Below are 144,179 nucleotides of genomic sequence, written 5' to 3'. Positions count from 1 at the left end.
TTCTTCAAGGAATCCGTATTGGAATTTTTAACTTGTAAGATACATTTTGGGCAAGATATTAAATGTGGGGTTCGTTCGAACCACTTTGCTACGGGCCTGAACATGAGCCACAATACGTCAATAATGACGTGTGTATTGAGGCAACTAGTATGATGTTTACATTTTTGCTTGTTCGACAACTACAACTAGGTTATCTGATGGAAATATACTGTATAGACAAAATTATTATTGACATGAAGACGTAATGAAAATTAAAAGTTAATTGATTGAGCAACAATGAACAAAATAAAAACTGTTGAAAGTTGACTCGGTGTTAACTTAATGCAAAAGGCCTTTGGTTTTCAATTTTTGATAATAATAAAAAAATCGAGCATAAATTATGTTGCGCAATTCTGACGTCATCAAGGTCAGGTAAACTTCAAATAAAGGTCTAGGCCTATATGTTGAAATGTCCTGTTTACAAGTTTTGGAGAAACGCTTTCTACAACAATGGCAGAAGGAAAGAAGAATAGTGAAAGAAAACAAAACCAGTAGTAGTAAATTAAGTAGGTCAATTGTTATAACGTTCGTAAAATCAGTTACTTATTCGCCGTAGAGGGCGTAGATGCAAAAAAGTTCCCGGAACTAGGGTGGCAAATGGTAAAGTAGGTCAAGGGTCATCGATTCACCCCAAAATATTGTGAAAAAATTAAGTAGGTCAAGTGTTATAACGTTCGTAATGTCAGTTACTTATTTTCCGTAAATGTATAAATGTTATTGAACTTTGACCAAAGAAGTAGAGGAGGTCAATAACAACTCAATTAGACAGTTATTACGAATTAAAATCTTTTTTTTTAAATATCTGTGACTGTCCCTTTAATGGAATTTGAATAAGAAACTAGAAACTAGTAGTAACCAACTTCACAGACATATATTTAAGTTACTAAAATATGATTATTTCATAATATGCTTATACAGTATAAGAACGTCTAATTTAACGATATACACTAAGTGTTAATAATAAACTTTCCCATTGTCAGGTTAAACGTGAAAATTTCCAACTGGACTATAAATAGAAATATATCTAAAAATATAAGTAAAATGTTTCTCGCCTATACACATTTGTGGGAAAGGAATATGATTTTTCTCATTTTACGATAGTCATCTAATTATAGAAACATGTTTATAAGATTTTAAACAGAGGGTTATTGCACTATTCCTAATTCGTTATTAATATTACTCACGTTTTTCAGTAAATCAGAATAAAATAATATATTTTGTTGTAATATAGCTCATAACGCTCGTTTGCTCTGATGTAGTTGGTGGTCCGCACGCAAAATCAATAATAATATTTCGTCATTGAATTACGTCGTGCACTGGGACACTGCCCTCACATGTAAAATTGAAGAACTGCCTATACTAAGTGCCTACAATGCTTTACTCGACCTTTTAATTTAAACAATAAAGACAATCTAATAAAATTTAACATTTTGGTAACTTGCTTAGTTTATTATTCTATTTTGGCATGAGCGTAAGAGAAACTGAAACTATAACCATATTGATGACATTTAGTTTTAACCGACATTGGATATGGTTGACTCGATATTGAATTGGTTTATTTAAAAGGTTAAAAGTGAGTGGCTGTCTTGGCCTAGCCTAGTTGGGCGTAGTGTTATCGCTTAGCTTGCCGAAAAATGACTACTATACTATGATAATGGCACAGTACGGTACAAATGCAAGTTTAAATCAATAACATTTGGTTAACCAAGGACAACAATTTAGTTCTATCAGATTTTTTTTTTCGAAACTAAGGAAAGATTAGTTTTGAGACTATACAACCAACATTGTTCGATGTGAAATACCCGCCGTAATATGCCTTTTATGATTTCGCTAGTTCATACAAATTGGTTTTAAACTTAGAAACTATTGTTTGAACTTATACCAAATAACAAATCTTTGGCCAAAATAGATTTCAAAATTTCCAACTTAAATATTTTTTTAAGTTTAAGTTTTTTTATCACCTAGACTGTTTCTTTGCATCGTTGTATTTGGAAGATTTGAGTTATTTTAATGGTTTTTTTTTACTGTTATAACTTATAATAATTAATGATTTAATATTGATCTCATTTGCCCAAATCCTACCAAATTCAACCATTAGTGAAGTACGTAGAAAAGGAAAGACTACATTTGAACTCGTCTTCTAGACGAGTGAGTCGATTTGTTCTAACGCAACGTAAAACCTGGTTTTATATCCTATAATTGGTGGTAGACTGAAAATGCTTGACGGAAAGATTATTCCAACAATGGTCACGTTTGATGAAATTTATAACATGATGCAATTCTTGACAAGCTTTCCTCTTTTCTTCTTTGTATTGTTTCATTCTTGGGCCTCTGTTTTTTACTTTGCTTGTAGAAGGCCTAAATTATCTCCTTCGAGTCGTAAGATTGACCTATTGACCTATGCTGATGACACCATCCGTATTCTCGGAAATTCTTGTTCTTAAAAACATTCATATATTAAATGTCGAAAAAAGGAATTGTTACCAACTAGGTTGCCTCGCATTTAAAGACCCCTTCCCTGCAATTTTGGACGTTTTTTGGAAAATAATACATATATATCACTTTAAAAACATTAAACCATGTCATTCCTTGTCTTAAATGTACGTTTTATGGTAAATTATGATAAAAAGTGAGAAACAATGCACTACCTAAGTAGCTCGCGGCGATCGACCTCTCTAAACGGTCTTAGGCCTAGCCTAGCTAGGCTTAGTTTTGTAGGCCTAGCTGGTAAACATCGGTAACACACGAACATCGTACGCTAGCTATATACCTAGCCTGACGTTGTATAGTTGCTGCATTAATTGTCTTTCTATTTTTGCCAGACTCCGTTGATACAAATTGGGAAAAACCCGGTATTTTCGCTGAAAAGTTAGGAGTCTTCCATTTGTTTTGGCCTCACGATTGATCGAAAAGTGGGCGAATTACAGGTAAAAAACATAAATATCAATCCGCGCGCAATGCATTTTGGGATTTATAGCGGGCCGCTATAATTATTAGAATCGACTTATTTTTCACATTTTTAACCGTTTAAAGACGAAAAAAGTTATCGCAATAGGACCATATAGTATTATTTTTACATTAAATATAGTTTGTGATCTTAAATTAGATCTAAAAAACGTAGGGAAGGGGGCTTTAATGTTATAAACATCATAGCTCCAACCTACTTGAACGACAAAATGCAACAAAATTAAACACAACCGCGCCACACGATCTCAAACTGTTAGTTTATTTGCTGTTCCTCGTAGATTTGACTATTAAGCCCCAACCTTACGTAATAATCCACCGTCCTTTATTCTACTGTAGGACATTTTAAGAAAACGTTTAAACAATATCTTAAACATGAAGATCCATGTCCTAAATTTAACTAGTTTTCTGAGCTGTGTCTCCTTTTGAATGTTGCTTTTTTTTTTTTTAATAATTTAATTGTTATGATTATGTATTTTGTACTGTCTGTATTGTATTGTCGAGGGCCCAATGATCAGCTTTGCTGGATGGGCTACCCTCATGAAACATGGTTCTAAAAAATTTTCAAAATGGTATTTCTACGTTGCAAAGATGTGCGTTTTTAATTTACTGAAAATTGACGTAAATGTTAGTGGTGCGCTGCACGCCATTGTTATAATACAGGAAGTTCATATGAAATTAGTTTTTCAAGTTCATGAAATTTTATGAAATCGTATTATCTCAGCGTGGATATAACGCCATAGTGACTGTCCCTTTAATTGAATTTGAATAAGGAACTAGTAACCACTTTCACAGACATATTTTTAAGTTACTAAAATATGCTTATAGGCTTACAGTATAAGAAACGTCTAATTCAGCGATATTCATATTCACTAAGCGTTAATAAGAAACTTCTCCATTGTCATGTAAAACATGAAAATTTCCAACTAGACTATAAATTAAAATACAATTATCTAGTTGCTGTTCATAAGAAATTGTAATAATAGAAGCTCATCCAGCGTGAATTATTAGACTTGTTACAGATCGTAGCAATAATACTGTTATATAACCTTCATTTCAATGATATTACAAGCTTTCGATACATTTTCTAACAGTTTCTAACTCCTTGAGCGTCAATAAAGATGATTGTCATCACGTGAACATTTTTACCGAGGTTAAAATACATCATACCTTTAGAATAAACTAAAATAGTAATAGAAATACGTCCAGCGTGGAAATTACTACAGTTTAAATTATACTCAATTATCGTGTTTGTTCATTTCAATGATAGCACGTGATTGCACTCATAACATTTTTTCTTGGTATAATTAACCACATTTTATGGAATACCAACTTTTAAGTTACTAAAATATGCTTATAGGCCTACTACAGTATAAGAAACGTCTAATTTAACGATATTCAAGCCCCCTTCCCTACGTTTTTTAGATCTAATTTAAGATCACAAACTATATTTAATGTAAAAATAATACTATATGGTCCTATTCACCTGTAATTCGCCCACTTTTCGATCGATCGTGATGCCAAAACAAATGGAAGACTCCTAACTTTTCAGCGAAAATACCGGGTTTTCCCCAATTTGTATCAACGGAGTCTGGCAAAAATAGAAAGACAATTAATGCAGCAACTATACAACGTCAGGCTAGGTATATAGCTAGCGTACGATGTTCGTACGTTACCGATGTTTACCAGCTAGGCCTACAAAACTAAGCCTAGCTAGACTAGGCCTAAGACCGTCCACGAGAGGTCGATCGCCGCAAGCTACTTAGGTAGTGCATTGTTTCTCACTTTTTATCATAATTTACCATAAAACGTACATTTAAGACAAGGAATGACATGGTTTAATGTTTTTAAAGTGATATATATGTATTATTTTCCAAAAAACGTCCAAAATTGAAGGGAAGGGGTCTTTCACTAAGCGTTAATAAACTTTCCCATTGTCAGGTTAAACGTGAAAATTTCCAACTGGACTATAAATAGAAATATATCTAAAAATATAAGGAAACTGTTTCTCACCTATACAAATTTGTGGGAAAGGAATATGATTTTTCTCATTTTACGATAGTCACATCTAATTATAGAAACATGTTTATAACATTTTAAACAGAGGGTTATTGTACTATTCCTAATTCGTTATTAATATTACTCACGTTTTTCAGTAAATCAAAATAAAATAATATATTTTGTTGTAATAAGAGCTCATAACGCTCGTTTGCTCTAATGTAGTTGGTGGTCCGCACGCAAAATCAAAATATCGATCATTTTACCGATAATAATATTTAGTCATTGAATTACGTCATGCACTGGGACACTGCCCTCACATGTAAAATTGAAGAACTGCCTATACTAAGTGCCTACAATGCTTTACTCGACCTTTTAATTTAAACAATAAAGACAATCTAACAAAATTTAACATTTTGGTAACATGCTTAGTTTATTATTCTACTTTAGCATAGCACTTTAACCTTTGGTTAACCACCAAGGACAACAATTTAGTTCTATCTGATTTTTTTTTCGAAACTAAGGAAAGTTTAGTTTTGAGAATATACAACCAATTGTTCGATTTGAAATACCCGCCGTAATTATGCCTTTTATGATTTCGCTAGTTCATACAAACTTCTTTTAAACTTATAAACTATTGTTTGAACTTATACCAAATAACAAATCTTTGGCCAGAATAGATTTCAATATTTCCAACTTAAATATTTTTTAAGTTTAAGTTTTTTTATTACCTAGACTGTTTCTTTGCATCGTTGTATTTGGAAGATTTGAGCTATTTCATGTGTTTTTTTTTACTGTTATAACTTATAATTAATGATTTAATATTGATCTCATTTGCCCAAATCCTACCAAATTCAACATTGGGCCTCTGTTTTTTCTTTGCTTGTAGGCATAAATTATCTCCTTCGAGTCGTAAGATTGACCTATTGACCTATATGCTGATGATACCATCCGTATTCTCGGAAGTCTCCCACCAAAAACAGATATACATCTAATGTTCTTAAAAACTTTCATATATCAAATGTCGAAAAAAGGAATCGTTACCAACTAGGTTGCCTCGCATTTAATGTTATAAACATCATAGCTCCAACCTACTTGAACGACAAAATGCAACAAAATTAAACACAACCGCGCCACACGATCTCAAACTGTTAGTTTATTTGCTGTTCCTCGTAGATTTGACTATTAAGCCCCAACCTTACGTAATAATCCATCGTCCTTTATTCTACTGTAGGACATTTTAAGAAAACGTTTAAACAATATCTTAAACATGAAGATCCATGTCCTAAATTTAACTAGTTTTCTGAGCTGTGTCTCCTTTTGAATGTTGCTTTTTTTTTTTTTATAATTTAATAGTTATGATTATGTATTTTTGTACTGTCTGTATTGTATTGTCGAGGGCCCAATGATCAGCTTTGCTGGATGGGCTACCCTCGTGAAACATGGTTCTAAAAAATTTTCAAAATGGTATTTCTACGTTGCAAAGATGTGCGTTTTTAATTTACTGAAAATTGACGTAAATGTTAGTGGTGCGCTGCACGCCATTGTTATAATACAGGAAGTTCATATGAAATTAGTTTTTCAAGTTCATGAAATTTTATGAAATCGTATTATCTCAGCGTGGATATAACGCCATAGTGACTGTCCCTTTAATTGAATTTGAATAAGGAACTAGTAACCACTTTCACAGACATATTTTTAAGTTACTAAAATATGCTTATAGGCTTACAGTATAAGAAACGTCTAATTCAGCGATATTCATATTCACTAAGCGTTAATAAGAAACTTCTCCATTGTCATGTAAAACATGAAAATTTCCAACTAGACTATAAATTAAAATACAATTATCTAGTTGCTGTTCATAAGAAATTGTAATAATAGAAGCTCATCCAGCGTGAATTATTAGACTTGTTACAGATCGTAGCAATAATACTGTTATAAAACCTTCATTTCAATGATATTACAAGCTTTCGATACATTTTCTAACAGTTTCTAACTCCTTGAGCGTCAATAAAGATGATTGTCATCACGTGAACATTTTTACCGAGGTTAAAATACATCATACCTTTAGAATAAACTAAAATAGTAATAGAAATACGCCCAGCGTGGAAATTACTACAGTTTAAATTATACTCAATTATCGTGTTTGTTCATTTCAATGATAGCACGTGATTGCACTCATAACATTTTTTCTTGGTATAATTAACCACATTTTATGGAATACCAACTTTTAAGTTACTAAAATATGCTTATAGGCCTACTACAGTATAAGAAACGTCTAATTTAACGATATTCAAGCCCCCTTCCCTACGTTTTTTAGATCTAATTTAAGATCAAAAACTATATTTAATGTAAAAATAATACTATATGGTCCTATTGCGATAACTTTTTTCGTCTTTAAACGGTTAAAAATGTGAAAAATAAGTCGATTCTAATAATTATAGCGGCCCGCTATAAATCCCAAAATGCATTGCGCGCGGATTGATATTTTTGTTTTTCACCTGTAATTCGCCCACTTTTCGATCGATCGTGAGGCCAAAACAAATGGAAGACTCCTAACTTTTCAGCGAAAATACCGGGTTTTCCCCAATTTGTATCAACGGAGTCTGGCAAAAATAGAAAGACAATTAATGCAGCAACTATACAACGTCAGGCTAGGTATATAGCTAGCGTACGATGTTCGTACGTTACCGATGTTTACCAGCTAGGCCTACAAAACTAAGCCTAGCTAGACTAGGCCTAAGACCGTCCACGAGAGATCGATCGCCGCAAGCTACTTAGGTAGTGCATTGTTTCTCACTTTTTATCATAATTTACCATAAAACGTACATTTAAGACAAGGAATTACATGGTTTAATGTTTTTAAAGTGATATATATGTATTATTTTCCAAAAAACGTCCAAAATTGAAGGGAAGGGGTCTTTCACTAAGCGTTAATAAACTTTCCCATTGTCAGGTTAAACGTGAAAATTTCCAACTGGACTATAAATAGAAATATATCTAAAAATATAAGGAAACTGTTTCTCACCTATACAAATTTGTGGGAAAGGAATATGATTTTTCTCATTTTACGATAGTCACATCTAATTATAGAAACATGTTTATAACATTTTAAACAGAGGGTTATTGTACTATTCCTAATTCGTTATTAATATTACTCACGTTTTTCAGTAAATCAAAATAAAATAATATATTTTGTTGTAATAAGAGCTCATAACGCTCGTTTGCTCTAATGTAGTTGGTGGTCCGCACGCAAAATCAAAATATCGATCATTTTACCGATAATAATATTTAGTCATTGAATTACGTCATGCACTGGGACACTGCCCTCACATGTAAAATTGAAGAACTGCCTATACTAAGTGCCTACAATGCTTTACTCGACCTTTTAATTTAAACAATAAAGACAATCTAACAAAATTTAACATTTTGGTAACTTGCTTAGTTTATTATTCTACTTTAGCATAGCACTTTAACCTTTGGTTAACCACCAAGGACAACAATTTAGTTCTATCTGATTTTTTTTTTCGAAACTAAGGAAAGTTTAGTTTTGAGAATATACAACCAATTGTTCGATTTGAAATACCCGCCGTAATTATGCCTTTTATGATTTCGCTAGTTCATACAAACTTCTTTTAAACTTATAAACTATTGTTTGAACTTATACCAAATAACAAATCTTTGGCCAGAATAGATTTCAATACTATTTCCAACTTAAATATTTTTTAAGTTTAAGTTTTTTTATTACCTAGACTGTTTCTTTGCATCGTTGTATTTGGAAGATTTGAGCTATTTCATGTGTTTTTTTTTACTGTTATAACTTATAATTAATGATTTAATATTGATCTCATTTGCCCAAATTCAACATTGGGCCTCTGTTTTTACTTTGCTTGTAGGCATAAATTATCTCCTTCGAGTCGTAAGATTGACCTATTGACCTATATGCTGATGATACCATCCGTATTCTCGGAAGTCTCCCACCAAGAACAGATATACATCTAATGTTCTTAAAAACTTTCATATATCAAATGTCGAAAAAAGGAATCGTTACCAACTAGGTTGCCTCGCATTTAATGTTATAAACATCATAGGTCCAACCTACTTGAACGACAAAATGCAACAAAATTAAACACAACCGCGCCACACGATCTCAAACTGTTAGTTTATTTGCTGTTCCTCGTAGATTTGACTATTAAGCCCCAACCTTACGTAATAATCCACCGTCCTTTATTCTACTGTAGGACATTTTAAGAAAACGTTTAAACATGAAGATCCATGTCCTAAATTTAACTAGTTTTCTGAGCTGTGTCTCCTTTTGAATGTTGCTTTTTTTTTTTTTTTATAATTTAATTGTTATGATTATGTATTTTTGTACTGTCTGTATTGTATTGTCGAGGGCCCAATGATCAGCTTTGCTGGATGGGCTACCCTCATGAAACATGGTTCTAAAAAATTTTCAAAATGGTATTTCTACGTTGCAAAGATGTGCGTTTTTAATTTACTGAAAATTGACGTAATGTTAGTGGTGCGCTGCACACCATTGTTATAATACAGGAAGTTCATATGAAATTAGTTTTTCAAGTTCATGAAATTTTATGAAATCGTATTATTTCAGCGTGGATATAACGCCATAGACAGTTAGGGCACCGTAATGGTGCCATATGTAATTAAGTAAGACAAAACGCGAGAAAGAAACAAAAAGCTGTGTGATCACATAAGCGATCCACTGTCTCTGCAAAGATCAATCAATTAACAGTCTAGTAAAGAGTAAATTTAGAAAGAAACAACTTATTGGTATTGATTCAGATGGCATACTACACATATTATGGTCCTACCACATGCTTTTTATTCCAATTTGTAACAATTTCCTGTGAGCATCAACATAATTGCTTCTTTCTATTGTCCTTTGGAAATTTCCAACTAGTTTATAAATAAAGATGATTGTCATCACGTGAACATTTTCACCGAGGTTATAAATACATCATACCTTTAGAATGAACTAAAATAGTAATAGAAATACGTTCAGCGTGGAAATTACTATAGTTTAAAATTATACTCAATCATCGTGTTTGTTCATTTCAATGATAGCACGTGATTGTACATATTTCCTTGGTATAATTAACCACATTTTATGGAATACCAACTTTTAAGTTACATAAAATATGCTTATAGGCCTACTACAGTATAAGAAACGTCTAATTTAACGATATTCACTAAGTGTTAATAATAAACTTTCCCATTGTCAGGTTAAACGTGAAAATTTCCAACTGGACTATAAATAGAAATATATCTAAAAATATAAGGAAACTGTTTCTCACCTATACAAATTTGTGGGAAAGGAATATGATTTTTCTCATTTTAACGATAGTCATCTAATTATAGAAACATGTTTATAACATTTTAAACAGAGGGTTATTGTACTATTCCTAATTCCTTATTAATATTACTCACGTTTTTCGGTAAATCAAAATAAAATAATATATTTTGTTGTAATAGAGCTCATAACGCTCGTTTGCTCTGATGTGGTTGGTGGTGATGCTTATATGGTTTCACTATAATAGCATTTACAATTACATTATTATCGCCAGTTAGGCCCTTCATTATTGATCAAAGTCAAAAATCAAATTTTAGAACAACTATTATAGTTTAATACATTACACTACTCTTTTCGAAGGATTATCGTTGGATAATTTGACCATAATTTCTTGTTTTTTAAATGTTATGGCTATAGTAATTAGGTCATAATGATAATAATTATTCTATTGGTTTTTCACACACACATTTTTCTAGATTAGATCATGCTGTCATTTATACACATTCTTGGTATTAGTATTCATTTAAATCAAACTATGAAAATTCATGTTCAGTCTGCAACGCGTGCATTAACCTGTTTACTCACGTTCAAAGTGTGTATTCCTCTTCTAAATCAAAATAAAATAAATTGTTCATCATAAAAAAGTCGAGATTATAATATCGTTCTTTCATTCTGCTGTTGATCTGCATGCTACTAGTGGTGGTTTAATGTACTATTGAAAACATCGATGCATTTGGATGATTAGTCACGCAAACAGTAGCATGGAGGAAGTCTTCCGTGGTAATGAGCATCTGCCCTCACACGGCGTATAGTAGTTTGTTTTTGTCGTTAAGAATCATATTTCGTAACAGACCTACTGGCCTAGCCTGTCTACAAAGTTTACCGAACTTTTATTTGCAAACCCTGAGTTTGGAGTTGAAGTTGTCATTATGTCACATATGAAGCATCCACTGAAAAAATTGCTGTACAAACATGAGAACTAGTCTTTACACTAGTTAGACTAGGCTGACTACAAAGTGTTAATAAAATATTACTGATGTTCGACAGAATCCTCGTTTTTCTAGACTAAATATTTAAATCATGATATAAACGGTACAGATTGTGTATGTTTCCTTCTGCACTATGAAAACTACAATTCGAATTGATTAAATCATCATCCTTTACTGAATTCATAATATACTGCCATTCTGATTGATACTAATTCTGGAGATATTGTTATTTAATACCAGGCCTGGTATGAAGATCTAATTAAGCCTGATATGTTTATGTACAACTATTCTTCTAATGAAATAACCGTCTTCTTAAGGCACTAATTATATTGACAGTTGTTCCACTCTGCATTCGCTTCGTACTTTTTTTATTTTTAAAATGACGTCATAAAATATGCTTCGTCTATCAGACCGAACGTTAAATCTTACAAAATACAGTCGCGATAATGAACGAAACGCATGCAGAGATTAACTGATTGTATAAATTACCGCCTACCGTCCCCTTCCGTCTATCGTACCGATACTAAAGCTCACTAATAATAGAAAAAACAGGGAAGACACATTCATTCAAAGTAGAATTTCTTCAAAATCATCTTCTAACTTGTTTTCTTTCTTTTTAACCTAGTATACCATACTGTAATTGCTCAAAAATACATTTTTTTTATTATAATTATTAAATCACCACTTATCATAATTATCACGATTTTAATAATGATGATCATCAACATCTTTCTGACGCGACGACCCACTTTGAAAATGCATCATTTCTAGAAATTATTATACCGCTCGTACAAACGGTGGTCACTTGACCATTATACAATAGGCCTACATGAAATTGTTAACCATTTTCCATTTCGTTGCTGCATTCTCTTTATTCTTTCATATATTTTAGTTCATATTTTCCCTCTGTTATCCTTTTACCACAATCTGTAGTTGACTCACAAACTATTATATAATAATTTTAAAACAACCTAATGCAATACCTTAAACAACTTAAGTGAATTACATTTTTTCTGTAGTTAATGTTTATTTAAGGGGGAGGCCGCTTAATTAGCCACTACCTTAATGGCTATGTGACGATCTGGCTTCTCCGTGAGACTTGTTTCCATACTCATTGAATAAATTAACTACAACAGAGGTATTGTCTGTGCCTGAACAATAAAGCAGATATCGATTTGTAAGTGTTCTGATTAAAGTGCAAAGGTCAATATGATTATTGATTAGCTAACCCGTTGCTAGTGATATCAATAGATACCGGCCTGTCCTTGAGAGATCTACAACATGACATAAGTCTTCGTTCGGGACGAGAATACGACACTACAAAGAAATCACTATTTATAATGTAATGAGGAGCTGGGCCTACTAAAACATAGGCCTAGTCTGTTTCTGTTACTGTTCTACTACATAAAAAGACGGTAAGTAGATAATAATAATAATAATGCTTTACTCTACGTTTAAGTAACTCTCCTGTCTATTTTCCAGGTTAAGTTCCAATTTGTTTATTATTGTAATCATGTAAAAACTTAGTGAAATAAATCGCATTTAGTAAGGTATTGATATGGTCAAGCCTAATATCAAGCCTAAGGTCTATGGTGTATCTATTTAGATATTCAGCTATATGCAGTTAGGCCTACCCTGTAGACCTACATATTGGCACGCTCAATATATACAGATAAATCAATATCTCCCAATGCAAGAATGAAAAACTTTTATAGGTTTTAAGACCACTAGCTACAGTAGTTTATAAAAGTACGAAGAAAAGGCCACAATTTCCAATTTGAAATAACATTTATTATTTACTCAATATAATATATTTAGCCGTCAAATCTCTTTGTTATGATGGAAGAGAGCAACGACAAAGACAGGTAATGATCTACGGACTTTGTTAGTCATGGTACTATTCAAATTGGAACAAAAGCACTATACATTATTATACTACACATTTTACATCAGGTGGTTTCTTCTTTATAACAATGGTATCCCGCGAGCGAATTCAGAATTTATCAGAATTTAGAAAACAAAGTCAGTCAAGTAAGACAATGTCTTACGAAAGTATACAAAAAGAGGACTCACTCTCCCTGTTTCCTATCAAACAATCTACACATTGATAAGTACAAATACTAATAAACAAGTTATCTATTTAAATTTTTAGAGAATCAGAATTTCTTGAGACTCCAGGAGAGCTAACAATGCAGAACGACGTAGAACCTAAACCAGAACAAAAAGAGGTACTCTATGCATAATAATAATAATAATAATAATAATAATAATAATAATAATAATAATAGTAAATAATTACAGTAGTATATATATATATATATAGTAGTAAATCTATAATTATTAATTGATTTTTTTTTTATTACTGTAAATAATTATGAATAGATGACAACAATTACTTTACATTGCATTTATGATATGATATACTGTATAGTAAATGATGGGGAAATAAAGAGAGAGAAACAAACATTTCTATTTAAAGTATCAGTATCTTAAAGCTCAGGTACAGTCATGAATTTTAAATATAATATCTGGTTAATTGTACATAAATCAAATAGTTGTAACAGAAATCAAGACGAAAAAACATGAATTTCCCTTAATATGGTCAAATACAAAATTTGGCAAAATTCTTCCATAAAAACCAGCAAGACTTTTTTTCAGTAGTTAGGTAGTTTAACCTAATGTAATAACATGTCTGGTGACTCCCTAGAAGGTGAAAAAAGATGGTGGATATACGGTGGATAATTTTTGCTATAGCATGAAAATAAAAATCTGAAGTTGAATAAAAATACCAGAAATGTTAAATTCAAGTTATATAACCTATATTTAGTCATCTGATGACATTGTTTACCACACCGTTTATTTTTCATAGCTTTTTAAAATGCCTCTCTATTTACAAAATTTGTGTACAAAAGAATAGAGATTTTACTGTGTAATTTGAACTATCCCCCCACTGATAAGGAAGTGCTTATTTTCAACAAGCTTGTGTAACACAAATAAAATCCCAAAAATTATGAAACATAGGGGAAACTATAGATCGATAATTATTGGAATGTATGATCAATAGAAATTTTTTGCCCGCACCTGGCCTTTAAGCGAGAGGTTCTAATAAGTGTGTTTACTTTTAGCTTCGGGTTCAGTGTAACACTGCAATTTTAGGCTCATCCTTGAATAATTTGATACGATTTTTTTTCTTACGATAGGATTTTGAAATCAGATATAATGAATTATATATTAAACACCAAGCTCTATTGAAAGGATATGAAAATGACTCGAGACAAATGGAGAAATACAAATCAGATGTAAGTATTCGCCTATAATACTTTTACTGCTATTCAGCACCATTACATGGGAATTAAACAATATGTGGCGATGTTTTGTGTGACTTTTTTAGTCAAAAGAATAAGGATTGAGAGAATAATGTTATCATTTTATTTTTTACTAGACCTATGCCCTATACACATGGCGTGCTTGTTACATTTCAATCAATAAAACTCAAAGGGTAGTAATACAATAGTAGTTCAATCTGATCAACAAACACATTATGAGCATTTAGTATTGATTGACTAATATTAACATAGGTAACCCTACGTTGCATTGATCGCACTTTCCGTTGTCCAGGAAACTATTAAGGTTCGTGATCGCGTTTATTTGATCGAGTTTTCTGAAATACATTTACAGTTATAAAATCCTTATTGTCCCTCTTTTATTGTTTTTGAATATGCCCTTTTGATGTTCCATAATAGTTATTCACTTTGTGAAAAAGTGTTATTTAAAGCAAAACCTAGTTTAAATTGGCTGCCAGTCAATGGGATTTTGGTTGAATATAACCGTTTGTTTTGTCTATTTATATAAGTGAAAATATTATTTTATTGAGGTCTAACTTTATTCAAAATATAAAATTAATTTGTTTTTTCTATTCAAAGTCTGCTTATATTATTTTTAATTGTTCATGTTTTTGGGGGGCAATACATCTTTAAAAAACTGTCCGTTAATAAGAGTGTCCCATGAATAGGTGTTGGCCGTTGTGTTAAAACTGATATTCCAAGTTCGGCTAGGGGGTTTCCATGAATAATATAGGGGTGTACCATAGGAGTATTCGCAAAGAAGGGGTTATGTTGTACCTACAGTGTAATATTGATTACAGTACGATATAAGTTAAAGTGTATTTCTGGGTTTTTTTTCTACAGCTCGACAAAAAGCAAAAGCAAATTGAGATCTTGGAGCGAGATGCCGAGATTCACCGTAAAAAATACATTAAATTGGAATCTACAGGTAGGCCCTAGTATGATGATTGACAGAACGACACGTTTTATTGGTTTGATTAATAAGATGTGTCACGCTTTCTTAACCCATAGAATAATGGAATAACCCGTTCACTAATAAGTTTAATATTATGATATATATAAAACAAACTCCGAAATAGTGAGGCAAGCCATGATGATTCTATATTTCGCACTTTGCTTGTAAGTCTTGAAGATGAACAAATAAATTTAAACAAAGACTATTCAACTAAACACACAAATATAATACATTCTGAAAAAGAGCCTTTGAACAAGTTTCTCACCTGCTTATACTTTCTTCATAAATTAATTATACTTATTTCTGCTGAATATTACTCACGAAATGTTCATTTGATTTCATTTTTCTATGAATGTTACGCATATCACAATAGTGGTGTTTTCGTATGATGTCCCCTTTTATGTTAATTGTTCCTATATAGTCTTGTGGTAAGATGTCACACAGTTTCTGTAATGATATGTTTGGCGTTTAACTTTTATTTTATTTTGTTTATAACAGCTGCTGAAGCAGAACGGGCCGAATCAAACTTAGAGCATCTTAGAGAGATTTTGCGTAATAGTCAGTAAGTTGTGTTGATTAAAATGTTGAAAATAGACCGTTAAATGTTAAAATTGAGGGTGCACAACAACAGAAAAGGCGCAAAAAATAGATGGTGCTTGCATGTCATTGCCTGTCCGAATCGTTCCCCTCTTCTAGTTACGAAACGTAGCTTTACAAAATAATCAATCCAACCCGATTTCATGAAACATATTTATTATAGGACGCTTGTTCGAGAAAGAGATTTTGAGATAAGAGATCTAAATGAAAGGGTAACTCAACAAGGAAAAGACCTGTTGGATAGAAACAGTATAAATGAAGAACAGACAATCAAAATTAAAGATCTTCATAACCAAGTGAGAGACGAACTAAAACGAAACGAGCAAATGGAAAAGGTGAGTTTAAAAGTAAACAAATAATGTAGTTAACTTTCTCTTACTTCATAAGATAACCACATAGTGGAATGATCTAATGGTCTGGCCGACGGTAAAAAAATGCTCAAATCGCAATACTAGACCTACAGTAATGCATGACAGCACATCTGTATCAAGAATACGAACTTTGCAGGACTACAGAATTCAGGCAACAAAGCCCACATTAACCGTAAATTGGCCTAACCTTATTGATAGAACTAATAATTATACAGCATCTTCATACACATTTAATTCAAGCAACTTGACAAAATACCAGCATTACGGAAAGAAAAGGAAAATGTTGCCGAGTCTCTCAATCAAACAAAGAAACAACTGGAGGAAAAGAAGGCCCAGCTTACTTTAGCTAGAAGAGCAATTAAGGATCACAAATCTAAAATACAGGTAAATTTAAACATAACTATTCTAAAAACGGTTAATGTATTACCTCATATCACAGTCGTCGCTGTCATTGCTCGAAATTATCCATCCCATTGCCTTCGTTCCTTTGACACATTTACTATGTTTCATGTCTCTTTGCTGAAACTTACGGAAACTTTTTGCATCATGTCTTTGGAACAACTTTGGAACAAACTTTATGTCAAATATTCACCCACTCTCGATTCTTTTTAAATTGACTTATTAATGTCATTGTTCAGCAACATTCAGCATACACTGCCTTTGATACTTTTTTTTTAAATTGTATATTGTGAATATTTAAAATAAAAATAAACCCCCGAAATCTGAGGAAGAAACAGAAACATGATATTTCTTACCATATTTGTGTTCATTAGAATCTAGAAGAAGAGTTAAAGAAACTACCCGAGGTCAAAAAGGAGGTAAACATGGCCAATCATGAGATTGATACTCTGAAGAAGATGATGGTGGGCAAAGATAAACTTGTTGTACAAAAATCTCAAGAATTGCAGGTGACGAGAGATCAGTTGGAAAATGGAATAGATTTCAACCAGAAATTTGTGCAAGCGAGTTACCCAAATGGTGCTAATGTTAAAATTATCAAGAAAGAACAAAGGTAGGTAAAGTTTACGGTACGTGCATGTTTGCAAAATTATCTATTTATAATTAATCATCAATAGCCTACAGTAAGAGAACATCATGTACGTGTTGATTACATAACAAATACATTAGACATAATAATAACGCCTCTACTATCACAAATAATACAAGTTAGGCAGTACTTCTCCCTTCTAATCTTGCGGTGATCATATTTTAATGTTGATTTGTTTATCATATAATGTATTGTTGCATATAATTTTAGAGAAAATACAAATGAATCTCGGACCATGGAACAAGACAATCTCAAAACTCAAACCCCAACAGACGGTAAGAAACGCAGAGGGATAAGTCGACAGGAAAGAGGCTTGCGGTCAAAAACAATCGTAAAGGCAACACGGCTTGATGTTGATACACAACCATACAACTATGCTTCAAGCACCGAAGAAAAATCATTCTCCACTGCCATCAATACAGGCAACAGTAGTTTTATGCGCCTTCTTACAAATGGCGGATTTGGCGATGATGTTTTACAGATGTACGATGTGTATAATACTGGACGGCGGTACAGTTCAGGGCATTCCTTAAAAGCAAATAGAAGCGGAACATCTGACCGTACTAAGCGACCCAAGTCTTGTGGTTCGTTTCCTGAGGACGATCACAACCTTCCTTCTGGAACATTACTATTCGAAGATGATTTCTTGGCGGCACAGTTTCTTCACATCGGAGACAGGGTCTGTGTCAAGCTTAAAGGACATACGGGTGAGTCAGATAAAAACTCGGTTCAATTGTTTTGTCGCCACAATTTAGTTCGGGAGCGAGTCCATGGCATGCTCTAAGCACGGATCCAGAAATTCCTCGCAAGGGAAGTGATAGGGCTTGATTAAAAAACGAAAATGTTTTTAAACAAATATTAAATAATAACACTATATTATTTAATCATAATTTATGAACATATTAAGAACAGTTAACAATCATTATTTAAAATTGAATTGTTTGTAAAGTTGATCAAAATTTTATTTGTATGATAGAAAAAAAAGTAAGTGTAAGAATCCCCTTAGCTTAAATGATAGATGTATATTCGTTTATCAAATACTTGTACTGTAGCGGTGCCAGTGATTATGCATAGAGAAAGAGAAAAAGAAATAAATGTTATTATGAATGAACGAACGAATGAATGAGATATTCTGTTTAATTCCTTTACAGTCACAAACAGAACTGAAGGGAAATTATATACCGCAATAGTGAAGTTCATTGGTAAACTGGATCGTGAAAATATAGATCACAGGTTAAACGTTGGAATCAAACTGGACGAACCACGTAAGCCAGCATGTCTATCTTTTGTTTCGTATCTTAACTTTGAATTGAATTGTTTTCTATGTAGAAAAATCTCAGAAAAATTGTAGTCGATATCAGGATATTATTTGTGAATTCCAAAGATTGATAAAACTTTGTTTATGTAGAACCCTTTCCTGTGAACGGATTGCCATTTGCTACGGAAGTAATTCACATTTTATTTTGCTGTCATTGGCAAGGTGCCTAAAACAAACATAACACAAACAAGCACTTACGCTTCTAAAAGCAATTACATGGATGAATATTTGGTTTAGTAAAACAAAGTTTGGGTGCATGTGACTGGATAAAAACAGTCTGTTGACATTGGCAACTTGTTCCTTCATAATAGTAATAATGAATCTGTGCTCAGGAGTCACATTACAAAGAATGTTTTAAAAGGAAAAGTTGTCACATTTTTTAAAACAAAGAGAAACGACCTTGTAGGCCTAATGGAATTTGAGCAATTTCTTAAAATATGACCTGGCATTTCCACTTCTAGCCTACTATACTACTAAATAACATTTTCTTATAAATTTCACATTTTATTTATACAACAGATCTAGGCTATATTTTGAATAGTGTACACTAAAAACTTTTTTTTTACTTTGTATTCATTAATTTTCATTTACACTAGTTGGTGATACTGATGGTGTTGTACGCGGGAAACGTTATTTCCGAGTTTCACCTTCTCATGGAAAAATAATCCGGATCATTGATGTTGTTTCAGTATTAAATCAGAAGGTATGAATCAGAAAGTTTTTGTACACAAATAACGAGATTAAAATTATAATACAAACTTTGAATTCAAATTCTAACAAAAGACGTGCGTTAAAATAAGTTACATGGTAATAGATTCACTAATGACTTATTGTATGCAATAAGTGGTTTATATTTATCATTTTTTTATTACGATATTACCACTAGGCCTAAAGCCCGGGTAACGAAACAAACCTTTCCGTTGCAATGTGCTGACCATTTCTAGGTGGGTAATAAACGTGAACTAGAGCCTATATGAAATTGGTTTCTGTAGGCCTACTATTATTATTCTCTACCTTCTCAATTTTCAGACGTGTTCGTATAAACTAATCAAAGAGCTGATAAGAGAGCATCGCTTACAAACAGGAACAATCAAGACGGAACGAGACAGAAAGCCGTGTTTAATCAGAGTTACATAGTTGTCCATAAATGAATGTAAGCCTATCGTATACCAAATTTAAGCTGGTGTGATAGGCCTATCAAATTGAAATATAAAATAAAATATACAAAATGTATTTAGAGTTTCCCGATTAAAAGTTCTGATTATCATTATTCTTCTTATAAATATACTATTAAAAATAACATTAACTATATTTTTGTAGATCTCAAAGCAGTAGTGGTTATAACATAGGCCTATTTTGCAATATAAGTAAAATAAACTTAAGTACGGTAAATAAGAAAATGTAGTATAATATTATATATAGTAATATATAATGAATTGTAAAAAAATCTATAAATAAATCAATCAGCATGACTAGGCATGTGACGTAGGCCTAGCCATTTAGTCGCTTATCTAAAGAATATGTTTTCGAGTTTGGGAACCGTGTGGAGGAAGGAGTCTAGGTTGGACATAGATTATTGTTGCTAAAATGTATTGCGAACATAGTAAGCAAAAAAGTGAAGGCACGTCACGGTCGCAACGGCCCGGGTCTTGATTTAACCAGCTCAGTTATAGAGACTGCGTTTTGATCAAACTATAGTTGAGGTAAAAGACCCTAGCCTAAAAAATATCAATAAAATAACTGAATTTACAATACACAATACATAATAAGACATTTAAATATTAAGCTTACTCCGCGTTCGCTTCTTAATTCAGCCATTTCTCATTGGAGAAAACTTTTAAAAGACGTCAGACGACAAGCACGATGCAACAGTTACGGGTAGACTTGTACGCATGCGTAGACCTTCTGCAAAGAAATTAACTTGCTTATTGGCGGGAGTGGGATTGCTCTGGCAGGCGACATCTTAAATTCAACTCCAAATCCCAGTCTTTTAAACTTCTTCATCACTTTTAATTGCAAATGAATGATTTCGACATAATTCAAGCCTGACGGTTAGTGGTTTAAAACGATAAGAACATTAACACACTGTACAATACATCAGATTTTTTTATGAAACATGGATACGTTTATTATCTGTTGGGACTTCATTTATAAAGCCAACAATTCTCCTTTCTACCAAAAAAACCCCACTGTTTAACCAAACATACTTAAAATCATGATTGTATCTATAGGCTACAAATATTCTAAACAGTGTATGCGTCAGAAGGAAGAAGCTAAGTTGGATTAAAGCATTTTAAATCTTGTTGCATAGCTAATTATTTTTAATTTTCGACACAAACATAATCATAATTGTAGTAAAAATTGAATTTCTATACTGTATAATTTACTTTTAAAGTTGCACACACTATACTTTAAAATTACACATGATAACACATGATCTTACAAAACTGTCATCACACAAGCCTTTAGGTTACAAAGTGTGTAAGGACGGAGCATTATTGTATACTTTTTCTATAGCAAATATAAATATAAATTTTTTCATCATTTTTTTCTTTTAAGCAAGATATAAAGCGCAGCTGTTTCAATGATTGTTCTACATTGGCCTATTAAATTAATTTAAATATATTCATGAATGTAAATTTTTAAATACTTAATTCACAAAATTGCAACATGATTGGACGGATAGTAATATTATACGGAATGATTCTTAAGACTATACAGGAATATACTACAGTACTATTTAACATTTAATAATAATTGTGCCCTATGCTAAGGTTATATAACACTAAGTGGTCATGTGACCAATATATAATCTGTCGCAGACAGCGAACTGAAGTCTACATAAAAAAAGAATGAAACCATAATACAAACAATATAAATACCTGACATAAGGTACTAAGAATTTGTATACTAAACATTGAAATAATTATACTGTAAACTAAAATAAACAAAATAATCCCAAGTAAAGAACGTTAATTATATTTTTTATGAACTACTGAAAATAATCAATATATATGCATTTTAATTCATAATTTAGACAAAATCAAACTCAAATCAGATTTGCTTCGGTGGTGCTGTAAAAATCACCTAAAACATAGTCACTGAATGTCCTTAAACATCGACATAGGCAATGTGTCGTCATCTAGGCCACTGGTAGTCATACTGTTATTATGTTTGGGTCTTAATCACCGCTAGAGCAATTTTCATACGTCTATAGAAAATTTGCTCTAGTGGGATAAAACTTTTAGAACACCACACAAGAGAAAACTTTTGCAATGATGCTGCAGGTGACACATAATTTTGCAGAGCACAGCTAAACTTTTTCTCTTGTGGTGACCTCCAACAACAATAGACCAATACATATTTAATATTACACACTGTAAAAATGTATCCATTGTATAATAGAAAATAAAAGATCTTTCATAATTGGAGAAAAAATAACAGTATGACCAAAATAATGAATGAATATGAATTGAAATAATCTAATAAAAATGTTAAATAAATACAGCTTCTAATGCCATGCTAATCTATAATATGACATAATAAAAACATTCTAATAACATGCAATTATTTTCAATGTTATTTAAATCTATGAAATTAACTATAAAAAAATGATTATGAAATGAATGTTATCTCTATTTCTATAGCAGCGACATAGACAGGGTCTATCACTTGCCACGTTTCAGAAAATATCCCTACCTCAATATATTTGCTACATTATTCTAACTATTATCTATAGAATAAGTTAATATGATTTTAGTGTATGAGGCATGAATTACAATTTTTCTGATCTGAGGAAGTTGAACTGGATGAAAACAAATGTTGCAATAATAATTTCAAGATGCTTCATGCATGTAACATGCACATAGTAAATTGACCAACATCATGCAAAATGTTAAATTCTTAGTAAAATGTGAATTATGCTTTCCTCTATCTACATGAAATAAAGGGAAAACTACAAATTAAATGGATGGCTGCATTCCATAATGAAAGCAATGAGGTTTGAAGTATGAGTATGAGATGAATCCAGTAGCTTATTTGATGTCACAGAGCAATGCGACGCCCCTCAGGATCCAGTGATCTGGGTTCTGAGTAGTCTTCAGCTCCACCGATGCAATGTACGTCAGATCTGTTCTGACTGGTTTCTTGTAAATGGGACACTCGTACATGCGTGGATCACGTCCACTTGTACTGTTGATCGCATAGATGTGAATGACAGGAAGCGGCTCAAAAAGGACTTTCGGTTTTGGCTCAATCAAGCGGCAACCACGACGATCCCAACTGGCTCCCTCAAGGAACAATCCGTAGACATAGACACCTTCCGCTGGTGGTTGTGAAATATCATCTTTGAGGAATCTTGTTACATCATTGTGTAGGATTACGCTATCAAGAGCCCAGCCCTTGTGTGCACGAGTTACTTCCTATAAATACAGAAAAGAATGAATTTGTTTCATTTAATTAAAGTTTTGTGTAGTTTGAACATTGAAATTTATGTATAACTGATTTGTATATTTGAATAAAATACATCAGCAGAGGTTTAAACTTTGAGAAGTGAAATATTGGAAGGATTATATGAAAGCAGAACAAGAGAGGGCACTATTACAATTGAAAAAATATATTATACTATCAGAGGGTGCTATTAAAACATATCAGGCTTTGCATATAGTTAAGTATTAAGTAAGTATAGTATACAATGGATATGCATGTCACTTTTCAGAAATGACAAAGGCAGAAAATGTGTGGGGAAACTTATTTTTCGGCTTTAGTTAACAAATTCTCTTTTATCTAAATGCTCCCCTCAAAAACCTCCGTGTTTTCTTCAAAATGTGATTCTCAAAATTTAATTCTTCGCTCTCTTTAGCGGGGTCTTTTCTCGAAGAATGGGAACATCTCAGGATTATTGGGAGAGTTGGGAGGGCTACATCACTTACTTGTCTCATTGCAGTTAAGAATCCTTGTGGATTAAAGAAGCCAGTCATCCAGAACGTATTTGGCCGTCCATCAAAACACCAAGTGTGGAATTGTGCATTCCTCTCCAGTAACTCTGTAAACCAGAATCCTAAAGTTGATGACTGCCAGGAGATCTTGAGCCAAACAGCTGGAATTCTTGCATCATACATGCAGTCAAGAGCATCACGAAGATTCTACATTAAAAGATCAAGATCATAATTTCAAAATATCATACACAATTTTGCATTTACATAGTATATGTATTCATTATTTTAAAAACAAATAGTAATTGCATTCTGGTACAAGACGGAAATCAAACCAGGCATGCTGCGGTTTCAAATATGTTAACCACCAATATCACGTTTGTAGTAGAAAAAAAATATATAATACCTCACTCATGATAATGGTACCATCAATTGCTAGTTTGAGGTCAGTTAGAGTGCTTCGGACAATCGCAATGACCTTCTGCATTCGGTCAATTTCCTGACGAAGGAAAATGTTCATTGGCTGTAGAGCGCCCATTTTTTGAAGTCGCTGTTTAACCTGTAAATTAATATATCATAAGGTAATGTTGATAAAAAATAATTAATGATAGAATGAATATGACCTGCCATATATTGAAGTAAATCCTCATTTTTTTTAAGTTAGCACCTAATTAAAATTGAGAATGGAAACAAAAATTACTCATAAATAGTGCCTGCACATGAATAACAAATTATTATTATCCCAAATCAAAACACTCAAAGATAAAAATGTTCAAAACAATACCTCAAATGACACATAATCCTGAGGTAGTTTCTCCAGCATGTCATCTGCCAATCTTTGAACGACGTCCTCTCTTGTTTCACCACCTCCCCCGGAGCTGTCCTTGGGTTGAATACTTAAGATTGTTCCCAACACATCTTTTGCAGCATTGCTCTGGTAACTATTAAAACATGAAAAACACAGACAATTAAAAAAAAAAATTATTTGTTGTGCTATACCAAAGTTCCTTTGGAAGCTGTAAGGAAGTGCATAAAGTACTTGGCTACCTAGCATTGTGTAACCTTTGACATTCTATATGTCTATATTGTAACTTACATAATATCAGCATTTGGATGGAGTCCATTGCTTCTAGTGTGTTTGAAACTAAAAGCAATTTTCATAGATATATCGTGTAACCTTTGACATTATATATAAGAAAAATATATTGCAACTCACGTAATATCAGCATTTGGATGGAGTCCAAATGCTTCCGGTGTGTCTGATGCTGGAAGCAACTGTATAAAGTCTAAATACTGTGCTACCTGAGTTCCCTTTGGTATCGTGTAACCTTTGTAGAAGTTGAAGCTGTTACTGAACATCTGCTCACTAAACCAGACCTAATACATCATAAAGTAAATTAAAATGCCATTCTACATTTTTCACACACAAATAAATAATACATTTATGTAAGTTTCAGTCTAGAGAGTTGGCAATCCGATTCACAGTACAGGTACAGTACAAACAAAGCTCCACAAAGTCTTGAAACAAGTCTTTGGGAGTGATATTTAAACATGTTGTGAGAAAAACCCTGACATCTGACAAAACCAACGATTCTGAGATTGGTATCAAGCCTCCAAATCACTAAGCTACTTACTGACATGCAATACCCATATTTGGAAGCCAAACATACCATGTGAAATAATAATATTCATTTTATTATATATAAAATTCAAATAAAAAGCTTTTTAATTAGGAATACAAATCTGACTGAGATCGATCATTACTATACTGTACTTACCTTTGCAAATGTGTTCAGTAATCTTTTATCATAATCATCTGTGACTCTACCGCCATATTGGATTTCACCGATCATATATCGCACAGTGCTCCAGGACACTCCCTGTAAATAAGGATAAGAAGGTGGCAACCCTGTTCAATGGACAAACACAAACAGTCTAAAGAAAGTCTTAGTACAAGACTTGTGAAGTTGGGGTTATTTATTATGTACCAGTACTATTCATTCATTTTTTTGTCATGGGAAAAATTCTGGCATCCTGACAACTCAGTTAAAAACCACTAAGCTAAAATTCCACTTCAGTACATTATTATACTTTATTGTGTTACTTGTGGAACTGGATAGGTCACCTTCATTCAAGATGGTTAAATAAATAAGATCTGTTTGCATTTACCTTTTTAATGTCCATATCATCAAGGTGATTCTGTATAAACTGTACAGTAGAGCTAAAGTCAGCAGCATTGAACTCGTACGGGATGTTCCAGCCAAGTGGACCAAACTTACGTCGCTCCTAAAAGACAAATGTCATTGAAAAGTAGGTGAGGAATGTTCACCACCAACATCTTAGAATATAAATAACATAAACCCATTGGTGCTAAATTAATTTCATTACAGGTGTGAATATCGGTTCAGACTACTGAACTTTGTATGGACAAGACCAACAGGTGAGTCAGCAAGTTCCTAAGTACTCAACAACAGACAAGTAGAGCTGGTTTATCCATAGCAGAAATAATTTATCTTTACATCTTTTATGAACTTAAGAGAGAGTATAAATGTTGGGAGAAGGGAAGATAGAGGTTTGTTTAGGGGAGCATATTGAAATACAAATACGTTATTACTAACCTGCACTACAGTGTGGAGGTAAGCTGTAGCATAAAGCATTGGCTTCCATTGGTGCATATTTGACACTTCAAGTTGATCTTGTGTGATGCCAGTGTATGTCCTCTTCAATCCAGCCTTGATGCCTTGTGGAGGTTCATTTGTGAACTTAATACACATCTGTTCATAAAAAAACACCATAATATATTCACTATTCAAACTTTCATTATCAATGAATAACAACGAAATACTATTATAAATATCTCACTGTTATTGGCAAATATGGCCACTGGTCTATAATCAGATATAAGATAATTTCAATTGTATTATACTGTATATATTATTTTTAAAAATGTACCTGGAGTAAGCTGATTGGGAATGAATTGTGGACTTCTGTGGTCATCCAGAGGCGATAGGTTTCATGCATTGTTTCTGTCTCAATCAGACTGTCCATAACTTCATCGAGGAAGTCTAACGACAAGTGGCAATTCTGTAGTAGTACCCAACCTCCCTGAAAAGAAATAAATATGTTAATTATTTTATTATTGGCAATCAATTCAATGTTGTAAACCTAAAAGATCCATAAAACTTAATCACTATCTTTCCATCATCAACCTAACCTTCTCTGTCAATAATTAATTTCAATAATGCATCTACAGCTCCTCTTCTATTTTACACACTTACATTAGCCATTGAGTTGCTCATGAGCCTCCTTGCATGCACTTCTTGTCCCTGTCCCATGGAGATAGCACGGCATTCTATCTTCTTTTTCTTTGCTAGAAGTTCAATTCCACTTGTAGGGTCACTGCCCATTGACAGGAAGCAAATAAGCGGATTGCGAGGATCAGATTCTTCCCATGTCTTCTCCAGATCCAAGATGACACCTTCAGCAAATTGCTCACCAACGGAATCAACTATTGTATCAAGAGAAATTAAGATGACACAAAGGCACAAACATTACATAAAAACAAGTAATGTCTTGACTATGTAATAGAGAAGTCCAGATCTACATTACAATGTATTACTTACTGATGTACTTTCTGGCTTGGTTGAGAGTTCGGTCAGGACACCAAGACCTCACCAACAGGAGTCGATGGAAGACATCCAAAGAGTTCTCATAGCCGTCTGGCACAATCTCCTCTTCCGGTGCCTCTTTATCAAACCAATGCTTCCACTGTTTCTCATTCCGACCTATCTGGTTAAGAATGTCTGAGAAGTTTCTTAACTTGCTCAGCTCGACTAAGTTCAACCAGGTGATGTCAAGGATCCATTTTGATGGTTTAGGTGCACATGCCTTGAGGTCAAGAGATGCTCCTCCTATAACCCAAAAATATAATAGTATTAAGAAACATGACACTAACTGTTTCTGATGTTATTTATAACTACTATAATGTAGCTTTGCGTCAAGGTGGTATTGGTCAGGTGTTTTTTGTTCTCAATAAGAAATCGAGAATTTTACACTGACCTTTGATGAGGGTCATGAACTCTTCATGCTTGATCCGTCCAGCTTGCAAGTCAATCTTCAAAGTCAGAAGCAGTGTAAACATCATCTTGTCTTTTTCGTACAGACCACGTGCAGCGTACTTGAACACTGTGAACGTCATACAATCTATGATGTTCACTATTCGTTTGCTTGTGATTGGACTTTTTTGTGAGCTGTAAATTTTAAACAGTCAATTAATTTCACCAATTTTTTTTTTTATATCATATATAATATGCCCATAATATATTTATATGACCTAAATAAACTATTAATGTATACAAGAAAACTAATAGACAAAATATTCACTTACTTAGCCATAGACAGGTCAAATAATCCCAAGAACTGCTTAAGTGATGTTTGGTACATTACATTCACCATGCTCATTTCAGTAATCAAGAAGTATAATATACTGCCACGTGTAGCCACTGTTAAATAAAAAAAATATTGTCAAACCTTTTATTCCACTGTCCTTTGTATGTACATATTTGATTTCTAATGCCAATGCCAGTTCAATATTATCTTGATGACCATTTAATTCTATTCTATTATTCTGTTTTGGTATCCATAAGGCCCAATAAATAGAATGTAAAAATTATATGAAGTTTGCAAGAGCTGAAGAAACAAAGTGTGTAATGTATGACTTGATGTTAATAGTAATTTAATCAGAAACCTGGTCTAAACTCTTCTCTTGCAGTGTTGATCTTAAGCTCGGTTTCAGCAGCCACCATCAACTTCATATTGACCTCTTCAGCAGTGACCTTAGTGATGTTGAGCACATTGATAAGAGATTCATCCTCCACTAGGGATCCTTGAGTACTGGTGAGTCTGTACAAGAGGTTGTCCTCTAGTTCTTTCATCTTTCGTTTGTTGCTGGTTACATCCTCAATCAGTTTTGTCCTCTCTGCTTCAAGTTCCTTGTATCAAGTAAATAATAGTCTCAAATTAACTAATTGAAAGCACTTGATTCAAAAGAAATTCACTGGTATCAGTAATATAGGACTGCATGTAATTATCCTTAGTATATGAGCATATCCAGAATGTCATAGACAGATGAGGAAACACTACTGAACAAATCTTATTGATAATGAAGGTTTCTAAATGTTCTAACAATTAGTATTACAGTATTTCAATGAGTACTTACGCCTTTCTCTGTCAGAATGACACGACCTAAGAGTTGATCTTCAAGACCCTTCATAGTTACAGTAAAGTCAATGATGGATGTCTTGGCACTAATCTCTGGGGTGTAAGCTGGATTGGGTAGCTTTGTAGTAATATACAATCTAAAGCCATCCATTACATCAACTTCTTTGTCACCGACTTTTACCTATTAAGTAACAACAAAGTTTTAAATCTGAATGCTGGTTTATAATTAAATATCATACTATATGCATTAAAACATTACAAGACACATTTTCAAATTGCATAACGTATGTGGTTGCAATGTGATCATCTTAAATTCTAAACTTTTTAATCATAATTCCTTAAGCTCTGTCTACACTATCAAACTAGTTTGCCAACCAAACGGGGATGTGACCAACTATGGTAGTAATATGACATCATCATGTCCATATATGATGTCACATAAAGTTTGATAGTTATAGACTGGAACACCAAGAAGTGCTGGAACAGCAGATTCAACAACAAATTTAAAGTGCCTATTGTACACAAGATATATAGATACACAGTATCTATATTATTTTACCTTCAGTGTTTTACCACTCTTGATGAAATTTTTCTCTAAGATGTTATCGAGTGCTGGATCCAACTCCTCTACAACATCTTCAATCAATAGAGGGCGCCCCAATGACAATGAGTCTTCAAGATGAGTTCTGAAGTACTTGTGGTTTAAAGATGTAACCTAAAACAAATATTCAAAATTAGTAGTTGCTGCTGTGTGCTGTATAGAACATACTATATATAAATAATGTCACATAAATTATGTATTCAATGTAGGCTTTGATTTAATTTTTCTACACTTGCACTTTCAGTAAATTCATTTCTCATACTTTAAAGAGTATGGTCTCCAATACTGTATATCAATTAAACTCACCTCGTGGAAATAGAAATTAATCTTTCATTTCATGAAATTATTTGTACCATTCCACTCATAGACATTAATTATTTGTATAATAGTTTTTGATTTTAATTTGATCTTTCATCAACCATCTTGAGTAATTTAGTTTTCAGGTAACATTTCCATGATATATGTTAATCTTAATATTTTTAGGAGACAACACAGAGTTTAATAAATCAAACCTGTAGTTCACTGTTTGATTCTCTGTTCTTGATCCAGATTTTGCCCTGACCCTGGGGATCAATGAGGAGGGGGAATCTTGACGCCCTAGTAACAATGATGCCATTCTGTACAGACAGCTCGTCATTTGGTAAACCTTGCAGATTCCATTCTGCAATCTAAAATTATTTCAAAATACAATACAAATCATCAGCATATATTTAAATATTTATCAATAAAATTAACATTTCATTTGGATGGTATGTGGTATGTAATGAGCCAAAGAGGTAAGTGGGAGTTAGTTGGTGGTGTAATTCAAACGATTCTGGGAATGTGGAAGTTTTCATTTAAGTTTGGTTAAAGTTAGCTATATGTCTGAAATTGTATTTTCTTAGTATGCCCATGCTGTAACTGTAATAGATAAATGGTGGTCTGTAATTCTATCCCACACAGCAACCTCTCTTCATATCCCCTGTTCTTCTTCCCAATGTCACAGATGTAGACTGCTGTTGTAAGATATGAATAATGAGGATACACGGCATTTCATGATAGCAAACACACAATAATATATATAATTATTAGCTGTGACAAATGAAGAAGTGCTTGCAGCCACGGCAACAGTGTCAATCAAAATCTGTTTACATAACAACCACATAAATTAGAACAAAACATTGAATTTAGGTTAAAATATTATTAATTATTATTGTTATTATTTTAATCAAAATTATTTTCTGCGAATTATAATAAATATTATGAAGTTTTTGGTAAAAATTAGGTCAAGGTGGGCACCAGACAAGAGAAGCCCTTGATCAATGCTAGGACCAATCAAGGTGATTTAAACAGTCCTGGCTTTGTTTGTATCAAACCTGTTAGTGGCGGTAATTATCGTTGTTGGTTTCGATTGAATAAAATAAAATAAATAAAATAATATTATAATTGTGCTTTAAAATCCAATAACATAAACATAGTTTAGAAAAATTATTTGCAAAAAATGCAAGATCTACGAAAATAATGTACTTTATATTTCAAGACATTTTCTATTTCAGAAAGAAATTGAACATAAAGAATTAAAATATATCACACAGATAACATATTTATTTCATTCAAGCATATTTGCAACAAAAAAAAAGCACTTTCAATCAAGCAAAAGAAATTAGCATTGCATCAGAATATCAGGCCACTTTTAGTGATTTTAAATTTAAATCATTATAGGAGTCAAAGTTAGTACATTATAAAGCAAAAAAACAAACAAAACAAACCAGTGAGGTTAGAGTAAGTATTCACATTGAATTGTAGCATAATTATTTTTAATTTTTTAGTGTGGCTATTTCTGCAAGCAGTTAAAATCTTACTGTCGTATTGTCAACAAGCATTTCAATCAAGTTCAGATTGGATGTGAATGGTATCTTGCGAGTTTTCATTTCTTTCTGCCAAAAGTGTAAAAGACGGGAACGAAACTCTTGATTGAATGGACCCGAATAAGACAGGAATCCTGTTGCCATAAGGACATCGCCAACAAGTCTGAAAAAGATTTCAAGAAATGAAGTAACAATAAATGCAAATTTACTACAATGTTGCAGAATAAGGAAAAGTTACAGTGTGTACTTGGAAAGACTGTAACTTCTACATTTATATGTCACATCAAAATTCACAACAATTCATTGATTCATGTTACCTTCCAATCTGTGCTTTAAACTCCTTGTTCTGTTCAGTCCATCGTTGTTTTTCACCACCAAGACCAGTAATGAGCGTTGATGCAGCATCCATCTTACGTCTACAACTCTCAGCATCATCCATCAAATCCTGAAACAGGAGAAAGATTAAGTTATAGATGTTATCTTAAACAGGATTACAGAACCAGGCATTTATTAGGACTTTTAGTGTTGGGTACTTAGCCTACCTGTTTTTCTTTCATAGCTGCATCATAAAGGGCCTGGGCAGCATCAAGTTCAGCTTGCTTAGCATCTAACTGGCTCTGAGCCTTTGCCAAGTCAGACATAGCCATTGCTAGACGTGCCTCCTGAATTGCCAAATTGGCCTAGAAAAAAAAATACATGTTTCTATTTATTGAAATTCTAAACCACAACTACAGTACAGATAAAAATGACGTTCCAGCTTTGTAGCTACGATGTATTGTGTTTTGATCACGATTCCAGAAGTATTGTTTTTTAGTGCATTGTCAGTGTCCAATCTACTGATCATTTGCATCATACATTTACTATATGCTTTAAGTGCACAACTACTGTAGTGACTAGTCACATGGTTTATATGTTCTGCAATTATCTATTGGATTCGTGCATACATTATCATCATCTCATGTTTAGGAGTTATTGGCTGTGAAATCGTCAAACCCAAATCTTTTATCTCATCTGTCATCATTAACCTTCCTTCTACACATACCTTAAGTGGCAACACCTCTCTGTTGATGCCAAAGAATGTTGCCATAGCTTGAGTCCAACCAGCCAACCCTGCAACATCTCCACAACTCTGTAAACAAAAAATGTCTCTAATTTTAATTTAAATAGAAATACAGTATGTATGACAATCAAAGAAAAATAAAGGCACGATCAGTTCATTAATGTTATGAATGCTCAAACATTGGTCATGATCATCAAAATAATGGTTTTCTAATTCCAAAGATGAAGAACCAATACGAAATACCAATTCAGACCTATGCATAGGAGAGTTAGGCAAACTCACATATTTGCATTCGTATATTCGTTAAAATTTCTAGATTCACCTAGCCTAGGCCTAGCCAAAATTGTTTATTCTTTGTCGTTTTCTTGAAACATTTTTATATTAAAACTCTTTCTGAATTTTCTTGAATAATTTATGTTTAAGTTTTACTGGTAAAATGTGATCATGTTTAACAACTTAATTTTCAACAAATAAACTCAGCATGTTGAAAATCAAAGATATGTTGGCTAACCTTTCTTGCACTATCCATGTTGTAATCCTCAGCATCAAGATAGGGTGCTAATAATTCAACTGTTTCTGCATTTATTGAATCTTTAGGGAATGCAAGCAAGCCTTGCAAGAATCCACCACTACCCATCAACTGTGGACAAAAAAAATTAAATATATATATACTGTAACTATTAAATAGAACATGTCAGCATGAAATAATAAAGAAAACACAATTAATAGATAAATCAATATATTGTATAAAAGTAAATAACAAAAACAAGTACAAAGAAATGACAAATGCAGGTCTAGAAATTCTAAGGCAGTTTCAAGCAAGATGATCAGTTATGCAGGATTCTTAAATTTTTCTTAAAATTTACTGTACCATTCTGCAACTGGGTATAACAAACCAATAAAAATATCAGTGTATCAAAGGAGGAATTTTACATCTTCCTACTGTGTATAAATAAGGAATTCATACTGCCTACAATCAAGAGCTTACTTTTGGACACATTTTGGACAATGTTATTTAGGTGTAGAGAACACAAGGTAGAGGGCAGTATAAAAAACAATATTCAAACCTTAAGAGACTCCGACCATGATGGCTTGACACAACTTTTCTCAAGATCAAATGACATCGGGTCAACTTTACGTTGGAAGAGCAACAACACACAGTCCATGATACGCATGATAAGATGTGGTGGTTTACCAAGCTTTCGCACTGTAGCAATATGAGCTGGTTTGATGGTATTCAAGGCTGCTTCTGCTGCCTCTAGTGCAGGTTTGGCTGCCTCCAGTTTGCTTTCAGCCACCTCTTTGTCAGCCTGAAAGAGGAACAAATTGAATTAACATCTAAACAGTAACCAAGAGGGCCTCCAACTTCAAATTGATAGAATTAGTGCTGCTAAAGATTATAAAATTAAAAGCAAATATCAAAACTCACATTGATTTCATCTACAATTGCCTGCGCTTTATCTTTGACCTTTTGGACCTGGGCTTTGACCTTCTCAGCTGCATGAGCCTTCTCTGTCACTTCTGCTAACACCTGAAGATTGAAAAAAATGTATTTTGATACCATATAAAGAAAGCAAACATACATAAATGGATTTGTATTTATAATGCACTTTTTACAGTGCAAAAATGTGCAGTTGATTATATGCTATATGATAGGGGCTGAGGTAGTACAAATAGTAAAAGGAAAGATTTGTTTTCGACAAATGGTATGACACAAATTTAGGTAATGCAACAGAATTAGTTGTCAGCAAGAAATTTTCAAACAATCTACCTTGTCAGCTTTAACATTAGCTACAGCAAGTTCCTTCTCTTTGGCTGCAAGCTCTATACTCAGTGACGCAACAGATTCTGAGGCTTCTACCAACTTGTCAAGACCTGTTGTCATACGCTGCGAGAGCTCTCCAATCTCTGTGTGCTTCTGGGTGTATATGTTCTTGTATCCATTTATAAATGAGAGGTAGGATTTGGGAGTTACATGAGTTGAACGACGGAATCTGAAATCAAACCATAAGAAATTGTGGATTCGAAAAATAAGTGGAACACAGAATCAAAAACAAAACTGAAACTGAAAATGTCAATATGAAGTTAAAGCAAGGACAATATTGCTTATTAGAAGCCAATTTTTAAATCAATTCAGCTTCAATCAGGCCCACAATAGAAACTATTGAGAACCCCTGTTATAACTCACCTTTCAAAGTACTCAACACAGGATTCAGCCACACCATCTTGAATAATACCCATAGTCTGCACCAACTGTTTCTTTACTTCATCTGTACAGACAATATCGTATTTGAGCAAGAAGTGCTCCGCCACAGCAATGAGGGCATCCTTTGGCCAACGACTGAACCAATCCATAGTACACCCAGAAATCAAACCAGGAAACTTGAGCGAACGGTTACGGAACTTCTCGCCGACCTTAGGATTAAACAATATTTTTATTTAGAGACTTGTAGATACATAAATAAATACATACTTTAAATGTTTTTATAACTCAGTATTGATTAGTATCTACTTTGTAAACATTTTATTTAGTAAGACTAATAAATTTGAATAAACTTTTATGACAATTCATGCATATCAAGTATGAGAATAGCATATATAATTTGCATAGAAACTTACAGGTGAAAAGCAGAGAACCACATGAAGGTTCTGTCGAGCCCTTGTGATAAAATAATCATAAAGATTTTCAGCAGTTGGTGGTCGTCGTGGGTACTCTTTCTTCATCACTGGTATCAACTCTTGAGTAATTTCATCAATTTCATCACGAGCAAATAAGTTTGATACCTGGAAATAAAACAATAATCATCAAACATCTGGAAGTTTGCAAATTTATGCACTAAGTAATTTAGAAGGATAATTTGATAAACGTTGATCTCACCTCTCCTGAAGACAGAACATTGTTCAAATATTCCAAGAAGCTTTCATCCTTTATCTCATTATCTGTGAAGATGAATGTAATACCCTTGCCCTCCTGTCCAGCCACTCTGTAGAGTACTTTTAGATCATCCATCAGGTTTGAAGTGTTATATGACCTGGTAAGAGTAATCTGGAAACTTTTGTAGCCTGCGATGAAGGAGGCTAGCCTGGTAAGACTCTGTTTTCCTGATCCTCCAACACCTACTAGTAAAGCATTGCCACGTGGTGCACTGATGATACGAGAAATCTACATCATCAAAGAAAAATAAGTTAAACAATAATCTTAAAAATTAAATTACAAAAACAAAAACCACAGAAAAAAATTATAAACATGTAATAAATTATGCATATTTTTTTCCAGTGACAAAATAACTACATTCTAATTTGTTTACAAAATATTAAATGTTATTCAATTCTAGTTTTAAGATACACTGACCTTCACAAGATGTATCATAGCATCTCTAAAGAACACAAGGTCCATTCCAGAACCACGGATGGATTCATTGTACTGAGACATAAACATCAGTAGTCTTTCTTCAAGAACTTTGAATGATGGAATTGGTTCATAAATTTTTGGAGCTTCAAAGTCAGCATCTTCTGGTTCATCACCAGTTGCTTCTGGTGCATCTCTGGATATAAAAAGAAAAAAAAAGAACACAATTTCAGTTTTTCATATTACAGTTTTCTTTAGCTTGATTCATCTGTGTTTAAGTCAAAAAACATTTTAAACAAATAAAAAAGATTACCGTAAGAAGTCGACAAAATATTGTGATTCTTCAATGCATGACTGCAATTGTTCTCCAAGCTCCTCGCCAGCCACACGTACAACAGTCTTCTGAAACCAGTCACTGTCTTGCTTATTTGTGAATCGGTCAGAAATCACACGAGTACATTCATGTTTCCAGAGACCCATTAGGACTTGCTGGGAGTCAACCACTTCAGAAATAGTGTTGATCATTCCTTGCCAGATGCGAGATAGATCACGCAAGTTGAACACATAATGGAACTTTGCAGGAGTCGGCAGCATTTTGATTTTTGTTAGTTGCCATACCCTGCGAGTAATTGGTACTAGTGCTTTTGCAAGTTCTCTTACTTCTTCTGAAAACTTTCTTTGTTGGCAGTAATGTCCTGTTCCAATAACACCTATTAAAAAGAACAAATTAAATGTGGAGGTCATTGTTATGCACTCTTCAATTCTATGATGCACTATACAACCCATGGGAGGGATTTGTTTAATGTGCACCATACCTTATGTATACCCATGACGCACCCCTGCATCAAAAAAGTGACTTACCTTTGTAAATGACGCACCTCACCCAGGGGTCATATAGTGCATTAATGTTCTGCTACTTCACAGTACCTAGCATAGCATCATTCAACCAAAGTGTATAAAAGATATAAATTTAAAATTAAAAACTCACCAAAGATTTTATCAATTGAGTTGTTGGATGGAAGAGTGCAGTTAAAAATGGAGAACTGTCTTTTTAATCTCTGGGGAATGTCATTACGTCCTCCTCCTGGTTGAATCATAGCTGCCATCAACTGGATGTCTGCAATGATGGTGAAGTCACCAGGTTTCTCTAGATTGTAGAAACCACCCATTTCCATCAGTTGACGTACAATCTCATTTGTAACCTAAAAAATATATACAGCGAACCTCATAATATACACTGTGGCCGTATTCATCATTTACATTTAGGCTAAGTAAATACCACTTTGTGATAATCTTAAATATTTATTAACTGAAGTACTCAGTGAAGAATGATTGGTGAATGTAGACACTGGTCTTATATGTATTCGGCAGGAAACTTTCTACATCCTTCTAATGGTTTCTTCATGTTGAGATGGAAATGTCTGCCAGGAGTGGCTACAATGAATACAGCAGGTAAATTTGAAAGGTGTTCTGTGTTCACTGGTGGGTTACAACTTGTCCAATCAATAAATTAATCTGAAGTTCATAGCTACAGTAATATAGTCATAAAACTCACCTGATCACCCCATTCATTAATGACAGGCATATTAATATCATCAATGAACACTGACATCTTTTTGCCTGCAGGTGGTCCATAAGTGTTTCCCATACGTTTGTCAACATAACTTTCAATAGTACGCTATAATAAAGCATAGAACCTCCAAATTAACACATCATAAATATGAACTAGTTTTTATACTAAATGGAGAGTGTAATTCATGCACTATACTTTGAAGTTCTAATACCATGTTCTGATTAATTATGCCAATTTCACAGAAAGATTATGTGTGAAAGTGGCAAATATAAAAGTAATCATTATAACAATTGTTACCTGCCAGTTAAGATGAATACTACAAATTCTACTCTACTAAAAGTACCTATCTCTCTTTTCACAATATAACTCTGAACTTCATAAAATTGAAATCCTTGTACTTTATGGCTGTTAATAAAAACTACATGGAATTAATGACAACAACAATTTTCTGTACCTGGAACATAAGTGGCGTTGTAGCAGATGAGAAGTTGAAGCTCTTGCTAGCATGTCTTTCAGGGTCATACTTGCCACAGTACCCTTTGATAATAACTGTCTTTGCTGTACCTTGCTCTCCTATCAACAACACAGCCTAAAAAAGTTGATTTGAAAGATGTTACGGTCAACCAACATTGTGGTTCTTACTTAAAGTGTCGAGAGAGATAAGAATGTAGCACCCTGTAACCGATTCAGAAAAGAATCAGTTCAAAATGTAATAAGTACAACAAACCTTTGTTTGTTTAGCAATGGTGTTAATGAGGAAATCTGTTCTAACATTGTCAACATTGGGAACCAAAATTGAGCCATACTCAGGGGTAACATCAGGCGGATATATCCATTCCTCTACACGATGGTTCCAATGCTTCCAAGTTCCTGAATAGTATAGAGAATAACAAGAAACATTTCAATAAGTAAGCAATCTAAAGCTTTGTCCAAGGGTTATCCTAATCAGTAACAAAAAAGAATGCACTTGTACTTTATCTAATATAATAACTACTGGTTTTAAAAAATATACTAAAATTAGATCTTTCTAGCAAGTTGAAATCAAAACAAGTTTCGTCTTGATACATTCTAAAAATACTATAAGGTTTTATCAGTGCTATTATAGATTATGACTAGTTAGGGTATTTTATGTTCTGGAAAAGCTGCTCCACGACCTCTTTCTAGTTTGGATCAGGAATAATATTTCAATAAAATATCCATGAATCCATATCCTTCATAACTCACCATCAGTCTCCACATAATAGTCAAACATTGTGTCTTCTGAACCAACAGGAATCTGTGGCAAATTCAAATTTATGTCTTCATGGTTGCGAAGGAACTCTTGAATCTTGGCTCTGTCATCAAGCTCCAAGAGGGCGCCAATGCTCCACATCAGCATGAAAACGTAGAGCTTTTCCAAATGCTCAGCACTAAGACTACTTGCATCTTTGTCATCTTTCGATGGAATTAATCCTTGTAGTAGGTTGACACCCTTAAAAAAAAACAGACACAATTTTAGTCTACTGTATGATAAACTTAAAAGTAAATGGCAAATTAATATGAAAGAGCTTTGTTGTAAGTAAAAACAAATGGAGAAACAGTCATGCAAAGACCTTAAAATGCAGATTCTAATGTACCAAAAAGATACTTCTGATAGATAAAGTTATTTTAGGAAAGATGGATTTTATGGCTGAAGCAGCAGCTGAAAATGTATGTAATACTAAACTACATTACCTGTGATATGACCATACATTCCAGGACATCCATTTTGAATACAAGGTTTTGAGTTGCATATTGATACACTTCAGAAAAAGAGCTCTCAAACAACTGCCGTATCGTCTCTGCCTCTTGTGCATTACGCTTCATTAGCCATCCCTGCAAAGTTAAAAAAGAAGTAATAAAGGAGATATGTATTTAGTATGTATAATTATAATACAGGCTAGAAGGATAACTCTCTACAACATTTACAGTAGGGGCTCTGTGATCATACAGGTTCTTACGGTTGTAAAGGAAAAAATGATTGACTTACTTCTAGAATTGGTCTCCAATCTAAACCAGAAGAGCTCATATACACCATACCATTCCTAGAGACTGTAGCTGGGGATGCATTGTCAATGTTATGTGGTTCAAATATAATCTTACAGTTGGGTGCCATTGGGATTCTGTCTCCATTGGCTAGGGTTAACGTTTTGTTGTCATCTAACACACTGTTCAGATTCTCAATCCAGATGGCATCAACAGGACCGTCCAAAACCAACCAGACATGGTCACCTGTAGATAATTATGTTTGATTTTATTGATATGACATAGAAAGATAGAGGATAGTTTTGTTCATTATAAATAAGATAGGCATTGATTCTTCAATAAACTGCTATTTTAAAATGTTTTTATATTTACCTTTCTTAGCTCTGAGTGTCCTCCTCCACAATGTAGAGAAAATACCATCAGTCCAATCATTTGTTGCTACATCCAGACGGCCAAACATTTGAGGTGCTGTGATTGCTTTTGGATTCATTCTCATCTCTTTGTGGGGATCACCACAATCACTCATAGCTTTCATCAAGATGTGAATACAACAAGTCTTGCCAGCACCTGATGGTCCTAACGCCATCATACCATGACGTACACGCTGGGTCTCAAAAAGCTAAATTGAATTCAACAAAACTTATTGTAACATAATGTCAATACGAGATTTCACTTGAACAGTACTGACTGAGTCTGTTCCTTTTTAGGGATGTCTATTCTGTTACAATTTGCATGTCATGTTAGAATCTCAGGAAATAGATCTTTTATTTTTATTTTATTTATTTTATTCAATCGAAACCAACAGCGATAATTACCGCCACTAACAGGTTTGATACAAACAAAGCCAGGACTGTTTAAAGCACCTTGATTGGTCCTAACATTGATCAAGGGCTTCTCTCATCCAGTGCCCACCTTGACCAGAGAAAAGGCATAAGCCAATATGTCTGAGGCAGATACTAGATGCAGGGGCTGCATAAGAGCCAGCAGTGCTGATTTCAAATGCCTAACGGGACCCCAGCTCCATATACAGCACCCGATATTCCCAGATGGTCTCCCATCCAAGCTCTAACCAGGCCCAACGTTGCTGAACTTCGGTGATCTGACGAGAACCGGTGGTTCAACGTGGTAAAGCCGTATTATGATAAATCTTACCTGTATAAGTTTCAATGTCCACGATGGATGGTTAATAAGACCGGCTTCTTCTACCCTATTGTTGATAGCGGTCTCAAGTTCAGGATAACCTGCCTTGTCCAGAGTGATACCAGGGAATAAATCGTTAATGAGTGACAGGAAAAGAGGCTCATCTTCATCCACCTAAAATTCAAAATCAATAAAAATGACTTATATAAAAGTTTGAAAAATATATATGTAATACTAAAAATTGCTTAAAAAGGGAAAACAGTAAGTATTGATTTTAATACTCCACAAATGCATTTGGAATGAGTGTTGAATAGTGGTTGATTTCAAAAAATAAGTTAGACTCACCAGTTTTGAGAGGTTCATGTCACGAAGAACCCTCATAACAATAGTGTTCTCACTGTCTGTTGGGTTTGCACGCTTGTTTGCACCAAGTGTACGCAATACTGACAATATATTACGTAGACCAAAGTCATAGTGCACCTGTTTACTAAGCTGTTCCTCACATAATTTGTACAATGTATAGAATTTTCTGGCCAAGACTATATTCTCCATGAAGCCACAGCTAGCTAGCTTGACTCGGATGATGATCTGCCGATCCGGTACCATCATTGCTACTGTACGGAAGTTGATCTTAAGATTTTCTGGAAGCTCTTGTCTTCCAGCATATCCAGGGTTCTAAAAAGTATAGACTAATTGTTAAGTATTACAATTACAATCTTAACATTTATATACCAGAATCTCATTAAAAATATCTTTTTAAATATATTTAAAGGTTTTCTGAAAGTTACCATTGTCAAGAAAAGACCAAATTCAGGGTTCAAATCCACTGTGTCCCCATCTGTGAAGATAAACCTCTTCTTGCGTTCTTTCTTAGCTGTTAGAACAATTGCAATTTGCTGGGCTGCCACTGAAAGTACTGGTAGATCAATACGATTGAACTCATCAAAACAACCCCAGCTACCAGACTGAGCTAAGCCTGTGATAAAGTCAAAATACATGATAAATGATTTGGGATGATAATGTAAATATTTCTTCTAAAATTCACAGAAAAATTTAGAGAACAAAAATTCACAGCCACATATTTTACCTTTATAAATTCTGCCCAATCCTCTGTAATCCATTTGATCAGAACAGTTGAATACCACAACATACTTTCCCAGGGCACGTCCCATGTCTTTGGTGGTCTCTGTTTTACCTGTACCAGCTGGGCCAGCTGGGGCTCCACCCATGCTCATACCAAGTGCCTGGGCTAGTGTGATATAACATCTAAAAAAAAAACTCCTAGTATTAATAATGTGGTGATCAACAGTTTGGGCACTTGAGAAACTAATAACCAATAGGCCTTTTTTATGACTACAAAAAAGAACATGTTTATAACGACATTTATGCAATGATAGGTCCAATGAGATTGTAGTCAGTGTATAATGAACTAAAACAAACAATTTGCAACACCCTACCTGTCTGTAAGTGGTGTGATAACAAGCCTCTCTGTGCATCCTAGAAACTCATTCTGATAGAGGAAGTCAACATCTGTGATCTTTACCAACATCTTGTCAGCATCTTCCACAAAGTAGAAACGGCATTGCTTTAGCCATTCAAAGTCACTAACAGACTTGATATGCATGCGCACCTATTGAACAGACAGGCAACAAAGACACTGAATTATTAGGACATAAAACATCACAAGTAACATTTAATATAAAAAACTCTAGTGGACCCAGTAATCCCCTCTAAATTTTTTGAAATGAAATGTATGTATTATATAAAAGAGTCTTTAAGACAGTTAAAAAGTCTCATGAAAAACTTACAAGATCATCAAAGATGTCTCTTTGATGAACATGGATTGTGATGAGTGTCTCATATTTACGTCTTTCAACTTTTGTCAAGTCTTTTGTTGTCATGTCAATTAGTGTGATCAGTAGCTCCATAAACATCTGGTTTGTCTGCTGCATGACCTTCTTGTCATACTTTGCATTCTTTAAGCTTTCCTCTGCATCACGGGTCCAGATCATTTGAATTCCTAGCAAACCAATCTGAAATAACCATTTTCCAAGGTATTATGAAATATCATTTACTACTACATACTAAACCTACTTATTATAAGTTCATAGACTTGAAGCAGAAATGGTAAAATTTATGCCATGAAAATTATCCTGGATATATACAGTACCTGAGCTGGATAGGTGTTTAGAAATTCCACCAATTGAAAGCTTGGATCTTGAATTGCCATAGCAGCCATTTTTATGACACCATGCAAAGATTTCTGGGCCATCATCATGAGGGACATCAACCACACCTCTACATTTCCTTCTGCTCTTACATTTTTCTCAAGCTGAAAGAACAAAAATGAGGTGAAGACTTCAGCAGGTACAAGCAATAGCTGCGGAAAGGAGGAAAAGTCTGCTGCCAGTCAGTCAAACAGCTCAGCATATGTATGTATGTGTTGGGTGATAAGAACAGAATTATTTTAAGAATTATGTACAGATTCCTACTTACATCTATCATTTCTCCTTCAGATGACTCTATTGCTAGAATGCGGTCATAATCTTTTTCATGAAACTTCACACGCTTTGTGTTGTCAAAAACGCTCAACAGATGAGCCTGAATTGTGTGAGAATCACTGGCTTGTCCAAGAATCTCAAGCAATGCTGGGTCAGACACAAAAAAGAATCTTGGGAAGAGAAGACGTTTCTTCTCAAGGTACCTGCAAGAGACAAAAATGGTAAGATGAAAAATAAACAATGGTGAAGTCTGTAAGATAATATGCCACAGAATGAACACCCTTTTAAAAAAATAGAATAGTCCAGATTCCTCATCATATTCCTTTCAAGTCTGTCTATATAGCTACTGTAGGTTATTATAGTACAAAAAGCATATTAAGTATTTACCCAGTAAGAGATTTCTGGCAGAGCTCAAGCTGCTCCAAGAGATGAGGTAGTAACTGTCCCATGGTTTCATCACCTACACAGCACTGGATAACATTGTTGTTCTCATGAGCTCTAACCATGATCTTCACCCAGGATTTATCAATGTTAGAGAAACGTTTGGCTTCCTGAAGTAACATAAATAAATTATTTGATTACTATTTTGTTGTTTACATAAAAATAGAGCAAAATGATAGAAGAGGAAAAAATATATTTAATTATAAAAAAGCATTAAGCAGAATTGTTTGGTGTGAAAAAAGATGTCATTTACGAAATAAACACCAAGGTGACCTCAGACATTCAAGAGATAAATGAACATTCTATAAAAAATGTACCAACCTTTGGAAGTTGTTTTGCAATGTCTCCACCAACAAAAACAGCCTCAAGATAAACCCAGAGATTCTGTACTTGCATCCACTGCTCAATGATTTCAGAGGTGTTGGAGAGGTTGTGTACCCACTGTTGGATTTGCTTCTTGAAAGGCGCATTGTACCTGTGAAAGATTTAAACATTTGAAAAAAATAAAAAAAAAATAGCTTGAAAAGTGTTGCATTGGACGTAATTTAGATATTGAAAATAAAAATAAGACTTCACCACTCACCTGTTACTGAGCAAAGATCCAAGAACCATAAGACTGTCTTCCATCAAACCAATGACCTCACCAGTGTGATCACCTCTTAGCAAGAGCTCTCCTCTGTTCTTAAAGTTGCCAAACATTAACTGATGAGCTCCCCATTCAGCTATCACTGTTTTCAGTTTGGCCTCAATGTCCTTCTCTTTCACAGCTGATATGCAAATATCCTATAAAATATGCAAATTCATGCATCATTGTCATTCAAATTTCAAATCACATAATTATTTTACCCCAAAAACCATGGCAGTGACCAGTATTTATTAAATTATTACTCAATTTAATATTAATTAATTAAGTAATGTAATTGACTTTCAAACAAAAAACGAAATATTTGTTTTACCTCAATATCTTCCTTGCATTTCAGAAGTGGCGCCTCCATGATATTGCGCAAACAGAATGACTCGTTCTCCACGTCAAACAAGTGTCCTGTGAGCTCAGCCATTCGCTGCCAGTGTCGAGCCTTCATAGCCTTATTGGTCATCAGCTCCAGGAGTGGACACGTCTCATTGAAGTCATCAATGGTTTGCCTAAGCTCATTGAATGCTTGCCATTCTTTCAATGCTCGCGGAAGCTTACGACATCTTGTAAAAGGAATCGCATTTTATAATTTTATTTGTTTTGTGTAGCTTATATTATATTCCACAAAACATAACTTTTAATAACTCTTTTTATCTCAATTTAAAGAAAATATCATTGTACGTTTTGTAAGGTAATTTTTCAAATATACCATTGCAAGCAATAACAATAATATTGTTTATTGCATGAGGTTTTAATTCATCATTTAATCTAAAATATTGTGAACCATTTATAATCTATAACTTTTTAAGATAATTTTAATATAATTTTGTTAAATAATAAAATTACGATCAGCAAAAACAGAACATAAAATATACATTTGATGAAATAAACAGTGCTTTGTGTGCAGTGATTAATTGCAAGTGATGGTATATTATTTGGTAGAAATATTAGTAAAACATGATTTTAATTGTATGAAATTATTTAAAAATTGAAAATTGAATTGAAGCATGTTTTAAAATAATATTTATATATTATTAATAGCTATTTAGTACAGTATTTAACTTTATGGTGAGCTTAAAAGCAAATGTTTGTTGGTTACAATGCTGATTAAAGCAAATTCTCCTGTACAACCGTTAACCATTAAATAGTTCAAAAAAGAACTATTATTGGATTTGAATAATTTTTATAGATAAATTTAATTTACACACAATACATTGGTACAAAGACAAAACACATCAAATTATTATTGTCTTCACTTCATACCAATGTAAACAAATTCAAACAATGTTAATAAAGCCTTATATATATATTCGGAACACAACAATCACATCAAATCAGAAGAAAAGCAAATATTCTGAGAAAGAAAATCCTTTTTAAGAATGTCATGAAGCATCTTCGAACATTGCATATTGAGTAACAAACATCACTTTATACAACATAAAACTGAAAAAGAAGTTGCTCAAAAAAAAACAAAGCATAAAAGGTAACATAAATATGCACAGTAATAAAAAAAAGGGTTAGATAAGTTATAATGTTAATATGGATTTATTGTGTGGCGCCAATGAAAGTGATAATGAAGCAACAGTCATCATTGCATGTCGATAAAAACCAATAAGCATGAGCATAACTCCACATACTAGTCATAATTCCATTAAAAACCATAATTAGAGGTGACCTCTGAATAGGAGTTTGTTGGAGCGTTAAAACATATATATTTCTCCTTTTCTTCACAGGTACTGTACGTCTTCCCTTGGGTCTTTCACGCCTGTTCCGGTCTGGCGAATCAAACATCATTGTTTCTTTCCAATCGATATGCGCATAGCCGTGTGAAAAAGAAACATTGACGTTCAATTTTATTTGTCGCCGCCGAACCGCAACCACGCCATAACAGGAGTAAAATAACCCTTAAATAGGGGTGTCCAAAGGAAGGTTTCTTCTTTACCAATTTCTTTAACTTTATTAATATATTCCAGCTGTAATATTATACATATTAGAGATTCTCAAGTTTCAAGAAAAGTTAGTTAACGATAAAAGCAAATATGTAAGAACTTTTGTGGTACTTTAATAATTAGGATGTAACCTGTAAAGCAAAATGAGTAAATTAGTTATGTAACAATTAATGCTGTGCTTGTGATGTGTTATATACATACTTTACATACACCAGTTAAAAATGAAATGTGTATCATAAAGTCTTTACAGAATAATTGTTATGTTAAAAGGATTCCGCCACAACAAATTAGAAAATGTTAATCAATTACAAATTTCAAATGAATTGAAGTATGAATTCTACCTGTTCTGAAACTCAATCAACTCAGTGTTTATCTTCTCAATGTCCACATCAGTCCAGAGGATGTCATAGTAGCCATTGACCCGGTCAATGACATCATTGTAAAGACTGTACAACTTCTGCAACAGGTTTAGTTCCTTCTTTATCTGGAGGAGCTCAGGATACTCAGTGACTGGCAGACCAAAAAGCTCTTCACCACCGGTGTAGGTGATAAACTTCCGATGGAGGTTGTCAAACCGGTTCTGATAGATGATCAGACGATCACTGGCTTCCTTTGGAGGAACGCCAGCTACCATTGGTCCAGCCTATCACAGACAATAATAGTAACAATTAATACATAATCCAAACAATTGGCAAATTATAAGAAAAAAACCATGTCCTGTTTAATGTGGTTTATCTACTAAATATTTGCAGTCTAAAACATACTATATTACAATTGAAATATAACTGTGGAATTGTTTAACATACTGTTCTGTAGTCGCCATAAAATGTTGCACAATCGACAATGAAGTCTTGAACATTTGTCAGAAGACCACCTCGGAAGTCTGGCTGAATCTTGAGTAGGAAGTGAGACATTTCCGTTGACTGAGCAACCAGCTTTGCCCATGTGTAGCGAAGTGTATCGACCTTCTCAGCATCATCTTTTGCAACTAGTAGTTCATATTTGCTGAGCATGGCATACGATTCCTAAAGTAAACACAAAAGAAAATTAAAAATGTTTCATTGTATAAATGACTGTCTATATTTAGATAACTTTGAACATTCCTCTACAAAAAAACAAAAAGAACAGTCCATGTAAACCATAGACATAGAACATTTGAATTACCTCAATAGGACCAATTTCCATATCAATTCGAATCTCATTTTCTCGAATCTCCTTCAAGGCACCCATAGCAATGCGAATATCATCCAAATCTTTGATTGGTCGTCCAAGTTTCTTGGATGTGTCATCAATAAATACAAAAATGTTTTCCATCGTGGTTCTGTAGCGCTCATTGCAAGCTTTTCCGAAAACAACTTGCCAAGCTCTGGTCTCTGTAACCAGTGCATATTTGAGGTTTTCTGTACAAAAAAGAACATTGATACATTCAACATGGATTAAGATTTTGTTGGAAGAAAATAATAAGCAATAATAAAAGATTAAATCAAAGAGCCCAAACTAACAACAGAACTCACCAGTAAAGAGTGCTAGAGCTCCAACATTGTAGTACTCTGGTTCATTTTGTATACTGGATTCCAGTTCCTTGTAGTACAGGATCATACTTTGGAAGTCATTCAATTTAGGATCTTGTGCCATAAACTCTTGAATGGTGGCTTCGCGATCCTTCTGCCAGATGCCATGGTATACATCAAAGTTCTCCAGAGCTGTTGTCACCTCTTTCTTGGTAGAATTGATGCATGTGGAGAGAGGGGCAACCAGCTTTGCAACATCTTTGTTCTCACTAACACTTTTGAAGTAGTTCTTTGTTTGAACAGGTGGTATGTTGGATGAATCCTCACCCTTGCCTCGCTTTGAAACTAAATCACTGCGGGAGCTTTCTGAAGGTGCAATGCTGGTGAGACTGTTACGACGATTAGTTTCATGAGCAGCTTCAGCACGGGCCTCGGCTTCACGTTTAACCTGAAATAAAATGATGTTAAAATGTAATATATTCAAATTATGGCTAGTACAAATACTGCCTAATCAGCTGACATATTTCAATGCGTATTAATTTAAGGTAATACAATTATTGTTTGATATTCGCTTTACAATAAAGAGTCATTTGGTTTGATGATACTAACCTTTGGCTTTCTCTCCTTAGTCCATTGTGATATGCCCTTGGAAACTGCCAATACCATCTGAGCTGCCTTGTTGATGGCCTGCTGTACTTCATCCAATGCTGGTTGCATTGTGATGTTAGGAATGGATAGAGTCACATTGCATCGGAAGAAAGGGCTGTCTTTCTTTTCTTTCTGTGTCAAATCTTTAAAAGAACATATACTCCTTTTTATTTGTTTTCAAAATAAAAATACTATAATAGTATGATATTATAGATGAAAAAATACAAAGATATTAAGGCTTATCTTCTACATACCCATGTAGCTAAGTACAGTGCTTGAAGTGACTCTTTTGCGCATTGTATCCAATGTCTGCCGAGTCACTTTTAGCAGGGCGTCTAAGTTACGGTGATTGAAATGAGCAAGAAGCTCTTGTGCAGCTTGCTCCAGATTTTCTTGCATTTCACGTTTTCGTTTTGCAACTGTCATGGCTGCAGCAGATTGTGCACGAGATTTCACACTACCCTGGCTACGATTAAGGCTGGTCCTAGATGGAGTTGGACTTGCACGCTTCTTCTCACCTAATAAATTTAGTCAATTATTAATAGTGTTGCTAAATGAATTATATGTAGACGTAAAGTCAGTTCACTAGACATAATGCATAATGACAAACAAAAGATTACATGGAATACAAAGGTAATTCTTTTGTCGGATTAGGACATTTAAATCTCTTCCAGGTTTGATTCGCATACAATGAATTGTGAAAGGAATACGACGCTACAACACAATATATTGTTCCATTTTCGTGTTTACCTTCTTCTCCATTTTTGCTTTCTTCTCCATTCTCTTCTTCCTCCTCATCATCTTTGTCAGCTGTCAATAACATATCAATCAATTCATTTGCAGCTTCTTCAACCTGCATACTCTTGATCTGAAGTGAAATTGCTCCTTTGTTGCATAATTCCTAGAATAGAATTGAATAAAAGAAAATTAAAAATTGTGTAAAGACATTTTTTTTTCAAATTGGCCATTGGATAAGTTAATAATAAAATATTTATGTTTACAACATGTGCATTCAGATTTGTGTTTTATTAATGAGATTTGTTTGTTCCCCCATTTAAAAAAACAGCATTGGTGTTGGATCATGAGCTATACCATTTATGAAAAGGGGTGCTTAATTCATTTTTAAGTTTTATCTTCCTCTTCAAGGAGAACACTGTAGACTATTATTCAGGTAATCATGGCATGAAATAGTTGGTTGAATGAATGAAAGGTTAACCATTCAGCATATCATGAATAAACCATAATCATGACATAATTGTATAATAAATATATGTATATAAATTACCGTACCTGTGTTCTTGCATGGAATTCAGCTATGGTCCATGGATCATCTTCTGGAAGTTCACACAGGTGTGTTGTGCTCATCTCGTATAACACAGAATTAATTCGGAATTGAACCAAGTCATTTGCTCGATCCATCAATAGGTCCAAATTGCCTGCAGAAAGAGAAAGGTAGAAGAATATTAATCATCAAATAACCAGGTTAGATTACAAGGTCAACTTACCAGGTTAGATTACAAGGTCAACTTACCAGGTGAGCTAACATAGTTAATCTATATCACAAATCACTTAATTCATACATAAACTGTTAATAAACATAAACATCATTGACATGGCTGCTCGTAGTAATAGATTAGCTTAATAGATTAACTTATCAATTCTGTCAAAATAATCAGTCAAAATGTTTTACGGAAGACTACTATATTAGTATTGTATCACTAAAATAACTGTTATTGTTTTAGTTTTAAATGTTATAATACTCACCTAATAAAAACAACCTGATTAACTAACCAAGCCTGCTAACTATGTTAGTTAACTAAGTTAACTGGTATGACTTAGTCATGCAACCTACCTAAAGCTGTATAAACATCTGTGACATAGCTTTCAATATTCAAGCTGGTCCATGTGAGCATACTCAAGCCAGGCTCAATCACAGCATCCAGTTTGTTGATGTGCGGCATCATGAGTGATTCAAACACTTGGTGGATCTTACCACGGACACGTTTGTTCTCAAGTAACAGCATCTAAATAAAGTAAATTAAAAAGTAACAGTCACATGATGTTATATCCATTGACGTATTTCAAAATTACAGAAACAAAATACAATTGTGTTGCTTACCTCTATTTTCCCATGCAAGTCTTTGAAATAGCCTTGCTTTTGCCGCATTGCTTTGGCTGCGATTGGAATGTCAAGTCCTAACCTTGTCATGCACTCTGTCTCGCGTATTAAAGTGAGTATCTGTGGGTCAAAATTTGCATACAATTCATTGTTTTCAGGATGTCTCACTAGGAGAGATGCGTTTAGCCCTGATTTGACAGCTTCAACTTGCCGCAACCACGCCCGATGATACAAAACTTCAAACTCCATCAGTACTTTTGCCAATTTGTTGAAATTTCTGATGATCTTTTTAGCATCAGATCCCTGAAGAAGTTGAGGTTGTTGCTGGAATACTTCCATAGGTTCTTGTATACGACGGAACATCTGCCTTGCCCACATGATCTTGCCCGCAATTGGTGGAAGATCTCTCGCCACTGGAGGATCATTCTTATTGCGTTGGTAATTCTTAGCAGTATTTTCAATCTCACGACCAAATCTTTGCAGTATCAACGCATACTTTTCTTGTACGGCTAAATTTACTAAGCCCAGTCTGTAAAAATTATTCAAAATAACATTTAATATTATGGATGTTAATCTAATCTCGGATTTCATATTAAATTCAATATTTAGCCGTACAGTATAAACAAGAGCGTAGGGCAGTTATTTTGATATGGTTCACAATAGAACACTTTTTTTTTTCTTCTCATTTTTAAAGCTACAGTTTTTCAAGCAAGCTATAGTTACAGCAACTTAATGACCACAGCTAAAGGCCAACGCAGACAGTGTCATACCACGATGCCTGACGACGAGTCGACGAGTCGTCTCGTCGGGAAAAAGTTAAACATGTTTAAAGTTCTCCAGATGACCTAAAGACTATGCCAGACACTATCTCAAGACTACTCGTCTCGTCGGGATTCAAATCAGTCAGCACCGACGAGTAAAGACATTTCATCGGGCCTTATGACGCTGTCTGAGATGGCCTTAAGAGTTTTGTAGAGTAGCTGAAGTTAAAAGGCTGGGTTGAATTGGGGCTGGTTTGAAGACTTTGTAACAGAGTTTTTTAGTTTAAAAACTGTACACTACAAGCAGACAATGGGTTTACCTTTCAAACTTGCTGATCAACTGCAATGCTCGTTGAATGTTATGAATTTTATCAAACATCTCATCCATGAAGTTTTTGATCTGAGCCTGAAGTTAAAGTTTTTGAAATAAGAAATATTTTAACAACATAAATTGGCTAATGTAAGCTTCACTGAACTAGAAACATTCAAGGTTCAGAACAATGATGTTACCTGGAGTTCACCAACTTGTCGTTTAAATTCTGTATAATCTTGATCATAGTCTGCTTTTCTCTGATCAAGTGGGTCGTATGGTTTCTTCTTCATTGACGTGAAGATGGCACTAAAACGTGCAGCCTTCAGTTCCATTCCTTTTAAAAAAGTGAGAGTACATGTGAGGAATTTTTCTATTGCATATATTTTCTTAATTCACGGATAAACGTTGATTGGCACAATGACAGATGATCATCTGTGCATGTCTAAAAACCAATCAGTAATTATATTGCATAGTACACTGCATTTTATATTACAATGTGGTTTGGTTTGAAGACATATGATATGTTACAATGTAGTCTATGGGCCCTTACAGGTTAGGTTAGCGATAATTGGTCCATTATGGCAACTTAGCGGGCAAACTAATAGATTGCATAACCCTTTCTACCTTTCTTCTTTCCTATCTGCCAGGAGGATTTTTAATGTAAACTTCGTAATTTTTATGACACTGTTTCCTATCTATTTTATGATATTTTACTACTTACCTGTGTTACTCTTTTTTTAATACTCTGTTACATTTGTATTTTTTCCTTTTGGTGTCGTACTGTCTATATTTTACCCATTTTTATCATATTTCATTATGTGATTGTTTATTTTTTTATGGTGTTTATATTTTTATGTGACACTTCTCGAGCCATATAATAAATAATAAATAATTTAGCCTGAACGTTGATGTAGCACTGTGTAACCTTATAAAATTACCTTCAATACGAGACTCTGCTAGGTGCGAGTACATCTCAATGGTATCAAACATATCAATGATCTTAGTCAGACGACGTTCGAATGTATCAAACTTTCCAAATATGTACATCTCTGAAAATTCAAACTGTCGTTCATTTGGCATTGTTTCAAGTTTTTGTTTTGTCTTCTGGAAGCAAGCTTGATACTCGCGGTTTAGACGTATTGAAGCTTGCAATTTTGTGATGACCTCATCACGAGGTTGTTCCCAGATTGTGTAGCTGCCATTACATGTTATGTATGCCTTGCAAGCTGTTATCATCTGATTGGTTACCTAAAAGGTAAACAAGAACTTGATTGGCTGATTTGAATATAAATTTGCATTTTGAGTTAAAAGTTTACAGACTATACAAAGAATCTGTGGTGTTGGTTGTTTATGAATGAGATATCTATGTATAGACAATACAAATTCCATTACTCCCAGAATATGGACATCCCTTGAATAGAAAAAGGAACAGTTCAAGGCATTATAGCGGGTTGTATAACATCTCCCACATATGACATTACTCTCATATTTCGTTTCGTTCACAGATAAAAAGAACTGTATAATATTATTACAAATGAAAGTGTTACATGTATTCATAATTAAAGATTTATTTAACTTTATTTTAGCCAACTAAACTTACTTTGACAAAAAGGGAAGTCATTCTTTCTGACGTGTTGTAGTAACGTGAGATACTGTGTATCATGCGAATAGCATTGATTAAACCTGGAATAGTGTCAACCATGCCAACCTACAAAAACAAGAAATCTTTTGTTAATTTGCATAAATAAGTGTATAGTTGTCTTATAGATGTAAGACATTCACTCAGTTACAAGTAAATTACTAAGTAGACAGATCAACTATAGTACAGTAGTGTAGCAGCAAGCTTGGTAGTTACTGTACTTGTCTTCCAAACCCAAGGTCTAGGTTTGACCTACTGTAGTGCCAGGGATGTTTCTACTCCGATAGAAGAGAAAAAAATAATTACTAACCGGGTCACTATTGTACAGAGGATCACAAAACTTTTCCAGAGTGTAGAGGAACTTGACATTGTCCTTAGCTTCATTTGCTGCATCGGTTATTCTTCTGTCAAGTTCCATCCAAGTCTATAAAATAGTATTGGATATGGAAAGTAAATGTAATAATTGTATAATGTAAGCTATATTTTGAGGCTCAAAACCAACATTAACATATATGTTTATGCTAGACATTTAAAAATTCACATTTTTAGGAACACAGGTATGCCCTATCATGCTTATGTGTGTCACTAGTGATGAAAGTTGTATATATATATTGTGCTAGTCTATTTTCACTTTGTTTTCACTATTTGAATCTTTCTTTTGTTTTAGGTAGCTATTGTGTGAAGCCAGTGGGGCAGAGTATTGTGTTGCAGAGAAGGATGGTCAGGAGCTGGTAGAGAAGTATAAAAGTTGTAACAGTTGTGGCTATTTCCCGTCATTCAGAGGTGGTTCAAATAATTTACATGTCCGAAAAAGCCGTAGTTGCGGCTTTGTGACAACGTGAATGAAAAGTGAAATTTTGATATTATCATACACTTCTAAACAAATCTTGAAAATCACGATAAACCTACCTTTAGTAGACGGGATTTTGCAGCCTGCAATACCCCAAGCACAGCTTTGACATGTGGGTGCTTGATCTGATCCAATAGATAGTTGAACTTTGACATTCTCTTCTTCCAGTGGTCCAGTTCTGCACGAGGACCAATGTTGTCTGCTTCTTTGCGAATCTGTTCGCTCTCTGTTAAAACCTGGAATTGAATGGAAGATTCAGATGTGTCTCTCGTTAAATCTCTTACAATTAATTACCCTTTGAACTTTGTGGTCTTCGTAGTGTTGGTCTAAAATTAATTATTATTTTAATTAAGGACCACTTTATATACAATTGGGCCGTATTCATAACATTTGACAGGTCCTTAATTGGAAGAAGACCTATAAAACAAAAATGGTATTTAGAATGTAACTACCTGTTCAATTTGTCGTATCCATACAGTAATACACTGTTCAATTTGTTCCAACTCTTGTGTACTATTCGCAACCACAATATAATCTGATGGTTTAACCAGCTTTGAGAGGTCATGTGTCTTACACGGTGTCAACTCAACTTTTTGACCGAGTGATTCTTGAGCACCTCCGATAATTGTGACAAATGAATCAAGGCTGTTCAGGAAGTCAGTGCGTGTTGCTTGGTTAGCCTGCGAGTTGAGCTGCCCCCAACAGTTTGTGTTTTTCCGAAGAAATGGAATAAAGATTGTTGACAGTAAGTTGTTAACAGCTAATAAAAGGTTGCCACCATTTGTGTCCAATGAAGTGAAATTTATTTCCTGAAATAAAAATGGTTTAGATCAACATTATTTTAAACTTCTAATCATTCTCATTTTTATTATGTTATTATCATTAGTGCGACATAACTCTATTTTTTTATTTCATGTGCATTTAACAGCATGTAACTCGTCAATTACAGGATGGATAAAATTAATAAAACGAATACATGCAAAATATATTTACATAACAAAAAATGTCTATAAATATATTTAATACCTTATGTATATTTTCGACTGTAATAGCTTTACTGACTGATGACTTTAGAAAGAATATACATATTCCACAGGCAGAAATATCCTTGCCATCGGTCAGAATAAGTCTGGACTTCGCAGCTCGTGGCTTCCCTCCTGTCAGTCGCAATTGGTCAGCTAAAATGGAAAAACAAAAGTTTATTTTTATTATTGTTTTCTGGACATACTGTACAACTGCAATATGGAGCACCTGCAGCATCCTTAATTGGAACATTCCTGGATTTAGATTTTAACTTTTATTTTAATTATAACAAATTTAAATACGGAGCATTCTGTCAATAGATTTATTCCGATAAATTGTCATGTGATAAGGCTATTCAAAGCATTGTATTAGCATAACCTTGTTTTCCAACGCTGTTATGAATGTATTTTAATTCAAAAATACAACATTCAATATATGCCAAACACGCCATTAAACATGAATACTTGTTAACAAATTTGTGATGTCATTCGAAAATAATGTTAAAGTTACATATCATACTTCAAAACTATTTTTTTTGCAACTGATACACATACTGTACTGTTAACTAAACAGAAATAGATCTGTATGACATTAAATAACACCTGCAGAAATTAGTTAATTGTAATTGACATACTGTAGATAATAATGATTTCACAACTACGTTTATGATCACACTAACACATCCTTTCACATCTACATTGCATAGAAAATGTATCAGCTGTGAAATTCCGCAGTTAAAGGAACTACGTTCTTTAAAATCAATGCTAACAGTACTTTAAACGCTTTCAACAATTCCTAAGGCCATATTTATATTGCATGTCAGGATTCGCATTAGATTAGACAGGCCTGGGTTAATTTTGATTCGCTTTAACTGTATTTTGTCTTTATGTCTTTTGTGTGCAAACTGACTTTGGGGTTGGGTCAACCAGCTCAGCTACAGTGCTTCACTTAGGTTGGCCCTGGTCTCCCCAATTTCAATTTTTTTTTGTTATGTATATACGTACTGTTGCTAAACACAAAGGACTCGACTCGTATTGCTACAGTATGTGATGGTCAAATTATATTCATTTTAGTACATGCATTGTAACATAAAGGTCACATCCACGATGGATTGACGCGATCTTGTTTCAGTATTTACTTGTACTTTATTTTTTACAAATGGCTGATTTAACCAGTTTCTAGGGACACGTTTATACAACACTGTATTACACGCATATTCAATACGCCTACGAGAAGTGTGTTGTATAACATTGAAGAGATTCCGTGTTATGACATTTTAATTGCGAAAAAGGCTACTTGGCAGACGTTTTTGGGGGGTTGTCCTCGGCCCCTACACAACAACACACTAAAAATTAAAGGCGTGTTCAAATTTAGAGTGTTGTATTTAACACAGCCTAGTTTTACATTACTTGTGATTATGATTATGGATACAAAGACAACCAGAAAACATAAACTCGCTGATAATCAAATTCCATACTATGGCACTGTACCTTGTTCAGAAACCTGTTCCATTTCTTGATAGAAAAACATCAGGTGAGGACTGGCATCTTCTTTGAAGAAAGTGTTCATTTTCTCGATCTTCAAGTAAAAAGTAAAAAAATTTCTAATTTATAAATGATTTATATTTTTTCTAAATAATTGAATTTTGATAAGTTAATAAAAAATAAGGAAACAGTTTAAATGTAGACAAACAGTTGAGAAAGTACATCAATGAATACCGCATGAATGCTATTTTTAGAAAGGAAATTACTGGCTTTCAATAAATGATTGAATTTAAATACCTGTTGATTAGTTCCACTATAAGTCTAATTTTCAATCGATCAAACTACGTAATGTACTTTAATCAAAACAGCTTAAGTCATTATCCTCTCATCTCACTTGTTAAGAAATTGAATTTTCAATTAACTGTTGGGTGTTTGTCAAAAGCAATTGAAATTGTAAAATTGTTTTGAATGAAATCAGGTCTGTTGGCAAGATTAGCCACAGTAGAAAGCTTAATATGCAAGATAACGAATGACGATAGAAGTTTTTATTTAGAACTATAAGATAACAATTTATACTTTCTTTGATGAAAATAATATTCTTAAAAATCCAATGATGATCAATAAGAACAATAAAATTAGTGTATCGTAACAATGCTATTGTATCGTAACAATGCTATTGCTCTTATAAATCATGATGACACTTTATTTTTATCAAAGACAGCATAAATGTTTATGTTTTAGAATGAAAACTTTGTAAAACTTCTTTGTAAAGCAACTCACATTGTTTCCTTCTAAGATTGTGTCTTCCACTTCACTGTTTTCCAACCGAAGACATGAAGCCAGTGAATCCATGATGAATGCATGACGTTCATCTAGAAGGGCGCGCTTCGCTTCACGTTCTTCCTTTAACTTTTGCTGTAAGAAAAAACATTAACTTTATGGATAAATTTGAACATTCGTCTCATTTACAAGTCAAAGAGGCCTTATAGCCATTCACCGTAATAAACCATCTTTATATTGTGATTTGAGAGAATCCAACAAGATAAAATTGTTCTGACTTTTATTTGTGTATTAACCATCTTTTGTTTTATATTTTGTTTGCAACACTTTATACAGTATGGCTAATTGTTTATACCTCATTTGCACACTTTTCATAGTTGTGGAATGCTTGTGGAATTATTGTCATTTACAAAATCAAAATGTAACATATTTTTATTTATTAAAATGACAGTTATTAAAATTGAACTACAAAATATGAATGCATCGATCTAACACCATTTGATACATTTTCATTCATTCATCTTCACATATTATTTATATTAAATTGACCTTAGTTTTTTAAGTGAAAATAAGTCGGTACTTAAATCATCCAATAATCAATCGTGAAAGAAACTAGACAATATCATGCATAGTTTACTAAGGCGATGGGTTGTCAAGCAATGGCTTAAGACGTTTCTTTTATCAGACCTGTTGACATGGTAAATAGTAATCTGAGTCTCTACATATATTGTAGAAAACAATCTTTTGTTCAAATTGTTGACTCGGTAAATAGTCTCAAAGTCCCAGACACACAAGCTTGTTGAATGTTGACTTAGAGAAGCAAGTGCATAGCAACAATACATAGCAACGAATGTTGATGAACATTAGATCTAACTTATTAACTATGAGAATAGATGATCATTTTGCTTCTCATTTATAAGAAAAAAATGCATCCATAATATCAAAGGTATCGGAATTGTACTGGAAATGTTTTAAACTATTTGAAAATCGTTCTGGGGTGGGGGATGGATATATTTACTAGTGAATAATAATTATATTAATATTGTGCAAACCAGCAGGATAGAATTATTTTACTCATAGAATACAAATTTGTATTTTAACAAGAATGGTAAGAAATATTAAACATTTAATTTATTAAATATTTAGATCTTAAAATTATTAATATAAATTATTACAATGTAAAATTAAAAAAGCCACCCTCGATGCTTAGAAGGGTGGTATAATTTTAAAAAGTAAGATAAAGTTTAAAATTCACATTTAAGTTATTTTTTGAAGAAAATCATTGAAGAATATCGCTACTATATAACAATCCAAAAAGTGGAAGATAAATACTAGCAAGCGGAAAGACAGTGATTCTCTCGGTGGAAGAATGCAACACTGATTGGTCCTCTGTATCTGCCTCCGCCAACAATTACACCCTAATAGCATGTTGAAAGTACTAAAAACAGAACAAAGTCAAATATTTTGCTGTGAATGGTATACAAGAAAGATACAATATATCAATACACTCTATTGTGTTAAAACTGAAATCGCCACGGTTGGTAAACTCATTGTATCTAATGATAGTTGCTATGGTAATAACTAAAGCTAAAGCTATATTATTATGAAAACACAATATCATCTTGTTGCTATGGTAAATGTTTAAACAATATGGAAATGAATTTACATGAACATTCACAAAGCTATCAATGTAATTAACATACTTTGTTGGAGATAATAAACCATGGAGATAATAAACCATGGAGAAAAATTAATATTTTTTGTTTGCTACTTATTGAGGCCATTTTTTTATACATATTCTCTGATACTAATTATTATTTTGTTTCTTTTCACCTATAAGCTGTTTATTGGATACAAGTATCTCAATCACTTTAATGAAAATATTACCTATTTTTTGCTTAACCAGAGTTGCTTATTTATTAAAATTCATGTTATTAGATTTTACAGTACAGTATACAGTATCAAAATTAATATAAATGTATTTACAAGAATACAGCCTACAATATTGGGTTCAGAAGGTGTGAGCTTATGTCATGGTTTGGCCTATACTTACAAACATTTAGCATAGAAATTTAACCAAATTTGGTAGGGGCTTAGTCTATACCCCAGGGGCTTATACTCAAGAGATCTAAATAAACTGGAAAAAATTGACAATCCAAAAAAGTAATGAAAACAAATAATAATGGTTAATAGCTTGTAATCTTATTACTTGATGTTTCTTGATATCCCTGCTGTGTAAAATCACAAGTGGAGATGAAGCTCCACTGCCTTCCACAAGACGACTTTCCCGTTTGACAAAACTTCCTCCTCCTCTTCCTAAAGACATGGTGATACCATGTATCACCTCTTCTGTCAGCTATCTGATGGCCGTGATGATGGCAATCGATCTACTGTATAGTAAATTTCAGTCTGAGTTCTACAGTAGTTTGTGTTCTGGTTGCTTTAGCCTTTAAGTCTTTTTCATTAAATTAATAATCCTTTTATCTACCGTAAAAACGCTATTCTTGTAAAATGCACCTATTTTTTGGCCCAAGTATCATCCACTAATTATTGTAATATTAACCACTAACGTAAAAAAATATCAACCATTTATGTAACATTAATCACTAACATAAGAAAATCTCCCAATAAAGAACAATTCCATTACCACAACTGAACCACTAACGTAACAAACTTATAAACAACTAACATCAGTGGGTGATACAGCCCTTGGCTCTCTCTCATCTTGCCTTGTAACTAACTACAGTATTATGATATTGCGATTAATAATATGAAACCCTACCTTAACACCTATAACACGTTTAACCTTTTTCATAAAAACTCTCTGCATCTTGGAATAGTCTTCCTTCCTTAAAATCTACTCATCAACTAAACACATTTAGCGAAAGTAGTTACTATTAAAATCATAATTACCTCTAAATCTATGCCCTGTACTTTGAACACCATTTTTTTGAACAAAGAACGTTTCATTTTCAGACAGATTTGATTAAAATTGATGTTTTAAATTGTTCTTCAATCTATGCAACAAGAAAGTATGAATACACGAGCATTTGTCACCAAGCGACAGTTTCTACTTAAAAATGGAAGAATTGACTTGTTCTATTCAGTCTGTTGTTAATGGAATTGTTGGTATGGATACTTTATATATAGCTCTTAAAAACCAATCAAGACATTTATTATAATATAGTCAATCATCCATTTTCCTAATGTAAATTTGTAAAAGAACATTAATATTCATACAACATAAAAAGCATTAAATCCGTTCTGCCATACGACGCCAAGAGTGTTAAAGAGTTAAAGCAACAGTGGTCTAATGGTACTATGACTTCTGCATATCAAACAGAAGGTTCCGGGTTTGAATCTTGGTTGGGTGGATTTTTCTCATTCTCACAGATTTCCTCATCTTTGCCATTTCAAAATGAATTAATATTCAGTATACTGTATCACCGGGCGGTTTAGAATATATTCTGTGCCTGTTGATTAATATTAGGGGAATGAACCCATGCCTAAAACGTGCTTGAATTACCATAATGCTTCTATAGTAGACTGTACTTTAGGTCTACAAATAGTTACAAACCATCATTAAATTTCAAAGAAATTTTGAAGAAACAAATTCTAAGAAAAATACTTTATTTAATTATAAGTAATGTACCGTAAACAAAATAATCAGGCATTAAAAAATATTTCAGATTGGTAACTTTGGGTAGGCCTACTGCAAGAGAAGAGAATCACTGGAGAGCTGCCATCTTTCTACTACCCAGTATACACAATTGTTGTTAGCTTACAACTACAGTAGCCTATAACCACCGATAACCTATCAAACCTGTAATACAAGTAATTTCCTTTCAAAAAGTTACCTCTAATTGCTAAACACCAATCAAACTTTTAAAGAATATACTATATAATTCTAAAAGTAACAAACTGTTTTAGCAGAACTCAGCTGAAATTCACAGAAATCAAAAACAGCAGTGAAAAGTACTGTACTGACTATCTATCTCAATGACGATAACAAGAGAAGCTTTTAATAAATTTTCACCCCAAAATCCCACTGTTTACAAGCAGTGTCAAGGACAACCTGATAATTGTGCGAAATATGGTAATGTTATTATTGTATTATTACCTGCTGAGACTGTGACAATGTGTATTGATAGTGTTATTTTTGTATTGTACTGTACTTCCATTGTGAGAGGAGTACTGATGACTGTACAAAAAAAAACAAACTTGTCAAAATTCTATTGCAATTATGAAATAATGATAATGTATTTGTAAAATTACATTAGTGGCACTCAGTAGGTCTCTTCTTATTCTTTTTCTTAAAAACAAAACCAATATCAAGAAGTGATAAAATACAGTAAAAAAATGCTCAATTATAGATCATGGAAGTCAATGAATTCCATAAATAGAGATGTGTAATAACAAAATATTACGTATAATGCATGTGAAAGGGCATTTATTCGGGAGAGGCGTTTATTCATAGCGGGGATGTTTATTTGAATAAATACAGTTATTACGGTTCCACCAAACATATATAATGTTTTTACAAATTTCTTTTTAATATGTAAAAAAATGTTTTTAAAAACTGAAGGGCAGTTTGGAAAACTTGTTGAGTTAAACTTTGTATTTGTAAACAAAATGAGTAGCCTTCAAATCAAATAGATTAAAAACAGGTTATTATAGTAATTAGGTTCACACACATTTAACAATTCATGACAGCCAACTCATTTTTTGTAAACAAAATGCCAAGGTCTTCTGGTTCTTCAAATAACAAAAGGTCTTCCACAGGGGGCAAGTGAAGTGTCCTATTATCAGGCAATAAACAAAATCAATTGTTCTTCAGCAAATAGCTTAGGGTTTGATTACATGGTAAAGATGTTTGGAAACTAATAGGACAGCAAACTACAGTAAATCCTCCATGGTTGGGCCTACGGTTTTGGCCTATGGTGGTGTGACTCAACTTTTCTCCTACCCTGGATATTTTTTTTTATCTGTGATACTGTAAGCTACCGGATACTGGCAACAAAAAGTTTTAAATAAAGAGAATTTAAAATAAAATATTTAAAGTACATCTTCTTTTCTAGCACTTTGTAAACAGAACTACTGTAGCAAAAATATTTGATGATTTGGACTGAATCCTGTGTAAGGAATCAATGAATAAAATGTTTAAAAGCTATCTTTTCAAAGTTACCGTAATTTTGAAAACGTAAGCATAGAATTCTCATTCTCACTCCTGGGGACGATCAAAGCATATTGATCGAAACGTTGAGAAACTCAACGGTTCTTTTCAGAACTTATATACGTGGTGTACCGCAAATTTTATATCAACGATAGAATAATTGTTTTCATTAAGTAGGCCTAGCCTACAATATAATGATACAATCTGTTATAAAGTTATGTGGTAAGAAAACATGGAATCATCTCCAGCAATATCCTGAATGACATTTTAATTCATAGAAATTGCAAATAATTCAGTACAATTAGGTTGAATTATGAACATAAAGACTTGTAGATCTAAGAACTTTAAAGTTAAATTAATTCTACTTACTTTATTTTCATTCTCTAATCGGGATTTACCAGTAATAGTAGGTACAGTTGGTACCACAACCTTTGCTTCGGCCACTGCACTCATCCTAGCTGTCCATTGAAATGCCTATATCATTCAACTTTTAAGTCATCGTAACTGAGCAATATTAATAATTCATCGTTTGAAGTGATCATAAGCATGGACTTAAAGTAGACTGATTGATATTTGAGGATACAAAGTACTTTAGTATCAATTTCTAGCTTGCTAAGGTAAATTGTAAAATGATCCGCTAATTCATTACACATCTCCATAACCTAACTTGGCTCAGTTGCCATGCCAACGTTTGAATAAGGCTTGACGTTTGGTAATACGAACACATTAAGGCCAACTCAGACAGCGTCGTACGACGAGGCCCGACGAGACGTCTTGTCTGGACTGGACTCGTCCGTGCTGTCTGAGTTGAATCCAGACGAGACGGGTCGTCGTGAGATAGCGTCGGGGGTAGTTTTAGGTCGTCGTGAGCATATTAAACATGTTTAATTTTCACCCGACGGGACGACTCGTTTGTTGGATATTGACCAATCACAGGCGTTTAAATTATGACGGCAGGTCACGAGGGAAAAGTTTTTATCGAAGAGCGCGAAGTATGCTTCGCGGGGATTATTTCCATCATCAGCATGGCGGTCAGCAGTGGTGGTGGTGCAGAAGATTTATGGTCAGAAGAGGCCGAGTCTTGCCTTATTGACCTTTGGAGGAATGAAATTTGTCTTTATGACACTACCTCCAAAGAGTATAGCAATCGACAGCTTAGGCAAAAAAAAGTAGAAGAATTCGCCGTAATATTAGGAAAAAGTGGTAAGTCCAACAAATAATAGCCTAGGCCTAGGCCTAGGCCTAGCCTAGGTCCAGGATAGCCCATAGGCCTAGCCTAGCCTAGGCCTAAATAAGGCCCCTCCTAGGCTAGGCCTAGGCCTAAAATAATAAATATTTACTACTAGGCTAGCCTAATACTATTATTAATTATAGGCCCTATATAGGTAATTTAATTATTAATATTTATTATTTGTATCAATATCATATACACAGTATATATTCCAAGTAAATGTAAACATTAAATAAATAGTAAAATATGATATAATTTTATTAAATATTATTAATAATTGTATTTATATTATATACACAGTATACATTCCAAGTAAAGGTAAAATAAATTGTAAAAAATATAATGTAATTTAATTATTAATATTTGTATCAATATCATATATCATATACACAGTATACATTCCAAGTAAAGGTAAAATAAATTGTATAAAATATAATGTAATTTAATTATTAATATTTGTATCAATATCATATATCATATACACAGTATACATTCCAAGTAAAGGTAAAATAAATTGTATAAAATATAATGTAATTTAATTATTAATATTTGTATCAATATCATATATCATATACACAGTATACATTCCAAGTAAAGGTAAAATAAATTGTATAAAATATAATGTAATTTAATTATTAATATTTGTATCAATATCATATATCATATACACAGTATACATTCCAAGTAAAGGTAAAATAAATTGTATAAAATATAATGTAATTTAATTATTAATATTTGTATCAATATCATATATCATATACACAGTATACATTCCAAGTAAAGGTAAAATAAATTGTATAAAATATAATGTAATTTAATTATTAATATTTGTATCAATATCATATATCATATACACAGTATATATTCCAAGTAAATGTAAACATTAAATAAACAGTAAAATATGATATAATTTTATTATTAATAATTGTATTTATATTATATACACAGTATACATTCCAAGTAAAGGTAAAATAAATTGTAAAAAATATAATGTAATTTAATTATTAATATTTGTATCAATATCATATATCATATACACAGTATACATTCCAAGTAAAGGTAAAATAAATTGTATAAAATATAATGTAATTTAATTATTAATATTTGTATCAATATCATATATCATATACACAGTATACATTCCAAGTAAAGGTAAAATAAATTGTATAAAATATAATGTAATTTAATTATTAATATTTGTATCAATATCATATATCATATACACAGTATATATTCCAAGTAAATGTAAACATTAAATAAACAGTAAAATATGATATAATTTTATTATTAATAATTGTATTTATATTATATACACAGTATACATTCCAAGTAAAGGTAAAATAAATTGTATAAAATATAATGTAATTTAATTATTAATATTTGTATCAATATCATATATCATATACACAGTATATATTCCAAGTAAATGTAAAATAAATGGTAAAAATGGATTGTGATTATATAGATTATTAATATATTATGATTTAATTATATATATATATATTTGTATTTTAATAGACATTGAGATCAAAAAACATATAAATTCCCTGAGGACCCAATTTATGCGTTACAGAAAGAGCCTGCCTAGTGGGAGTGCTGCCAGGAAAAGAACAGCTAGGCAGCAATGGGTGCTGGAGCGATGTGACTGGCTTACTCCATACATTAAGCAGAGGGCGTCTCAGTCCACATTAGATGTAAGTAATACTATAGCCTAAAGATGGTTGTATAAAGTAGAGTCCTCAATGAGAATACTGTAAAACAAATTGCGAAAATAAAAGGAAGCATAATAGTTGGAATTTATGTAGCACGTATACAGTATACTGTGTATCTAAATCATTTGGTCTTGCCATTCAATGGATCCTTCTTTTGATGAAAAGTATGTTGTTAATATTTCTCGCTGTTGCTTGGCAGCAGATGTAAAATTGTTGTGCCTATCAAGTTGAACAGGCACCATGGATGGTTGCTGTCGCCACTGTCCTTCAACAACATTGTGCGCCCCATTTTCCAGGTCAACAAAACCTGGTGGATTGTAGGCACTATTGCTTCTTAGCATGTTGTGCAAAGCAGCACATGCCAACACTAACGGTTGAAGGTGTTCCGGCAGTATTTTGATCGTCGTCAAGAATACACCAAATCTATTTGCAAAGATCCCAAAAGCATTCTCAGAAACCCTCCTAGCTCTTGACAGACGATAATTGAATACTCTTTGTTGTTTTGTTAAATGCCTTAGAGGATGTGGCTTCATAATGTCCTCCCGCAATGGGAATGCATCGTCTGCTACTATCATATATGGAACTGTCGTATTTGTTCCAGGCAATGGACTCGGGGTTGGTACTCCAATTGCTTTGTTCTTAAGGCCCTTATCCAATGAGCATTTTGAGAACACCCCACCGTCGGATACACGTCCATTTGTACCGAAGTCGACATATAAAAATTTATATGATGAATCTACAAGGGCCATCAGTACCAGGCTGAATGAATTTTTGTAATTAAAATATTCAGAGCCTGAATTGGGTGGTGGCCGAATACTGACATGTTTTCCATCTAGTGCACCCAAACAATTGGGGAAATTCCATTTCATTTGGAACTCTTTCGCGATTCCCATCCATTCTTCAGATGTTGATGGCGTCTGTAAATATGAATATAAAAATATGATAAACTTTCTAATAAAAATAATAATAATACATCATACCTAACTGACTGATCATTGCTTTTTTTTAACAGTTGTCAGATTTAGGATTAGAGGCAGATCACGATGATGATGTATCCAACATGAGCGAAGAAAATGATGTCAAGACAAAAAAAAGTTCAACAAAACCAACAAAAAGAGAGAGAGACAATGAAGAATTGAATTTGATTCGTAATCTTACAACAATATTAGAATCTCCTTCAAACGTAAGCGAAGAAACAGATGCCGATTTACTTTTTGGTCAGTATGTTACATCAGAACTTAAACAAATACAAAATAAAAAAACCAAAGCAGTTCTGATGAACAAAATCCAAAATGATATTTTTGAAGTAAAGATAAAAGATCTAGATTAGCTTCAAATAATATATATAATATCAAAATGTACTGTCTAGCCAGTCAAATCCTCACTCATTTTTCCATTTACACTACAGTTTCCTAGTGGATAACAAATTAAATTTATAGCCTAGAATACACAGTAATTTACCTTCATGTATTGTTCTTTCAAAACAGAGTATATTGCATTACATGTGTCTGGTACAATTTCACCAATTGTTGTGGCCCCAACTCTGTATTGGTAAGACAGACTTTTGTATGTTTCACCTGAAATTAACAATTTGTTTGACAAATGAATGGTTATTTGCAACTACAGGTGATCAGATTGTTAGTATACTTGAAAAACCTGAGAAAGGATAAGGGATAGAATAAATTTGGGTTTTTGATGATTTGAACATGTTTACTCACCAGTTGCAATAAAACGAAGCGTAATCGCTAATCTTTCTCCTGGAGAAATACTCTGGCGCCAGTTGGTGTTTTGCTTCTTTATAATAGGCTTGACCAAACTCAGGAGGTTGTCAAATGTGCCAGTATCCATCCTTAGAAAATTTCTGTAGGATTCCTGGTCCTGGAGCCGCAGTTCTTGAATCAAATTTCCATATGCTCCTTGTTGCTGTCTTTTGAGAATCCAGGGCTTACACCATATTCTGCTGCTTCGTCTTCGCCGCCTTCTTTTTAAAAGCAACAGCAGTAAAGCAGCACATGATTTGCGTTTATTTGACACCATGATGTAAATACTGTATATTTAAAACAACATTTTTAAGAAATTTCATTATTCAGTAAATCTAGGAATTCAGAAAACATATCTCAGTAATTCAATAATTGTTGCTGCCATCAATTTATATTATTTAAAGATATGTATTGATTTTGTCCCATAAAAACATTATATAACATTAAGTTAATTAAATGGTTACATTTTGTTTCATAAATATAATCTGATGTATGTTGTGATTTAATATGTAATAACAAATACATGTAGTAAATAAATAAAAGTGTAATAAAATTATGTTTAATTTAAATAATTTAGTTATGTGTTTGTTATTTGTATCACTAGTTAATGAGTTGAATTTTAGGCTAACATGTCCAAAAAGTTGGTATGGCGCATTGCCACAGTGTTAATTTAATGCGAGGTATGAAGACGATATGGAACCACTTACTTTTTGTACATAATTTGTTAATATTAATAATAAAAAAAACAATAAAAAAAAAGGTATATCTATCTGGTCATTACATCTCAACAATGCTTATCAATCGGACATTTTAAATGATATATATGAACACAATTTTTTATTGAATTTTGTTCAATATTATATATTTAACTTGAATTGTATAGATACTCTAAATAAATGAATGCCTAGCTTAGCCTAATTTAGGCCTACATAAAAATTCCAAGATTATGTATTGGCCTAGTAATTAAAAAATGAAAGCAATTGAACCGATCGACATGTGACTCTACCCTGTATCATATTAGACTTCCTATTCTGTATGTACTACTATGCCTAGATAAAGGATCTGGGTCTAGCCTAAGTTTCTACTAACTACCTAGGCCTTGGGCCCTAACCTAAGTGACCACATATTTAGATACTAAACTAATAGGCCTACTAAAAGGCCTGGCTAGGGGCATACATGGGCCTACCAACTCTGTACTGACATGGATCCCATATGCCTAGTCTCAATTATTCAACAAAATATAAGCTTAAATTTTGTTGTTATTTTTATTAGGTAAAAAACAAACGGATTTATCGGTTTATTATTAATCAATGAAACTTACTATTACTTCCGTGTTTACAAATCATACGAACGTACGTACGTACGTCGTGCGTACGCGTTGCATGGTTTGTTGCGTAATCTTGAATTCAACCAATCAGAAGCGCAGGCAATATAGTCGCGTCGGGGGTCGTCGGGCTGTCTGAGTTGAGCCGTCGCGGAGCGTTGGCACGATTATCTGTCGGTAGGACTTTGGAAAGACGGGTCCAGACAAGACGTCTCGTCGGGCCTCGTCGTACGACGCTGTCTGAGTTGGCCTTTACCAAACCAGTTGGCTGTAATAAAGCGGGCTCGATTTATTTTTCTCGTTGCTGACTCTAATCAGTTTGCTTGAGGGAACAAATAAGATATGACCACCTGCCTGAAGAATACAAACCTATAAAATCTTTCGTAACTTTTACCGTGAGTTTCCTGCGTTTTATTGTATGCAAATGTACATGTTACGAGCTACGGATGTCAGGGATTGTAAGTATATTTCCGTTCATTTGTTTTGCTAATGATAGTGAACTAGTCAAGCAGAATTAATAAGCAAGTGTTCATGAATTTTTGGTTTGTATTCATGGATCAGAGGTAAAGAAACATAATATTATCATTTCAAAATTAAAATTTATTTTCAAATAAAACAATGCAAATCATGACAATATTCAAATGCAGAAAAAATAATATAGTATTTACTTCAATTTTATATTTCAACTATGTGTATTTTATCTGTATTTTAAGAAAGGTTATTCCACAACAAGAATAAATATGAATTAAAGAAGATTCATCGAGATTCAATACTCATGGTTCATGATTAATAACATTGCAATCAATATTGTTGTAGAGCAAAATAGAGAATTGTGCGATAGATCTTTTTGAAGTACAGTATACAACATGAAATTGAAACAAAGCAAAAAAAAAATTAATTTTGCCCAAAGGATGGCAGTATTCATAAAGATTGGTACTACAGTACATTAATACTGTATAAAAAATGGGTTTTCTTCAACAATGAAATAAGTTGAAACTCTGCCAGTTAATGAATATTAATTTAAATTGTATCCAAAAAATGGAAAAAATTTAGAATGTGAAATTTCTGGATTTGGGAGTTTTCCAATTCTGTGGTATTAGAATTGATAACAATAAATAAGTGTTGGGAGTTTTTCTTGTTCCACAAAATTAGTATAATATTGGCACAGTTCTCTCTATTTTGGTAGAGTATAATGAGTGGCCATGATAATTAATTTAGATATGAACATTTTAATTTTATTTTGATTGTATATAAAACAATACAATTACAAGTCAATACAAAAACAGATTATAGTAGATCCTACGAAAATTCAAAAGCAGCATAAAAGCCACTATAATTAACAAAGATCTTCCACCTACTATGTATACAAACCATTTACATTTTAACTGCAATAATAGTTAATACAATAACATCATCATCTAAATTATACTCTGCAACATATAAACTAGGGAGAGATACCCACCTCACACCACACCCAAGGGTGGTTTTCAAATGTTGTCTAAAACCTTCACTTAGGCCATTTTGAATTTTGATACGCTATGAGCATGGATGTTTGAAATAGCAAAAAATTGTAACAAACAAACCCTCTTTCTTACGCAGTAGTACACGCAAAAAATATATACGAAATCACCCACTGAAATAATGGACTCATCTGAATATGTTGTCATAGAAACAAGAAATCATACACAGACCTGTCATATACAGTAGAATAAACTATCATATTATGTAAACAGATAAAGTATGACTTTGCCTGTTTGTTGTTGATAACAATATATTAACCCTACTACTATACTAAAAAAATAGACCACTTTTAAACAGTTGAGTTTCCTGGATTTCCTTAAGCTCTGTCTACACTATAAGTGTATGTGACAAAAAATGTGATGTGCCCATATGGACATATTTGGGCATATCAGTACTATTTGGGCATCACACTTTTTTCATAAACTAGTTTGATAGTGTAGACAGAGCCTAACTAACTAATTTAGAAACCAAGTTTATAATTTGGTTTGTAATAACATAATTAAATAGTACTTCTACAGTACACAATGTACAGAGAAATATGAAAATATGAATTTCTTCTTTTGTCCTGAAATATAAATTCTAAATCTTTTGTTGTTGAATGTTATTTTAATTTTACATAATAGTAATTCAATTTGACCAAAAACTGGATTGAAAAAAAAAATATTTACCTGAAAAAATGTAATTTAAAGCAAAAAATATTTTGTCTTTTTATAAGTGATCACTGAAATAATTTTTTTCTATACTGTAGAAATGAATAACTTTAAAAAGTCTGATTTTATTAATCTTAATTTTTCATGTTTTTGGTGCACACATACAGTAAATAAATGATCAAATTCAGAGTTTGCTATTTTTAACAAAAACTTGTCAGACTTTTTTTTAGATAGTAGTTAGATAGTTCAAACTGATGTTACCATACCTGGTGACTCCTCATAAATGAAAAAGTTAGACAACAAATCTGGCGGATATGGTAGATACCCTTTATATAGCAACAAAATAAAAATGCGAAAAACCAAAACATAATAATTGACTATCCATATCTGTATTTAGTCATAATACATTTTTTTGCCGCATTTTTTAATAATTTGTTTCTAATAATGCCTCTTAATTACAGAACAATTTGTGTAAAAATGAATAGGGATTTTTCTAGATAATTAACTATCTATCGAACTATCTTCCCATCCCCACCACTGAATAAAAAAAGGGATTTTTTCTACACAAAAATCCTAAAATTATTAACTATAAATCAATTATTGGAATGTATGATCAACATTATTATTAGCCTACTGTTACATTTCTGTTTTAATTTATATTTACTAACTTTAAATCTATTAATCCATTATAAAAATGTATACACTATTTTTTCTCCTTTCTGTATAATTAAAATTGTTCATGTTTGTTCATCATTTTGATAGTTATGATACTGTAATTGTATTTCTTTCACACATTTTGTTGTGAACAAGCCTCCGTTTTGACATAAAGATTTTATTATTAATATTATTATTATAGAAATGTTTTGCCTGCACCTTTGCCATTATTTCTGAACAATTTTCCAAAACATTTAAACTCTTTTATTTCTCACAGATGTAATTGATGATGTCACACCTTGATACAATGTCACAGAAGGAAGTGCAGTTTGTGAAGGGGGAAATACGTCAAGTCTAACCAACTGTATAGTTGTCATAGAGAAGCGATGCATTAAAATTGATTTTGCTGCCCCTTCTGTGTTCACTTTTAAATATAGACAGAATTAAGGAAAGGATAATATAAATTATGCCTAAATTACCTTACAAAGTCTGTGTGAACTGAAAGATTATAATGCATGTAAGTTGCAATATTTGCATGTAACATCATGGAGGAAATAAATATTCCTCTATGGTAACAATAATCTCATCATTCTTAAGCTGAACTGTTTGCCAAGTTTGTTAATGATAATACCCCACAAAATGCAGAGTATAGTAATATAGTAGAATGCAGATAGTAAGTCATCTTCCTCACTCCTCCTTCTCTCAGTCTGCCTTCTCTAGTTTATAAAATGAATGATGTTTTCTATAAATTAAGAGATTTCATTGCAATGGTTACAGTATAGGTTGTATACTTTTCGTCATGAAAAACAGCTGCCATTTTGTGAAAGGGGACAGTCCACATGGAATGATATACAATGACATTGGCAGATTTGAATGTGTCACTGAAAATTGCTAGACTATTCTACATACCTAGTATTCTAGGCTTAAATTTCAATGTTAAAATTGATTTTTTTTTTTTTTTTTTTTAAAGTATGCCAAGTCAGATATTAAACTAAGCAGTTTTCATTGATTAGACCTGCAGACCTGGGACTAAATGGCTCTCAAATACTCATTTATACCTTATTCAATCTAACATACCCAGGAGTAGATGATTAATTATCTTGTGTGATTTATCGCACCAGGTGAAATATTACAATACATTATTTTTCATTTTGACAGGTTATACTGTATGATTAAATTAAAATACTGTTATTTGTTAAAGCAAAATTAATCACATCATTGGTTGCCAGCACTTTGTAACCATACCTAGATAGATGTCAAGCACAATCTGTTTCTTTCAGGTTGAGAAATTGTTTCATTAAAGTTATTGATATATATATATAATAAAATATTGATGACTTGACTTGTTATTCGTAAATATTGTTTTTAATAATTATATATTTTATTTTAGTATAGACTTGATTCACAGGGACCTTAATATTAAATGTTAGACCTCTAGGCCGTAGGCTATGCCTAGGTACAGTAGTTCACTTTTCAGAGTGACATCCTCTGCGAAAATCAAATAATTTATAATTTCAATCACAAGGTTATTTATTAATTTAATAATAAATAATAACATTTAAAATACCGGTGACAGGTCAGAGAGAGCAGGATATCCCATGCTCAAGTATTTAATTCCACCTCCTCCTCCTAATTTTCCCCAAATGTTGTACTCAGTAGGCCACCTGGACTCGGTCTATACTCTCTAGGCCTAGGCTGCATTGGGCCTAGCTAGGCTTAACTATTCTTACCTGTTTTTCTTTCAGATTTTCACCAGGGGCTAGGGCAGCCAGCCTCGATTTGTTCTTGGGATCACCTGCAGGACTTTGCTGCCGCTTACCACCACCAGCTTTGATCCTATTCAGGGGTGTCTTTGCAGTCTCTGATTCAGACATGCTGGTACTTAAATTAACCACTGAAACCAACACTAGGCCTATGTGTATAACAAATGTTTATCTACAAGATATACTCCATTTCCCGCTGTAATTAAACTTAAGTTTATATTTAATTTATAACGTCCAATGTAGCCATGTTGGATTGTTTACTAATCTCCAAGAAACAAGACTGATTGATTGGACTCGTCCATTTATGACGGAGGGTAGATAGAAAACAAATAGGGGGTTTCCCAACAATCGATCGAACGGCCAGCTTATTGATTAATGCCAAATAAGAAAATTTGCATCTGAAATTGGCGAAAAATATAAGAATACAGATAAATAGGTGTGTTTCTCTTTTGTTCTAATAATAAACCAGATAAAGGCGGAAGCCGTGGTTCTATCACGATTTAAACAGTGCCCTCTACGACATCAAGTAACGCACTACAAAGCAATATCGGTAGGTCTCGGCCAAAAATCACCTCTCTACTTTTAGTTGGCCTAACAATATATATATATACAGACAAACCTATACAATAACTATTCCAATAGGCCTTAGAAGACATTGAAAACAACTTTTCCACATATGTAGCCTACAATATCAAAGTGCAGTGTGCAGGTTGAAACGTTGATTAATATAAATTAAAAAAAACTAACCTGAACATCTGATACCATAGAAAAAACGTCAAAGAGCATCCTTTCGGCGGCATAGGCCTATGTTGTTTTAATCTGAACCCGTGGTTTACACAAAACCTGCAGTTAATTTCACATTTGTCAAGAAGCTCAGGTACTACAAAAATGGTGTGTGTTTTACATCATAAAGACGCCGATCAGATCATAGAGGAAGTTTTTCTCTAATTTTATTTCACATGGTGTACATTAGTTAATACCGGGGGAAATACAATAAAATATAGAACAATGAGGCTAGATTATAAAAAAGTCATTCTGCCTTTTCAGCCATAATAACCGTAGACCTACTTTATAACCTAACTTTATAGGCAAGCTATACTTTATAACTAGTCAAGAGTGAGTCAAAAAGGAGAATGTATTCTATCCAGCCATGTCCTCTTTCAGCCTTTTCGATCAATTTTCCGTATAATGTTCAAATGCAAATTCGACTGTTATGAGAAAGTAGTTATCACAAATTTAATAAAAAAGGGATGACGTGCGTTTAGGCCCTACAGTTTGAGTCGAATAAAACTAATTGATCTGTTAGTCAAACCAAGTCATTTAATTCTAAGGTTAGTTGAATTATTTATTTAAAAATAAACGCAAGCAAACTATAAAATTATTATTATTATTAATATTTTATCGAAAAAAAATGCTAAGGCGCTTCTTGTAATGTGATATACAACATTGTCAACAACAACACATTGTCACAAATTATTGACTGATGCATATCCTTGTGCTATTTTATCCATGTTATAAAGTTCCTTGTCATGTAATATACAACATAACAACAAATCGTAACGATTATTGACTGATTTGGTAAGGATGCCCGTCCAGTCGGACCAGCATATTTGTTAAACTCTGTTACAGAACTTCCACCATTACAATGAGCTGTGCTGTCTCCGAGGCAGGCTGTGTATTTCATGACGTGCATTATGTAATTCTGTTCGTGGACGCCGTGCAGTAGATGCGCCATTGGTCCGTCGGCGTAGATTGACACGTCTTCGCCTCCATGACTCTCTGATATACGTGGAACTAAAGCTTGCTGAATGTATACAATTGATTCTATCATAGAAAACAAACACAATTGAAAGGTGTGAAAAGGTGTGTATTTACAGCGTGATTCTAACATTTATAACAAAAAAGACATCAGGGATCAAGGGCATAATTTAAATTCTACATTAAGTCATTTCAGCAGACGACACAGCCAATTTCGCATCCATCTGACGCACCAGACAGAATCGAAGACCCGCGACGACGACGACGACGACCGTAAACCTTTTAAATGCACATGTCTGTAATAACAGAAGAATCCAACATTGTAACCTCGATATAGACGACATTAGGTACGACGACTTTGACAAACCAAACTCACTGTGGATGCGTATTTAACTAGGTCGTCATCGCAAATTGAAACTAGACTCCATAATAACGGAATTAGTGTTCACGTAAGACCACATAGTGGAAGGTAAAGCTTGATTCTAATTAGAATGTTACGGAAGCGTAACGCTAGGTAATGTGACCAATCAAAATACGATGGATCATCATTCATGGCGTCGTGATTGGTCAAATTACTTGTGTTGCGTTGAGCCATAGTGGAAAGCTTTAGGAATGGTGGACAGTTTCAGAAGTTCTATAAGCACATAAACATGACCATGCTGCCGAGTTATAACTTTGAAGGACTGTTCCAACACCCTTCCTCCAAAACAAAACCCACCATTCTTCAATAAGTGTATTACCTGTTATATTTCCTGGATCAATCCGTCGCCCAATTGCTTTGAACCCGGCCCACGTTTCTATACCTCCTGGACCATTAGCGTATGAAAGCGTCGTGTAAGGTACACCATCAAGACCCACAGATGTGTCATCGATACCTGGAATTGAAAGGCAATATGCCTATTAGTTATCAACATAAGTCCAATGGTTAATATGTCATCACCACAATGTTCTTGTCTTTCGACTTTCAGTGTGTGACTTCAGAAGTTGACAAGGACATTTGACAACTACAATAATATCGTAGTACTTTCCATATCTAATGATATTCAAAATATTGACGTTTAACCATCCTGTCAAACGTCACTTCAATGTCGACATAATTTATGCCAGTATTTATTTCGTTAATCAATGTCACTCACTCTTATCTGAACAATGGCTTCATCGTAGATAATTTGGATACTGTCCTTGTAACGTAAATATCCGTCATAAAATGTATCTTAAATGTTCAAGAAGTAAAAGTTTGAGTTTGTAACCTAGAATTGGATTTCCACGACTTGGGTATCCACCAAACGTCATTGTATGGCTATGATCCGCAGTCACAATCATGAGAGTGTCGTTTATATTGGTTAGAGAAGTAGCTTTTGTAACAGCATCAGCCATGGCGATGGTGTCATGAAGAGCAAGCGACGCAATCCCATTATGATGTGCATGATCAACCCGAGCACCTTCGACCAATAGGAAGAATCCTTTTTTGTTTTTTCGAAGAATTCTTATGGCCTTTTCAGTCATCTCTGATATGGAAGGTTCACCGGCAATATCGTTATATCGTAAAGACTCGTACTGCATGCTGCTATATTGGAACAGGCCTAAAGTAAGAACAGCAATTGAGAATATTATTTTGTTTTACTTACATATTTATCAAGACTTTATTGCACCAACCAGATCCAAAACGCGACGTGATGTCGACAGTAAGAGTGGTTAACTAGAATTGGCAATGTGCAAGAGAGCTGCAAACAGATCTATGGCCTATAATGTCTATATTATTCAGACCGATTCTCTTTAGATAGCAAACTATCTCCTACGGACTATGCAACGTACAATCGTCGCCTGCAATAATTTATTTCACTCGCAAAAAGCGAAACCGTACGCGTAAACTTGCCTAGATCGTCTTAGGCTAATGTTTGTAGTCAAACAATGGTCTTTCGGTTCTGACAAACAATAAAACGTGACATGAGGTAAAACTTCTGTCCGGACGCAACAAATATGTTGGCCTACAAACCTAAAAGATGATCGGTCTCTTCTGGATTAATTTGGTCAAATTCAGCTTGATTCCAAACATAGTGCGTCGTTGAGTTTGGTGGTTTTGAGTCTATCCATTCCTTTATTAAGTCACGTCCGTCTTTTCGTTCTCCAAACCGAACATGTTCTGGATCACGCGTATTAATTCCTAGGAATTTACTTCTACCACCGGCAAGAGCTACCTACATTATAAAAGATATAAATATTGTATGGTGTTAATATCAGATTTGACGTATTGAAACAGCTAGGACGTTTTTCAGAGCTTTGAAAGTTACCAGTTACGACGTGCGTAAGAAAGTACCAATACAGTTAGTGATGAAATAGAGTATGATGAAATGATGACTGGTGCTGGATACAGTGGTAATTCGGCTACTGATAATGTACTACCTTCCCGCACGGTATCATGTATAGCGACAATAAACAGTCTGCGTGTCTGCTGACAGATAAGATAGATACTTTTATTGCAACATTTAAATTTGTTGAATTATACAGCAATCTTTCCTTAATATGGGTTTCTGTTATTATATTGACTTTTGTTCTATTGAGGCGTTATTAATTTTTTGACAGCCCCGCAGATTATTGTTGTTAGATAATCACCATATGAGATTGGGTGGATAATGACAACGATAGTTATGCTTATCCTCATTATTTGTTTGACAAGAAATAATGACGTTGCTGCTACTGGTTTGATAGTTAAAGGCACTGAAGATGGATAATGATCTTTTGAAATGATGATTATGACAATGGTGATTATGAAGATGATTTCAGTTTGGGGATGTGTACGGAACTATTAATCTACTTAAACAAAAGTAACATATATTACATCGATGTCAATATTTTCTACAAACTGTCTAGCAATATCTCTGCATCCCAGTTTAGCTTCCTCTTCTGGTATATCAGCATCACATTCCCAATTCCTCTCAGGCACATGCGCATAAACACCCGCCGGGGTGGCATGTGTTAATCGGGTGGTAGTTACAATACCAACAGATTTTCCTAAAAGAATAAGTTGAAAGTTAGGTTACTGCTTTGTTAATTGTTAAACACAAGCTATTCTGACAAACTATATGCCCTACTATGTTTCAGAATGAGTTTTTTTATCTTGGCATGTGCTTCGACCTCCTTCCATCTGGGTGTGTGCTTAGGGTTAATTTGCCTTTAATTTTGTGTGACAAGATAGCCTATGTTAAATAAACACTGTATTAATAATTACCTCTCCTTAAATTATCTTAAACTAGACACAAATCAGTGATTTAAGGGTTATGATTAACAAGATGTTCTAAATTGAGGTATTATTGTGTAATTATCTTCACTATCTCATGGCACCTAACAGTACGTGTTCGGTTTTGCTCAGCCTTGCACTTTTGACTATTTCATTTGTTCTATTCTATTTTTAATGAATCGAATCTTCAACTAATTGTGTTACCGGAATCTTTAGCTAGCTTCAAAATTGAATCGACATCAGTTCCGTTAGATGAAGCACAGTTACTTCGTTTAGCTCTACCATCTTGTCCTACAACACCACGATTGGTCTTGGCGCCACAGAGGTAGGCAGTTGCAGTCCCGGCGGAGTCCGGTGTTTGAAAGTTAATGTTGTAAGTCTAAAGAATACAAACATAGACTTTTGTAGTTTAATACTTATTTAGTAATCGCGGTCATATTCTTCTGATCATTTTTCTCAATATAAGGTGTTTTAGAAGAAAAAAATTGCGCTACCCTTTCCACTACAAGATTTGCTGAGCTTTTTGATTTGCATGTGAGTGCCCATGAAGTCGTCATATCATAGCTCATTTCCTGAGCTCTGATTGGTTGCGCAATGTTTCGCTTCGCAAAAAAAAATGCTCACCTTTGCCAACGCTACATGAGGAAATTCTTCCCACGATAATACATGCTCTTCTCCAAATTTTCCCATTTTTTGTCCTTGTAGAATCCTAGCAGCTGTAACAGTCGGAATTCCCATGCCATCCCCAATAAATAGTATAATATTCTTCGCAACATTTTGATTTAATCGTTGACCATTCAGGGCTTTGTTGAGGGTTTGACTGGCCTGGTTATTCCAATATTCGGCATCTTGTGACAAAATGGAAATGCGTCATGAGAGTTGGGTTTGTGACAGGAGCATTCGTATTCGACTCTGTAGCTGTAACTAGGTAGAACACGTTTCTAGATTACTTGCAAAAGTCAGTTAAGCGGTACCTAGTGACAGCTGCAGAATCGGATGAGCATTCCATGGCTAACATCTATGGCATGGTATGAATGTGAAGTAATCTCACTCATCCATGGTTTCTGTTACTGTGCCTACGGCACTAAAGTGTATTTAACATAATATTCCTCCTCAGTGCAAAAAAAAAATCAAATTAACATTTTACAATACAAGTCGAAAAAAACATGTTTAAACCACCGTAGCCAAATATAATGTAGGCCTACTATCTTTATTAAAGGATGATGCGAGTATAATCGTTGAATATTTTTGTATTTCTTTAGAGCGTTTTTTGTATCTTATAATTTATATTTTTGTTTTTTTTTGGCTGAATATTTACGTACATCTGTGATCCACTTTTAAAATAGTACTGTTGTGACAGGCCTACGTAATGTTGTTAATGTTAATGAAAGTGTTATCACGTGAAGATAGAAATATAAATCAATTATTGAAGAAAGTATGCCATGGGTATGTGTGAATCCTGCAATCGGCGATCTAGTGTATTCCTAGTGAATAACAGAAACCACTTGTCCTATAATGTAAGCCTATTTAAGATTATTAATAAGCGTAGAGATAAGAAATATTGTTTGTCATACTTACACTGTGCCTTGCTTATTGTAACCAGTCCAAATAGAATGAATAGGCCTAGACAATCTGTCATTATGCCTATTTTCTTCAATGACATTTTATAACATAAAAGTCAATAATTTAATGGCTACAGAGGCCAATTTGATACACATATCGTAGGTTTGCATACACAGATTTGTTTTGTGTTTGATTACTGTGATAATTTTAGACTTTGGACAAACCCGTTGAAATGATTATCGCAGAAAATCGCAGAAATGATTTCTACCGCATTGTAACAAATAGTAGCCGCCCTGTGATCTACGCCCACATACTGTTTGAAGTAAATGTACTTATACTTGTATTATTGATTTATCATTTTGAACAACCTGTTTGACTTTAAAATACCAAGAGTATACTCTTGATACATTTCAAATTATTGACATCCAACAAGATAATTTTTGTATTACTTATGTAACACTTTGAAAAAGCTTGGTTACCACATGGACGCAAAGTAATGACGTAGGCACTGCGCAAGTGAGTTGCAAAATCACAACAGTTCAGACGCGCAGTTTTATCCGAGCTTTGCTAGATAATTACAAAATATAACAAGGAAGTACTTATTTTTATAAAGTATTAAAATAGTTTTCTAGAAATGTGCAATAGTAAATTGATATGTTTATGAAGCTGCGTCGATCTTTGTAATTATTGTAATACATGCAATACAAACAAGAAACAAGATACACATTTTATAAGGATTTATTGTTTGTTTACATACTAAGTGAGTGGCCAAGCGGTAAGAACAGTTGAAACGTAATTACGCACAGTGTAACCATAACATCGCCGAGAGTTCGAGGCTCATCGCCCCATAGTTCTAGTGGTAGAACGATTCTTCTCGGATAAGGATAGACTATAAACCGTAGTAACTTTAAAGAACCTAGTAAATCTTACCCCGGTGTACTAGTACATCACAGCACAGTATAAATAAATAATAACAAAAAAAATCTTATATTTGTATACATCAATGATTGACTAATCTCTATTGTATTTCATATACTATAATTGGTCTTGGAAACCCACACACTGCAGCTGTCAGGCAGACTATCGCAAGTCGTCAGGAACTGGTCTAGGTGTACTTACGACTTCCTGGACTGGTTGGTTGCAGTATCCAAAATGTAGTAATCGGACCATTTCGAATCAAAAGACCTATTTTATCGGATCAATCAAAACACGACATGCATAACTTAATCCAATATTCAGTATCCAATATATGTCGCATCCTATATCCAATCAATCGCAGCTCACTACTTTAGTACACTATTCAGTACATTGCATTGTTCTATAAGACTTCATTTCTTGTTTGGAAACATTTTCGTTGAGAGGAAACTGCTCCTCTGCTTTCGCAAAAATCAAAAATATCGTCAGTCCAAATAACATGACTCCACTAACTATCTTAAACATCAAAGACCATTGTTCAAATGTGTTCTGAAAAATAATATATTAGCCATGGTAGTTTGTATAATGCAGTTGATGAATATTATACAGATATTGCCTGCTTAGAGGTGAAATATAAGATTTGACATCCCCGAGGGAATGATATTATGTTCGGCAGCTGAGGGATATATAATTCCCCGAGAACATAATATCATCCCGAGGGGATGTTAAATCTTATATTTTACCGATATAAAAGGCGATATCTGTTATATTATATAGCCAAGAACAAGTCTGCTGGGTTGGGTGAAGCTAGGCTAGGCCTCCTATTCTATAGTATTTGTATTGTATGTAAACAAGCCTCCTGCCTAGACACCTTACCTTGCGAAGAATAATATACAGATAATTACTAATTAATGATTCCTTGGCAATAAAATATTCACTTAGGCCTAGGTCGTTTAAATTAACAGAAGAATTTCCATCAATAAGCCTATTAATAATAATATTATAATCAGGTAGGCCGAATAAACAATTCGTCGTCTTCTCTTCGAGGAGCCGAATCACCGGATGTTCAGCGCGTACTAGTTACTAGGTTACTACCGTGAGTATTGACCAATCACAAACGGTGTTTCATCACATTTAGGGAGGACTAATAACAAATGAGGGCGCTATGTATGCATAGTTTAAATAGTTTAGATGATTAATTTCTTCAAGCAACTTCCGTGGCGCAGTGGTTGAAGCGTTGTCTTGCGATGGAGTGACAATTCCACCCGAGTTCAAATCCAGTAGATGACTTTTGTTTATTTATCGGCGAACGCGAGTGTTGCCACACGAAAATTACACAGTCAATATCATCGAACTCGAGAATGTATATGATTAATGACAGGGACACGATAATTACGCGAAAATTACTCAGTCAATATCATCGTTCTCGAGGATATATACGATTTACGATCCTCGCAGCGATAGTCATGTGACGCAGTTTCAACCAATCACGTTCACGTATTTACATAGGCTATGTAATATATGCCTATATTATACAATATTTATAAAGTGTTAATATAAGAATCAGCATAGGGCATTCAGAGGCTGGTTATAATCGTGTGTGAGGAAGCTGTTTACACTAAACTAGAAATAAACACGAAATGTAATCTGAAGAGGAAAAATCATCATCACCATCATCATCATTAAATATTTCGTCTTCAAAATATTGGTTGGAAAGAATCGATGAAATATAGACAAGGGATAGGAAAAGAATGCTTGAGCATGCCTGTCAAAATGAGTATAGAGAAAGAGAAAGTCTGAGGAGAGTGAAGACAAAATAACATAGTGTGAGTAACATAGTGTTGCCAAAATGACTTGTTACAGAAGACTAGTCTCTCATACTGTATTATCCCATTGCTGTCTTTTATACGATATTAGCACACTTACTGTGTCTTTTGTTAATTCACCAATAATTGTTGGACCAACAATTCCTGAAAAACTTGATAAAGTTGTCATAATTCCTATGACCACCCCGGAATAATGCTTCGTTATGTCCAATACGTTTGAAGTGATACTAGCTGTACATCCAAATATACCAAATGCCAGCATTATCAAGACCAGACATGATAACGCACTCTGTTTGAAAAACTCCATGAAAATAAGTAAAAAGGAAGGCAACCCAATACCTAAAAAAGAATATCATGACATCATAATTATATGATCTTGTGTAATTATCATTCTTTACTTTTTATTTTTAATATTTTAAAACACCTTCCTGTTTAAGCCTATTATATTCGCTTATGTCTATTTGAATCCAACAGTGAGACACTCGCCAACTTTAAATTTAAATGATTGTGCTTATAAACTAAATAATAATTTAAGACGGTGGAGTGGAGTGAAAAGAGTAATGTGTTACCATTCTGACAGTTGATGTACACGTTAACCATCAAGCTATAGCTTTACTACTATTATTGTATTTATTTTTATAAAGTCTCTAAAATCTTACCCAAACATGTAAACAGCTTCCTTGTTTGCAAAATAGTAAAGTATTCACGACGAATAAATACGTCTGAACATGCGCCAGAAAGTAGGACTAGGAAGCAACTCAGAATACCTAAACTTGACGAAATCCACCCGATCTGAAAAATAAGAAATTTTAATATTCAAATTCTTTATATTTGCAACAAAGTAAACATTGTTGAATTTACATAATAATAAGTTATATACTGTATATTAACACCATATCTTAATGTAGGAGCAAAAGTGACTATTATTGGTACTGCGAGTTTTTTAATTTTGTTTCAAATTCTTAACTTACCACTTGTAAATCAAATCCTAAGATGTCTACGATGAACGTCGGTGCTTCAGTAATAACAAAGTATAACCCAAAATTTTCGACAACGAAAGCAATTACTACCGCCCAAACCGCCGATGATTGAACTAAACTCAGCCATGGAATCGATATGTTCTTTAAAAAAACACAATATACTTGCATTATTTTAGTTCAATAATTGATTACAAATGTAGATATCTGTAAGTACTATATCAGAAGTACCAGTGGTGGTAGTGGCAACAGTAGCAGTGGTAACAGCAGTAGCAGTGGTAGTTGTAGTAGCAGCAGTGGCAGCAGTTTAACAGTAGCTTCGTTGGCGGTCACAGTGGTAGTCGCAGTTGTAGTGGTATTGATAGCGGTAGTGGTAGCGATAGCAGTAGCAGCAGAGTAGAAGCAGTAACAATCGCAGTGGTGGTGGTAGCAGCAGTAGCGGTAGAAGCAGTGGTGGCAGCAGTTGCAGTGACAGGAGCAATAGCAGTGGCAGTGGCAGAAGCAGTATCAGCAAACATTTTGATTGTATATCCTACCTTATTTTTATTGTTATCTTTAGTGTCAAAACTCTTCAAATATTCGACCTCTTCACTCGATTTAAATGGATCTTGATCACGAGTTTCGTAAATTAGGACAACCCACAGTGTTGCAGTAAAAATGGCAAAGACACCTGATATGAAATAAATTATTTTTAAAAACAAGATATTCTATCTATCTAACCATCCATCCATGTATTATGTATGTATATAAGTCAGTTTTATGATCGCGATCAGTTACATTATTATTATTCTAAAATCATGTGTAGCGAATTGCGCTCTATTAAATGTTTCAGAGTTTTGACGAAAGAGACAAATATCCTATATTTCATATTCGGGTGGTCATACGATGACGTCATACTTAATAACCTCAGTATCTATAACGACATTTTTTATTTGAACACATACCGTATAGATAAATATATATTTAGAAAAGATAATAAGAATACGAGACCCAAGACCTCACTATATATCACTATATATTAGGCCTAACATGTAGAAGAGAGGATAAGATGATGAGTCTCAATACCTCAGTATCTATTAGGCCTAACCTTTAGAGGAGATGATAAGAAGACGAGATCCAAGACATCATTATCTATTAGGCCTAACCTTTAGACAAGATGATAAATAGACGACATCCAAGACCTCAGTATATATTAGGTCTAACCTTTAGAAGAGATGGTAAGATGACGAGACCCAATACCTCAGTAACTATTAGGCCTAATCTTTAGAAAAGATAACAAGACGAGATTCAAGACCTTAGTATCTATTAGGCCTAAACTTTAGAAAAGATGATAAGAAGACGAGATCCAAGATCTCATCATCTTTTATCCCTTAAAAGTGATTATCATAATGAGAAGATTCTGGATCTCATTATGGATGATTATGATTATCATAGATATTGGTGTGTAAGACGTTGTGCTATCTATGCATCTTGCTGGTCGCTAAGCTTCAGTATTAAAATAAAAATATAATTTGTATACGATTTAGACCTACTGTATGTATAAAATGATAACGGCCATCCACCTAACTTGTAAGCTGAACAAATCCAAGCAGAAAGAGGGTTACAGATGACTTGAGCAAATGTAAAACCTGTAAAACATTCAAACATCGATTAATTAATACCGTATGATGGAAAAAACATGATTGTTTTGTAAGTGAACCCCAATTGTCTAAACCAGTAGAGCTGGTCTGAGGACTATGACTTATAATATATTATGTATTTTCATATTTTTTATTTCTAGACGCAACGTGTCAGGATATCGCTCTAGGCAACGTATGCGCAATTCGCTACACATGATTTTAGAATAATAATAATGTAACTGATCGCGATCATAAAACTGACTCATTCAACAAAAAATAGAAACAGCATTGTCTGGCATTATTGCCAACATTGCTGACTCTCATTCCCACTATTAAATCTATCACAGATCTCAGTTTACCGAAACTGATTAATAAACCCCATAAGATTTATCCAAGAGCACCATCACATTATAAATTCATTATATAGACTAACCTCCAACATACACATACGTATAAATTAATCACAATTTTTAAAATAATTCGGTCATGGTGTACCTGGACCACCAACCAAATTATCCTTATCAATATCATTATTGTGTTATTGTTATTGTTTCTGTTATTATTATTAATCATTTACCGAAAAAAGCAATGGATACAAGGATACTTCGTTCATGTGGAACAGTCCATTTTGCCAGTATAACCACTATTGCCCCATTGTCTAATCCCTGAAATGAAAAGGCATGGCTGCGATTCAATAATAGCCTAAGAACATTCTTTGTTCTTTTCTATAATGCATTTATTGTGTAATCTCCAAAGTGCATTCCTACTTTTAATTCTAAAAAAATAAATAAATACAACTGTGAAACAGAAAATATAAAGAGTAATATCTTTATTCTGTATTAAAGATATATTGTCCCCTGAAAAATATTTTTTCAATCTTTCTTGCCATGTTAATGTCATATAATAGTTATCCAATTTGAAAAAAAAATCGAATCGAAAATAAAAATATTCACCTGAAAAAATTAAATAATTTAAAGCAAAAAATAGTCAAATTTGCTGCCAGCCAGTGGGTTTTTGATTGAATTTTACCATTTATTTTGTCATTTTATATGAGAAAACAGTTTTTTTTTACAGAAGGTATTAACTTATTAAAACTACAAAATAACCTTTTCAAAATCTGATTTAATATCAATCATTTTTCATGTTTTTGGGGGACAATATATCTTCAACGATTAAATATGGAAAGAAACTGATAAACTATGATGGCTACCTTAACATTATTCATACTGACCTGTACCATTCCGTCTAGTATACGTAGAACTACAAGAAGATCACTGCTAACACCCGCTGACCAAGGTATTAGTGCTGTAAGAATACTCGACAAAAGAAGTACACAAAAAATGATTGGTTTCCCACCTACTCTGCAAGCCAACCACCCTCCTGGGATTGCTGTTACAGTGTAGCCATAATAAAAACCACTAAGTATCAATTGACGTGTTTCTTCATCCCAAGCGTACGTTGGTATCTAGTTACAAATAAAAAGTTCTTATACTTCAGAAACTGATCAAAATACTTTGACAGTGACAGAGGGCGTGCTATTTATAGATAACTTAAACTCACTTTGTTTCCAATTTTTTACATTTTAAAGTGACCTTTAAAGATAATTTTTTGTTTACATCGCTAGTCTACTCCATGTTTCCACCTTCTTGTTTTAGTATTTTTTGTGTGTGAAATATAAACCTACCGGAAATAACAATGATAAACAAAACCGATTTTATAATCAAATTTTTAATCCTTATTCATTATTATAAACATGAAACAAAACATAAACCCAGATTCGCATTTTTTTTCTTCCAGCCAATCAAATTGTGAATATTACCAACCTTAAAAAATCGCATGTCGAACTGAAAATCATAAACAAATATTTTCTTCCCCTCATATCAATGCCTGAAGCTTACTACATAATCTAAATACCATTCAATTGTTATTAAAATCCCTTAACCATAACTAATGTAATTTGCATTACAAAAACTTGGTTAAAGGATGATAATCCCCTAGCACAAATTGAACACTATTCCTTTATTCATAAAAACAGACGTGGGAGGGCTGGTGGAGGTGTTTGCTTCTATATTCGAAATGGTATTAAGGAAAGGTTCGATCTACTATCTGATAGTTCCGTATATGAATCACTTTTTATTGAAATCGAAAGAAAATCTGGGAAAAATATTATTGTTTTATCTACAATGCAATCTCTAGATGCAAATACTTGTATTGAAGCTTTCGCGTTACTAATTAGTCCAGTGAAAACAAATATATTTATTTAATAGGGGATTTTAACATTGATCTTTTAAAACATCAGTCAAATAATCAGTCAAGACACTTTTTAGTAACTTACTCTTTAGTAATTGCTTCCTTCCTTTAGGCCTAATCCACAAACCCACCCGTATTACACCTCCTCAACGTTAATTGATAACATAATTACTAACAATATCGAATGCCTTAATATTAATGGACTGATCTATAGCGATATTAGTGACCACCTACCTATTTTTAATATTACATCACTTTCTACCAATTCAAACGACCAATGCCCAAATTCCCCAAAAGCATATCTCGTAAGATAATAAATAACTTTAGAGAAGAACTTGAGAAAGTGTATTGGACTGATACTTATGCAACTAATGATCTTACCCTTGCATTTTCCTCCTTTGAAACTAAATTGAAACAGTTATATAATAAAAATTTTCCATTTGAAGATTGGGTTACTAAACATAAAAAGACTTGGATGACCATTCATAACTTCCGTCAAACATAAATCTCTAAAATTCCCGAAATATAATTGAATACAAACAAATTCGAAATAAACTAAATTCTGTAATTAAAAAAGATAAAAAGGATTGTTATGAATATCAATTTTACCAAAAAAGAGATGACATTAAAGGTACTTGGAAAATTATAAACACTATAATTAAAAAACGTGTAATGAGTGATCACGAGTAATTGACTGCGGGGGTAATCTCACAGATGACCCTATTACCATTTCCAACTACTTTAATAACTATTTCATACATATTGGGCCTAACCTCGCATCAAACATTAATAATTTTAATGCAAACTACAAAACTCATCTTCCCCCTCTCACCCTAAATTCTATATTTCTCAGTCCTGTTATCAGGGTGAGAAAATCAACCTAGTTACAAATTTTAAAAATAACAAATCACCTGGCATTGATGATATAAGTCCATTCATTATAAAACAAAATATCAAAGCCCTTATGCTATTTTTTAACTTATATTTATCAAGCGGTTTCTTTCCCGATAGTATCAAGTTAGCAAAAGTTACCCCGATCTTCAAATCCGGCCCTGGAAATTACCACACCATTTCAATACTGCCAATCCTCTCCAAAATTCTCGAACGTCTTATTTATGAACATATACATTTCTTCAACAGAACAACATATTATACAAAAATCAATTTGGCTTCCGTAAAGATCATAACACATCTATTGCACTTCTTAAACTAACAAACGAGATTGTACAAGCATTTGAAAAAAATAGATCCGAATACGAAATACGAACGAATAGAAAAGAAAAGAGAAATAAATGTTATAGGCCTAATGTGATAACTCGAAATTCGAATAAGCTTTTTGTGACCTAACCAATATATCTAATTTCCTGAAAATTTGTAAGTATGGTCTGTTGTTAAAAATGCAAGAATTTTGGCAAACAATAAAGAATTAACACATATTTTCTTGCTTGTATTTTGAGAAATTATATGTATTTTGATAAATTATATGGTTAAGAAAAAATATTAGATAGCTTAGTTTACCTCTGTGTTGAATTCTTTTGACCATGATGTTGTCATGGTTCCATTTAAATCGTCCCACTCAGTCAAACTGTTTGTTTGTTGAATCATTTCAACTATGGCAATATTAAGATTCAGTCTCATACAATAAAAACAAAACTTTGCCATGGAACACATTACAGCTACTAGGTAGCGCTTCATGTTGAAGATCTCTGTAGTTTGTCAATTCAATCTTTGAGAATTCACCTATCATACCCTAGGTCTACAGTTTTATGAAAACGTTACTGTAGCCTAATAGGAAGCTGCTATTTAATCATTCTAAACCTCTACTAGTTCATTTATCTTTTTAGAATTCAAGCATGAAAACACTTTCGATCATTTATACTCTTCTTTGGACGACAATACAACGCTGCTTATTTCAATATACATACTATATTGGTCACAGTTGAAAGTATATCACTTTAAAGCATATTGTCAACGTATAACAATACACCTTTGGTTATAGGTTGAATAGAGTGTCGAGATATGCCGCTCAACCGCACTTTTTGTCCTTGTTTGTTCGTTCGTTAAATACACTTTCGTTATTGCACGCATCTACATATGGGGTATCAAGCTGGCTGCAATTGTACCGGGAAGGTTTTAAACTATATTTATACATATGACAGTGACAAATATACACCACAGAGTAAAAAATATCCGGACTCGATTTAACCCTTGGGCTTTTATTCTAACAAATACGGTAATTGAATAATGGAGCATACTAGGGCAGATCAGAGAATAGCATAATTCAGTCCACCATTCCGTATTGATAATCAAATAATTGGATCATGCCGCATCCTATATTGGATCAATCGAAACTCAGTCCACTATTCAGTATTCAAAACTTCATCTGAAGTACTTTGGATAGTTCTATAAGACTTCATTTCTTGTTTGGAAAAATGTTTGTTGAGAGGAAACTGTTCTTCTGCTTTCGCAAAAATTAAAAATATCGTCAGTCCAAATAACATTACTCCACTAACTCTAAACATCAAAGACCATTGTTCAAATGTGTTCTAAAAATAAAAAAAAAGCATAAACAAATAAATAAGTGTTAATGTATGAATCAGCATAGGGCATTCAAAAGATAGTTATAATAGTGTGACACAGAGTGGAAAGAAGCCGTCTAAACTAAACTAGAATAACACGCAATGTAATCTGAAGTGGAACAATCATCATCATTAAATTTTTCGTCTTTAAATATTGGTCGGAAACACAGAAACGCATTTCCTGAATGTATTCAAACTAATCATGGAATGGAAAAATATTAGCAAACTTACTGTGTATTTTGTTAATTCACCGATAATTGTTGGACCAACAACTGCAGAACAACTTGCTAAAGTTGTCATAACTCCAACGAGCACCCCGGAATAATGCTTCGTTATATCCAATACGTTTGGAGTGATACACGCATTAGTACATCCGAATATACCAAATGTCAGCATCAGCAAGATCAGACATGATATAGCACTCTGTTTGAAAAATTACATACAACTAAGTAAAAAAGAAGGTAGCCCAATACCTAAAAAAGATTATAATAATATCATATCACCTTCTTATTATTGTCTTTTTCTCTTTGAGTGAGAATATCGTCAATACAGAATGAATTAACAATAAATGATCATGTCATTTGAGGCTAGAGAGTGGACTAGAAGAGTCGGTAGGATAGAACCCTAGACCTGGGGATGGAAGACAAACACGTTAATCACCATTATTATCATTGTATTTATAAGAGTTTTGATTTTGATGCAGTACTGTTAATTTTTTATAAAGTTTATAAAATCTTACCCAAAACTGCAAACAGCTTCCTTGTTTGCAAAATAGACAAGTACTCACGACGAATAAAGAAGTCTGCACATGCGCCAGAAAGTAGAACAAAGCAGCAACTCACAATACCCAGACTTGACGTAATCCACCCAGTCTGAACAGTAAGAAATCGTCACTTAGTTATACTATATATACATTTAAAGTTCGAACACACTATCTCAATATAGAAGCAAAAGCAGCAACTATTATTGAGACTCTGACTTATTTTATGCCATTTTTATGTAAGCAATTTTTTGACTTACCGCTTCTAAATCAAATCCTAAGATTTCTGTGACAAACGTTGGTGCTTCAGTAATAATAAAAAAGAAACCAAAATTGTCGACAGCGTCAACAATGACTACCGCCCAAACCGCCGACGATTGAGCAATACTCAACAATGGAACCGATATTTTCTTAAAAGAAAAACACACGATTCAATTATTTTAGTTCGATTGACTACAAAATGTAGATCTGTCTGAAGTAGAGGCCTAACAATATATAAAAGATGATGATATTTTAGTAGTAGGCAGTAACAGTAGAACTGGCAGCAGCACAGTAGCAGAAGCAGTGGCAGCAGTAACAGCTGCATTGGTAGAAGTGACAGCAGCAGTCACAGCAGTGGTAGAAGCAGTGACAGCAGCGGTGTCGGTATAAATGGCAACAACTAATCACGGCAGAAGTAGTGGCAGCAGAGTAAAAGCAGCAGTAGCAATGCCAGTGAAAAGTGTATGATTTATATCATACCTTATTTTTCTTTTCAACTTCAGTGTCAAATCTCTTCAAGTATTCGACCTCGTCACTCGATATAAATGGATCTTCATCAGGAGTTTCGTAAATCAAGAAAACCCATATCATTGCAGTGACAATTGTAAGGGTACCTAATATATACAAATCATCAGATTATAATTTGTTAATCAGAATATTATCAGTCTTTATTACTATTCTGTGTCTATTTGGAATCTTGTGTACAACCACAAGTCTCTCCTGAAGACCCTTTTTAGAGGTCGTTAGTCTCTAATTAGAATCGCTCCAAATAAATATCCAAATCGCTCTAAATATGCATTTTATTTATTCATTCATTCCTCTAGATTACCTTATTTACAGGGAATTTAGAATTGGTATCAGAATGGTATTAGCAGTCTTTAATTGGAGGGAGACTTGTACAAGTATTTGAATCTTTGAATATCATCTTGTCATCATCCTTTAGAAAAGATAATCAGTGACAAGATCCAGGATCTCGTCATATCTACATCACATGACGTGTTAATTTATACATAAGGATGGTCACTATAAACTTCCGCACAACACAATAATAAACAATATCCAAGTTACTGTATGTATAAAATGATAACGGCCATCCACCAAATTTGTAAGAGCAAACCCAAGAAGAAATAGGATTACAGATGACTTGAGAAAATGTGAAACCTGTAAAAAAATATTTAAACGTGGATTGGTACGTGTTCATTGAAAGACCAAATACCGCATGCAGCAAGTATCAGGGGCATCATGTAATATTGGTTTTAGGAACACTAGTTGTATTAACTGATTTGATATCTAAACCAAAGATTTCTAGATATCTTAGGTTGTTAGTTTTCTAGATCCTATTTGATTTTTACAATCGTTCGGAAACATCATACTATAATCATAAATGTTCATAGAAAAGAAAAAGAAATCATATCCGTAAAGAAAGAAATGCAATACTGTGGAATGGAAGAACGGAACTAGTTTAAATACATTGATTAAGGCTGTCTTGCTCATATTACAATACATAACTGTATAATAATAATAATAATAATCATTTACCGAAAAAAGCTATGGTTACGAGTATACTTCGTTCATGTGGAACAGTCCATTTTCCCAGTATAACCACTAGTGCCGATTTGTTTAATCCCTGATAAGAAAAAAAGATATCCAATCAAAGTTTAACCATTTTTGTTTGTTGTTTTCTTTAAATGAATTTATTGCGTAAACACCGAAAAAAAATATAAATCCATACTGTCAATTAATAAACTACAACTACGAAATAATCTAAAGAGTAATACTGTTATTATTGCCGTATTATAAGAATTCCATCTTTCATAAGATTCATGACAATGTAATATGGAAAGAAACTAGGATGGAAACTCTAACAATATTCATACTGACCTGTACCATACCGTCTAGTACACGTAGAACTATAAGAAGATCACTGCTAACACCCGCTGACCAAGGTATTAGTGCTGTAAGAATACTTGACAAAATAAGGATACAGAATATGATTGAATTCCCGCCAACTCTGCAAGCCAACCATCCTCCTGGGAATGCTGTTACAGTGTAGCCATAATAAAAACTACTAAGTATCATTTGACGTGTTTCTTCATCCCAAGCGTACGTTGGTATCTAGTGATAAAATAAAGCAAGTCTTATATTTCAAAAACTAAACTATCTAATAGTTGGGCCCATGTTGGGTAAGATAAAGATCTGGTTTTGTGACCTCACCAATATATGTTTCAATTCAATTCAATTCAATTCAAAGCAACATTTATTTTCTCCTTTCATATACAAAACAGATTTCAATGAACAATATATATGTAAACAAAATTTCGAAAGAAGAAGGTACACGCCCAGAAAGATGAAAAACACATCTTGTGGAGGACGTACCTATTACAGACACAGACAACGAAAATTAAAAAAAATATATAAATAAAAAATAAAATTGACCGAGGAAAAGTTAATATTTGGAAATAAGGTGACTTTTAAGTTTAGATAAAAATGATTTGCTAGAAACAGAGTTTAAGATGGGGAGTGGCAGATCGTTCCAAAAAGTGGGTCCGGAATACCTAATGTTGTGTTGAAAGTGGTTGGTTTTATGGGTTGGAATATTTAATTTTGAACAAATACGGGTATGATGATAATGAATTGAAGAATTATCCGGGAAATCAAAAGGTATTGTCTGTTGGTATGCATTGTATCTATTTTCAAAAAAAAAGAAAAGTGAAGTTCTTACTTCCGTTTGTGTTTTCTTGTATTTTGACAAATTACATTGAAAGATAGCTTAGCTTACCTCTGTGTCAAATCCATTAGACCGTGATGTCTCTGTTGTCACCGTTCCATTTATATTGTCACACTCGGTCGAGTTTTTTGTTTTAATCATTTCAACTATGGCAATGTTAAGATTCAGTCTCATACAATAAAAACAAAACGTTGCCATGGAACACATTACAGCTACTAGATAACGCTTCATATTTCTGTAGTTTGTGAAATCGATCTTTGTAAGTTTACACTTTGAGGTCCAATATCTAATACTAATGTTATAGAAAATTTAATCATTTCTATACGTCTGCTAGTCAGTTTGTTAAACACTGCATGCGTGAATACATTTCTATTATGCTATTGGATTACAATACAACGTTACTTATTTAAATCCGAAAAGTATTATTGGGAAGGCCGTAATTATTAAGCCTATTGTCAACTTTAAAAAGAAAACTTTGTCTATCTATTGATAACTTGAAAGAGAGATAATAACAATACAGTAAGCCTGTGATAAGATAATATAATAATAAGTTTATTAAATATCTGACCAACACCAACTCAATCCACTATTTAGTATTCAAAACTTCGTCTGAAGTACTTTTAATAGTACTATAAGACTTCATTTCTTGTTTGGAAAAATGTTCGTTGAGAGGAAACTGCTCCTCTGCTTTCGCAAAAATCAAAAATATTGTCAGTCCAAATAACATGACTCCACTAACTATCTTAAACATCAAAGACCACTGTTCAAATGTGTTCTGAAAACAACGATATTAACAATGAAGATATTAACAATGATGTATAATACTGATAAAATAGTAAATATCCAATATTCGGAGTCAAGAATCAAGACGAACATTTATTTGGTCTAATACAAACAAAGCAAAACAAGGGAAGGGAAGATAAGAAGAAAGTTAATTCTAAACCGTCCGGTGATATACTGAAATTTAATTAATCAATTTGAAACGAAAAGATGAGGAAATCTGTGAGAATGAGAAAAAGTCACCCCAACCGAGAATCGAAAACGGAGCTTCTGCTTGATATGCAGCTGTCCTAACCATTAGACCACTGAGGCTTTCATGGTATAGTTCAAACTCGATTGGATAGCGACTCTTTCATATTCTCGGCGTGGTACGGCGAAACAGAACTACAGTAGTCCCTCAATTGTACACACGCGTGCCAGCGATCAAATTGATACGCCCTCATCTATCAGTAGCTTTATTCACGAAGCGGGATCTCCGGAGATATACTTATCTATATATAAACACATTAGGCATGGAAAGTTAATTCTAAACCGCCCGGTGATATACTGAAATTTAATTAATGTATATTTACTGTATCAATGATCAAATAAATCGTTATTATTTATTAAAAAAGGTAAACATAAAATACGCATCTAAAACGTTACATGTCACGTGTTAATGTCAGAATCAGCACAGGATCTTCAGAAATAATACTTTTGTGATACTAAACTTGATTAACCAGAGGCCCCGAGGTGTAATCTCGAAGGAAAAATCATATCATTAAATGTTCGTCTTTAAAAATGGTTTACTATGCAGGTACAAAATAAATGGGTAGTAGAAAAAAGAAGGTCACTGTTATCGAAGTTAGCTGATGATTTAGTATTATGCTAGTAGGCCCAGCAAACATTTCCTGAATTTGACAAAACTAATAATATAAATAAGGAATCAGAAAACTTACTGTGTCTTTTGTTAATTGCCCGATAATTGTTGGACCAAGAACTCCAGAAACACTTGATAAAGTTGTCATAACTCCTACGATCACCCCTGAATAATGCTTCGTTATGTCCAATACGTTTGGAGTGATACTCGCATTAGTACATACGGATATACCAAATGCCAGAATCAACAGCATCAGACATGATACAGCACTATGTTTGAAAAAGTCCATACAACTAAATAAAAGGGAAGGTAGCCCGATACCTAAAAAAATAGTAATAATATATCATTATCATTACTTACATTTGAATTTCCATGCTTCTAAAACTTCTTCATGCAGTAGGTCAATTATTAATATTATTCCGCATCCAACAATGAAAAACTACAATTATAGGATTGATAAACTATAATGTATCGTGCGTATAAACTAAATCTCATTTGAGTCTAGGAAGGAACGTGCCTACGTTAACTACCAAGCTACAGCTGCATTATCCTATCATTGTATATAATAGTTGTTGGAAATGTTGATCAGTACTGTCAATTGTTTATAAAGTGTACAAATCTTACCCAAAAATGTAAACAGCTTCCTTGTTTGCAAAATAGTCAAATATTCACGACGAATACAGGCGTCTGCACATGCGCCAGAAAGTAGGACGAAGCAACAACTCACAATACCCAGACATGACGTAATCCACCCAGTCTGAACAGTAAGAAATTGTAACTGTATATCACTTCAAATTGTAAACATCCTGTCTTAATGTAAAAAAGCGACAACTATTATGTTATGAAATTAATTTATGCAATCCATGTCTTAACTTACCGCTTCTAAATCAAATCCTAACATTTCTGTGATAAATGTCGGTGCTTCAGTAACAACAAAATAGAAACCGAAATTGTCGACAACGTTTACAATGACTACCGCCCAAACTGCCGAAGATTGGAGTATACTCAACCATGGAACCGATATGTTCTTAAAAAAGCACACATGATTTAATAATTAATTTTAGTTTAGTGTCAACTAGAGCATCGGTACCAGCAGTAGCAGCAGTCGCAGAAGAAATTGTGGCAGATGAGCAGCAGGAGCAGTACAGAAGCAGTGGCAGGATCTGTAGTGATATGAGTAGTGGCAGTGGCAGGAGCAGTTGCAGGAGGAGTGGCAGGAGCAGTGGAAATCGCAGTGAGTAGCGTAGTGAACATTTTGTATGATTGTATATCATACCTGATTTTTCTTTTCATTTTCAGTGTCAAAACTCTTCAAATATTCGACCTCTTCACTTGATATAAATGGATCTTCATCAGGAGTTTCGTAAATTATAAAAACCCATATTATCGCAGTAACAATTGAAAGGGTACCTAATATAAATTAAATTGAGAAACAAATTAGAAATTCAAGATAATGATAATATTATCAGTCTTTATTATTATTATTATTATTAAGTTGTACCTTTTTACAAACTACATCGATTCAAAGAGAAATATCCGATTATGAGATCTTGGATCTCATCATGTTCATCATCCGTTAGAAGAGATGATCAAGTGATAATGTCATAAATTCGTTATTTATCTATGCACTTGGATGGCCACTAAGCATCCGTACAACAAAATAATAGAAAATAAATATATCGTTACTGTATGTATAAAATGATAACGGCCATCCACCAAATGTGTAAGCAGAACAAATCCAAGCAGACAAAGGGTTACAGATGACTTGACAAAATGGAAAACCTGTAAAACAACATTTAAACGTGGTTTTGGTGTTCATCAGAGAATCAAGAACTAATACTATGCCTGTGACTATACCATGACTATGCCTATGATATTAGCAACAGACCTAAGATTTGTTAATGTTCTTAGTTTTTTAGATCCTATTTGATTTTGTCATTTGTCATTTAATCATTCGGGAAACTGATGCTATAATCTCCAAGTCAATAGCAAAGAAAGTCACAATATCCGCAAAGAAAGGAATTAAATCATCGTAAATCACCTTGAGCAACCAACACGGAGGTAGCCTACTATGGAATAGTGAATTAGTTTTAAAATACATTTATTAAAGCTGTCGTGCTCATTACAATACAACACACAATAGGGATCTTGAAAACGAAAAGGGAAGATGGAGAGGAATTGCAAGGGAAAAACGAATCTGTAAAGTTTGCAAATGCAAGGAGGTGTAAAATGAATATCATTTTGTTTAGAATGTCCATACTACAACGAAATTATTATTATTTTAATTAACCAACAAATGAAAAGTTTATTTTACTAATGAACAACAAAAAGAAAATAATAATCAATAACCTGGTAAGATTTGCCTTGTTCGCATAATATTATAAAAAGAGAAATAAAAATGTTGCTGTTACTACTACTCAAATTTAAATGTATGTATTATCTATTATTGTACTTCGGCCAGTGGCCTACATACTCTTGAATAACTAAAGTAATAAATATGAATTAAGTATTATTATTATTGATAATATTCATTTACCGAAAAGAGCTATGGATACAAGGGTACTTCTTTCATGCGGAACACTAGTCCATTTTCCCAGTAAACCCACTATTGCTCCATTGTTTAGTCCCTGATAAGAAAAGAGATCCAATCAAAGTATAACGATTCTGTTTAATCTTTTCGATAAATGCATTTATTGTGTAATCTTCGATTAAAAAAAAGTGCTTATTAATACTGTAGAATAAACATAAAATGCAACTGTAAACAAATATCTAAACAGTAATATCTTTAGTCTCTATCATAATAATTACAAGAATGCATCCTAATAATGCATTTATTGGGAAATCCCCGAAAAAAGGTATATACTGTTAATTAAAAGTAATATATAATATATTAATATAAAAGAGTAATATCTCTATTATAAATAATTACAAATCTATCTTTAAAATCCATCTTTATTAGGTCCATGACGACGTAATATAGAAAGACTGGTAAACTAGGAAGGCTACTTGAACAGTATTCATACTGACCTGTGCCATGCCGTCTAATACACGTAGAACGATAAGAAAATCACTGCTAATCCCCGCTGACCAAGGTATTAGTCCTGTAAGAATACTTGACAAAATAAGTGCTGCAAAAATGATTGGTTTCCCGCCTATTCTGCAAATCAACCACCCTCCTGGGATAGCTGTTACGGTGTAGCCATAATAAAAACCACTAAGTATTATTTGACGTGTTTCTTCATCCCAAGCGTACGTTGGTATCTAGTGAAAAATAAAAAGGTTCTTATACCTGTACTTCATGATAATGAGAAAGAAAGTTTAAAGTGTTTGTCCAATTTAGTAATATTAGATGGTTCTCGAATACACAGTAATTTCAGCGTAAAAACTGGCGATTTCAAATTTACGTACCGCAAGACTATAATACATTATCGTTTACAGAAACGAATAAATAGACACGATGATTTATGTAGTTAACTAAAATTAGCATCCTGGGAATTACTTCCCAAAATGAAACTTGTCACAAAATCATTTAAACAAACGCAATTTGTGTTTTGTATGTAACATTAGGGTTGAGGGATGGGGAAGAGGATGGATACAAAGAGGAACCATTTTTAAATATATTCTTTATCCAGTCAGTAACGAAATATTGTTTCATGTTTTATAGGCCTATAAATAAAATACAATAGAATATTTGCGATTTAATACTTTGTGTTTAAACTGTCACTGTCATAGTTGATTGAAATAGTAGTACATTATATATTTTGTAATTATTTACCTCCGCCAAGGAGGTATATGTAATCGATCGTGTTTGTCTGTTTGTTAGCAGGATTACTCAACAAGTAAATACAAGATCTTTACCAAAATGAATATACAGATAGATATGTGGTCAAGGACCATTCCATTAAATTTTGAGACCACGGTACCAATTCTGGACCACTTTTTAGTACACCTTTCAGACCTGCTAGTGTTAAAAGAAAGGACAGAATTTTTCAAAAGCCAGCGACCAGTCTTAAAGTAACAAGTAAACTGAAATTGCATTTACTCGAGAACTACTTGTCCAAAAAACTTCATTTTTGTACAAGAGCAAGCGTTATAATTTGTGATTTGTAATTTTAAAACATAAAGTGATTAAATTTCAGGTTTTTTGATACGAGTAGTTTTTGTATAAACATAGGACTATATTAAATCTATCAAAAAAGTAATTTTTTGAAGAAAAAATCTTAAACATTGTGATGCTCTACTCGAGCTGTTCAACCAATTTTCAGTTATTAAAAACCATTATCGTAGAAGGAGATGTAAATGCAAAACATCCTCGTATTATTGTGTGCCGGTATTTTTCAAGATGGACATCCATTTGACAGTTTATACCGCGATCGGAAAAAATAACTAATTATCTAACTCAATTTAATTAGTAAACAAGGTTACATCAGGTGGTTAAAATCAGTACCGAAAGTACGAACCAACTTTATATACCATCGAGTAAACATTCTAGAAGTAACGCCCGATTTAAAGAATTTTGCCCTTACGTAAATTTATATATAGATATGTGGAAGTCCAAGGGCAAAGATCTTTATTTTAGTGTCTGTTGACATGCCTATGATTTTAGTGTCTGTTGAGAAGACAAAAACGAAAACTCGGTGGAAACTGTGAATATTATCTTGCAAAACCAACTTGCATACAATTCTAAACAGTGTTTTGAAAGAATGTTGCTAAATAATAAAGAATTAACACGTTCTTCTTTTCTTGCTTGCATTTTAAGAAATAACGTGAAAGAAAAAAGTAGATAACTTAGCTTACCTCTGTGTGAAATTCTTTAGACCGTGGTGATTTCTCTGTTGTCCAAGTTCCATTTATATCTTCCCACTCGGTCGAGTTTTTCGGTTGAATCATTTCAACTATAGCAATATTAAGATTCAGTCTCATAGAATAAAAACAAAACTTTGCCATGCAACACATTATAGCTACTAGATAACGCTTCATATTGACTTTGTGGATCCCAATCTCCAAACGCTTTTAGACCCTAGGTCTAACTTTTATTTGTAGTATAATAATAATATGAAGTTTATTATAGAAACACTGCACGCACGAACGAAATGCTATACTACTCTCATACAATACAACGCTGCTTTTAATCTAGTATGTATTAGTCACGGTTGAAAGTCTATTGTTGATTTTAACCAACAACAATATTAATTTTGGAAATGACCATTACCTTCAAATTCATGGCACAGTGATGGGCACAAACATGGCGCCATCTTTATTTATGGGACAATGTGAGGCCAATTTCCTGTCCCTCCAACCTAATAAACCACTTGTTTGGTTTAGATACATTGAAGAAATCTTTCTTCTTAATATTAATTCAGCCCACCCAACTATCAAATTTACAGCTACTAAATCCACTAGTAGCGTTGATTTTTGGACACTATAGTGACCATAGAAAATGGTACACTCAAAACTGACATATTCCGTAAACCCACGGATAAAAATATGTACATCCTAGCAGTTGTCATCCCCGACACTGTACTAAAAACATACCGTACAGTCAAGCATTACGTATCAGAAGTATCTGTTCTTCAGATTTAGATTTTCAGAATCGTACCGAAGAACTAACCGGACATCTCCGGAATAGAAATTACAAGAAGGAATACATCGAAACTGCTATAAAGAAAGCAAAAGATATTCCTCGATGTCAAACACTGACGTACAAACCACGTCAGCCAAATTCGACCAGAGTGCCATTGGTCACAACCTATCACCCTAGGTTACCTCCATTACGGGCTATTATTGAAAACATATGCCTATTCTACAGTCCACAGAACGTCTCAGGACTGTTTTTCCAGAACCACCCATTATTGCATTTCGTAGACCTCCCAACCTTCGTGATATATTAGTCAGATCCAAATTTAAGAGTGAAATTAAGGAAATCGGAAAAAAGCCACCCCTGTAAAAAGCCACCATTGTAAAAAGCCACCCAACAATGGACTTTACCATTGTAAAGTGGGAGTGCTGGACAATCAATTTTTATTCAATTGTGTTATTGTGAATAGCAATTTGGGTGTAGGTGTTATTTAGAAACAATAAACACCCACTTCACCACCCTGTATCTTTTGTTGTATTTCTTTTATTCCTGTCCACCCAGGCAGCACTTGCCAGCTTCTCGCCTTTTTTGTATCTCCATTGAGATTGAGATTCAGACCCACAGCATTTTCATTTTTCAGTAATTTGCCTTTGGAACCAACTTTATATACCATCGAGTAAAAATTCTAGAAGTAAGGCGCGATTTACCGAATTGTTCCCTTACGTAAATTTATATATAGATATCTGTTTTACTGAAACTCTCGGCAAATCCAGAGAAGTACAATATTTAATATAACTCTACATATGACTGTAATGTTAAAATAGTAATGATGTTAACAACAACTTTAATTTCCTCAGAAAATAAAGACGGAAATTAACATCTTTTCACGATACTAATCATTAAAAGTGACGCTTATGTATTTGAATTTATTAACATTCTCTAAACTCTTTATTAAATACAAAATTAAGCAATAACAATTATAAATAAATACATTTTTAAAAGATAAGGAATTCTCATGAGAATTGAATAAAATGCCGCTCAAACAGAGCTACAAACTCTGAACCTTCTGCTTAATTACTTCGTATATTAAATTCGTATATTTATTGTCCCTTTGACTAATTCCAAAAAAATAAAAGATTTCGAAAAAAAGTAGGTCATTTTGAAGTATCATAATAGTTATTAACTTTCACCAAAAATTAGTCGGAAAAAAAATCATTTAACTGAAATACAGACGTTTTTTTGTTCAAAAAATAACTTTTCGATAAATGCAACGCGCTTGTTTGGCTACTTGTTTGGCTACATAATCATAAAACACCTCCTCATAATCAGAAAACACCTTCTCAACTGTGACGAGTTGTAAACAATCCTAATTAGCATCATGCATAATGCATACTTGTGGTTTGAAATCGTTGTTTACTTTCGCTCGCGACGATTTTACAGACGAAATGTAATTAAATTAATTTACCTGTTAATTACGTAAACTTGTTGTTTTTTTTTCGACTTAAAGTGAATAACTTTAATATTACTTTGATATGGCCAGTTTAAATTTAGAATATTAATTGACCTTCATTTTTTGTGTTTCAAGGGACAATACATCTTTAAAATATTAAAGTAGGAAACCCCATCCAAATAATTGTTTTCCTCATTTGTTTTTTCTCTTGCTTAATTGTTTTAATCTACGTCTACAATTTAAAACACTACATGGACGTCAAAGCGCCTAGGTTCTTTTTATTGACGTTCGTTCATCTTACATCACTTTCTGGTGGCGCTATGTTGCACTTCATTCTGTACTTCGTCTGAAGTACTTTTCATAGTTCTATAAGACTTCATTTCTTGTTTGGAAAAATGTTGGTTGAGAGGAAACTGCTCCTCTGCTTTCGCAAAAATTAAAAATATCGTCAGTCCAAATAACATGACTCCACTAACTATCTTAAACATCAAAGACCATTGTTCAAATGTGTTCTGAAAAATAATATTTAACCATTGTAATTATGCAGTTGATGAATATATGCCCATATTATATAATATGTATAAACTGTTAATGGAAGAATCACCATAGGGGCCTAGGAGGAAGCCGTCTAAATTTAACTAGAATAACATTAGATGTAATCTAAAGGAACAATTATCATCATATTGGTCGGAAAGAATCGATGAAATACAGACATGGGATAGAAAAAGTATGTTTTATCATGCATGTCATGTTGAAATTATCTGATGAAGACAAAAAACACAAAGAGTTGTCAGAAATACATGGTATTAGGTACTAAAGAAAACTAATCTCTATCCCATTGTTATCTTCTAAACGCATTAAAAATGACACAACTAAAATAATACTTACTGTGTCTTTTGTTAATTCACCGATAATTGCTGGACCAACAATTCCAGAACAACTTGCTAAAGTTGTCATAACTCCTACAAGCACCCCTGAATAATGCTTCGATATATCCAATACGTTTGGAGTGATACTCGCATTAGTACATCCGAATATACCAAATGCCAGCATCAGCAAGATCAGACATGATATTGCACTCTGTTTGAAAAAGTCCATACAAATAAGTAAAAAGGAAGGTAAACCAATACCTAAAAAAGAAATAATATATTATTAGCAAGTGATTATCATTAAAGATTGTTCTTGTTTTTTGCTGTGTTTCTCTTTCAATCCAACAGCAAGCAACTTGCTTTATAGGATGGAAAAACTATAACTATCCTGCTTATAAATTAGAGAGTAGTCCAGGAGTAAAATGAGTCGTAAGTTAAAAATCTGGCTCTCGAATGGATTTACCTCTAGACCTTGAGATGGAAGGCAATCATATTTTTCACCAACTATCCACTACTTGCAGTACTATCATTGCATTCATGGAAATGGAAGTACTGTCAAATTGTTTATAAAGTGTATTAAATCTTACCCAAAAATGTAAACAGCTTCCTTGTTTGCAAAATAGTCAAGTACTCACGACGAATAAAGACGTCTGCACATGCGCCAGAAAGTAGGACGAAGCAACAACTCACAATACCAAGGCTTGACGAAATCCAGCCGGTCTGAACAACAAAAAGTCATAATAAGTTATAACGTACACCCTGTCTTAATGAAGACAAGAACTATTATTGGTACAGCGACTCATTTTATGCTAATGTTTTATGTAATATATTTTTTGACTTACCGCTTCTAAATCAAATCCCAAGATTTCCGTAATAAACGTCGGTGCTTCCGTAATAATGAAATAGAAACCGAAATTGTCGACAACGTAAACAGTGACTACCGCCCAAACCGCCGACGATTGAACTATACTCAACCATGGAATCGATATGCTCTTTTAAAAAAAAAAACATGATTCAAGGTTTTAATTTATTTTTAAAATCTTCAGAATGTTAATAATAGTAGTGGTGGCAGTAGTAGTAACAGTTATACCAGCAGACTAGCAGCATGGAGTAGTAGGATTATCAGCAGCAGCTACAACATCAGCAGTAGCAGTGGTAGCAGCATACCCAATGGAATAGAAACAATAGTAGCATTAGTAGCAGCAGTGGCTCAGTAACAGGAGAAGTATTAACAACAATAGTAGCAGTAATGGAGTAGTAGCAGAAGCAATGGATCGAGTAGAAGCAATAATAGCATTAGTTTTTTTTAACATATTTATTGAGCAATTCCTTAGAAAAAATCCTGACATGTGACGGGACTTGAACCCAGAACCCCTGGAGTGGTAGTCAACCATCATAACCACCAAGCCACAACTCCACTCTGATGTCTGTAGTAGCAGCAGTGGTAGTAGTAGCAGCAATGGGGTGGTAGTAATAGTAGCAGTAGAATGCAGCAGTAGTATCAGTCAGCAGCAGAGGTAGTAGCAGCAGCAATGGGGTTAGTAATAGTAGAAGTAGAAGGCAGCAGTAGTATCAGTCAGCAGCAGAGGTAGAAGCGGCAATAGCAGTAGCAGCAGTAGTATTACAGCAGCAGCAGTATAGCATTATTAATAGCATTATTTATTATAAAATAAGGCATATATTGTATATGAATATATTATTATTATTATATACCTTATTTTTCTTTTCTTTTTCAGTGTCAAAACTCTTTATGTATTCGATTTCTTTACTCGATATATATGGATCTTCATCAGGAGTTTCGTAAATTAGGAGAACCCATACTGTTGCAGTAACAATTGAAAGGATACCTAATTTGAATTAAATTAAGTCGTTAAAAGTCAAGACAGGTCAGATTAAAATAATATGCTGATCAGAATATATTATCAGTCTGTATATTATTAATAATTATATGGCAAGCTACATCATTTCAATAAGAATGGTCAGATGATGAAAGTGTAGGTACCGTCATGTTTGTATCATTTAGGATAGATGATTAGATGATGAGGTCATATATATCCCTCACTCACATAACGTGATAATTATCTATGCATCTAGACATCACAAGCTTCCTCACAACACAATGATATACATAAAAATATCCAAGTTACTGTATGTATAAAATGATAACGGCCATCCACCCAATGTGTAAGCAGAACAAATCCAAGCAGACAGAGGATTACAGATAACTTGAGAAAATGTAAAACCTGTAAAACAACATTTAAACGAGTTTGGTGTGTATTAAGTATAGAATCAAGAACTTTAGTTAGCAACAGGTATCAGGATATATTACTATGATAAGTTTTCAAGTAGGAGTTCCAGTTATCTAAACGAGTAGTACTGGTCTGAAGTTTAAATAACTTTAAACGTATTTTCTAGACACACAATGGTCTTAATTTTCTCCAGAGTTTGACCGTATGCACGAAGAAAAGAATTTAATCATTGTTATAACCAGCTTACCAAATAAAGCAATGGATACTAGGATACTTCGTTCATGTGGAACAGTCCATTTTCCCAGTATAGCCACTATTGCTCCATTGTTTAGGCCCTGATAAGAAAAGACATTCGATGCAAGTATAGGCCTAACCATTTTGTTTGATATTTTTTATAAATGCATTCATTGTGTAATCTACGAAAAGAAAGTATAAATAATTGCAAGAATGTATTTTTGAGATTCATGACGATGTAAATGGAAATAAACTACGGTACACAAACCAAAAGTGGTCTCGGTAGTCTATTTCGTGAGATACCACGTAGACTCTACATAAAACAAAATAATTATTTGTAACAGTGGCACTCAACTCAAATAAAAAAGAAAAACAAATACGCACAAACCTATAAAATGCAATAAACAAAACCAAAAAGTCGACGTAAGTCAACAAATAAACTGCCTTCAATTTCACTATTGTTAATACAGGATCGTTATTTTTTACTGCAGCAATTCATAAATTTAATCGTTAATCGTTAAATTATAACCCATGAAGAGGTTATCACAAACTGTGTTTAGTAGTTGTATAACAGGTAGTGATCTTATGAAATAAACTAGAAAGTCTAATAATAATATGCTTTAATATTATTCACTGACCTGTGCTATGCCGTCTAGTACACGTAGAACTATAAGAAAATCACTGCTAATCCCCGCTGACCAAGGTATTAGTGCTGTAAGAATACTCGACAAAATAAGTGCACAAACAATTATTGGTTTCCCGCCAACTCTGCAAGCCAACCAACCTCCTGGGAATGCTGTTACAGTGTAGCCATAATAAAAACCACTAAGTATCATTTGACGTGTTTCTTCATTCCAAGCGTAAGTTGCTATCTAGTGACAAATAAAACATTTTTATATTTAGGAACTGATTAAAATAATTTTACAGTGGCAGAGGGTATGATATTTAATGATTTTGGTCCATATTGAATAAAGATAACTCGAGATGCATGCTTTTGCGAACCCTCACCAAAACAATCAATCAAGATAGGCATGTGGTCTGTTGAAAAAGAAGACGAACTCTGTGAAAGTTGTGGACGTTATCGTACAAGGAAACTTGCATATGCCAATTATTCCAAACACACTAAGTTAAGATAATTCGCTTACGAATGCATTATAACATTTTGCCAAATTCAAGTGAAGTTAACACGTTCCTGTTTTCTTGCTTGCATTTTAATAAATAACGTGGTTAAGAACAAAGTCATATACATGGCTGCAGTGGCGTGTCAAATTTGAGTTAGTGTTTACCGACCGACCGACCAACCAACCGACCGACATAGTGAGCTGTAGAGTCGCGTTTGCACGCGACCAAAAACAGTAGCTTACCTCTGTGTCAAATTGTTGTGATGATGTCTCTGTTGTCGCCGTTCCATTTAAATTGTCCCATTTAGTCGATGTTTTCGTTTGAATCATTTCAACTATGGCAATATTAAGATTCAGTCTCATACAATAAAAACAAAACTTTGCCATGGAACACATTACAGCTACTAGATAACGCTTCATATTGACAATGTCTGCAGTTTGACAATTCAATCTTAGTGGATTCACGTCATAAGTTTAGACTTTTAGGCCCAGGTCTACTATTTTTATAGAAACGTTACTGCAGTCTATATTAGGAATTTCTAAATTAATGCAGGTATTTTTAATACGCATACTAGTCAATTATTAAAAGATGACAAGCATGAATTGATTTCTATACTCTTTAGATAACAATACTACTTATTGAAATCGGAATAGTATTGGTCACAGTTGAAGGTCTGTCATTATAAAGCATATTGTACGTTTTTAAAGAAAACTTTGATTGTTTTGATAACTTGAAAGTGTAATGAATACCGTAATAGTATTTCAAATATATACAATATACAACAGATGCTTCAACCAGTGTCGAGACGTGACATGCTTAACCTAAAATATTATTTCTTTTGATATTATGCTACATATATACCTGCAAACATTTCCTTCTAGTGTTCATTTCCTCTCCCCGCCAAGGAGGTTATGTAGTCGATCATGTCTGTTTGTTAGCAGGATTACTCAAAAACTTATTGCCAGATCTTTACCAAAAAACCACAGATACTAAGGACCACTCAATTTCGGATGCAATCCGAACAAGGATCCCAATTCTGGACAACATTTTATTATTATTTTCATACCTGCTAGTGTTTAATATGTGCTAGCTCAATCAATTATCCTTTCTCTTGAACCATCATTTTTATCACGCAAAAACATGCGAATAACGTTTGTCGTGTATTTTCACCTTTATCGTATATTTGAGAATTATTATAATTATTACTTCAGAATTAAAGGTGACATTGAACTTACTATGAAAGCTGCTGCAATGTAGATATGAAATCATATACAAATTGAGCATATCGGATGTTATGACATCATCATGAAGGAGGTATATTCAGAGCGCCATTTCGGCGATCGAGCATTCTCTACTTCTACGGAGCGCCATATATGCCTTTATTTACTTCCGAAATAGAAATAGTACTACACGGTAACTCTGGTTCAGTGGACCAAATTTAGCACCAGTGGAGCACATACAGTGATGATATAAAATAGAAATAAGTCACTAATTTTATTTTCTTTCCGTATGTTAATACACACTGTGCACAAGTGGACCCAATTTGGAGCCAGGGGGGCACAGTGATATAAAATAGAAATAATTAGTCACTGAATTTTAATATCTTTTCGTATTTTAATACACATTGCTCAATTTGAACCCTATTTGGCACCAGACGAGCACAGTGGTATAAAATAGAAATAATTCACGGAATTTTAATATCTTTTCGTATGTTAATACACTGTGCTCAAGTGGACCCAACTTGCAGCCAGTGGAGCACAGTGATATAAGATAGAAATAAGTCACTAAATTTTAATATCTTTTCGTATTAAGCATATTTGAATACCTACCGGTATGGTACCATACATGTTCGACAATACAGTGTCACATATATCTCTATTTAAAAAAAAACAATATTAAAAAAAAACAATATATCCGTCGAGGTTTGAACCCCAGCCGATAGCACTCAAAACTGAGCATTACCCGTTACGTCACCAAGTACATGACTGAAAAGCTGATAATAGCCTATTTATACGTGTATTACGTAATTGATCATTACGTCATAAATATCCTATTAACCTTGCTAAAACCAAAATGATCAGTTAGCTCAGTCGTCTGAGCGTCGTGTTAACAACACGTATGTCGTGGGTTCGATTCCCACGCTGGTCGGTGGAATAGAGTTAAGGCTATGCGAGCCACTGTGTTTGGGGTTCACAGATCATACGTCCCCCTTTCCACCACACATCATGAGGCGACAACATCAATGCATCTGGTGATGTGGTGGAAACGACCCCAAAAGGCTGTGGCAGGGCCTTAGTGCTGAGGCAGGGAGAGCACATTTACCATCTTTTTTTTTGGCTCTTGCAAACTGCTTTGATGGTTTAAATTTTATGTTTAGCGCCCTCAATTTATTTTAAAGGGGGATTCTGGGTTTAAAATTGCTTTTAAATATCGTTTATTTATTAAATAAAAAATATTATAACAATATAGACATGTCAGAATGAAGAAGTAATAACGAGAAATTTAAAAAATTAAATTTCATATACATTTTAGGGTAAATTCATGGAAAGTCTGTTTTTTAGCAGCTTAGGGAAGCTCATTAATATTCATGAGATATTCACAAAATCACGTCATCAGTGGATTCCAAACTCGCGACGTCATGTACAGTGTGTTTGTCAACTAATTTACATCCCTCTCCCCTGTCAAACGACAACCACCCGATCATTGTGAAATACATTTTTTGTAGATTTTCTAAGCTAGGCCTAAGGTGTAATAATAACAGTAGTAGCATATATTTATTTGACATTTAATGAAATACAAAATTTAGTACAGATTATATATAGATTGTATACAGTTATACTATTTTTATACCTCGAATAGTACAGATCGTATTATCGGCTTCAAGTACTAGGCTAGGCCTAGCCTAAATAATTTTTTGTCATGGGTGAGAGCCATTCTGACTAGGGATTCCATGCCACGATGGCTACCCTACGTTTTACATTGGGGCCCATCATGGGCCTAGCTAGTCTACTAGTACTACTAAACGATTGGCCCATAAATAACAAAACTCAGTGGATCCAAACCCATCCTATCAACCAAACTCCTAAACAATCTAAACCTAAAACGTTCTACAAAATCGGCTGTAAATATTGAGGCAAAACAAGGTCCGATCGCCGTCCGCACGTATGCCTATGGTGTCCCGATCGTCTAAGTAGGCCTAAAATAGGCCTAGTTTACTCTCCAAAAAAGCGGATACTGCATCAAGCAAATAGACCAGGTAGTAGGAAGGAGACCTGGCCGATCCGGCCCAGTTAAAAATTGAGCTAGCTAGTGTAGTAGACCCTATGCGAATTGATACTACCAGGCCTTTTACTATAGTATAGGCTACACTTGTTAAAATTAGCAATACTTATGTTTACAAATATTCCAACTCTCTCATTCGAGCTATATTATCTATACCATTCCGGTAGGTCGAGTCGACCTTCAATCAAATACTGTACATCGTTCATGTTGTGATTATAGACGGGGTATACTCGACCCGACCAGTTTGGTATTGTATACTGTATCTGCTTATCACGTGACGATGCCAGGCATGGGGGAAGAGAGCACGTGTATCGTCGTCTCGCTCTCCTCGCTCAGGAATGTATACGTTACGCTTCATTGATTTTGAAGGCTTTCCCTAAGTCAGTGCGAAAATCGGCAAACGTAAAGTGCAAACATATCTAAGTTTTCACTGTTTTGATAAATTTTCATAGAAAATTGAATTCATAAATGGGAAGACCGACTAAAATTACATCAGATAAGTATAATTTTACAAAAGTAATTGATATGGTTAATGATAACGAGTCGTCGGAAGATTGACCATTTCACGAATTTCCTATTCTGTAACACAGTGTCATATCGCCGTAGCTGCACTTGTAATCTGGCCTCATTTCACAGCCTTCGTTCTGCTTCACTGGGCGCTTATATAAATTGAAACTTTTACCGTTCAAGAGACAAACAAATATATTTTACATTTTTTACTATTCATTTTAAACCCGGAACCCCCCTTTAATGTAAAAAAAAAGGGAATTAATTCTCTCCGTTACGTGTTTAGAAGAGAATTAATTTATCTCATCGTAGTTTGGTGTGCCGTGCGTTTGTTATGCAAATGAGTGTGCACATGTGCTGTAGGAAAGACGGTATTGTTAGTCATTCGCGATCAACACACAACACTGTTCAATTTTTATTTTGTTAATCTTTTACATTAGGATTGTAATTCTACCGTTAGTGTATTTTTAAATATCCGTTTCATGCAAGATAATTGTATTGTAGGCCTACTAATATGTTGTGAATAAAACTTTATGGCAGAATAAATAAATAAATAAATAAATATGTTTTAAGCAGATCTTCGAAATTGAAGCATATATATATATGAAGTCAATTTTTTTTTTAAACCCAACCTAAACTTCGCATCTGGATAGTTGAAATTTAACATTTTTTTTGTCTTGTGTGGGTTCGTCCCACTTTTATTATAGTTCTCTGACAGTTATAAATATAATAATATATATATATGCACATTTATATATTTCTCTTATTTATAAGGTACATTGCTAAAAAAATACATCTCTTTTAAACAGTATATACATAGGCTAAGATTATTTTGATGTTAAAAAGAAACCACATTTACATTCATATACATTTTTAAAAATACAATTAGTTAAAATATGTCGATGGCAATAAAATGACGATAAAAATTGATTTAAAAAAAACGTACTTATGAAAAAGTGATTATTATTGTTTTATTCTGTTCGTGTCCGTGTCTGGGTATAGAGAGGCTATAAACTCAGGGGAAGAATATAAAGTATCTTCCCTTTTCACCAAGACAAAAATGGATGAGATGAAAAACGAAGAATGCAAAAGCTTGAAAAAAGGGTGTTTAGAATGGATAGGATGGAATGATATATATAATGAGAACCGTAAGGTTAGAGTCCATACAAAGTGCAAGTCCAAGGTAATATTTTGGCTCTGTGTGTATGTGAGACGCTTCATACCCGGATGACATATTTTAAACGCATTATATTTACTAGGCCTATATACAATGTATTTAAGAGATACAAATAGCATTTTTTTATTTCATTAATTTAAGGAGATTTTCCTTTATATCTCCCCATTTACATTGAGCTTTAAAATATTAGCACTTATACTCATTTTCAATTAAATGCTTTACTTCAGTAATAAAAAGATTCCAGATCTTTTTTTCATAGTTGTTTCCTTTTTTTTCAGGTTTTGTTAATATATGCAACTTATATATAGAGAATACAAATAATGAAATCAATTCATTTACAATTATGTTATTTGATCCAGTAATAATTGTAGACCAAGTTATTGGGTCTTCGTTTGAAAAGCTCTTAGCTATGACATTTTTAAATTTAAGCCATATCCATTGAATTACACTGCATTTATATAACATGTGTTTTTCAGTTTCAACCTTGTTTATACATTTATCACATAAATCATTACCTGCTAAGTTCCAAATTTTCAATCGTTTTTGACATGGTAGTATTCTATGCAGAAGTTTAAAATTAAATTGAGCAACTTTGGGTATATGTTTTAGTCTATAAACTTTATAGTACCAAACATTACTCCAATCAATGTCTACTTTACCTAGTTCTATTTCCCATTTCATTTGTGAATTTGGTATATTTGAACATCTATTAATAAAATGATTATAGAAGACGGTTCCTTTATTTTTCATATAAAGTCGTAGACTAGGAATACCATTGTCTTCCTTTTTTGTATTATCTTTTCAATCATTTCTTTCCACTCTTTTGGTATGGCTTTTAACAATTGCATATATTCAATTAAGGCATTATGCCTTTTATACAGTTTAGGAAATATTTCACAAGGTGAAAGTACTCTATCATTCATGTAAATATCTCCGATTGTTTTAAACCCAGAAGATAACCATACCTTAAAATACATAGATTTGTTGTTCAATATGATATGTCTGTTTTCCCATAATTGTTGGTTTTTTTATTTCCATAGTAGTTTTTGGTTTTACATGTATGATATTATTTAATTTTACAACAGACTTCATCATATTTCTATAAAATAAAGGCATACTGCCTAAGTTAGCATGCTCTTCTAAATTCAACTGCGTTATGTTAACTGTATATTCAATAGGGTGAAGGTAAAACTTTGGAATGCATTTCCATTTACCTGGATCTGGGCTTAAGAGTCTCTTAACCCAGGTTAGTTTGAGAGATTCTATCACCGAAGTGAGATCTGGCATATTCAAACCACCTTCTTTCACATTTCTAATTAATGTTGTTCGTTTTATTTTTTCTTTTTTATTTCCCCAAAGGAAGTCATATAACAGTTTTTCTATTTTTGTAATTATTTCCTTAGGTACCTCAATAATACTAGCAGTATATATAAACCTTGATATTGCTAGTGTTTTTATAATAGTAATTTTACCAAAAAAACTTAGGTTACGTCTTTTCCATAATTTTAATACATTTTCTAAGTTGGTAACTTTTTTCTCCCAATTTCTGTGTTCACATAATTGTTTATCATAGCCTACATGTATTCCTAGAAATTGTACAGGTTTACTGGACCATACATATTGAATGGTTTTGACATATTATTTTTGTTTAAACCAATCCACATACCATTTGTCTTATTTTTATTTAGTTTTAATCCTGACACTTTACAGAATAGATCAATTTCATCGAAAAAATATTTTAGACTACTTTCATCTTGCGTAAAAATAACTGTATCGTCTGCAAGTTGAGCAATCTTTACAATGTTGTCATTTTCGTTATTGCTGTTTGGTAATGTAATTCCTTTACATTTAGGATTTTTTCTTATATTTGTGGCCATTAATTCTGTCACCAAAATAAATAGTAGCGCTGATAATGGGCAGCCTTGCCTCACCCCGCACTCCATATTAAAGCTTTCTGAGAGCCATCCGTTATTTACTATAACACAATTTGTTTCTTTATAAATTACATTTATCCATTTGATAAAAGAATTACCAAAACCGAAATGACTTAAAGTCTTAAATAATAGTACTCTATCTAATGAGTCAAAGGCTTTTGCAAAGTCTAGAAATACAATTGCACCTGGCATATTGTTTAAGCTTGTAAAGTCTAGTATGTCATTTACTAGTCTTACATTTTCTCCTCCAAACCTTTTTTTTACATATCCTTTTTGATCTTCATTTACTATAGATCCTATCACATTTTGTAATCTGTTAGCTAATACATGGGCTAATATTTTATAATCGACATTAAGAAGAGTAATCGGTCTCCAGTTTTCTAAGTTTTCTCTCTGTCCCTTTTTATATAGAAGGTTAATTATACCTCTTTTTTGTGTTGTAGATAACTTACCATTATTATAGTTATAGTTTAAAGAATCGCATAGGATATGTTTTAAATGGTTCCAAAAAGTGCGATAAAATTCTACACTTAGGCCATCAATACCTGGACTTTTATTTAATTTCATTTTAAAAATTGTTTTTGTACATTCATCTACAGATAGAAGACCTTCACATTTTACTTTTTCTTCATCAGATAAAATTTTAAGATATGTATTGTTTAGGTATTTATTCATTTTATCTGCAGGTATCTCTTTATTAGAATAAAGGTTTGTATAGAATATAACTTCTTCTTTCAAAATTTCTTCGTTATTCGAAGTATATTTACCATTTCTTTTTAATACAGCGTTAATGTGTTTTCTTTTTGCTTTAGTTTTTTCTAATCCTAAAAAGAATTTATTATTCTTTTCACCTTTTCGTTGAAATTTAACATTATAATTATCAAAGGTGATATGATAAATCTAATTGTTTTCTAAATTATAGAAATATTAAAATTAGTAAGTAGGCTTTTGTGTGCTAGCTCTGTTTGTATTTCATAATTTTGTTTTGTTGAATTACCGTCACGGCCGCGTACATTGCATGTCTCACACTTGGGAAGCAATTACCATTGTATGGCTGGTCCTGAAGACTTTTATATTTCGTTTCATAATTTCCGGGGACTCAGCTTTCATTCTTAGCTCTGCCCCAACCATGGTGAGCTTAACTGGAGACTTAATATTGAATTTCATATTTCAATAAATATTTTTTTCAAAATTGTCTTTGCTCAGCCCCAATCATGGTGAGGTAGTGAAGACTCTTATATATCATGTTTCAAATATTATAGGTGTCATTTCTGGGGACCTTGTAGCTATTTTAAACAGTTTGGTAAGCCCTGCGTTGTTATGCAAATGAGTTTGTGCAGGTGTAATGGGGAAGATGGTATTGTTGGTCCTACGCGGTGAACACGTCACAAAATTAAATTTAAAAGATAAATTTTGATTTTGTTAATCTTTATTAGAAATTCTAATCATGAAAAGATACAATTTTCCGGGTGGGAATCTAGAAAATCCCCTCCTTTAGTTTAGTGATATAAAATAGAAATAAGTCACTGAATTTTATTTTCTTTCCGTATGTTAATACACACTGTGCACAAGTGGACCCAATTTGGAGCCAGGGGAGCACAGTGATATAAAATAGAAATAATTAGTCACTGATTTTTAATATCTTTTCGTATTTTAATACACATTGCTCAATTTGAACCCTATTTGGAGCCAGGGAAGCACAGTGATATAAAATAGAAATAAGTCACTGAATTGTAATATCTTATCGTATTTTAATGTACAATGTACTCAAGTGTACCCAATGTGGCACCAGACGAGCACAGTGGTATAAAATAGAAATAATTCACGGAATTTTAATATATTTTCGTATGTTAATACACTGTGCTCAAGTGGACCCAACTTGGAGCCAGTGGAGCACAGTGATATAAAATAGAAATAAGTCACTGAATTTTAATATCTTTTCGTATTAAGCATATTTGAATACATACCGGTATGGTACCATACATGTTCGACAATACAGTGTCACATATATCTCTATTTTAAAAAAAAAATATTAAAAAAAAAAATATCCTTCGAGGTTTGAACCCCAGCCGATAGCACTCAAAACTGAGCATTACCCGTTACGCCACTAAGTACATGACTGAAAAGCTGATAATAGTCTATTTATACGTGTATTACGTAATTGATCATTACGTCATAAATATCCTATTAACCTTGCTAAAACCAAAATGATCAGTTAGCTCAGTCGTCTGAGCGTCGTGTTAACAACACGTATGTCGTGGGTTCGGTGGAATAGAGTTAAAGGTATGCGACCACTGTGTTTGGGGTTCATAGAATTGTACGTCCCCCTTTCCACCACACATCTTGAGAAGGCACTAGCAATGCATCTGGTAATGATGTGGTGGAAACGAACCCAAGGCTGCTGCAGGAGAGCACAATTTTTACTCTTTTTTTGGCTTTCGCTACATGTATTTGATCTCATAAATTTTATGTTTAGCGGCCTCAATTTTAATGTAAAAAAAGGAATTAATTATCTTCGTTACGCGTTACGTGTTGAGAAGAGAATATATATCTCATCATAGTTTGGTATGCCGTTCGTTGTTATACCAATGAGTTTGTGCAGGTGTAGTGGGAAAGATGGTATTGTTAGTCATTCGCGGTTAACGCGCCCCACTGTTAAATTTTGATTTTGTTAATCAATGTTGCAACATTGGTAGCGAAATGTCCGATTATTCATAGTAGTTGGTGTGTATGGCCGCACCGTCCCAGGATAAACATGTTTTAAACAGATAGTCTCCACTCTCCGATGGTTTTTGCATAGGGTTAATGGAGAGTGAAATAAGATCAAATATAGAACATTTGCAAAGATACCGATTCCCAGACCAATTTCGAAGCTTAGACTAATTCCGCCGCCGGGTTAGGCCATAGGCATATACGAAGTCGAGTTTTTAAAGTAGAAAACTCCACCTAAAATGTTGAAGTCGCATCTTCAGTTGAAATTTTAACATTATCATAATTATCATAAGTGACTATGTATAGTAATAAGTATAAGTAAGTGCATTTCTGGGTTTCATTGCTCTGCCTCAACCATGGATGGGCTAGTACTGGAGACTTAATATTTAATTTTATATTTCAATGAATAGGTGCACTTTCCGGGGACAAGCTCATATATTGTCTTGGTGAGTCTTATATAGTTTGTTTTATTCAAATAATGTAACGCCATTTTTTCGGGCGGGAACCTACTGTATACAGCTCTTTTTTTCAAAATTGTCTTTGCTCAGCCCCAAGCATGGTGGGGTACTGAAGATTCTTATGCATGTTGTTTGAAAACATAATAGATGTCATTTTCGGGTACCTTGTAGCTCTATTTTAAACAGTTTGGTATGTGCGTGCGTTGTTATGCAAATGAGTCTGTGCAGGTGTATTATGGTAGTCATTTGCGGTCAACACGCCACACTGTTAAATTTTGATGCTGTTAATTATTTACATTAGAAGATTTTTCAAATCATGTAAATAAAATATTTTCCGGGCGGGAAGTTTGCAGTTCCCCTCGTTTAGTTTGCAAAAGTAATCTCGAAAAGAACTCCATGTGGAAAAGAAGCCCACCCAAGAGTACTAAAAATGAAGGAGCACATGGGCTTTTTTTCGAGGTTTTATGGCAGTCTATTTAATGGAAAATAATGCCATGCAACTTTGTTTCTGATTTAAAAAAAGTTCCACTTGACATTTACAATCCTCAAAATATCTCTCTTTCAAATAAAAGAAAAACAATATTCATTATTTTCCATTAAAAAAAAAAATCCACTGGCGCCAAATTGGGTCCACTTGAGCACAGTGTATTAACATACGAAAAGATTGAAACTTGAGTGACTTCATTTCTATTTTATATCACTGCTCCCCTGGTACCAAATTGTGTCCACTTGAGCACAGTGTTTTATACGAAAAGATATTAAAATTTAGTGACTTTATTTCTATATTATATCACTGTGCTCCACTGGGGCCAAATTGGGTCCACTTGAGCACATTGTATTAACATACGAAAAGATATTAAAATTTAGTGACTTTATTTCTATTTTATTTTTTTATTAAACCTTATTTTGTGAGAGTGACCCTAAACAGCATATTATGCAGACAGTCAAAAACATATATGAAAAAACGGATGAACTATGATCAAAAAATTTAAATATATAATATATATGTACTTAAATACAAAAATATAGCCTACAATACTATACAAAACGTTTTTTCTTTTGGGATTAAATATTTTTTTAGAGCAGACTTATTTATTGTTACCGCATTTCTTAGTTTGGTGGGTAGCAAATTCAGGTATGTTGTGCTCTATAGATGATGAAGCTGTTCTTAAAAGTTTCAGTTTTAGGGAAAGGGACGACAAATTTCCTCTCACTTACACTTCGAGTACATCGATGATTTGGAATTCTGGCGAGACGCAGTGCAAGGTATTCCGGAGCAAGACCATTTACAGACCTGTAGGCAAGGCAGCCCAGTTGTAGATGCATGCGATCTTGGACTGTATGAAGATTGAAGGATGAGCTTTAATGATAATGCGAAGTGCTCTTTTTTGAATGGTCTGTATTCGGTCAATATTCGAACTGATTCCCCAAACACTACATCAATAGACAATGTGTGGGAGGATTAAAGTGTTATAGAGGAGTATGGATGTGTGTTTATTAATGAAATGACCGAGCACGCGATAAGATGGAGATGGACAAGCCCAGTTTGGAACGGAGTTTATTTACATGAAAAGAAAAAGATAAATTTGAATCAATGTGAATGCCAAGATGTTTCTGTTTTTGTCAGTTTGTGATATGGGTATATACGAAACGATATTAAAAGTAGTAACTTTTATTTCTACTTTTTTATCACTGTGCTACCCTGGTGCTAAATTGGGTCCACTTGAGCAGTTACCGTAGTACTATTTCTATTATTGAAGTTAATAAAGGCATAAATGGCGCTCCGTAGAGAAGTAGAGAATGCTCCAGTCGTCAGAATAACGCTCTGAATATATTTCCATGAAGTTAACAAGTACTGTACTGTATCAAAGAATATATATCACAAGAATGAGTAATCCGCGATTTTCCCTGTAACAGTAATATTGTCCATGTGGTAGGGCGCCGCCATAAGTGAGGATGTATCTGGGATGTATACAACTTTTTGTGACGGTTACACTAATCAAAGGCTGGACCACCGGTAGTATTTTCATGATAAAAAATGCTATCAACTACATGCCAACATCATATTAAATGCTGTTTGGATATTTAATTGTTCGTTTCATGCAATTTATTTAGTAAAAAACTGCCGAATAAACAGATCGCTTCATCAACCGGGCGCTACGATAGCGCTACCGGGCGTGTTGGTGTTTACGCGTTTTCACAAAGGATAGTTTAATAATATTCCTATATTTAACTTGTTTCTGGTAAAACAAATAAATGTCAATGAAATTTAACATTGTATTCTATTAATAACATGTATTTTATACTAATTTATATCATAAAAACAATACCTAATTTACCGGGCGTAGATTAGTACGCGGCAATGGTAAAGAATAGGCCGTGCTGAGTAACGCTTCGTTGATTTTTGGTGTTGCTGTTTTAGGCCTTTTTTGTGAACTAATTTAGCATGTTAGAAACTAATTGTCTGTAGAAGTGAATGTACACTAGTTTGTTATTAAATATGTATTATAAAATGGTTTACAATTGCAAAATATATTATCATAATTCTATTTAATGTGACATGTACAATATCTATTAAATCAAGTCTTATTTAGTCGGTATAGGCCTACATCATTTTAAAAGGTGATGGGTTGGTGAAAGGTGGTGTGTAGCAGCACCACTGTTACCGTTGGTGGCGCTATGTTAGTAACCGGCGTCGAAATTAAAACGATAGTTCAACGTGCATCATGGCTGACGCTACTGCTCGATCGTTGCAGTTCGAGTACAAAGCGGTAAGAATAATAATGGCTAACGTCTATTTATAAATTTAATAGCAATAATAATATACAAACAACAATTTTAAATAAAAAGGATTTGTTTTATAAGGTTAGGTCTAGTAGGCTAGGCCTAGTCGACGATGTGGTCATGCCAAACGGCACAACCACCACCATCCATGTGTTCGGTTCCTTCCCGAGCGAGATGTTGGTCGCCCTCTCTTCTTTTGATATATTTACTAGCCCAGGCCTACACCACCTAGCCTAGGCCTAGGCGGCTTTCATTATTGACAAAGCTGGAGTCCTTTTATTCACATTTATTTAGGCCTAGTTACTAAGCTAGGCCCCTAGGCAATAATTAGGCCTAATAATATAAAAGCTCAGCTCAAAAAATAAAATAAATTTATAATAAATTTAAAAAGCCTATTCAGCCTAGCTAGCCTACTAGTAGGCCTACTTAATACTTGTTTGTAACAAGTGCAATTTATTTTTTTCTTCAAATAGAACTCAAATCTTGTACTTCAAGCTGATCGAAGATTTACAGATAAACGTCACAGAGATGAGCCTACAGGAGAGGTTATGTCCCTCAGTGGCAAGCTGCTGGGGACATCAATGGGCGATAAAGCTAAGCGTTCGAAACCACCAGTAGCAGAAGATAAACGTGCAAAGTAAGATTTAACTAAAACTCGTAGATTATTTTATACTGTATGCAGAGATGTAGCATACTATACACTAAGACAATCAGGTCTCTGACCCTCTATTTACAGTCTTTTTAAAAATTGGGTTGGTAAAGACGATAAGTAAAAGACAATAGTGAGTTTAAAAAAAAAAGAAATTGCCTAAGAGTAAGAATGAACAAAATCATTTGATCCCTAGTCCCATACCACACCATTATGCCAACCTATCAGATCTTTATTAATCTTGTAGATAAGTGACCAATCAATTACATTCTACTGACGGAACTGTAATCACTTCATATTAAAATACAGAATGATTTGTTTTTTATTTTGCATTTTTTATGACAATATAAATTTTTCACTTGGTATCAAAATTTTGATACAATTTATAAACTAGAAAGCCACTCCGGAGTGCATACCTCCGCCTACTGTAAAATCCTCCTACATAAGATTTCTCCGGAAAAATATATATTAATCAGTATATGTGTGTGTCTTAATGCTGTGTGATTTAGGCTAATTTCACTACAAGCATGTGAATGCGAATTTGGTGTAATGGTTATGTAACCAGCCTTTCAACTAACAATAGATTCTGTTGACTAACAATAGAACAGCAACGCCAACAACAAGCGGGTGAATTTGAAAAGAAATAGGTTTTTTAAAACTACTCGCATCAAAAAACCTGTAAATTAAATCAATTTTATGCTTTAAAATTACAAATCACAAATTATAGCTCTTTCGCTATGTAGGCCTATTTACACAACCATAATGCTACCCCTCTAGCCTACTCTTCTTAATTAAAAGAGTCGGGTGTGTTGAATCCACGTCTAGCGACGGTCGGGGGTTGGTTGCATCTTTTTTTTTTTTTTTTGAGAATTAATGACTACTACTCAGATCATGACATGATTTCTATGCACTTAACTGTGGGTGATGCATGAATACTAATGGAGAAACATAAATATGATGTCTAAGGCTATTTTAATGAACACTTACAATGACAAAAGTCACAGAGAAAATGTGAAGAGATCTATGGTGTGTGGTTTTCATGCATACAATGTTGACCAATCAAATATTCCAAACCACAAAACTTGATGAACATTGTATTTTTCTACAGAAAATATACTTCTTCAGAACCTTGAACTTCATCAGAGCCTTGTTATTTATAACATTCCAATCCACATATTTTTAAATTATTAAAACCAGTATTTCATACATTTTATTAAATTATTTAGCACTTTTCACATTTTCCAGCTAACCTGTTTATAACTACCTTGTTCCAAGTTGTAACCAGGTAGTTATAAACAGGTTTGCTGGAAATGTTATTTTCTTTCCTTTATTGCCTACAACCAAGAATGACAAGAACAAATAAAATAAAGGCTGAACACACGATTTCAATTTGAAAAAGATACATTATTTATCATAACAAGGCCTACTCTTTTTCCTCTTTTGGAATTAATGGTGAATCTAACTCCAACAGCAAATCCTCATCACTCTCACTTGGTTTTAAAAAGGTGGCTCCGGAGAGACCCACACTAATTTTACATTCAGGCTCTACAGTTGTTTTACTGCTTGAAGCTTGGTTTTCTTGAGCAAATTTTCGTTTTTTTGATTCGGATGTTTGAATTCGAAGCTGCCTCTTTAGTCCCTCAATTTCGACAGCTTGAGATTTTATTCTCGAAGCACAGTCAGACAAAGTCTGCTCAATCACTTTCCCTGTTCTTTCTGCTGTATTTCTTAACTTTCTGTCCGTAATTTTGACAATCAGAGCGATGCCGTTATAGATGCAGCTTCTATTTGTTCTCGTTCATTTTGATCAATCTATTGAAAGCGAATTGAAGAGTGAACTTAACCTAACATCCAATTAAACACTAAATTGACTTTAAACTTGTATACACGAACTCCTAGAACTTCAAAGATGGGAGATTTTAAACTAATCTCAAATTTTCTTAAACGCTTCTTTTATACTATTTCAGTGAAACCATTGACCTATTAAAAGTCGATATCTGCTATTTTATAGTTCTAGACCATGACTTGATACAAAGGAACAGGTGACACCGCTTATTTTGACTACTTAACATTTTATTTATTCAGTAGAGTATACATGTACATTTAAAAAAAACAAGATAATCGCGTATTTGAACCTGGTAGTTAAAAATGATTATGCTGACAAAGTGTCACCAGATAACACCATACAGTTGCTCTAGCCTATTAAACAGTGCGTAAGTATCTATTTGTTCAAACAAACACCCCCTCCCAAACCCACCCCTGCTCGGTGCGCACCTCGTTCCCTAGATCCGCCACTGTAGGTGTCATGAATGCTGGTAGTGGTACACACGTGTTCTGTGGTAGGCGCGTTGATTTGTTGATGGAAACCAAATTGTGCCATACATTTTACAACGTTATGATCTGGCTTATCCAAAAGGTTGTAGTTAAAGTCGCCCAAGGTACATTTCAATACATTTCTTGGCAATGACTGGGCCAAAGCTTGCAGTCGGTCCAAGAAGATTAAGGAGGTTCATCGATGGTAGTCTGTAGACGGTCACAATATTGATTTTCCGGTCACATTTGGTCACGGATACTGCTGTGTACTATATTCCACTTACAGTCGTCGGCAATTGTTCTGGTCTAACTGCACTTAAAGCCATCATCATGATATCGCCCCATCCTGGTGTGGAGCATCTATCGTTTCGGAAAGAAATCATGCTAGGAAGTATCTGAGTACTTTCACCAAGCTTCTGGCCATCACGCAAATATGTTTCCACAAAGGACATGACATCACCATCATTGAATGCTACATCTACCTGCATGTCCTTTACATGCTCTAGGTATGACCTGATGTTCAAAAACTTGATCACCACTGTAATGTCAAATAAAACCGAAGTTTTTGCGAATTTTGTGTTTTGACCTTATTGTATGGTAGTAATTTGGAATCATTCGAATCAAAATTGTGAGAGCTAGAGTGATGACAAACAAACAAACACACACATACAACATACTTAGCCAATTTTCAATTTGGCCAAGTAACAAACACAATCGATTACATACACCTCCTTGGCGAGGATAAAAAATTAAACAAAAATGATGTTTTTTCAGTAGCCTTAACCCACATTTGGACTATATTGTTTGTAGAAAAAAGAAAGAAGAATCCAGATACGATGTAGACAAATTCAAAGGACAAACATTGCTATCAGAAGGCATTGAAGATTTAGGTGGCATCTTCTACAAACCCAAGACACCAGCAACTAAAGCTACTTATGAGGCCTTACTCAGCTTCATTCAGGCTGCTATAGGAGATCAGGTATGCCTAGTCTGAAGTACCCAGAACTTTTGACTCCTTGATTTCAGATACACTATTTACTAACTCTGCCTGAAAAGGTTCGGTACAGAATATATTTTACAAAGTAGAAAAGATTTTGAGCCCTTTGGACAAAAATAAATGGTTCCTAAAAGACTTGATTTATTTCTTTTATACTGGTGACCTCTTCAGTGCAAGACTCTCATAGAGATCAGGAGACAATCCCCTACTTCTCGAATAGTGTACAAAGTTCTTTTTCATATACTGTATGTGTGGAATGTACTTACTTAGGTCTCATCCGAAGGACTAAGCAATGAGAGTATTTTGCTGAAAAGAAACAAGCCATATTTTTCCCTAAAAAGGTCTTTCACACCTGTTCCGGTGCGTGCAAATCAAATCGTACTTCAATGTTTTGTTTTCACAACACTCCACATGACTATGCGCCAATATGCGTAGATGAAGGCCTTCTGAAAACATTGACGTTCAATTTGATGTGCCAGACCGGAACAGGTGTGAAAGACCTTTTACGCGAGTCACTTTCAAAAAATTATGGAAGCTCTGAGCATTAAGTGCTATAGAAGATTGACTTATATTTGGCCTTCTGTAATCTCATACTGTTTTCAATTGATTATTTTTAAAGCCACGTGATGTATTGTGTGGTGCAGCTGATGAGGTATTGGCTACACTTAAGACGGAGGGAACCCGTGGCAAAGACAAAAAGCGTGAGCTGGAAGGGCTCTTGGGAAACCTGGCAGAAGAGAGGTTTGCATTGCTTGTCAACCTTGGAAAGAAGATTACAGATTTTACCACTGAAAAAGACCAAAAGCCAATAGGTATGTAACCTACACATTAACTACACAGTTCTTTCAGAGAGTTTGAACATTAGGGATCCGGGAACAAAAAAAACGAATTTCATCAACTTTTACTTTTTTGTGTTCGCACCTGGAATATTAACAAAAACCCTATGTGATAAATGTATAGTAGGCTTACTAAGTGCTGTCTAAAAAGCTTCTCCATTTGTTTTCTTTCAGATCTAGCATGAATATAAGTAGACAGGCAATAGATATTTGTATCACTCTCTTTTTATTCACTTAATAATAAATTAGATATGTTTGTTTTGGTTTTTTTAAAATTTAGATGAAGATATTGATGATACTCTTGGCATTAATGTACAGTTTCAGGAATCAGATGATGAGGTTTGTAAAAATTGGTTTCTGACATCATATTTTCATACGGATCATTGAAAACCTGACATGGATTATATTCCTGGGCCTAGAAAGTCATGGAAAATTTGATGAGAAGCTTGAGTTGAAAAGTGTAACTTTAAGTCCACAGCAGCAATGATCTTTGGAATGTCGCATGCAAATAGAAATTGATTATTATAGTAATCTAATTGATCAGTTATTTAATTTATTATTTACAGCAAGGTGATGGTGTTTACGCAGAAGTGAAGGAAGGATCGGATGACAGTGAAGAGGAAAATGTTGAAGACACTCTAGTTGATGTCACTCTCAAAACAAGTGTAGGTTGAAATATATTTCTACTATACAATATACATTTAAGGTGTACGATTTAAAAAAGAGTAAAGGATTCCACAAGAGGAAGTAATTGTGTACTCTTCAGGATATGTGCTTTGCGCTAATAGGTCCATAAAGAAGGCACAAAGTACAGATGCCTCAACTGAAGTCTAGTCAATATTAACCCTGCTAGTATAAAATATATGGCCAAGTGACTTAGTACATAAACATTTATAAAGGATCTTAAATGTGAAAACATTTTCATCTGGTTTTATTTAGTGACGAGATGGAGCTTTTGAATTATAAACCAGTAAAATAATTTGCGTGTCAGTTTTGTCAACATGTCGGCTATATTTTGTCAGTTGTTATGTGTTACTGCCGATTGTGCTCCTTTCCAGCCACTGGATAATTTTGATGTGTACTCTAATTATAAAGTATCTGTTCATTGACATTTAAATAAATAAGAGTTTTTACTATTACTGTTTGTAGCTTGGCGGTGGTGATGACCTGCTATCAAAGACAGAAAAGGGTCTGCACCCAAGAGACATAGGTGCATACTGGCTACAGAAAGAGTTGAGCAGGTTTTATGATGACCCTAATGTATCACAACAAAGGTCTAATGAAGTCCTTACAATTCTGCAGGTAAGACTAGATATCTCCCCTAAATTCTAAGCAGATGGTGGAAGGTGATATGAGAGAACAGTAACTAGGAACATTCTATCCAATTAAAGTACAAGAGTAATGTCCTAGAAGGAGGAAAGGGATCCTAAAACAGTTACTACTAGGAAAAGACTATCTATTTCCCACTGAGCATATAAGAATAATATCCTATGTTTTAATTAGAGGGTGGGAGGAGGTATGTGAGAACAGTTTTACTAGAAGCAGACTATGTCTTTCCCACTGAATGTACACGAGTAACGTCCTACATAGAAGAAGGAAGAAAGGGATCCGAAAACAGTTACTACTAGGAACAGACTATCTATTTCTATGTTTGTAAGAGGGTGGGAGGAGATATGTGGGAACATTTATACTAGGAACAGACTATCTATTTCCCACCCCAACATATAAGAATAATATCCTATGTTTTTAATAAGAGGGTGGGAGGAGATATGTGGGAAAAGTTATACTAGGAACAGTCCTATATCTGTCCCAATGATGTACGAAAATGTTACTTTAATGTTTGGTCATACAGTACAGGACAGAATTATTGCAAAAATCACAACGCATTCAACACGTTGTCGTTGCGTTGTGTTTGCGTTGCGTTGAACGGCTTTCAACGTATAGTTGTTTATTCAACGAAAGTCATTATCAGCATGTCAAGTAAACAATGAGTTATTTCAACGCTAGCTGCTGCTACACTAGACTGGCCGATTGCACGCCTGAACGATCAGTAACAACAACAGGCAAAATACCGGCAGTCACTACCAGATATTTTAATATAAATAAAATATATATGAAGCTTAGATATTTTTAAGTATTGAACGGATAGTTACCAAATAAAACACACAGTGATATTTCCCAGTGTTTAGTAAAGGAAAACATCGAATAATAAGGTCGATGCTAAGCCGAACAGTTAACACTGTACTGTAGGCCTTCCGGGGGAAAACACGATCTCACGTCGTAAAATCAAACAACGTGGTAATTACTGACATCAACACACGAGGCCGCCATCCCGGTTTCCTCAAGAAAAAAACCATGTGTGTTATGACGTATTTAACGGTCGTTAATGACGACGAAGTAATTAATTTTATTTAGGCCTACATTTTTAGCTGTTCGAGATTCAAGAGATAAAGTTAAAATATTGTTTCTCTATTTTGGTTTTTATTTTATAATTGTCACATTGTTTTTTTGTAATGTAATGCGTGAAAGCATGCGTGAAAAAGACGACGACCATGCTGGATCGTAAAATGATGTTGTGGTGTATTGTTGCCTTCCAGGGCCGGCGGCGGGTGTAGGCTACGTTGTTTTTACAATCAATCGAGAAATGTAGTACTGCGAAGTTTTTATTTTGGAAATAATTAATTACGATGTGGCCTGGCCTCCAAGATTCACCGCCGCCTTAACTTGGGTATTTACTAGTACTACTCCAGTTTTAATATAGGCACAAATTGATGACATGACCACTACTTTATTTTAACTGTAGATGCGAGGGCAGACACGGCTCATATACACAGGCCTACCTGTTAGTAGTAGGCCTAGCCTAGTGTAATATATTAAGCTAGGTTTCCGCGGAAAAATACACATTATGTTTGTTTTCTTCATTATTTGTAATTACTGTATTTTATACTATTACTACTACTACTAATACACACTGGCAATCTGTAAATACCATACGAATCCGATTGTTCGTTATTTCAACGCAAACTCAACGCAACACATTGTGTTGGTTGAATAAACAGTTCAACGAACTCAACACTTTCAACGCCAACGGACAACGCAGTTTCAACGCATTGTCAACACTTTAACAATGCGTTGAATGCGTTCAAAATCTGCAATAATTCTGTCCGGTACTGTATATTATTTGAATTTTAAGTGTTGCACGTTTTCGCTATTACAAGTATTTAGTTTTACATTTGTTTTGTTTTGGTAGTCTGGTGTAAGCGATGGTCAGTGTGAAAACCAGCTGGTTATGCTACTTGGACATGAACAATTTCACTTTATCAAGATCTTACGGCAGCATCGTCAAATGAGTAAGTACTCTAGATTTCCATCAGTAGCTATTCATAAGTCATGTTTATTATATATTGCAAAGAAATATATTAAAATCTGGAATATCATACATACATACAATATACCCTGGCGTTCATAAGAAAGTCGTAGAAAGAAACATATAATGAGACAATTTGTTTTTTCATTGGACGCCATTTATACAATTATTTAGCTTTTCTATAAGTTTTTAAACTTTTGTAAAAGTAAAGCAGATGATCATTTTCCAATCTCTAATATCACACTAATACTATTTATATCTTTGTATTGTAGTTCTTTTCTGCACGCTTTTGGCAAAAGCTCAAAATGATTCAGAGAGGTCAAAGATCGAGGAAAAGATGAAGGTAACGCCAGAACTTGCCATCATCCTGGAAAAATTGACAGAAACTGACCAAGAGGATTTAGTTAGGGAAGAACGAGCCAGGAAAATGGCCGCCAGAAAGTCAAAGGTTGATGCTGACATTGAAGAAGCCATGGAGGTTGACCAAGAAACGGTAAGGCTTTGTTTCTGACTGCTTCTCTAGAATTTTAAGGTCATATTTCTTAAGCAAGAACCTGGCGCAACGCAGTGTAACTGACGAAGCATAAAAATACCTTCCAGCAATAGTGTTTTCCCACTTTCTACTTAACAAAAAAATCACTATGGTTGCCTTTTTGACTTGGGTTTTTTTTTGGTTACAACATCACTCCATTTAGCCTGATATTTATAAATTGAGCAGATAAAATTTGGCTAGCTAGTTAATTTCTCTACATGGCAGGAAAGACAACAAACTGACAAAAATAACTTAAAGCATATCAGATATCTTGCTCATGCTTACAAGCCACTCAGCATTGTGTTGATAATGAACTTAAATTTCCTTTACAGACAATGTTACCAAAACAAGTGTTAGAAATCGATGATCTTATATTTGCACAAGGAGGGCATATGATGGCTAACAAGAGATGTCACTTGCCAGATGGATCATTCAGGAAGGAAAGGAAAGGTTATGAAGAGGTTCATGTACCTGCACTCAAACCAAAGCCATTCGAAGAGAATGAGGTAAATCATTGAATATTGATCAGTTATACATTCATGCTCAAGTTCAGCATAGTTAGCTGAAACAAAGACAATTACAACAACTCAGAAACATGTTTTTTATTCAATTCAACACACATTTATTTCATCAAAATACCGTACAAATAATACAGGGCATGAAATGAGGACCAACCTAGAAGTAAACTTGTCTCAGTTGGCCCTTTAACATGTTTACCACAGCTCTTACTCTTTTTTAACAATACTCATCTATTTCAGTCGTTGGTTGCTATTGAACGCCTGCCAAAATATGCACAGCCTGCCTTTGAAGGCTTCAAGAGTTTAAATCGAATTCAGAGTCGACTCTACAAAACGGCAATGGAGAGTGATGAGAATGTACTGCTCTGTGCCCCTACGGTATGTATTACCTTTTTATTTGATCTACAATATGAGGCTACCTTTTTTAAAAAACAATGCATTTCTAACTTGATCAAAGTACTTTAGAATTCAGAATCAATATCACCCATGCTTTTTAATAATAATAATAGTTCATTCTTATATAGCGCATATATGCAAGCTCTCAATGCGCTGCACATTAATGGGGTCTTCAATCTAAGGCTGCTTCTATATTGCAGTGTAAGCGTATATACACTGTAACATGGTGCTCTGTCAACAAGGTAAAAATATGAAATAAGTATTTAATAAAAACCTAGGGTGTCCGTAATGATTTACTACAAAGAACAACAGGATTAAGAGCAATAATCAAAGCTTATCTTTTTTCATAATAGGGAGCTGGTAAAACCAATGTCGCCTTATTGACCATTCTACGAGAGATAGGCAGAAATATCAACATGGACGGTACCATCAACGTAGATGCCTTTAAAATTATCTACATAGCTCCAATGAGATCTCTGGTACAAGAGATGGTTGGTAACTTCAATAAGGTGAGTATGTTGAGCCAGGGTGGATAAATGGGTAGAAACAAACATGTGTCTGGTTGGCCTAAGTATGCAAGATATTTTATTGACCTAGGAATCATTATATTATTTGGGTTACACCTGGGATTGTTGACATTCCATTCAGTGTCCATACTCTTATTTAATTTGCCCAAATATGGTAGTGATATGACGTGTACGTATATGGGCACATCACATTTTTTGTCACCTAAAGTTTGTTTGTGTAAACAGAGCTTTAAACTAAGAAGATTAAGGAAGTTCCCATGTGCATTGTACTTGAAATGAAAATGCTATGCTGGAGTATGTGAACGGGAGTTGTCATCATAGTATGTTAATTTTGTAGTTAGACTGGCCATATTATTGGGACTAAAGTAGAGAAAATAAAAATAAATTATAACAAATTTTTGATTGCAGAGGCTTAGCACTTACGGAATTACTGTGTCTGAATTGACTGGTGATCATCAACTCAGCAAAGACCAGATCCACGGGACACAAATCATTGTCTGTACTCCAGAGAAGTGGGATATTATTACTCGTAAAGGAGGAGAAAAAACATACACACAGCTAGTCCGTCTCATAATTATTGTAAGTAAATTTTATATGAGTTGGGTGCATGCATGGTTATGGTGAAACACAATGAACTAACTCGTGCTAATTAAAGATTAGACTATTTGCATTATACGCTATACAAATTTAAAACCATTTACATATTCGTTTATTAAATTTTTTTTATATTTTCTGCAGGATGAAATTCATTTGCTGCACGATGACAGGGGACCTGTTTTGGAGTCCGTTATTGCCAGGTAAGGAATGTATGCATCTGTCTGTCGGTTTTTGATAACATTTTAGTTGACTTTAGTATAATAAACAAACCCTCTGGACATTCAAATTGCAATCTATCATTTCATTGGTTGATTGTGGAATAGAAGGAGGAACAGTAACTAAGCAACAAAAGAGCAGGACTCAGGTTGTCAGTCTTGAGTTCTGTACTCAGTTCACTTGACATAATGTTTACAGTAACCGAGCAACAAATAGCAGAACTTGATACTCATTTATTCAACAAAATTTATATTATTTATTGAAATTTCTAGAACTATACGCAATATCGAGACATCGCAAGAAGAGGTACGACTTGTCGGGCTTAGTGCCACGTTGCCTAACTACCAAGATGTGGCTACGTTCTTGCGCGTTAAATCAGATAAGGGTTTGTTTTTCTTCGACAACAGTTTTCGTCCAGTTCCTCTTGAGCAGCAGTACATTGGTATCACAGAGAAGAAAGCTTTGAAGCGTTTTCAGTTGATGAATGAAATTGTTTATGAGAAGGTTATGGACCATGCTGGTAAAAATCAGGTAAGTTAAATGGATGCAGAAGTTAGATTATTTAATGTTTTTCTCTACCTAGAGTCAAAAATTAAACTTTTTAAAATAAAGCTTTCAATTTACCATTTAGTGAGAGTTGCAGTTGATATCTATTTTTAATTTGTAGATCAACCATCTATTAAATTCATTTTTATCCTTTGTTGGCAAAGAAAAATAATTTAGAAAATAAAACTAAAATGTCTGCTGTTGTTTTGAACATAAATAAAGATTGATATTTGTGGTTCTAAATAAATTCAACAAACCATCGCTTCAATTCACAGGTTCTAGTGTTTGTGCATTCACGTAAAGAAACCGGTAAGACAGCCCGAGCTATACGTGATATGTGTTTGGAGCACGATACCCTAGGCCAGTTCCTGCGTGAAGGCTCTGCTTCTACTGAAGTGCTGAGGGCTGAGAGTGAGCATGCTGAGGTAGGTAATTGGCTATGTGCCTTCTGTCACATGTGTGAACTGCCATTTGAAAATCAGTAGGTTAGGTTAGAATAATAGTAATTAATCAACCCTATGTGTGTATGCTCAGCAGTGCAATAGATTTTCATGTGATATATTAATCATTATTAGTTTAAAAACATAGTGACAATCTTCAAGCTTTTGTTTACGGAGATAAAACAGACATAGTAATGTTATGATGTTAAATCATCAATTTTAATAAAACACTAATTTTGTTCTTTTCAGAATCTTGAGTTGAAAGATCTACTTCCATATGGATTTGCCATCCATCATGCCGGAATGAACAGACTGGACAGATCCCTTGTTGAGGATCTGTTTGCAGATAGACACATCCAAGTTTTGGTTTCAACAGCGACATTAGCCTGGGGTGTCAACCTGCCAGCACATACTGTTATCATTAAAGGAACACAGGTAGGCATTTTGAATATTGATTAAGTATGTATGGTTAATTTTCTTGCAGTTATAAAATTTTCATTTAGTACCTGTTGCAACCAGTAGTACTAAATTCAGTCATGAGCAAGAAATAACTGTCATTCTATTAACTGTTTCCAACTTACATGGTGGTCTGATTCTCACTCATTCCATACTACTATTACCAGATCTACATTGTCAACTTTATTGCATTTCTCCAATCCGATTCTCAGACTCTCCTTTTCCATATGATTAGCACATAAAACAAAAACAAAGTATCACATAGATAATAGCAATTATTGTTTGAAGGTTTGCATGGTGAAATCAAATGTTGATATAAAGTTTTCGGTACACCACGTTTATTAGTTCTGAAAAGCATAATTGATCAAAACGTCGAGAAACTCAACAGTTCTTTTCAAAACTAATACACATGGTGTACCGCAAACTTTATATCAGTAATAGCAATTAGTAACAGAAAATGCAACTATTAAAGTTAAATTGTTTTTGCCCAACTAACCCTCAGTTTAGTACATTGACAGCACAAAATACATTATTTGATAATTTGACAGGTGTACAATCCAGAAAAAGGACGCTGGGTTGAGCTTGGTCCGCTGGACATTCTTCAGATGTTGGGACGAGCTGGAAGACCCCAGTACGATACCAAAGGAGAGGGAATCCTGATCACCAGCCATGGAGAGCTTCAATACTACCTCTCACTACTCAATCAACAGGTAAACTAAAGCCTAAAAAACATCAAATCCACCTAAAGTATAAGACTATCTTATGTTTACACCTATTTCTTATGGTGTGACTGTGAAAAGGCCTTAATTATCTTTACTCTATCATTTTCCCTCTTTTGTCCCCAGAACCTAATGTTTATTAATTACGTTTTTACAGTTGCCAGTAGAGAGTCAGTTTATCGCCAAATTAGCGGACAATCTAAATGCAGAAGTGGTTCTGGGCACGATACAAACCATGCGAGATGCGGTGAATTGGCTCGGGTATACATACCTGTACATCCGTATGATGCGCGCACCAGCATTGTATGGCGTTAATGGTGACGATCAGGAAAGTGATCCGTACCTTGAACAGCGTAGGATTGATCTTATTCACACAGCCGCAGCCAACCTTGATAAACATAACCTGATTAAGTATGATAAGAAGTCTGGAAATTTCCAGGTAATATATATACCGTATGTATTACTAATAAATGCCTCGCTTTTAATCATCTAGTAGGATCTGTATTCAAAGCCTAGCAAGTGTATGGTTCTGGTTGTGTACTAAAATGCTTCTCCTTATTTTCTAGGTCACAGAGCTTGGTCGTATTGCTAGTCATTACTACTGTACTAACGAGAGCATGGCAACGTACAATAGTCTCCTGAAACAGACGCTTAGTGAGATTGAACTCTTCCGCGTCTTCTCAATCTCATCAGAGTTCCGCAACATCACCGTCAGAGAGGTAAAAGACTCGGTTTAAATGATTTATTGTCTCTGTAAATAGATGCATTTAGATGTTATTTGACTAATTTATTCTGCAAATTACATTGTATTAATATTTATGTATATATATTTATCTATGATATATCATATCATAGATAACACAATAAAGTATGTGTGTTTTCAAATTTGTTCATAACCTAATATTTTAATGAATAAAATTTTCCTTTTTAAATCTACTTTTGTTAATCATTAGGAGGAAAAGATGGAGTTAAACAAACTTCTAGAACGTGTGCCGATTCCAGTAAAAGAGGGCATTGAAGAACCCAGTGCTAAGGTGAGAATGAAGTCCATTTTATGTACCTACCTTTATTAACATAAGATATATACTCAGGTTGGAATCCCCTAAAATAGAAAATGGAGCAGTCCTGGTCATATTAAATTTGGTTGCACCTATTATTAGCTGCTGTTGAATATTCATAGGCAATATTAATTATATATTTTGTAGGTGAATGTACTTCTTCAGTCATACATTTCCCAACTCAAGTTGGATGGATTTGCCCTTGTAGCTGACATGGTGTATGTTACACAGGTAAGCAACAGTAAAGGTTTATCTCTATATGAGTAATATTGTACAATTCTGTGATTGGACAGTTAGTCTCATCCTCTCGATATTCAAATTTCAATCTATCATTTCATTGGTTGATTGTGGAATAGAAGGAGGAACAGTAACTAAGCAACAAAAGAGCAGGACTCAGGTTGTCAGTCTTGAGTTCTGTACTCAGTTCACTTGACATATGTTGAAAGTCACCCAGTAACAAAGATCACAATTAACATCATTCATTTTTAGCTTTGTATTGAGTATTCTATTGTAATATAAAGTATTTCAAAGTAATATTTATTTCCTATACTGTAATTAATTAAATCATTTTGTACATTTTTTTTATTGTATGACTTTGCAGTCAGCAGGTAGGTTGGTGAGGGCTATATATGAGATTGTGCTACATAGAGGTTGGGCCCAGCTGGCTGACAAAACACTAGCTTTAGCCAAGATGGTAGACAAAAGAATGTAAGTATTAAAGTGAATACTTTTTAAAAATACTTGATCATTAGTTTTTTTTACTAATTGTGATGATTTGATGACTTTAAAAGTGGGTTTATGTCAACACAGAACTAAACTCAACTAACCACAACGCACAACAATATGTGTTGACGTAAGTGCAGTTGAGTTGTGTTGAATTAAATTGATTGGAACTGAAAGTGACAAAACACAATTGAAAACTTTTAATCATGTTGCACATGGATAGCAATGACAAGTTGTGATTAGTTTTAAGTCAACTTGTGCACATTGGTTCCTCTTTCAACTACAAATCATGACATACTGTTAACCACAACTTCGTTACAATCAATTCCTTTTTAAAGCATGCGTTAACACACTGTATTTTTCCAGTTCTGCTTTGTGTTGCTTTCAGTTCCAGGTGTTACAAATTACTGATCTCTTTTATTGCAACAGGTGGCAATCTATGAGTCCTCTTCGTCAGTTCAAAAAGATTCCTGATGAAGTTGTCAAGAAGATTGAAAAGAAAAACTTCCCTTGGGAACGATTTTATGATCTCGGACCAAACGAGATCGGCGAGCTGATACGCATGCCAAAAATGAGTAAGACTATCCACAAGTTTGTGCACCAGTTTCCAAAGCTTGATCTGTCCTCTCACATCCAGCCAATCACGCGTTCCACGCTCCGTGTGGAATTGACCATCACACCAGACTTCCAGTGGGATGATAAAGTGCATGGCAACTCTGAAGCATTTTGGATATTTGTAGAAGATGTTGATAGTGAGATCATTCTTCACCACGAGTACTTCCTCCTGAAAAGGTAATGATCATCAAAATGATTTCTTCCCCAAACTCATAGATAAGGCAGTTTTAGTTTGTGATTAGAATAGCCTAGGCCTAAGGGTACATACACACTCAAGCTTTGCCTACACTATCAAACTTTATGTGAAAACAAAATGTGATGACTTCCATCTATACTATATTTGGACACATCACCATTTTTTGTTTGATAGTGTAGACAGAGCTTTAAACAATGTAAAAGTATTTAAAGAATCGTACAGTGTTGTCTTCTGTTCTGCTCCAGAACACGTGTGACTGTAGCTTTAGGCTTTGTTTTTGTTATTCTGGATCAATCCTCTGGACATTCAAATTGCAATCTATCATTCATTGGTAGATTGTCTGAAAGAAAGAGGAACAGTAACTAAGCAACAAAAGGACAGGACTCAGGTCACCTATCTTGAATTCTGTACTCAGTTGACTTGACAAATGTTCATTGTAACCTAGCAACAAAAGTACAGAACTTTTGCTGGTAAACTATTACATATATTTTAAATATTATTATATTTTCAGTAAATTTGCGAGAGATGAACACATTATCAAGTTCTTTGTACCCGTCTTTGAGCCGTTACCCCCGCAGTACTTTATCAGAGTGGTATCTGATAGGTGGATAGGCAAGTAATAATTAGAAAATAACTTATAACTATATCTTTAACTATATCTCTTAAATCATAGGCAAAATATGTGATAAAGTGTTATATATGTAAAATGTATCATGACATGATATAGTGCCACATGTGATACATATACCGATGGTATTGGTTTTATAGTTTGTGGAGAAACAGTACAGTGCATGTCACACCTATTTGTACATATGGGTGACAAGCAACAAACATCATCACAGTGATCATATACTCATCTTACTTTGCATCATAATCGCAACTCAAACTGTATATTTTTCATTAGGCTCAGAGACTCAACTTCCAGTATCATTCCGTCATTTGATCCTACCTGAGAAGAATGCACCCCCGACTGAGTTGCTAGATCTGCAGGCCTTGCCAGTTTCAGCATTGAGAAACGCCTCTTTTGAGACACTGTACTCCAGTAGGTTTAGTGTATTCAACCCTATTCAAACACAAGGTAAGTTTCTAGTACTATATTGAGTGTGTTATTTTATATAATGTACACCAAGCTCTATTGGTTTATCAGATTTTTATTTTATAAAAATGTTAAGCTCCATCTACACTATCAAACTAAAAAGAGTGATGAGCCCAAATATGGTAGTGATATGACACCATCGTGTCCATATATGGGCACATCATATTTTCTTTTGTCAAAACTTGTTTGATAGTGTAGGCAGAGCTTAACATTTTTATTAAAGAAAAATCTTATAAACTAATGGAGCTTGGTGTACATTATAAAATCACACACTCAATATACTTCCATATTGCTTTAGGCAAGATTTCTATTCAAGTCATTTCTCTTTAATCTTTCTGTTATTTTATTTCTGTAGTGTTTAATGCTGTGTACAACGGTGATGAGAACGTGTTTGTTGGTGCTCCAACGGGTAGCGGTAAAACCATCATTGCAGAGTGCGCCATACTGAGAATCTTGATGCAGAATCCAGACAGTCGATGTGTCTACGTCACACCCATGGACGAGTTGGCAGAACAGGTAAGGAACTAAGCCAGTATCTGCAGCCCTAACCAATCCATATCCTGAGCTAGTCTACCTATTGTCCATTGCTTCTTGTGGACTAACTACTGACAGATACATATCTATATACATACCACAACAAGGATTATTTATCCAACTACTATAGGAAATAATTCAGCAGCATGTAGTTTAGTAATGTTAGCATTAAACAACATAGTGGTACTGTTTCCGGTTGTTTGGCGTTCTTGGCATCCTTGATGAAGTTCAATTCAAATCTCTTAGTGAGAAATGTAGGAGATTACATTTTCTTGTCAGCTTTATTTTTACAAGGGCATCTTGGTATTGTTCTTCCTGATTTCATATCAGACAAGACTTTGTTACATGGTTTGATACCACAAGTATACATAGTTACTGCTAACTAGCTAGCTAGTATCAATCAATGATGTCCCCTGTTTTTTAGAGTATTTAATGTTGCATTAATTTAATTTTTTCTTACCAGGTCCATCAGGAATGGCATGCCAAATTCCAGATGTTATTAGGAAAGAAAGTAGTCCTACTGACTGGTGAGACAAGCACAGACTTGAAGCTCCTTGCTAAGGGCAACATTATTGTCAGTACACCAGAGAAGTGGGACGTGTTGTCAAGGAGATGGAAACAAAGAAAGAATGTGCAGAACGTCAACTTGTTCGTTGTTGATGAACTTCAGTTGACTGGTGGAGACAATGGGGTATGATACCAAAGTTTGCTTTTCTTATTAATTTTAGGTTGCGAATATCTGCTGAGTTCATGATTGTAATGTATACATTTTATCTTTCACCTTTTGCTAGGTTAGATTTTTAAATTTCCATCAGGCCACCTTAGCTAACACATAAAATAGAAGAATACATTTATGTTGTTTGTTTTTTTCATGATACACATACAAGCATTGCAACATAATATATAGATTATAATTAATTTACTATAAAATGAAAATATTATTATTTTCTTTATTTCGTAGCCTGTTCTTGAAGTCATCTGCTCCAGAATGCGTTACATTTCATCCCAGATTGAACGCAACATCCGAATTGTTGCCCTCAGTTCCTCTCTTGCAAACGCCAAAGATATAGCCCAATGGCTAGGCTGCAACGCCAACAACACGTTTAATTTCCACCCTAACGTACGGCCAACACCGCTGGAACTACATATACAAGGTTTCAACATAACCCACACAGCCTCTCGTCTCATTGCGATGGTGAAACCCACATACAACGCCATCATCAAGTACTCGTCGACTAAACCGATCATTGTGTTTGTGCCATCTCGTAAACAAACACGGCTTACAGCGGTTGATCTGTTGACTTACGCTTCTGCTGATGATGTGGATGAAAGCAGGTTCCTTCATGTGCCGAAGGAAGATCTACGTGGCCATCTTAGTAAAGTAAATGATGAGGTAAGTGGGTTTCTTGTCATAAAATATTCTTAATACTGTAGGTATCTTTCTTTTGTAATCAACCTCTAAGGATGTAAATCCCCTTTTAGAGATTCAGAGGGCTATTCCTGTTACCATTGATTAGCTTCTTTGTTCGTTTGTACTTTTTCTTCTACGGTATCACAATCAATTTGAAACATCGGAGCTTTATAACCTGCTTTTGTACCATTTTTGTTTGTAAATTTAATTACCGTCAAGTAACTGGTTATAAAGTTATTAATAAATGTAAACTACAACTACATAAGAATAAAAAATGCTTACTAACGTGGATGTCATTTTTTTTAAAGCATTGATTTTATATGCGAATGTAAGCGTCCTCGTTTCACAATCTGAGTGTTCTAAAATAATTCACTTACCAATTATATTCTGTTACAGACTTTGAAGGAAATGTTAGAAAATGGTATAGCCTACATTCACGAAGGGCTAACGGATATGGAGAAGAAAGTTGTGGAGCAATTGTTCACAGCTGGCGCCATTCAGTTAGTGGTCGCTGCACGTAACATGGCCTGGGGAATGACGATGGCTGCACATTTAGTTGTTGTCATGGATACGCAATACTACAATGGCAAAATACATGCGTAAGTTTATATTACTTCCTAATTTGAATAAACTATTGTAATGTGGTGGAACATTAATTTTTCTGTATTTATTTAAATTTTGTTTTCTTTTTCCATTTACAAACTGTTTATTTCTATTTTGTTCAGCTATGTGGATTATCCAATAACAGATGTTTTACAAATGGTAGGCCGCGCAAATAGACCAGACGTTGAGAATGAAAGTAAGTCATTGAACGATTTTCATCAATCTTCACCCTGGCCTACAATTTTTCCTGGCAGTCCAGTTTTCCATAACAGTTAGAGCTAAAAATACCTGCAGATGATATCTATATTATAGTGACAGTTTATGTGTTTATTAAATACAAATTGTTGCATGTATATATATACATATGGGATATCAATATGAATTGTACTTGGACGATTTTAAACTAAATTTGGAGCACTCTTGAGTGGTTATCTTTCCTAGTATGTTATATAAGTAAATATATTTATGTATCACTATTCTAATGTTGTTTTTCTTTTAAACAGTTGGAAAATGCGTGATCTTGTGCCAAGGATCAAAGAAAGATTTCTACAAAAAGTTTTTGTATGAGCCGCTACCAGTCGAAGTAAGTACTTTTGAAAATGTGGGACACCCTTTTGAAAGGGAACACTTTGTTGGGTATTGAAAGTGTCCCCTTAATAGAGGTTCTACTGTTGTTAATATTGAATATATAGTAAAGTAGAATAACAAAAAAACACAGAAACTTAAAAACAAATATGAAAAATAACAACTTGATACTTTTAGTCTCATCTGGATCATTGCTTGCATGACCACTTTAATGCTGAGGTTGTTACCAAGACGATAGAAAACAAACAGGATGCTGTTGACTATTTGACCTGGACCTTCATCTACCGGAGAATGACCCAGAACCCTAACTACTACAATTTACAAGGTAAATACTGTAACTATAAAATTGTCAATAATAACAAATGTGTACATAATATTAAGCATTGCTATCAGAAATATAATTTGTACAGTCAACTCTCCAAAAACCAGACATTTCTTGAGGTCCAAAAGGTCCCAAATTAATTTTTACCATTAGAAACGCATTCCAAATACCAGACTTTCCAGAAAACAAGACATATTAGGCCAGCCCAAAGGTGTCCGGTGTTGGGAGATTTTAGCTTGCTGTTTGATGATACTTTTCATTACTTATGTGCAAGATTGTTATATAGCACCCCTATGTATCTATTATTTATAGAGCCTCTGTTGATTTTTAATCATTAACATACAACATCAATCTCATGAGTGAGTATATACTGGGATTTGTTCTTTGCTGTTAACCTTGCAACCCCTCTTTTCTGAAGTCTTGAATCAATTGTCTTTTTAGGTGTTACTCATCGTCATCTATCTGACCACATGTCTGAACTAGTGGAGAACACATTACATGACCTTGAGCAATCTAAGTGCATCAGCATTGAAGAAGAAATGGATATTAGCCCATTGAATCTTGGCATGATTGCTGCCTATTACTATATCAATTACACAACAATAGGTAAGTACGAGTAGTACTAGTTTATATAATGTGTATCAGATGGGCAGGATCTGACAGGGGTTCGAGTCCAGGGGCCTGTTTAAAGGTGTGGTCCAGGGGCCTGCTTAAAGGTTGGTTAACATGGTTGCTTTCCAATCCCAGTGTACAACCCTGACCTAGTGACTTCCTAAGCCTCAAATGAGACTTAGTTTATAATCACGATAAATTATAAAATCATTTATCCATCCTGTATTGGTTTGTTCGCTGTTGGATGCCTATGAAATTAACACAGAATCATGAATAACATTCGGAGACAGCCTAGTAACCAAACTGTGTACTCATGTTCCATGTATTTCTTTTTGCAGAATTGTTTAGCATGTCTCTTAATAACAAGACGAAGATTAGAGGCTTGATTGAGATTATATCGGAAGCTGCGGAGTATGATAGGATACCCATCAGGCATCATGAAGATTCTGTGCTTCGTCAAGTACGTGCAAATAATCAATTTACTTCTTAAAGAATGTCCATAAAGAACTCCTATGCAGTTTGTCCCCAGAACCCCAAATTGAGCTAAAATCTACCTTGGCTACACCTTATTCTTGGTGATGTCCACCTTCATTACATCTTCACCACTTTAGCAATTCATCGGTCCATTACAATTTTTAAGTTATTTTTATTTTAAAAAATTAAGCTTTACAAAAAATTCCTTGATGTACAAAATAGTGATAACCACAAATGATCCAAATAATAATTCTCTTTTTAAAACTTTTTTTATAGTTGGCCCAGAAGGTGATAAATAAGATTCCAAATGCCAAATACAATAATCCACACATCAAGACCAACCTGCTCCTACAAGCCCACCTGTCCAGAATGCAGCTATCAGCTGAGCTACAGTCAGACACTGAAGACATCATAGGCAAAGTAAGAAGTTAATCATTATTAATAGCACACACAAGATAAAGGATAAGAAATGAAATCCATACAATAGAACCTCTATTAAGGGGATACCTTTAGGACGAAACAAAAGGTTCCTTTAATAATATGTTTGTAGTAACTACTACACACACAAAACCCAAATAAACAATTCCAGATTTTTCAAATTCATATTTCATTTTATTTTTCAAAAGGAAGTCCATGTTAACATGCAATTGTTAATTTATTGAAGATTAATAACAGAATATTTAGACACAATAATATTTAGAATATATGATAGTGCTACTAAATCCATGATTGAACATCAATGTAACTGAGTTTTCTTGTCAATGTAGGCCCTTCGTTTAATCCAAGCATGTGTAGATGTCCTGAGTAGTAACGGTTGGCTGTCACCAGCTCTTGCTGCTATGGAGCTGGCCCAGATGGTCACTCAAGCCATGTGGAACAAGGATTCATACCTGAAGCAGCTACCACACTTCAATACTGACCTGGTCAAGCGCTGCACTGAACATGTAAGTATAAATAAGAGAGAGATTGTGCATTTGTCCATTTGTGCATTTTCAACACACATAGGGTATGGAAATGACCGTTATTGATTTTGGAAGTGTTTGAACTGTGGTAGGTATCTTTACTAGTGTAATATGTACAGTATGAGATCTCTCAAATGTATAGTCTTCACATCTGCTGAACTGGTTCAATATTAACCTGGTTTATTAAAGATTTAATATCAATCAATTTCTTTAAATATCAATTTGTATCTTTTATAATTAATTTACTTCTGATTATTTCTACTGTACTATATACAAATGACGAAGCACATAATACTGAAACAACAATCATTTATAAAGCTCTCTCTACATTATCAAACTTTATATGACAAAAAAATGTAATGTGCCCATATATAGACATGATGATGTCCTATCACTACCATATTTGGGCACATGACACTTTTTGTCAAACTAGTTTGATAGTGTAGACAGAGCTTTATACCATACAAGCGGATCTGTGTTGAAAGAGCTTCTGCAACTACCCCAACTTCCAATTTGAAACAGATGTAAAATGTTTTACACAGTGCGTAGGTTAACAAAGGTAGTCTCATTATGCGCTTATTAATTCATATTAGAATATTGAAAGCATCTTTGACATTATGGAGATGGAGAACGATGAGCGTAATGAGTTGCTGCATCTCACAGACGCCCAGATGGCGGACGTCGCAAGATTCTGTAACAGATATCCGAACATCGAGTTGTCATATGTAGTACAAGATAAGAACAATCTAGAAAGGTGAGTAAACCAGATATGAACATTTATTTCTGTGATTGTAATTGAATTATGATTTCTATAGCGCCTTTTCATAATTACTTTAGACCAAAGAGCTGTACCCAAAACACATAATCACACAAATCTTCTTACTTTCCTAGGAAAATAGGTTTTGTTTTGGTTTTTTTTGACTTGGTTTTTTTTTTATCCTCTGCAATATCATTAATTACTAAATTTACTTTACTATAGTCTGAATATAAGAAATAGTCAGTTGGCATAGATTAAAGTGTCTTTTGTCCTCTATCTTATATTATACTTAAGCAGTCTATACACTACATACTGATACCAAGAAAATGCAAATCTGTTCACTAAATCTTAAGTTATTAGCAAAAATGTTACCCCCTACCCCAAAATTTTGTGTTGCATATTTTCTGTAGGCGGTGTTATATAATCTTAAAAAATGACTATTAAGCTGTACAATTGGCATTGCTATCATGGATTTCTGAAAAGTAGACATACTAAGCTTTCCAAAAATTGGCCACCAATTTGATACCGAAAAAATGTCTGGCCCATGGACTACTAATTGACTGGCATCTTTATAAGGTTTAAATCCTTTTTTGTAATAGTGGTTCTCCTGTTGTAATCATGGTAACACTTGAGAGAGAGGATGAGATTACAGGACCTGTCATCGCACCATTCTTCCCACAGGTAAGATAGTTTGTTATATACACCTGATTGTATTCTTGTAATTTGATTGGTAAATTATGCATCAGTGCTACATACCTAAAGTGATATCTAATGATTGGTTCTGTCATCACTTATAGCCTTTATCTTTTACTTTTTTCTTAGAAACGTGAAGAGGGCTGGTGGGTTGTAATCGGTGACACAAAATCCAACAGTCTCATCTCCATTAAACGTTTGACCCTACAACAAAAGGCCAAGGTCAAGCTCGACTTTGTTGCCCCCTCTACAGGCTCGCACACCTACACCATCTACTTCATGAGCGACGCCTACATGGGATGCGATCAGGAGTACAAGTTCACTGTGGACGTGAAAGAACCGGCGAGTGGCAGTGACAGTGATGACAGCTCTGACAACTGAAGATGATCCAAGACAAATTTAAGATGAGCTTTTTTTTGTCAATGTTATTGATGGGAGGTGTATTCATTGCCAACAAGTGGCAACTAATCACGTTCCACACAAAAATCTGTTATTCCATAATGTGCAAGACGATAATTTTTTTTTTTTTTTATTTAATTAAGTAATCATTTTTTTATTTAATTAAGTAATCGAGTTTTCAGTTTCATGCTTATTCCTTTATGTGGTTTTCATGTTATCTATATATTTACAATTTCGATCATATAGAAATATCTAAAGGTAATGTAAATCATGCAATACTTATTTAGTGAGACACTTATTTTTGATCAAGTCATCTGTATTTTTAGTATTTTTGTCGGCAGAGCATAAATGAAAATGTTTCTAAAAGGTCCAGGAATGCGAGAGTACAATGAAGTGCAAGGTAACCGTGTTTACAGTCTTCGATGGTAATTTCTTTGATACGCATTTGGGTGTTT

The 144,179-nt window shown here is 33.8% G+C and overlaps 8 protein-coding genes, 1 long non-coding RNA gene and 1 pseudogene across 12 annotated transcripts; 4 read left to right on the top strand and 6 right to left on the bottom strand.

Annotated features, from left to right (window-relative positions):
* The first annotated feature begins 12,608 nt into the window (after positions 1 to 12,608).
* LOC144849805 (uncharacterized) lies at positions 12,609 to 20,154 on the top strand. Its single transcript, XM_078706874.1, has 12 exons — positions 12,609 to 12,719; positions 13,457 to 13,532; positions 14,505 to 14,603; positions 15,492 to 15,576; positions 16,102 to 16,165; positions 16,364 to 16,535; positions 16,812 to 16,955; positions 17,345 to 17,583; positions 17,830 to 18,326; positions 18,771 to 18,884; positions 19,534 to 19,640; positions 19,967 to 20,154. Exons 2-12 carry the CDS (start codon positions 13,494 to 13,496, stop codon positions 20,072 to 20,074), a joined length of 1,668 nt encoding a protein of 555 aa, XP_078563000.1. The 5' UTR covers positions 12,609 to 12,719; positions 13,457 to 13,493; the 3' UTR covers positions 20,075 to 20,154.
* Positions 20,155 to 20,944: 790 nt separating this feature from the next.
* On the bottom strand, positions 20,945 to 73,217 carry LOC144849794 (dynein axonemal heavy chain 5-like). The gene is made up of 71 exons (XM_078706851.1): positions 73,074 to 73,217; positions 57,319 to 57,453; positions 56,545 to 56,632; positions 55,058 to 55,209; positions 54,484 to 54,840; positions 54,091 to 54,267; positions 53,492 to 53,605; positions 53,143 to 53,250; positions 52,481 to 52,790; positions 51,740 to 51,876; positions 51,550 to 51,635; positions 50,469 to 50,997; positions 50,202 to 50,373; positions 49,640 to 49,785; positions 49,100 to 49,250; positions 48,604 to 48,867; positions 48,311 to 48,492; positions 47,705 to 48,149; positions 47,355 to 47,590; positions 46,997 to 47,215; positions 46,532 to 46,833; positions 44,564 to 44,804; positions 44,191 to 44,390; positions 43,929 to 44,082; positions 43,554 to 43,717; positions 43,162 to 43,369; positions 42,836 to 42,997; positions 42,474 to 42,698; positions 42,123 to 42,295; positions 41,753 to 41,931; positions 41,454 to 41,641; positions 41,011 to 41,340; positions 40,678 to 40,839; positions 39,898 to 40,144; positions 39,530 to 39,771; positions 39,235 to 39,375; positions 38,746 to 38,992; positions 38,249 to 38,391; positions 37,976 to 38,110; positions 37,504 to 37,626; positions 36,937 to 37,150; positions 36,262 to 36,658; positions 35,952 to 36,144; positions 35,478 to 35,762; positions 35,219 to 35,383; positions 34,788 to 35,014; positions 34,371 to 34,593; positions 34,029 to 34,130; positions 33,667 to 33,909; positions 33,111 to 33,239; positions 32,582 to 32,668; positions 32,082 to 32,219; positions 31,857 to 31,984; positions 31,534 to 31,702; positions 30,205 to 30,360; positions 29,651 to 29,806; positions 29,090 to 29,272; positions 28,619 to 28,862; positions 28,259 to 28,373; positions 27,931 to 28,121; positions 27,495 to 27,782; positions 27,150 to 27,379; positions 26,824 to 26,976; positions 26,490 to 26,645; positions 26,041 to 26,157; positions 25,650 to 25,751; positions 25,088 to 25,248; positions 24,656 to 24,812; positions 24,278 to 24,430; positions 23,869 to 24,081; positions 20,945 to 23,358 (listed from the first exon to the last, which is right to left on the bottom strand). Exons 1-71 carry the CDS (start codon positions 73,215 to 73,217, stop codon positions 22,972 to 22,974), a joined length of 13,980 nt encoding a protein of 4,659 aa, XP_078562977.1. The 3' UTR covers positions 20,945 to 22,971.
* LOC144851194 (5S ribosomal RNA) lies at positions 40,547 to 40,664 on the bottom strand (annotated as a pseudogene).
* LOC144849837 (uncharacterized) lies at positions 63,243 to 67,223 on the top strand. Its single transcript, XM_078706917.1, has 3 exons — positions 63,243 to 63,694; positions 65,241 to 65,416; positions 66,447 to 67,223. The coding sequence occupies exons 1-3, from the start codon at positions 63,439 to 63,441 to the stop codon at positions 66,762 to 66,764; spliced, it is 750 nt and encodes a 249-aa protein (XP_078563043.1). The 5' UTR covers positions 63,243 to 63,438; the 3' UTR covers positions 66,765 to 67,223.
* On the top strand, positions 68,777 to 73,625 carry LOC144849855 (uncharacterized). Its single transcript, XR_013614008.1, has 3 exons — positions 68,777 to 68,976; positions 71,621 to 71,860; positions 73,089 to 73,625. It is a non-coding gene; the product is annotated as an uncharacterized LOC144849855 (long non-coding RNA).
* Positions 73,626 to 74,598: 973 nt separating this feature from the next.
* Positions 74,599 to 78,972, bottom strand: LOC144849829 (alkaline phosphatase-like; the record flags this gene model as incomplete). Its single annotated transcript, XM_078706907.1, has 7 exons — positions 74,599 to 74,930; positions 75,605 to 75,739; positions 76,115 to 76,447; positions 76,861 to 77,062; positions 77,704 to 77,876; positions 78,307 to 78,481; positions 78,727 to 78,972. Coding segments are annotated over 7 exons (1,590 nt in total), but the record flags the coding sequence as incomplete, so codon positions are not given.
* A 1,697-nt stretch (positions 78,973 to 80,669) lies between these two features.
* Positions 80,670 to 93,918, bottom strand: LOC144849815 (sialin-like). Of its 3 annotated transcripts, none has more exons than XM_078706888.1 (9): positions 93,632 to 93,918; positions 92,734 to 92,967; positions 85,580 to 85,667; positions 84,916 to 85,011; positions 83,920 to 84,053; positions 83,378 to 83,527; positions 83,066 to 83,198; positions 82,507 to 82,745; positions 80,670 to 81,129 (listed from the first exon to the last, which is right to left on the bottom strand). In XM_078706888.1, exons 1-9 carry the CDS (start codon positions 93,809 to 93,811, stop codon positions 80,962 to 80,964), a joined length of 1,422 nt encoding a protein of 473 aa, XP_078563014.1. In that variant the 5' UTR covers positions 93,812 to 93,918; the 3' UTR covers positions 80,670 to 80,961. The 3 variants fall into 3 exon arrangements, 1 of the variants encoding a protein (XP_078563014.1); XR_013614001.1 differs by lacking the exons at positions 82,507 to 82,745; positions 83,066 to 83,198; positions 83,378 to 83,527; ... (1 more) ...; positions 84,916 to 85,011; positions 85,580 to 85,667 and adding exons at positions 90,063 to 90,304; positions 90,571 to 90,703; positions 90,852 to 91,001; ... (1 more) ...; positions 91,921 to 92,013; positions 92,392 to 92,479 and having other exon boundaries at positions 81,050 to 81,129; XR_013614000.1 differs by lacking the exons at positions 80,670 to 81,129; positions 82,507 to 82,745; positions 83,066 to 83,198; ... (2 more) ...; positions 84,916 to 85,011; positions 85,580 to 85,667 and adding exons at positions 89,430 to 89,798; positions 90,063 to 90,304; positions 90,571 to 90,703; ... (2 more) ...; positions 91,921 to 92,013; positions 92,392 to 92,479.
* A 248-nt stretch (positions 93,919 to 94,166) lies between these two features.
* LOC144850958 (sialin-like) lies at positions 94,167 to 100,474 on the bottom strand. Its single transcript, XM_078708480.1, has 9 exons — positions 100,432 to 100,474; positions 100,017 to 100,114; positions 98,247 to 98,480; positions 97,756 to 97,846; positions 96,906 to 97,001; positions 96,496 to 96,629; positions 95,844 to 95,976; positions 95,299 to 95,540; positions 94,167 to 94,355 (listed from the first exon to the last, which is right to left on the bottom strand). Exons 1-9 carry the CDS (start codon positions 100,472 to 100,474, stop codon positions 94,167 to 94,169), a joined length of 1,260 nt encoding a protein of 419 aa, XP_078564606.1.
* A 2,050-nt stretch (positions 100,475 to 102,524) lies between these two features.
* On the bottom strand, positions 102,525 to 107,199 carry LOC144849813 (sialin-like). The gene is made up of 9 exons (XM_078706885.1): positions 106,964 to 107,199; positions 106,238 to 106,471; positions 105,613 to 105,700; positions 105,264 to 105,359; positions 104,830 to 104,963; positions 103,959 to 104,108; positions 103,704 to 103,836; positions 103,136 to 103,377; positions 102,525 to 102,759 (listed from the first exon to the last, which is right to left on the bottom strand). Exons 1-9 carry the CDS (start codon positions 107,138 to 107,140, stop codon positions 102,550 to 102,552), a joined length of 1,464 nt encoding a protein of 487 aa, XP_078563011.1. The 5' UTR covers positions 107,141 to 107,199; the 3' UTR covers positions 102,525 to 102,549.
* Positions 107,200 to 119,451: 12,252 nt separating this feature from the next.
* On the top strand, positions 119,452 to 143,835 carry LOC144849795 (U5 small nuclear ribonucleoprotein 200 kDa helicase-like). 2 transcript variants are annotated; one of them, XM_078706852.1, is made up of 40 exons: positions 119,452 to 119,562; positions 120,049 to 120,212; positions 123,348 to 123,516; positions 124,154 to 124,346; positions 124,651 to 124,709; positions 124,937 to 125,035; positions 125,520 to 125,672; positions 127,621 to 127,720; positions 128,010 to 128,230; positions 128,602 to 128,775; positions 129,028 to 129,165; positions 129,537 to 129,692; positions 130,119 to 130,289; positions 130,449 to 130,507; positions 130,796 to 131,054; positions 131,345 to 131,494; positions 131,759 to 131,944; positions 132,514 to 132,675; positions 132,842 to 133,123; positions 133,251 to 133,403; positions 133,638 to 133,718; positions 133,890 to 133,973; positions 134,344 to 134,450; positions 134,895 to 135,257; positions 135,788 to 135,888; positions 136,181 to 136,354; positions 136,728 to 136,888; positions 137,370 to 137,597; positions 137,868 to 138,299; positions 138,714 to 138,916; positions 139,043 to 139,116; positions 139,424 to 139,503; positions 139,683 to 139,830; positions 140,269 to 140,433; positions 140,778 to 140,899; positions 141,190 to 141,333; positions 141,681 to 141,857; positions 142,469 to 142,629; positions 143,232 to 143,313; positions 143,455 to 143,835. In XM_078706852.1, the coding sequence occupies exons 1-40, from the start codon at positions 119,518 to 119,520 to the stop codon at positions 143,704 to 143,706; spliced, it is 6,432 nt and encodes a 2,143-aa protein (XP_078562978.1). In that variant the 5' UTR covers positions 119,452 to 119,517; the 3' UTR covers positions 143,707 to 143,835. The 2 variants fall into 2 exon arrangements, with proteins under 2 accessions (XP_078562978.1, XP_078562979.1); XM_078706853.1 differs by lacking the exons at positions 119,452 to 119,562; positions 120,049 to 120,212 and adding an exon at positions 122,621 to 123,043.
* Positions 143,836 to 144,179: the final 344 nt, after the last annotated feature.

Source organism: Antedon bifida, chromosome 8 (genome assembly GCF_963402885.1).
Source record: "Antedon bifida chromosome 8, ecAntBifi1.1, whole genome shotgun sequence".
NCBI classification, from domain to species: Eukaryota; Metazoa; Echinodermata; class Crinoidea; order Comatulida; family Antedonidae; genus Antedon; species Antedon bifida.
This window is presented reverse-complemented; position numbering and strand designations above follow the sequence as displayed.

Coding starts and splice junctions, on each gene's coding strand:
- LOC144850958 (XM_078708480.1), bottom strand. CDS start 100,474: ATGGCGCCATGTTTGTGCCCATCACTGTGCCATGAATTTGAAG. Junction 97,002..97,755: donor TGTATCCATAGCTCTTTTCG/GTAAATGAATAT, acceptor GTTGTTTTACAG/GTTTTCCATTTTGTCAAGTC. Junction 95,541..95,843: donor GAAGCTGTTTACATTTTTGG/GTAAGATTTGTA, acceptor CTATTTTTTTAG/GTATCGGGCTACCTTCCCTT.
- LOC144849805 (XM_078706874.1), top strand. CDS start 13,494: ATGCAGAACGACGTAGAACCTAAACCAGAACAAAAAGAG. Junction 13,533..14,504: donor CTAAACCAGAACAAAAAGAG/GTACTCTATGCA, acceptor TTCTTACGATAG/GATTTTGAAATCAGATATAA. Junction 18,885..19,533: donor AATCAAACTGGACGAACCAC/GTAAGCCAGCAT, acceptor CATTTACACTAG/TTGGTGATACTGATGGTGTT.
- LOC144849794 (XM_078706851.1), bottom strand. CDS start 73,217: ATGTCTGAATCAGAGACTGCAAAGACACCCCTGAATAGGATCAAAGCT. Junction 48,493..48,603: donor CACTGTACTTAGCTACATGG/GTATGTAGAAGA, acceptor GTTCTTTTAAAG/ATTTGACACAGAAAGAAAAG. Junction 33,240..33,666: donor CATGGTCGGAGTCTCTTAAG/GTTTGAATATTG, acceptor TTTTGTCCACAG/TTGATGGGTAGTGGTGGATT.
- LOC144849815 (XM_078706888.1), bottom strand. CDS start 93,811: ATGAAGCGTTATCTAGTAGCTGTAATGTGTTCCATGGCAACGTTTTGT. Junction 83,199..83,377: donor TAGGATTTGATTTACAAGTG/GTAAGTTAAGAA, acceptor CTTATTTTTCAG/ATCGGGTGGATTTCGTCAAG. Junction 81,130..82,506: donor GTGAATTAACAAAAGACACA/GTAAGTGTGCTA, acceptor ATTATTTTTCAG/AACACATTTGAACAATGGTC.
- LOC144849813 (XM_078706885.1), bottom strand. CDS start 107,140: ATGAAGCGTTATCTAGTAGCTGTAATGTGTTCCATGGCAAAGTTTTGT. Junction 105,360..105,612: donor AGTATCCATTGCTTTATTTG/GTAAGCTGGTTA, acceptor GTTGTTTTACAG/GTTTTACATTTTCTCAAGTT. Junction 103,378..103,703: donor GAAGCTGTTTACATTTTTGG/GTAAGATTTAAT, acceptor TTTCTTTTTTAG/GTATTGGTTTACCTTCCTTT.
- LOC144849837 (XM_078706917.1), top strand. CDS start 63,439: ATGACGGCAGGTCACGAGGGAAAAGTTTTTATCGAAGAGCGCGAAGTA. Junction 63,695..65,240: donor CGTAATATTAGGAAAAAGTG/GTAAGTCCAACA, acceptor GTATTTTAATAG/ACATTGAGATCAAAAAACAT. Junction 65,417..66,446: donor CGTCTCAGTCCACATTAGAT/GTAAGTAATACT, acceptor TTTTTTTAACAG/TTGTCAGATTTAGGATTAGA.
- LOC144849795 (XM_078706852.1), top strand. CDS start 119,518: ATGGCTGACGCTACTGCTCGATCGTTGCAGTTCGAGTACAAAGCG. Junction 128,231..128,601: donor TGGAGGTTGACCAAGAAACG/GTAAGGCTTTGT, acceptor TTTCCTTTACAG/ACAATGTTACCAAAACAAGT. Junction 133,124..133,250: donor AGAAGTCTGGAAATTTCCAG/GTAATATATATA, acceptor CTTATTTTCTAG/GTCACAGAGCTTGGTCGTAT.